The sequence below is a fragment of the Anser cygnoides genome, chromosome 3, assembly GCF_040182565.1.
Source record: "Anser cygnoides isolate HZ-2024a breed goose chromosome 3, Taihu_goose_T2T_genome, whole genome shotgun sequence".
Lineage (NCBI taxonomy): Eukaryota > Metazoa > Chordata > Aves > Anseriformes > Anatidae > Anser > Anser cygnoides.
In genome coordinates, this window is record NC_089875.1 from 62,289,876 (window position 1) to 62,434,054 (window position 144,179).

Consider the following 144,179-nt stretch of genomic DNA (forward strand, 5'->3'; position numbering starts at 1 on the left):
TTTTTTTTTTTTTTTTCAAGACTTGAATAATGGAAGTGAGATCTGTTGATAAGACACATGCACGCACACAAAAAGGAGGCATTTTGGTCCAGGCCAACCTGCTTAGCTAATGGCTGTAAACTGACACCCATAATGAAATAAAAATGTCTCAGTGCAAGTGCATGGCTGCACAATCATGACCAATGCCGACCAGGCAGCCTGAGTGATGGACATGAAGGAACCCACCCTTTCAAACAACTTTATTCACTTCTCCCTGTTTTGTACTAAATAAGCAATACATTTCCAAAATGAAATGAAGGAAATTCTTGGTGATTTTGTGCTGCAGAAAGTCTGATGTCTGTAGAGGTGGTGAGCAGATCCAGCTCCCAGTAAATGTAATTGACACTCCAGGTGCTCAGCACTTCTGAAAATCAGGTTTCTAGTACTGTTATATTCCAACCCGCCCCCCCCCCGTCCCCCCCCCCCCCCCCCCCCCCCCCCACACACACACTTGAAAGCATTTTTTTTCCGTTCGTCTGGTCTTTGCTAAAGAATCTGAAGGGTGTAAGAAGATGACTGGTACTTGAGGAATGAAATTTCTGATCTATTATCTGCTAGTGAAGGAAATAATTTACAGAGGTAAGATAGATAGAGACATACACATATATCTTCAAAGTTGTCATAGTTTCACATTTTGCCTTTGGCCTCACTGTACTGCCTCGGTTCTTTGTGTCCCGCAGTGCAGACTTCAGACAGAGGAAAGACCCTGTCCAAGTGTGCTCAGACTGGACTACTGTGGTTAAAATGGTTTCCCCTGGATCTCCCTCACAGCTTGCAGTTGTCTGATTTCAATCAGTGGCAGTTCTCTCCACATGTCTAGCCATCAATCTTCTCTTGCTCCTGGATGAGTGTGTCACAGCATGGTGCATGTTCCAGTTAAAAAATAGACTGCACCGCAGCTCTCCCTCTTCAGTCATTGATAAGTATTCCTTTGATATTTTCATTAAAAAAGAAAATACATTATATGTTCCTTAAAAATTAAAAAGGAAAGAAAGAAAGAAAGAAAGAAAGAAAGAAAGAAAGAAAGAAAGAAAGAAAGAAAGAAAGAAAGAAGGAAGCAAAGAAGGAAGCAAAGAAGGAAGCAAAGAAGGAAGGAAGGAGAGAGAGAGAGAGAGAGAGAGAAAGAAAGAAAGAAAGAAAGAAAGAAAGAAAGAAAGAAAAAGAAAAAAGAAAGAAAGAAAGAAAGAAAGAAAGAAAGAAAGAAAGAAAGAAAGAAAGAAAGAAAGAAAGAAAGAAAGAAAGAAAGAAAGAAAGAAAGAAAGAAAGAAAGAAAGAAAGAAAGAAAAAGAAAAAGAAAAAACCCAAAGCACACCAAAGCCCTAGAGGTTGTAGGAACAGCAGGAAGCAGGGAGGGTGTTTCGGTTTATGTAGGTATGATGAAGCGATTGCTTGGTAAGTTACAGTTTGTGTAAGAGTTGAGGATTTCAATCTTTATTGCTTTCCACCCTGCACTCCTTCAGCAATAAAAGTTCTCTGGACATTGTGTGAGTCTCCAGTGTTCATCTACCTCACACCCCTGCCTTCCCCCATAGTGAATAATAATTGCTATTTGAAAACAGAGCTGCTTAAGAGATGGTTTTTTTTTTTAAATTTTTTTTTTGGTACAAAACCTAAGTCAAGCATGTGAGGCTATAGTCCTTTTCTCTCACCTAATAAAATAAATGGTCATTTCTCTGGTTTAATTCTTATTTTAGATGACAGACACGTCTGCCAGTCTTCTAGAATTGCTTTTCTCTGCATGGCTGGCATAAATGCATGATAACATCCAGAAAGTTTCTTGCTTTGAGCCCTTGGGTTCATAGAGAAGGAGCGACTTCTCAGTTTCTCCCTGGTTTCCATGTATGTATCATTACACAAAGCAAAGCCAACTTCTGAAAAGACTGATGCTACAGAGGGCGTACATAGCAACTCTGCTTCTTACAAAACACTTTTCTATGCCAGTGCTCAAAGCACTTTGTAAAAGAAGGTAAGATAATTATTCTTGTTTTATAAACTGAAAATTCAGGTACAAGAAGAAAAAGCAAGTTGTGCAAGGAGACAAGTGACTTAGGGAACTATAAAACTTATTTCTCTCAAGTGTCAGGGTTCTATTTAGGAGGCACTCTACTTAATAGCTCACCTGATAATGAGCTCTTACTCTTCATATATTGAAGCTGATGAGATTTAGAAAGTAAGAAAGATTGCATAAATAAGCATGAATCAGTGAGGTTTGAGTCTGTTTTTCACTTATGATATAGAATTCAGTTTAATTTCTCATGCTGATAATCCTAATTTAGAAAGAAAGTAAAGGGGAAAAGCAACCATCTAGGAAATAATCACATCTAAGTAATGCAATTAAAGGCTAACCACTTTTGAAAAAGTTATTTCTTAAGCCAAAATTAATCTCTCATTGTCACATCATCTTTTTAATCAGTGATCTCCAGTGAAATTTCAAATAACCAGATATTTTAAGAACCCTTATCTGTGATATTAACTAAAGACCATAAACCTGGAAAACTCACCCACAATCACACAGGTCATTTTCTCATGGAAAGCTATGTGATGAAAGCCATAGGAAATAGTTAATCTTAAAGCAGTTCACATGAATAACTAATGTCAGGATGAAAAATTTGCCACCAACACTATTAGTTAACTAGAAAGATTTTTTATGATCTATGTTACTTTTCATTGTGCAATTTATTGGCTCATTCTTTTACACTGAGAACTAGTGAGTTGTATTTCTATGCAAAACAACATAGCATCGTATGTTATCATCTCTTCTTCCCCCAGTATACAATGCATCTCAAAAAGTAAATATAAATAATTTAAATTGATAATAAATCAGTATAAATAATGATTAAATAGATGCCTTTCTAGCATAATCCATAAGGGCTTACTGCTTGATAGGATTTTATTCTTTATAAAGGTATAAAAGAGGATAGAAAATACTTGCAAATTACATGAAAATTGATTGCCATGAGTAATGATGAAAACATTCTAGTAATACAAAGAAATTTGGGTTGACTAGTAAATGGGTCTCACTTGTATCACTGTGAAATGCCACAGGAGATGGTTAACGAGGAACTTTATTTAACAGTGAAGATATGGATTAGTTTGACATATGGTTGATAGTCTTCAGGCACAAAATCAGAAAAGGATTTAATGTTTTTACTGTTCAAACAGCAGATGAGCTCCTAGCACAACACAGATGCTGAACCAGCAAATATTGTCCTGGATGTATATATTGGAGGCTACCAGGTAGAAGAAAAGGCGTTGTGTACTACTATGGATTATCAACAACTGTTAAGGTCATTTCTGAGACATCTCTTCCCAGTCCTAATGATCACATTTATGTAGGATTCTGGCAATATGGAAAATGTTCAGAAAAAAAGCTACAAAGACAACATAAGTAACAGAAGAGAGAGATAAAAGTACCTTAATCTAGCCACTAAAAAGCACAGATTAAGAATTGATATAATGATGGCCTGAGAATACATCCAGAGAGAGAATATTTGAGAAACTGATTTTTTAAATTAATAGAAATGGTCTTCATAGGTGGAAGATGAATCTCAGCAAATTCAGATTAGCATTTAAGAACACATCTTTTCAATGAAGGATCTTAGCTTCTGAAACAATCTTATCTAGGAATACAATGGATTCTATCTCTTTTGAAGTCTTTAAATCAAAGCTGTCTGTCTTTCTGAAAGTACAGTCGCAGTTCAAGCAGCAGTGGGGTTTTTGATATTGGGAACACTTGGTAAAATCCTTTGGTCCTGCATTATGGAGGAATTCAGATGACGTGATTACTATCATTTTTCTTGGCCTTAAATGCTCCATATCTATGAAACACTAACTTAAATTTAAGTCTCGCTCTAAATCATTTTACATTCATTTGACTTCAGTGAGGCCATATAACAAGGTTAAAAATTAAGCATGTTCTCAAGTGCTTTGCTGATTAGAGAGGGGGTTGTACTCTTTATAACTGACCACATGCCAAAGTGCTTTGTTGAAATGGTGTCACTAGTCTTTGTATATACATCATATATACAATATGTAAGTCTTTGCACATCAGAAGTTCAAATAAGGAAATCCCTCAAGTTCTTTTTGGTTGGTTGGTTTTGGCTTTTTGTTGTTCTTGTTTGTTTGTTTGTTTTTCTTCATAATTTTGAGTTCAGGAGCTACTCTGACACTCACAACTTTCAAAGCTGTTTCTTTTTCACATAAATTGTCAAGTTATGTGCAACAGAGATGCCAAATGGTATAGGCTCTGCCTGGTTTATTTTCCTACTGTAGGATTTAAGGACAAGTCCTACATGAATCAGCAGAAGTCATCCGAGTTACAACAGAGTGTCATATGGGCAGGTTACTTACGTAAAGTTGGAAAGAGACTCACCTTCTGAGCCACTGCTTTAGGAGATGGGTTTAGCTCTGCCTACCTACTCTACCTACAAACATCTCATTAACAAAACTACACTTGTTGTTAGAGTAAACTCAGGGACTGAATCAAATCAAGTTGGTGCTACATGTCATGATTTTCGAAGACTTTTCCATCAGAAATAGTAGTCAGCATTTCAAGAACTAAAGTGGCAGTGTTATAACATCCTCGCTTACACAGGTTAGTTCTTCACTGTATCAGTTCAATAGAAATTCAAGGAATGCAAAATAGTATTTAATTTATGGTTTCTTGACCTTAAAAAAAAAAAAAAAAAAAAACAGGCCTCTCTTTTCAGTATCTGTTGTGTTTTGGTTTTTTTTTCCCACTTTAGTACCAATCTTTTTAATGCAGTATTTATTTAATTTCAGTCTATTTATTTATATTATATTATATTATATACATATAATATATATTTATTTAATATTCCATCTAAATCTCACCCCCATACCTTTAAAAGGTGACAACTCACAAATTCTGATAAATCTGTCAGTGTTTCTTTAGAGGATAGCTCAGTTTTTAAAAAGAATGTTGTGAGGTGTATTAGTCAAGTCCTGAATTTCATGTTAAAAACAAATAAATCACCAGTGAAAGGCAATCAAGTATTTGGTACTGAAAAGACTTACTATAGAACTAAAATGAAATATAGACTGTTAAATACAGCAGGAAGTGCTTTTAAAGTTCATTATCACTTTTCATATTTTCAGCAATTTCAAAAGCCAAAGAGAATGAACATGCTTATATTTTATCTCAATCTTTCACTTTTCTTTACTGTTGCTGCCAGGCAACTTGATCTGTAAGACTGAACTGTAGGAGCATTCCTATTAATTTAGATATTCATTTCAGCTACGCTATGCGGCGTTGATTCCTTGTTAGGCTGAATGGTTAAAGTGAATATTTGCAACTTTGATTTACATCTTGCAAATTATATTATTTATAGAAGGTTTGCCCTAAAATGGCTAGTTAGCAGAGTTCAGCAAAAGTTAAAATGACTTAAGCCTAATGTTAGGACATGCACACTCTACAGTGCTGACTGTCACTTCTGGAGAGCTTGGTTGCATGTTTACAGCACAGACCACAACGAAGCGCAAGCCAGAATTCAGCCCCAGTTAAAGTAACCCACAAACATCTCATTAAATCATTCAACACACAATATCAAAAGCTGAAAATATAGCTACAGACTTGTATTTTCCACCTTCCTGCACAATTTTAGTTCTGAAATAATCTTCCACTGCAGGAAGGGATAGTCCGTTTTGTCTTTGATATCCACGTCAAACAGATCCCCCAGAAATGTAAGACCAAGGGATGACTGAAGTCAAGTTCTGCTCAGTAAATTTCAGAATTAAGGGCTTCTTGTTAACTAATATCATCTCAAAGACCCAGCTTTAAAGCACAGTCCTACAAACAACTGAAACAAGACAAAGGCAATTTGGAAATCGGGAAACCTCAGTGTGTAACTTCTTACATGTCTAGTGAGATTAGTTACACTGTGATAGACATAGTGCTGTCTCTCACAGAATATCCTGCAGGGAAGTGGAAAAGACTCGACCTTGTATGGGGAATTCCTATAGCAAAAATGCATCTAAATGATTTAAATGGGCCTTTCTCCTGCTACAGGATCCCTAACAGCCAATTACATTTTTGCATCCTACCCTTTTTTAGCATGTGACATAATTAAGCCTTTTTTCTTAGCAGATCACTTCCTTATTTGATCCAGCCCTTTTTCTATGGACTGTAGATCTGTCTCCGCTCAGAAGGCTACCAAAAGTGGCTTTTGGGGCTTCAGACTGACTCCTTTTCCATGGACACTCACATGGCATTTTTAATGCTTGGGCTATGCATAGTGCAAGAATATAATGCCCTTTTTCTGAAGGTAATGGTGCTTCTTTGGCATATTTTGCACGTTACCAAGCTACTGGGCATACATTCCAAGTAAGTTCAAATGTCAGAACTACTACATCTAAAGGGCCACATTAAAGAAATCCAAAATCAGCCCAGTCTTTTTATATAAAAAGCAGTAAAAGCTCTCCAACTTAACCTAATAAATTACTGTTATAAAAACAGTTTTATGTAATGTGCAGAAGTCTAAGAAAAACTGTTTAAATGGTTATATAAAAGAGAGATTTACAAATCTGTGAATATAAGTTAACATTATGCATTTTTCAAGTAAAGGGGAAAAAAAAGAGGGGCTAAAATTGCCAAAGAAAAATGCAAAATAATGGACTCTCAGTTTCATTTTCATCCAATTAACTACCTTGAAAATGAGAAGGCTGTTCTGCCGGGTCCCTTTTAAAGGTTGGATTAATTTAACACTGGAAGTTGAGTACTAGGAAGCAAGTGCTGTGCCTGCACTTTCCATGACCAGCTAATGGAGACAAGAACAGACAATCATTGAGCAGAACTCTCAGGAGTAATTCACTGGATGAACAAAATTTTTCAATGTGCTTCAGTCAGTGGGGTTTTGGCTATTGACTTTAAAGAGGTCAGGATATCAGTCATCCTTATCTTAAAAAACTCTAAGTTAAATCTGTGAGAAAAGGAATTTAAATAATAACTGTCAGAAAAATAAAGTTTTGGGACTTAGTTTGTTCGCAAATCAAGGTTTAATTCAATGAACAGTTTTGGATAAAAAATAAGGACTTTTTAAATTGTAAAGCACTGGATTTGCTTCAAATCCCACATTTTCTGCTGAGAATGAATGAAAGTTAAGCTGAAAACAAATAATGGGCTTACACATCTGAAGATGAGATGCTTCACTCTAGTGTGCGAAATCTTTATGTGTTTACACAAATAATCATTTATTTCATTTCCATGTTTGTCCTGCTTTCCCCAAAAACATTCTGTTTCAGTTTGACACAAGTTGGCAACTTCCTTTTGTTTTTGGTGGGAAGACTGAAAAGCCCGTTTTTCACAGGCCATGTAAATCAAATATGGTAAGGTATATGCACCTAGAAATATATTTTTTTCAACATAGTGCTAAAAGTTGCACAAAGTGACTCCTGAAATAAGACATTTATAAGACATTAATAACAGATATTCAGTAACAAAAATATGAAATAACAATAAGAAGGAGGTTCAAAAATAATAGTACATGGGTTAAACCTGAATGTGCATGGAAAGTCATAGTGAAAAGATGGTGACGTTTTATGCCTAGACACTATATCATGAGAACTTTAAAATACATCATACCAAAAACCCAGAGGTGGCTTACAATACTAAGGGTAATCTTTTCAAAATATCCTCGGCCCAGCTTCCACCTTGTCTGCCAAACATTTATGTTTTTCTTTTCTATATTGTCATTTTTGCAACTAATTTTCAGCAGCTTCTGTTAAAATGAAGCGTATAGCCTACAGCAGACATAGACAGTAGCATTCTGTAATTCTGCATGCAGGGCTCAACCCAGTATCACTCCTGTAACTGGCTGGCACATTGGCCAGGGTGCAATGCAAATATTAAACAGTACTATATGGTTGGGTTAGCCATTGCTGTGATTAGCATGTGATCTAGACACCTTCTCACCTTCCAAACATTTAAAAAAGTTTCCATTCTTTTTGGCTGCTAAGTACAGTTTAAACACCTGCTATGCTTATTCCCTTCTAGAAGAAATTATAATTGTAGGTGTCAAGCAAGCCAGCCCAGGCCACCAGTTTTAAAAATATTGCACACTGTTATCTTGTTTTTCCTTCTCTGGTGGAAAACAGATTTAGTCTCTCAAATGTTTCCCAAGCACAGTCCCATCTCCAGAGCAATGGTATACTTTCTGTGAGGAGACCCAAAGTGTTCAGTTCTGCAGAGGAAATGGAGCTAGCACCTCATACAGTCTCAGAACACTGGAACTAATTTGGATTTCTCTCCTCATTCATACACTCAGTCTTCTCCCCCCACTCTACTCCACCTGTTTTCCTTTTCTACTGACTTCTTACAATGAACTGATGACTGAAGATTTTCCTATCCACAATCCTTGCAATTTCTTTCCAAGTCAGAGCACAGGGCAATAGTTGCTTTTAACCGTATTTTGATTTTTGGGCCAAATCCAGCACAGTACCACCCTGTATAATCCTCTGAACTCAGTGAGATTACGTGTAGAGGAATACAATCCTCTATTTCAAAGGCTTTAACTTGTTTTCCGACCTCACTGTTAGCACTAATTGTCTAGAAAGCTTTCTTTGCATCTGGAATGTCTGGCAACTTTAATTCTCCTTTTCCTTATTTTGTCTGTTTGGTGTCTCCCCATGCTGCACAGTGCTTCTTCACTTCCTGAATCATTATCACTGTCATTCAATACCTGCAACCTGTTGGACACCTACAGCTTCGTTCGTTCCCTTCCCTTACCACTTCTAGTTCACTCATTCACTTCCCTTATACGTAATCAAATTATCTTCAGGCGGTGTCTCTCCTCTCTCTCAATTCCCACCCTTCCCTATGCCCAGCTAAAAACTACAAGGGCATTCCTAAAAAAAACCTCTCCAACTCACCAGCCACTCTGAAAACCTGTGTTTTCTGTATCCCAAACAGTAATTTCTCAAAACACAACAGTCGTCTCTCACTGGCTCTAATGTCCAAAATCATTTCTGCGTCATGCATCACATTGTAGGCACTTAAACCCAGTTAGTGTGAGAACCCCAGCAGTGCCAATAAGCTCCAGTGTGCCTGGAGTTTCACATGTTCTGCCCTAAAGGACATATGGTACAGTCTTTAAAGGAAAAAATAAAATAAAATAAAATAAAATAAAATAAAATAAAATAAAATAAAATAAAATAAAATAAAATAAAATAAAATAATAAAATAAAATAAAATAAAATAAAATAAAATAAAATAAAATAAAATAAATTAAATTAAATTAAATTAAATTAAATTAAATTAAATTAAATTAAAAAAAGCAAGGCAGTGGCTGAGAAGGGACATCAAAAGGCATGGAGGTGACACATCCCAAAGGGCAATGACAGAGGCAAGTTTTCTGGGGGCAAGGTCCTCATTTCCCCACCCAAACTGAAGGGATCAGTAACCACTTGCATGTGGCCAGAGACGTTTGTGTAACAGTCAAGCCCAAAACTCACAAGCCAAGTATTTTACAGCTGAATTTGTGTTTGAATGGCAGTGAGCTGGGGCAGTGCCCCACACATTGTTCAGGAGTAAGGTAAGTGCTGGGGATGGGCTGAACGTAGCAAAATGCCACATCTGTTATTTGCCAAGGGGAGGCTGCTGCATCTGTGGTTTTGCCACTGACTCCACGGAGCAAACAAGCTCACTACAATATTCCCCTGAGCAGCAGCTGCAAGAGGATCACTTAAAATTGCATAAAGCATTAATCTGAATTCTGAGACAAGTTTGGTACAGCACAGCTGGACAGAAGCCAAAGTGTCCCATACAGTAAAGGGGGAAGAGGGAGGGAAGAAGAGAAAGAAAGGAAAAAAGAAAAGACAGTCCTGTCAGTGGTTTTAAGCTGCCACGTTTTTTTTTTTTTTTAATGGAAAAATTGTTACAAATGGGTTCTTCAGCATATGTTATTAATTTCGTTGTACTGGCTTCTTGCCAGTTAAGCATCAGTCCTGGTTTCTTTGCTTTCAGTTTTAACTAGCAAAACTCATGAGGTCATTAACGAAAATGGACACGAAGTTTTTTGTTTTTTTCTTGCACACAACTGTTATGGAGCAACTGACTCGTCTGAAGGCTTTTATTTAATAAAACTTCAGCTTCTTTTTTTAATAGGGAGATGTGCTTCTCAGCAAAATCTGGTGTTTCTACTATAAACAAAGCAACATGTGAAGGACTTCAAACACATTTACTGGTACTGGCAAGAGTAACAAAATCAGAAACTTTAAAAAACACTCATAAATGTTAAGTAACATTTCATAAAGCTACATTGCTATTTACTTTGCTCAATGTGTATACGTGCGAGAGACCAAAGCAGTACTGAAAAATAACAATGAAAGAGAATGTGGTTTGATAAAAACATCTACATATGGAAATGTGGATTGAATGTTATTAGTGTTTGATTTGGCTTGAGGAGAACTGCAAAATCCACTTGAAGAAAGAATGCCATTTCATGGGTTTCTGCATAAAGCAGCATCTCCCACATTTCGAGAGCCGTGCTGAGCTCTTAATCCAGCGTGCACACTTGCTCTAGATGCAGGCAGAGAACATAGGCTCATTTGAATGAAGAACCAGTTTATTTTGCAAGCGGAAACCAGGTTTAGTCACCCCAGGGATTGGAAACAGAGACTTAGAGCTGCTCTATTTCATTTGTGCTCTTCGCCAGGCAGCAGTGCGAGGTGCCCTGTGGTGGCAGCAGCTCCGAGGTGTCACATTTGACTGTGGGTGCTTTGTGGGTGCTCACAGAGTGGATGCTGCTCCTTGGGCATCTCAGGCAGCCCTTCCTAGAGCTGGTAGGGGAATGGCAGCTCCTGAGCAGCTGCCCACTGCCTTCTCTAGCTTGTGTATCTCAGGTCACCCAAAGTAGCTGTGTACCCTCTCACAGTGATGCTGTGGATATGTGCGAAAACAGTGTGTTACTGTTTGCTAAGGCTGTCAGTCTGCACACTACTGAACTAAGCTGAAGACTATGCTTTGCTACCCAGCAAATAAGAGCAGAAAAAAGCTCTACTAAAGGAAAGGCACAGCTTTGCTTTGTTCTGCCTATCTGCCATTTCCACTTAGCTGATATTGCATCGGTGAGCTCAGGACAGGTCTTGGCATGAGACATCAGCACCAAAGTCCACCAAGTCTTATGCACTGTAGCTGTCTATTTCATGATACCTCTAAGGAAACCATACTTTAGAAAGGAAAAAAATATGCATTTCACAACAGGAGGCATAGCCTGGATGTAATATTAGTACATGTGAAAAAATAAATACTAAATAAACAAATGAATAACTATGTCTTCACATTCAGCAGAGCTACCAATAGGTGCAAATAACAAGGCTGGAGAAATGTACGATCTTATTACTTTTACCCTTGTCCTCATTTCCCCCCTCTCTCCTGTTGTTTAGTGCACTCTCCTATTACATCATGTCTAAAATTAGATTGCAGGATCAGGCTTTCTTGTGAAATATTTAGCACTACTTTCTTTAGGTAAGACTAGTAATTCTACAGGACAGGCCTTTTTTCACTAAATTTTACATATTAGCCTGACTCTGCTGCTGCCAAATGAAGAAATTTCTTTTTCTTGGCTTCGAAGAATTTTGGGCTGGGCCATGATGCCAGAGACCACAACATGGCATACTTGCTAGATAAAGGAAAACGTATGTGTGTGTGTATAAATAGCTAACCTGCCTGCTAGAGGAATTGAAATCATGTTCTGAGATTTCTTTTTTAATTAAAAAATTACGATTCAAATGGGACCAAAGTCCTTCTCGTATGTCTGAGCAGCCTAATTGCCCTGCTGCAAATTACACCTGAAAGAGATACAAGAATACATCTTCCTACCCTGAAGATGCAGAGACCATAGCAGATAAGGATATGCACATGTAATGTAATATCCAGGGCTCTGTTACATAGAGCTATGCATGCATACACACTCGTAAATATATGCACGGTTTCCAAGAAAGACTCTGGTAGTATAGGCTTAGACACCAGAGTTTGGCTAGAGAAAGGTTAGAGATCACTACCTTAAGTGTCTATTTCTTCCAACAAGCTATTTTCACAACTTCTCTCTAATTATATTAAGGTGTTTTATTTGCTGGAGAAAGACAAATGAGTAATTAAACCTATTAGTTAAGGGTTTATGTAACTTCAGCTCAAATCCATGTTTTGCTCAAAGAGTCCTCTATGCCTTAAATTAAGTGCCTGTGTTTAATGCATATTTATAAAATGTAAATTTTTTCCTCCTCTGAGATAGTTTTGTGAGAACAGGGACTTTAAATTTTAAGGGGACATTTTTAATAAATCCCTATCTTTGCCTGCTCTGGTTAATGCCTAGTTGCTCCGCTTTTACACTCAGGAATATTGCTTGTCCTGAAGGTCCACCAAAAATTTACGGCCTATAGATCCCTTCAGCTGATCATGGCAAGAACAAGCCATTGTAATTGGAGAACACATTTGCCACATATTATCTAAACCTAAAGAAGTCGAGTGCTCTTCAATCAATATTAGTTTTGAGTGTCTTAAAATTCATCCATCAGGAGATAATGGTTTCACTAAGGTCCAGACTTATATTCATTGTTTAGGTTTCATCTCATATAACTTTAGATGAGAAAATTGGTTGACTAAGGCTGTATCAACATCAGCATTTTGGTTGTTGGCAGCAGCATGGTTTTGAAGTGAATCTTTGCCACCTGCTGCACATTGGTTCGGTTTGCAGAGCACTTTTAGTGGGTTGAAGCTGGATTGCTTTAGAGGAAAATGATACCATAAGCTCTATTTCAAGACAAATGAACTCCAGCTCCTAGTGGGGAAGAGAAAGACGTTGTGGAGTCTCCCTCCTTGGATGTCTTCTAAAGCTGTCTGGACGTGGTCCTGTGCACCTGGCGGTCATGCTTGAGCAGGGCGGTGGGACCAGATGACTTTCAGAGGTCCCTGCCAACCTCAGTCGTTCTGTGATTCTCTGATTTTGTGAAGGGATGTTAATTCTACATTGATCCTGAAGCAGCCCCCCTGAACTGCATGCAGTACTGGTGTTGGGGTCTTGAGTACCAAAGCTGCTTTTGTCTCCTGGCCTATTCCTATCGCACTGGGTTACTTGTTAATGTTGGCGCAGCCTAGCCCTCAGCTGGTTGCTCTCAGTTCAGTTTGTTGAACTTGCACCTCGGAACAAGAGAGGACACCCCAGTTTCCAGCATTGTAAGGAATCTGCCTAATGCCGATACCTCCTGCAAAGTTAACATTATCCAGTGACTCCTTGACAAGCGAGCTACAATTTGTTTCAGAACTTTTACGTTAGCCATTTTGTGGAGCTTCAAGAAGACACAGTGACAGTTGCCAAATATGTAAATGTTGCAGCAATTACATTTTCACTGTCCACGAAAAACGGTCTCATAAGGTTTTGAATGGATGCAGTCCTTTTGTGCTGAAAATATATATTAAAAAAAAATGCAGGAAAAGATTTTTTTTGTTCTCTCTTACTGTAGTATGGAATATGCTAAACACTGAAGTTATGAAGATATTGAAAAAGTTATGATTTGATCGAATATTTTGTCAAAACCTTCTTTTTGTGATCTCAGAGAAAGATTGAAAACAACCAGAAATACACCAATGATATTGTCATCTATCAAAGATTTATTAGATAACATATTTCACAAAGAAAATCCATTTGTCACATATGCTTGACTAATCTATTAAACAGGCGTGACTTCAAAGGATACAAAGGTGCAATAACCCATTCAGAAAGAACAAGTGGCAGGATTGGGACATAACACTTGCAAATTTAAAGAAAGTGGCATAAACATATGTTACAGAAAGGAGAAATATCTACATACATGGCAAAAGACAAAGTCAAGTGAATTTGTACTCTGGCTGTGCAGATACATACTGGTTCTGGCTATAAATTTTTTAATAGATATGCTGCTCTGTCAAGATCAAAAGTTTCTGAGGAATGTACTGATTTTAAAAATATTTTGTTTCCAAAGGGAATGACAAGATACATCTGTTTTTGAGTTTTACTGCAAAAATGCATCTTTGATTTTACACTTTATACATTGGAATATAAAGATTAATATCTGAAATAAAAGGAATTGAGATCTGGAATTTCCTTGACCTAAAGATATTTTGAACAGCTTGTTTTATTGGATATATTTTTCTTGTCATTGTGACTTGAATCTAAATTAATTTAATTATACCAGAATTTTTCAAAGAGAAGATTTTTCTTCCAAGAAGTTGAGTTGCACAGGCATTGAAGCACTTTTATTTTAATAGCATTGTTTCTTTATCCCCAGGTAATGTGCGCTCCAGAAACAAAATATTAAAGCATTGGCCTAGGTGGTTGCATTTTGTTTCTGACTGCAAAACACAGAATATGTAACAATTATAATTCCTTCTCTGTCATGGGAGGGTATGTCCTTTGACATGTACTTTTGTTTTTTATATTGTATATGGTAGTTTTAACTCAGAAATATGATATTGAATATGATCAAATGGCTTAATAATTCAATAACACACTCTGTGTGGGACAATATTTACATCCTTGAAAACTAAATTCTTCATTTTGGCACTTTTTCTCTTGCAGCTTTTAATACTTCATTGTTGAAATGATTTCTATTATATTTTGGTTTCCAACTCATTTAATCTGAGATACTGAACACTGTGAACTACAAACACACGATCCTTTCACCTTTGGACACTTGAGATAAAATGCAAAAAACTGAAAAATTTGCCCAAACAGGAAGCATGTCAGAGTTGCCAATACAATGTATTGTTTGTCAGCACAGGAGAATCATGTCTAGGATGGTGAGATTTAATAGTTCTACTTATTGGACCAATGGCCGATCCTTTATGAATGTTGACATTACCCTTTCCGGCCTGAGGAGGAATAGTTCAAAAATAATAGAAACAAATAAAAACGCTCAGGCTCTAAAACCTGTATTGATTTCCTGTTCAATAACACAGTCTGAATGAGTGATCAATATTTTCGCTTGTCCATTTTAGATACCGGGATCTGTGAGTATACCCACAGTATTTGCTTTTGACAATAAGTCTCCCTGATATTGACTGCATGGATAAATAAATAATGTGAGAAAAAAGGGCAGATCCTAACAAGCTATACCCATATAGGGTGTTTTCGTGCCAGGATTTCAGCTCATCTGCATTTCCACTGAGCAGAGACAATGATGATTGGGAACATGTGAAGCCAAAAAAGCACCAGCACCTCTGAGAGGGAACTTGGCCGGGCTATGCAGAGGTCTTACAGGACAAGACATCAGCTACAAGAAACTTGCACTAGTGGAACACAGGATTTAGATTATAGGCATGTCACTGCTGTGCTCTTGCAATGAGTACCAGCTTGCAGATTGCTTCCTGGAGATCATTGTGTTTTCAGTGAAAGCTCCTGAAATACATGCTCAGATCTGGCCTAAGTGGTTTGGGAACCAGACACCACTGACCTCAGGCTTCAGAATCCTAGGTCTCGGAAATGCTAACTTGCCTCTCTAGCTCTGAACATGGATTCCAGCTTTTTACAAACTCAACAAACAAGGCTGGAAAACTAGCTGAATCTAGAAAATGTAACAGAAATCAGAAAGAGAGGCTGGTATCTTCATCAGAGAGGGACTCCTCTGCAGCACTTAGCTTGTTACATTTTGCTCTTCACTATCTTCTAAAGATCCACACCTTCCCAATATTCAGAATAAAGAGATATTTAAATTAATACAAGGAAACGCCAAGTACACTTAATTCCCATTCATGGCAGTGAAGGAACAAAGAGAGAGCTATCTCTAACCTCGCTGATGCTCAACCTGGCTAGAAGTCTTCCTATGTCTCCTGCAGACATCCCCGATTTTTAGTTCTTTTGGGAACCTTTCGTAGGTAGGAGATGTTGTAAATGGCAGGCTTATTTCAGTGCTGGAGGCCTGATGCCTGCCACAGGGGAAAAATACACCCTGACTCGTCTTGGCCAGCACTTGAACACACAGGTTTTGGACAGGAGCTTGAACAGATGAGAGCATTAATTTGCCTAACTGCCCCAGCTACTGTGCTTTAAACCTTAGGGCATCAGCTTGGTTTACTAGGCACAGCATCTCAATGTACTTTTATTTCACTGCTGTTTTATAGCAGGGTATTGTCTTGTACCATTCTCCTTATCTACACTTTTAATGGGTGTTTATAGTTTGTGGCAAGCAAATAAATAAAACACCCTTTTAGAACTGGAAAGCTGAAATGTAATACATATAAACCAATCAAGGCAATCCTACAATCTGACAATGATTAACCACAGCAGCAGCAGAGCGAAGCTGTTTATATGTATTGGAATTTAAAAAACAAAACAAAAGAACAAAAACCAAAACAAAACAAAACACACCTTCGAACAATATTTTTCATAGGTTAGCAGCCCAAGCTACTTAAATATACCATGTGTTAGATTTAGCTGATCATCAACAATCAAACGGATTTCATTTGCATGAACTTTGAAGTGATTTTTATGTTGACTGTGCAGTGTATGCGCGTGCTCCTGAGGCCTTTCTGCCCAAATTCGCTGCTAGCTTCCCTGTGTGCCTTTCCTCCCTTCCCACACAGCTCTGCTTGGAATGCTGTGGTTTTGCAGTCCAGATGTATATGTTGTTGTTGGTTTGAGGCTTTTTTTAAATGCATGGGGCTCATGGAAAGCAAAATAAATATCACGAGTTTGCATGTAAAAGCACAGCCTAAAGATTCTGGAGTAAGATAATTAAAATAAGAACACATTTTCTAACTACAGTTATCTTAACAGACTGCCTGAATATTTTCTTTCTGAAAATGATTTATATGCAATGAGATATTTCACAAAAACAGTGCCAATTGCCATGAGAATTTGTTGAAAAAATAGGGGGGTTCTTCTTCTAACTTGGTGTTAAAATGGCTCGTCAATAGAATTGTTAATGTATTCCTGTGGCCCAGCATAAAATAAAATGAAAATAAGAATGGAAAACATTACTGAGAATTTTATTTTCGAGTGAATGTCACATTCATTAGAATAGAAGCTGAATGGACACCCAGGTCAAAGTGCTAAATATTTTTGTTTCAGAACATTTCAACTTTCAAAACTTTTCTGTTTGTGCCTCACTTCAGCAAGATCAGTAATTCCGACTGACCATTTTGCTGCATCCTCATCTATTTGCAAGCCCTTCGATGTGTCATGGAAGCTCGTAAAATTGTTTTCTGCTCCTATGGCTGTTAACACGTGGCTCTGCTTTCTGCTTGTGGTGGGTGCTGCCTTTGCAGATCAGAGGTTTACAAAGCCTATTAGTCACTCCAGAGGCAAAAATTCTGAACAACTCAAAATGTGTTATTAAGCACTTTCCAGCTCTGCTTAACACATCTCAGGGGTGTGGGTAGCTGCCATGCTTTGCACTGAGCTTCAGGACACCCTCAGGTTTGCCTGGCATCATTACATGCTGGGCAGTCACTGTTTCATGGAGCAAAAAGGAACAGCTCAGCTGGTAACAGTGTGCTGGATTTGCTATGTAGTTTTGGTGAGGGGGTTGACACCTCTGCTAGGTGTAATACCCTTGTGATAAAGCAGTTTACCTTGTGAGGCATAACAAATTTGCTCTGATCAGTCTTTCTTGGGTATTTTGGTTTCAATACATTTAACTTTTGAGACACATAAGGCACAAAATAAGTGAGCCTGTGTCCAGGTGTGTCCAGACGGCCAGCTGTAAGAGTCTTTAGGTACAGCAGGGTTGTAGTTCAAAGGACTAATTAGTGGAAAAGGTTGTTTTTGATATTGGACAATAGATAGTTCAAATTACTTACTGTTTGGAGGGGAGGTGGGGTGGGGACAGGAATAGAAGGGGTTGAGCATTGAGTTTAAGTGGCTGGAATGTTTACCTAATGTATTTTTGTTCAAAACAAAGGTAACAAAAAAACCCAACAGTCTTTCATAGGAACCTTGATCTTGGAGAATATCCATTGTTTTCATCAAGTTTTGGATGCACAACAAAGGAATAAGTAAATCAGCATGTGTACAAAAACATATATATATGTATCACTATGTCAGTCCCCACATAGGGAATATATAGAAAATAATAATAATAATAATAATTATAATAATAATTCAGACAGAGGAGAACAAGGAAAGTATGATGACAAACATTTTTGAGGGCCAATCTTACCACTTCTTCAATCACATCTTCCCACTCTTGCTACTTTTTTCACGGTATAGGACTAAATCCTGAAACAGTTTTTATGTAATGCTTACCTCACTAGATTCCCATTCAAGACAGTGTCTGTGTTGAGTACCTTTACTAATGAGCGGCAAGGATGTTAACTAATTAGTTTTGTTGCAATGTGAACATGGTAAGGATCAGATACAGTCAGGAAGTTCAGTAGCAGATTTTTTAAAATGCAGTTCCCGTCAGTCTGGCATGAAGCTATTCCCCAAAATGGGCAGTGTCTCCACTTGCTGACAATATACCATTTGCTGCTTGAAAAGAGCTTTTATAATTAGTTTTAGAAGGCTGGAGCAGTGACTACAAACAAGTTTTTCCTCCTTTTGGGGTTCATTGCTCTCATGCAGCTGTTGTTTTAGTCTCTTGTACAAACAGATTTAAAAAGAAACGTAATAGACACATCCTTACATATAGCTGTTCGTGGCATCTGGAATGACAGGGTGGGCACATTACAGTAAATGGTGTTTAGAAAGAAATGCTGTGAAAACAAAGAAAGCCACATAGAAAAACACTGACAAAACCACACTAATATGTGGCTTATCTATTTTGTCTATTTGCTTTCTTTATGTTTTGGAGGTTTTCACGGAACACATGTGGCTCTCACTTCCAGGCATGCATTATGTAGTTTCAGGATTCACCAAATGGAGAGAGTAGTCTGAAAAACTGTGAATATAATTAGATATGGAATACTTTTAACAGCTGGAGGGATTTCACACTTACAGCCCAATTTACAAAACTTTGGGCTTGGCACTGTTTCAACACTAGCACTGGAAGTAATAATTTCCTTGGCATTTTTTTGGCTCCTGAAATTATTTATGTCTATACATATATCATTTTAAAATCACACACACACACACAAAAATCTTACTTCTACCTGGTTAGTGATAAATGAACTTTAGAAGCAACTTTAGAAGCAGTGTCAGGAAGAAGTCAGAAAAAAAGTGATCCCACACAAGGCCCATGCCTAAAAATTGCTGCTAATTTCTCTTCCTGTTTATAATAGGTCTCATGGAAGTTTCCCGTGTTCCTAAAAATGTTTTAGACTTTTTTTTTTTTTTCTTAATGCATGATGGAGTTAATTTTATTTACAAGGATAAAATGTTAGCAAGTAGCCAGCACATCACATGAAGTATCTAGAAAAGCAGATCTATCAAGTAGGTGAACCAGATATTGTTTATGAGAAGAGACCTAACAACAAATGAGAACAATAAGAATGAAAGAAACAGATTATAGTGTTTTATTTTTTATTATTTTCATATCTTTTCTTGGCTCTGTTTTAATAGCAAAATAATAAATCCATATAGATTCTGAACTATCTTGTAATTGTAATCCCAGCCATTCTTCTAACATCTCCTGTGCATGATTTCCTTTCACTTTGGGGGCTCTAGATGTTAAAAAGATTATTGGAATATGTTAAATATGGGAGTGTTCCTCTCAAAGGAGAGATACATCTCTCACTAAACGGTATCTAAATGAATTGGAATAACGAGTATGCAGCATCTCAAGACTGTTCAGCCTATATTAGAAGAAAAAATACAGGTTTAGTTATTTAATAGTACATAGATCGCTAACACAGAGACTGAAAAAATAGAGTATGCCAAAGTGATACCAAAACAGTACTTTTCAAATCATATGCCATTCTTGGAAAAACATATCACATAAGATCCTGACAGTAGTGCACACTTATGTTCTGTATTACACACAAAACATGTGTGATACAAATGTTATGTGCTATTTGCAGCCAGTGAAGGGGAAAGATATTCATGTACTTCTTTCAGGGTTTGCAGAATAGGTTCATTACTGCAGTCTACTCCTGAACCAGGGCTGTGCAATAGGTACTTGAAAAGGGCTGTGCAATAGGTACTTGACAAGAGGGACTTATTCTGTGGCACATGGATACACATTTGTGCATTTAGGATAAGTATCATGGAAGCAAGTGAGTGAATGGATACATTTACAGTAATTTATTCCTTCATTTTCCACCTTCCCTGTGCCCTGGGTAACTCACACACTGACTTCTATTTGAAGAAAGAGGGGCTCACTTGCCCTATCCATGAGAATCTCACCTGTAGTCCATGGGATTCAGGTTTTTACCAAACATGCTGGTAACAGGCATGGATTTGATGACACAGACAGCTACCACAAGGAAACACCATCTCTGAAAGTCACTTAATGCCACACGCCAAGTAACAATCCCATAGGGAAACCTTTGGCTTCACCAAGCCTGGGTGGTTTTCACACTGGCAACAAGGTGGTGAGAGGTTCAAGATTTCTTCAGCAGTGTCCCACAGCATGCAGTACAGGGGCTTTGTTTGTCCTTTTGAAGAATGCTGACCTCTCTTACTTTCAGCCATGATGTAGTTTCATTAAACTGCTGCATTGTGAGTAAAACAAGTTTCCTCCCTAAAGGCATAACCATACCTCTATTCCTCCTTCAGCTCCATTCCCCTGGAAACAACTTTTAAATTTTACAAAACTGAATGCTATAGTGAAAAAATAAAATTGTTTTCCAACAGATTCCTCTGTACAGCCAAAACATCTACATCTACTATCAGTTATCATGAGAGCTTACCCCAAATTCCAGTTAATTACAGTAACAAACATGGGCTGTGAGCATTCATCAATACCTCAAGTAGACAGAAAAAAAAGGTGTAAGAACAAATTCCGCATTGATCCATACATTTAATATATAGTATTTTTGTTAAGAATTACATTTTAACACTGTAATATTATCATTTTTTTTTAAAAAAAAAAGTAGTCTATGAAGTCTTGTGTTTGAATACATATTGATAACAGGATAGTTTTATTGATAGAGAAAACATGCTAAAAAATCCTTTAAGGGCTATTTGGATAAAACAGATCCAGGACTGAGTATTTTATTTGTACCCAATTTTGCAAAAATCAAGGAATAATGAAGGCATATATCTATAGCTCTATGCCTGGGACATCTGGATTATTGAAATATTCATCCATCTGATCTGAAGCCTTTAATCAATCTCTATTCAGCCTCTGGATCATGTGCATAAGATCAAATACACAAATAAATCTTTACCAGATCAGAATGTAAAAAAGTACACTTCCTGCTCCACCCCACATCTAATAGCTTTAATCTCTTTCTGCAGGGCTTTGCAGATATCGTCTTAAAAACATAATTCTGCCTTTTCCAACAACCAGTTGGAAAGGAGCCTCTGAGGGCTCCTGCAGTCCCATTATGGCAGCCTGTGGTCACAGGTGACCCCTCACCGATGTCCACACTCGTGTCTGGCTGTGCCAGGCACCCACCGTGACCGTACCCCCATGTACTCGGCATGGAAAACCAGGCCAGCCTTGCTGGGCTTTCCCACAGCCTTGCCGGTTACACCCTTGTAAGCCGTACTTCTGTTTTTATTTTAGCACCTGTGAGCGGGGAGGAGAAACACCAGATATTCATGTGCCAAACAAAGGACGGATCAGGTGTCAGCTGACAATTGTCTCCGCTAAGGAGGTAACGTCAGGAGCTGGCGAGATCAAACGCCGGGAGGAAATATGGTTGTAATATTAATAAACACCTGTCTGGTATTACTGTACCTGCTGGCCTTCTCCCAGCAAGATAATTAATCACCTAGACCTGGCAAAACAATCTCCTAAACCCCACCACCGTATATATTACAGGGTCAGTCTGAACCTGCTCCAAAAGCTGTGCTGGAGACACCAGAAACCCCAGAGGTGGGCTTTTAAGCGAAGGGGTGATAGTTTCCATTGCCTGCCCGCTCGTGCACATTGTGCTCCGACCCACAGCACCAGCGCTCATGTGCAGAGGTGCGGGCTGAGCTTAGCACCCTCCTATCCCTCTGTCAGCCCGGGGGCTTCCAGGGGGTGCACCCCTCTGACCCAGCGAGAGCGAGGGATTTCTCCTCATCTCCTCTGGTTCCTCTGACCTGAACTTCCTGCAGGGCTTCAGAGGTTTTAACGCAATGCACTGCGAGGCACCGAGTGGCATGCAGCAGGGATGGCAAACACACGTGCTGCAGTTACCTTGTAGAAGTGTTATGCAGTCAAGATTTTAACATCCAGAAGGAGTCTGAACAACAACAGCAGGGAGTGCCCCGGCAGCAAGTGGGATGGCAATCACCCAGCAGCACAGCTACTAGGAAACCAAATATATTAACTCTCCAATGCACTAAGCGGCGGAGACAGCTATTCACCTCAGCCAACTGGCAGTAAAAGTGGAAAGGAAAAATTCCACTTAAATTCTCCAAGCCACACTCCCAGTGCACTGGTATTCTTCCCACATGCCCTAGCAGACCACGTGCTGCAGAGCGCTGTGCAAGAGCCCACACTTCCAGCTCTGTGCGAAGGCTGGCCGGAACAGATTCACAAATAGCACCGGGAATGCCATGGACGGCATCCAGTTCCTTAAGGAAACTCTGTGGGATTACTTTAAATGCATCATTTTGCAGGGTAAGTGCCTGACTTGGCCATTCAGTCCCCTTTGTGTGAAATTGCTTGCAGCGGGTTTGCATGAGGAGCATGGTGATTTGGAGGGGGGCATGACCTGTGGAAACATGCTGGTGCCAGCTTCACCCGGCTCACCCTGGGAACCACAGTGGTGGCAATGTGGCAGAGCGGGGTCTGCAGGTCCCTGGAGAGCCCTGGTGGGTGGTATGGGCCAGACCCTGGCCACTCCCTGAACCTGGCTGCAGCCCCATGCTAGCCTAGTGCTGCCTTCCAGTTTGTATCGGGCTGTGGGGACAAATCCTGACTGGTTTGGGCACAGTAAGCATTACTGAGATGTTAGAAGCCACCAAGCCATTAAACCTCCTGATGCAGAGCTTAAAGCTGCGATCAGGGTGAGACCTAATGTGTGTGGAGTGGAGATTATCCCACATCTGGCTTCTGTGTCACAGAAAGATCCACCCTACAGATCCCATACAGCAACTCCTGCAGTCCTTCCTCTTCTTTGAGTGGCAGGATGTCATCAAATATGTATTTTTAAGACAGATTGGCCCCTAATTGGTTAGCATGCATGGTAAGCCAAGCTAAAGATGGTAAATTGGCAAAAACAGCTGTGCCCAGCTCCTGAAGTCCACGCACGGGACTCCTGCCAGTGGCACAAAGTCTCAGTCTGAGCTGCACTGCCCACTTAGCACGCAAGGAGAGCGTGTGTGTAAGGGGCATCAGCACAGTCACTGATTCTTGAGGAACAGCATGAAAAGGCATCTGCAAGAATTGAAACTAACAAAGGATGTAGTTTAAGGTCCAGGAGTAACATGCCAGTTGTTTCACCAGACCCCAGGCTTTATTCCACGCAAACAAACCCTGTGACAGCCCTCCCCTTCTGCCTCATTCAGCTGCACCCAGGAGCAGCACAGTAGCCCCACAGAAGAATATTAATTAACACCAAACCAGTGGTCCTTTGCCTTCATGCACATGCTAAGCATATTTGTTTTTCACTTCAACATGCAGTCTCGTAGGCTTCTTTCTGCAGGTTCAAGCCCACTGTAACTCTGCTTCATCTGCAGCGTAGTAGGCTGCAGCTATTGTAATAAAATAGCTGTGATCTTCAGCAACTGCAATAGAACATTGTCTTGAGATCAATTTCCTTTTACAATAAAGTCTTGGCTTTGCCTCAGCATTTATGAAGTGACGGGGGGCTGTTATCCATTGAAATTATCTCTTTCATATACCATATCATAAAAATATTGCCCTCTACGTGCAGTGTTATAAAGGTATTTGGCTGACTGACTGACTTTAACCACCCAAGAAGAGTAATAAGTTCAGTAATCCTCTGGAAATACATAGCCTGGAGTGTGTTATTGCAGCTAGTATGCAGTGCACTCTACAAAAGCAAATCACAAAAACAATTAGGTTTATGCATTTACAATCCTTGATTGATACAGCTTTGACATAAATCACAGTTAGAAAAATACACTGCTGGATTAGTAAACCACATTATACTAGTGTGGCTTGCAATGTCATTTTGCTGAGATATTTATGATACCAACAAAAGCAATGACAGTATTAAGCAAGTTGCTGTTGTTACAGGACACTATGCATAGGTTATGCATCTAAACTTTCAGTGTGTGCAGAATAAATGCAACCAGGTTGCAACTTGGAAGGAGATCTCTAGACAGATTCTTGGACAAGTGTCTGAGGACAAACAGCTCCAGTGAGATCTAAAATTGCACATGAAGCAAAAACTTCTATCAACATGCCAGAGAAGTATCCTGGTGCCAGTAATGGACAAAGGAGGTATCTTTTTTGAATATAGTATCTATAAGGAAATTATTTACTTATGGTGGAGAAACTCTGTTTTGTTCACCGGACTTCCTTGTTAAGTGTTTGAAGAGATATGGAAAAGCATTCTTTAAGTATGTAGCTTCACAGAAATGGTGAAGAGACTGGTGCAAGTCCCAGCAGGCTTCAGAGTATGTAAACGGACTGCTCTGAAGTTTGACCATGGTCCACATTACTACAATGGTCAACTCAACAGCTGGGATGTTACTCATCAAGGAAGGATTTCTGTGCAGCATTACTATTACTTCTCCTTCACTCTGCAACTCTTATTGCCTACAGCACAGTATCTTCATTGTATTCCTGCATCTCTATAGAAGTGAATGATCATCAGGAGTGCAGAGTGAAGGCCCGTCGGGACCCACAATTAAATACAGTGACGGAAACTGGAGGGGATAAGTTCCCCATCATATCTAGAGAGCAAACATTAATAAAGATACTGACAGATGGAGTAGATATCTTCTATAACAACAACAACAAAACAATAATAATAATTATTATTATTATATAGTTTATGTGAACCTGAAGAGCAATATTTCATATCAGCAATCTCAAGGCTGTGAGAAGACAGTAGGAAGGAGGGTAGCAAAAGCATTGTATGCTGTTTTCAGACTGCTTTATAATTACATGAGAATGTTTTAAGCCACATGTTGATTAAAACAATCAGAGAGCTTATCCCGACAAAGTCACCAATTATCCAGTAGTAGAAAACTATTGCATCCAGGGGATTGCTATTTTCAAGACCAACTGTGTGAACCAAAGTTTTACAGGGGAAACAAAGCCATTGCTGGAAGAAATGATTGGGAAAAAATCACAACTGGGTGTTTGGAAGTTGGTAATTTACCGGTGTGAATAACACAACACCAGCCCATTTGAGACCGTATCAGCTAGTTTATACGTAGCCTTTATAACTGTCCAAATCATTTGCAGGTTGCAGTAAATATCTACTGTATTTAAGATCAGTCATAGTCTCTTGATTCCTGGTTTTGAGAAGAAATAAATGGTTGCCTATGTGGAGGGTGAATTAGACAGGGACTCTGTGAGATAAGAGATTGGCCGTGTTTCCACTGTTGTGGACTCCAGCCAAAGAGGGAAGGATTATCACTGCTAATACAGCGTGGGACTTTGAGATGGTCTATGAGCTGGAACAGAAGAAAAGGTAATCCAAACTCAAAATGCTAAAACGAGGTAACTAGCCTAGCCTTACTTCGAGGGCATATAAAACAGCGGTTCTGTTAGAGATAACCTTTTCAAGCCTATTGCTAAATTGGTCTTTCTCCACAACTTATGCTTCAGCAGCAGGAAATGAACATCTGAAATTTGGCCTACAGTTTGAGGTGAACTATGCACTTTCTTTCCTTTCCTTCACTTCTGCCAGAGTACAGAGCCCCGAGGAAGAGGAAGAGATTTTACCAGTAATATTTATTAGTGTCTCAAATCTCTATGTATTCAAAGACTTTGAGGACAGCCCATCAACCTCCATAAATCAATATAGCTCCCTGAGAGTTACATTGCTTTGTTGATCCAGTCCATCAAGAAGAAGAGAAGAATAAAAATAGAGACCATTGATTGCCAGGAACTGAAGAAAATTAGAGACAAATAGGCCAGGCAATTAGAAAACATTGCTTACAAAGTTTGTGTATTTTCTTGGTACATTCTTGTTACAACAGAAGCCCATAATCTGCAGGTCAGGTTTGAGTAGCTTAGAAGGTCATGCATGGGACCAAATAATCTAGTACTGTATTTCTGGGAGTAGTTTATCAATGTGTTTCTTTAAAAAACAGCTTGAGAACTATTTTATATTCCAGCTTCTGGGAACAGATGTAGAACTTACTTCATAAACATAAAATAAAAAATAATAAAAAACAAACAAACAAACAAACAATAAACATCCATTACATTGAATCTGCATAGAATGGTAATCCTCCAGCTGTCTTTGTTTCTTTCAAACCACTGAATCACTACCCTGGTTAGGAAGCTGATGACTACATTATGTCAACGTTATCCAAAGTGAGCATTCAGCTTATCTTGAAGAAGATATTCTAAATATGATTTCCTCAACATTTTTGTTTCTGGACATTTTGTTATATGAAAATGGTCTGCCTTAAAATAGGCATGATCAGATGAACTGTGCCATGGAGAAGATGTTCTGCACAGTACTTGAACACTAGTGCATGGCTGTTGGAGATGCTCTTTCTCCATCTACCACACACACAAGTGTCTGGAGCTGCGTTAAGACAGCAGACCAGATAAGGATGGAACATAGCCATTTCCCATGATGTAACAATCAGAAAGATCCCCAAAACATGTTTTATTTCCCATTTTTTATAAAGACTTGGCATGGCTGCTTTAGTCAGGTTCCATTTGCAAAACTTTTTTATCTTAATGGTGGTCCTCACAGTAACTTCAGCTGTCTCACCAGTATTGCCTCAGGAGTTGTAAAGGAATTTCCAAATTTTGTGGAGTCTTAGGCCATGAGTCCCTCAGAAACATGGGCTCTGGGCATTACACAACAAGCTATAAACAGAAGGCATCTCTGGCTGCACAATCAGTGATTTTCAGGACTCAGACAGACTGCATACAGAGGACTGGATCTCATGATCAGTACTGCAATGGCCCCTGAGCTGACTCACATGTGTGCCTGTGTGCCTATGAGTGGGACAGCTTGTTTGAAGCACTTAGCACCCCATGGGCCCAAAGCGGGTGGGAGATTTCTTCATCCAAAAGAAAGTCTGTAAAGCTAAGAAGGGGGCATCGTGCAGGTTGTATTTGCAGAGGTACCTTTCAGAGACATTGCCCAAGAACTGTGCTAGAAAAAAACACGCTGCTACAAAGTCCTACTTTGTCCACTGCTACTATACTGAAATACATTTTCTTGACCTTTGATGAAAGATATTTCTTATTTTGCTTGTCATCTTTCAGCCAACTTGAGAGCTGTGGCCAGATGTGCCTCAGACCAAGCTGACTGAGTGAGAGTAGAAAGTTTATACTCTCCATAAAGTATTTCATGTTCATACCTAAAAGGGTCTGAATTATTCTTAAAAGCTGCTTCACATTGGTATAGTCTTCAACATTAATTTTCCCCCTACAGTTGTCTCAGGCTTTGCAACAAATAACTACATGCATCTACAAATACCTTGCGATGTTTATAAATTAATAGTTCTCACTTACCTATTCATGTAAAGGAAAAATCTCAAAAACTCAGATAATAAGGTATTGCAATCAGTTTTCAGGATCTGACTGCCAAATGCTTATGCTTGCTAAGAAATAAATAAAGTGAAACAATTGATTCTGAGGACATAAACTTTCATTGAGGGGCACTGCAGTGGCCAGATGTAGGCACTTCACTGCCAGAGGAAGAATAAAATTTAGATAGGCTTTTATTACACATGAGGCAAACGGCTTTACTTTCTCTGTTTAACACAGATACGCAAAGCCTGTCTTTGTACCACAATGCTACCACTCCCTCAGCAACAACATTAAAGAAGTCACCTCTTTTTTTTTTTTTTTTGATATTAATACCAGGCTGCCTTCTGAAATGTTATTTTAAAAATAGAAAGTTAATTGTTGCTGAGAAATTTTAATTGAGGTTGATTAAAGGAAGCAACAAAATATATTGACTACTAAACCTCACTTCTTGCTTTAAGTGTGACCTGCAACGGACTGCCCCAAATCATTATGTGGTACCTCTAAGCATTCCAGGTTTTTCATTTGAAATTCATTATATGTTTGTGTGTCTGATTTTTGGGGGGTTTTCTGAAAACTTTTATAGTCACAGCTGCACTGGTTATAGATAGGTTTATAGTGCCTTGCCCATCAAGTGGCCCACATGTCCAGTACAGTTTGTTTGATACCATACCTTTCACAAGCATTCAGCAGTTCTGGAGGTGTTCTTATAAAGCTGCCAGTAAATGTACCAGCTGGACTCATTTATGTACATGAGCAGCCTCATTCCGGCTGCCTTACAAAAAGCCAGTGGCAGTAAATCTGTGGTCAGTCTATATATGTACTTTAAAGTATTTTTTTTACACTTTTGAAAAGAAAATAATAAAATATTGCTAAGCTTTTTAGTAAGTTATATGTGGTCTTCAGAAGAACTTGAATACTCCGTGGTGAACAAACAACTTTCTAAGAGTCCCTTTTTCTCTGCAGTAAATTCTTTATGCTGTGCAATTAAAGCTCTTAGAAAAGTCTGTTCTCTTAGAAGCACACTGATGGACTGCATTTTTGTAGAAAATCATGTGAACAAATTGCTCATTATTTCCTTTTGTGACTGTTGCAGGTGCAAAAGGAATAAAGGACTTCTTGAAGGCTACAAACACCTTCTCCGCATTGCCCAGGGAGGTTTGGCAGTAAACTGTGATTGTTTAAAAGGCTCAGATGAGTGGCAGAATGAGAAGGTGCAGACAAGCCATCATGAATAACAAATGCAATGGTAACCTCAGGAAAAATTAGCACAGGTGAAAGGATTGGAAAAGAAAAAGAAAGAAAAAAAGAAAAAAGAAAAACAAGAGAGTAGAAGAATGAGAAGAAATGGTATGTTCAGCATCTCTAGATTTACTCTGAGAGAGATCCTCTACTTAATGAGAAAGAATGTCTAGAAAGAGAACTGCTTCTCTCTGACCACACTGGCACACCTGTCAGCAACAGGGTACAGTGCTCTTTCCTCTCTTTTCCCATCCTTTTCTGGATCTACTCTCAGCTCTCCTGCGCTGTATGTGAATGTCTCAGTGCTGACATCAGTTAGTGCAAGGTTTTATTAATGTTTACCAATCCCATTTGAGAAGCTTCTTTCTATGAGAGAGTTTACTTCAGCACTTCTAGCATAAGCAAAGTCCCCATGATTTCTATTTCTCTAGGATAACTGAGCTTTCATCTAACCGCATGTGTTATTGCTATAACTCACTGGTATTTTTAACCAGAGCTAATCTTCAAATTAATTCTCTGACAGCATGTCTGCTGAACAGAAGTTATATCTTCATGGCAACGGTGAACTTTTCCTTCTTTGTGTTTTACCACAGAAATACTTACTGAATGTGTCACTGTCTCCTCTACTGTCCTATCGACCAGGCTTTGTAGGTTTTGCTATGAGATAAGTGGGTTCAAGCTTCAGCAAAGAATATGGCATTAAGATCCTGGGATCTTACCTACTGTAGGGGATATGGGATCTAGCTACTGTAGTTATCCTTTTCCAGCTTTTGTTCTGTTGCAATAAGAACAAAACAAAACAAAACCAACAACCTTTTAGCAACAAAAGTACAGCCAAATGAGGTTGTGTTTTGTCTTTTTAGATGCCTCATACTAATAACACATTACTGGTAGATTATTTGTCCTCTGTTGCAGTCCCAGGACACTTTTCCTCTCTGATGGTGAACCTTGTCTTCTTCCTCCCTAATCTAGAATTTATTTTGATGATTACCATCAACTGAAAGTAAAATGGTTACAACCTCCATATGGTATATTACAAAATATAAGGAGGAGCATTAAGAAATGAAACTCGGAATTTCCTAAAGCAACCTAATACTCACTTTGGTTCGGCGATACGTTTTTGACTTTTTAAAAACATATTCACTACAAGCACCTTTCCTGTGTTCTGGGATCCCTTTCCAAGCTTAAAATTTCAGAGCAACTCACTGTTGCAGGGAACAGTCAAAATACAGTGCTGTCCACTCTTCTAAACCCACAGTTTTTAAGTCATGGAAATTCATGCTCTAGGAAGCTTGGAACCAAGCTGACCTGAGGGCATGGAAGCAACCAGCTGTGCTGCCAGCAAAGTGGCCTGAGCCAGGGCTAAAGCCAAGCTTACAGACCCTCAAGCGTCTGCACCAATATTCATGCTTCACGGTTAATCCAGTCACTGGTTACCTTCTGCTCATCACTTGCATGTCCACGGACAAAGATTTTTTCCCCAGCTTTCCAAAGGAAAGAAGGAAATACTTTTCTCTGGCAAACTGAATGATTCTCAGTTCTTAAATAGCACCAGTAAATCTGTATCAGTTCAAATTATTGTTACCTGGTCCCTTCATTAAAAGTGTAAGAGAGGTGGCAGAGGGTTGGTTTTTTGTGTCAATGTTTCGTTTCCTCCCAGCATGAGAAATGACTTGGCAACTGGTTTCATGGGCTGGAGAATTCACAGACTACAAATTGCAATCAGATTGTACCCTAGGAGTTCAAAAACATTTCCAGCCTTACTTCTCTCATATGGTTATTTACTACAGAGAAAATCAATAGGTTCTCCTTCTCTCTTACTGTCTCAAACCAAGCTTGTTGGTTTTGACATTAACCTCCTTTTATTTATCTTTCTGCCAAATTGAAAAGCTTTGACCTGAGGTGTGGAGCTAGACATTTCCTATCTTCTTACTAGTGCAGTGTTGTTTGGGGACTAGTTATATTATTGTAGAAAAATGCAATACAAACTTTATGTGTATGACATTAAGGAGGCAGTGTCTAGACAGAGATTGGGTGCCTCTAGACTTGTGTCTACTACAGGGATTGATAGAAAAATGAAATCTCTTAGTAAAGCTTTCCTAGTAAACCACATAAGCATTAATGGCTTTATTTATGGTGCTAATATTTTAAGCATAACATAATTGTGACTTCAGCCATTTAGAACAGCAAATGAGTCATGGCCTGATGTATGACTCCTACAAGCAAATGCAACAGATTGCCTTGCTGGTGTTGTTGTGGTTTTTTGTTTGTTTGTTTGTTTGTTTCCTCTCTCTCTCTCTTTAAAAGAATACCTCTTAATCTGTTTATGTTATTAACTGAAAGGTCATCAACTACGACTATTACTGATCTCTTATTCCTAGTTTAACTGCAAATTGTTGAATGCTTATGTGGTGTGCAAATTAGCTGCTGAAAAGAAGCCAGAAGTGGCAGGTGAACATGGCAGGGGATGTCAGAAGTGAATTCTGGAAATGGGACGGCTTTCTTAAAATAGATCAACAACATGAGTCATAAAGAGATTTCAGGGAAACTCTAACTCCTACTGTTAGACAGTGAGGTAGAATCCTCTATAGGGTCCAAATGATGAATTCAGAAGGCAAGGTTGTGAGTGCTGGAGAGGACAGTGGAGTAGACTTTTAATGGCTTTTCACTTTACTCTGTTTTATCAGAGAATATGAAAATACTTGTGTAGATACTTTAAAACATTGTATTGATTTACATTCCTCATGTTTGGGAGAACAAATTCTGAGGATCCAAAGAAACCAGGCTATATTTGAACAGTTTTGTTTCATGTGGAAGTGTGGTCACTGAAAAAAAAAAAAAATGTACATTTGATGAACCTTAACAATGCCCTTAAAAACATGTTTACATTTTGGAAATATTACAAGGACATAGCAGGAAGCTGTATGCCCAGAGGCCAGGTCTTACTGAATAAAAACAAAAAGGATTTACAAAAGCTTAATATCAATAAAATGACTCTCTTTGCTCCTCACTCTGGGGTCAGCATGACTTTAAATTAAATGTCAGTGTAGTAAAATCTATGGCCAACATTTTCAGAAGGGGCTTTTTGTTTGGGGTATCTTCAGATCATTACCTTGGTACTCAAAGTTCAGCATCACAATACACGGCATCCCAGCTCAACAGCTGCATTTGAATCTCATTTTTATTATTCTTTCAGAAAATTCATTGCAGTGTAGGGGCTGTTAGATCGTAGTCCTGTTCATCATTATTACTGACTTGTTAACATTTCTCTCATGCAACTTCTGCTGTAGTGGATCTGAGGTTTATTATTATGACATAACCTGGAAAACATTTTAGTTTTTTTCCTTCTCTTGGCAAGAAAACACTCCCATTCTGGGATGAAAAGATAACACAAATGAAACCAGACATGGATCATTACATTTGCTAATCTAAAGTGAGAGATTAATGTTATACTCTGGTCTAGTTCTAAAAAAATGTAGGATTTTACTCCATTTTCAGAACAACACCTGCATCTGCTGAGGTGTGGAGAGAGGGAAAGGATCAACACTGATTTTCCAGCCTCTTTTATGTAATAAAGGTAGTGCTCTCATGTTTTGCAGTTAACGACTTAAGGATTTGCATGTCACTACATCTTGTCCACTGTCACTTTGTTAAAATCAAAAGTGCAAGAAACCAAGAGAAGGCTCATTAATTACTTCAGCTTCTTGGTAGCAAGACATGTCTTTGGTTTTAGCTCTTTATTAAAAAAAAAAAAAAAAAAGGAGGAAAGTTACTAACTTGTGTTAGACTGAAAGGACAAAGGGCTCCTTCTCACTCTGGTAAGCAAGTCAGCAGTGGAATATATTAAGCCAGAGCTCTTTTTGTTTCATTACTCATTACTAATGGGGCTGACTGGTTACTAAGCTGAGTGGTTCGTAAACTGAGATAAGGTCAAGGCCAGTCCATGTGTGCTTGCTCATATGCTACTCTTCAGTTCTTGTTGTCCAGAGTATACAATAGGTTTTTCTGACAGTCTAGTACTCAGCATTGCAGATGACACTCCCAGCTTGAGTCTTGTGTTATTAGTGCCTAAATTAAGCTGCGTGATGGGAGAACTGTCACGCAATCACAGTACTGGCTGAGGTCTTGGATTCCCCTACACCTGGGAACAGGAACTGCAAAGATGGACAAGAGAGAAAATGCGATGCTTGTGTCTTGCCAGCCTCACTCCAAGTCAGCTCTCACAGCACAAGCGCTAAAGTGAATGAATTTATATATTGCAAGCCAAATACAAAGAAACAAACAAAAAAGAACACAACAGTTCTTTTGCTTAGAAACAGGGGCACAGAGGTAAAAGAGAGCAACACATTTGCTACCAGAACTTCACATCAAATTTAGTGGGTGTTTCCTGAAAATACAGCTTCTTGATTGGCTTCAGCTGATCAAAGTGTGTTTTGCTGCTGGAAAGAGTTCCGTTGCCATTTTGTCTGCCTCTGTGCACAAACTTCCACATCCTCCATTCAAAACAGTCCTCAGGCTACCGTATTATCTTTGAGGTAGCATTTAGATTTGACATATCTAACTCCCATTCCTGTCTTCAAAGCTTCATAAATTAGATATAAATATTTATTCAAGATAACTAATTTTAATGCCTCTTCCCATGAATTACTTACTGTCTTCCATCTAACCTTCAGAAGACTGATATGTTTTAAGTATAACTAGGATGAGAAATTAACTGGTAAGACTGCTAATAAAACACACCAGCTATGGTCTAACATTCAACTCAACTAAAGATAAGTTGTTTATTCACCGTAAAGAAAATGCTATCTGTTGCCGGAGTTCCAGTTTCAGTGCATAAACTTCTGTACACTCAAAATTGTGTATTCAGGTTGGAAGAAACCATGTGGTCTAACCTCTTTCTCAAAGCAGAGCTGTCTTCAAAACTGGATTGCTCAGGGCTGTATCCAGCTCCATTCTGAATATTTCCAAGAACAGAGACTTCACAACCTCTCTGTCTCAGTGCTTAATCACTCTCATGGTCAAGCACTTCTTATTCTTCCTTTTATCTAGGTGGAATATCTCTTGCTGCAATTTGTGCCATTGCATCTTGCAGAGGTGCTCCGCTGAGAACAGTCTGGATCCATCTTCTGTATAGTACTCTTTGGGTAATTGAAGACAGCATTTAGAGACCTGAGGCTTCTCTTCTTCAAGCTAGACAGAGTCAGGTCCCATCTACTCCTTAAACATTGTGTGCCACAGCCCCCTAACTACACATGTAAGTAATCAAGTGCAAATGTGAAAAACACCAGCCGGTTCATTATTACCTCTTGAATGAGATATGACACAGAAGTAGATAACGAGCCTTGGACAGAGGGTGAATGTTGCCAGACTGAGTGACACCTGATAATGCAAAGTGAGAGTACTCCAGAATACGTTACCCAAGTTCTCTTGCCCTGTGCCAACATGACACGTGGGACCTCTGCATAGTCACCCTTACCTACACCTCATCACAACAAGAACAGATTTTTGCACTTGCTCAGGGAGGCAGCCTTTTTTTTTTGAGAAATATGTGGTGCAGTATGGCAGTCAACAATGCAAATTTCAGCAGGATGAGATAGAATAGATACAGAACTGCTACTGTGAACTTCCACAAGCAGGGGTCTCCTGTCTATAACCTCATTTAACCTGACTGGAACATTAAATAATAGAGAACTGGAAAATCCTGGACATCCCCATAAGTATTTTGCCTTTAATCTGTTGGTAGGTCTGATTTTATTCACTTTTAAAATAAGACCAGGTTTGCCGTATACGAGGAGCTAATACGATAACTAAGCCCATTTTCAGCACAAGGGTGCAAATATCTTTCTCATTGGTTCTTCCAAGGCTTCCAAAAGAACCACGTCGGGTAAGAGGCATTCAACATCAGCGTTTCAGGGGGTTCACCATTAACAATCATGGCTGTGGATAAAAGACAGGATGTCAAATGATACTCTGTCACCCACTGTTGTGCCATATCCAATATCTTACATTAAGGAGGCTTTAGGGGAAATAATAATAATTTTGAAGGGAAAAAAATTAATAGAAGTAGAGGTTTGGCAAAAATAAATGTTTTATCAGGAACAGTCCTTGCCAAGCATAACATTTTCTCAGGAGCCAATCTTGGCAAAATGAATGTTTTATCAGGAGCAGAAGTTTGGAAAAAGTAACATTTTATCAGAAGTAGAGACTTAACAGAAAACGCCTTTTTATCAGGAGTGAGGACCATGGCAATTTAAGGAGAAACGTTTGCTGAAAGTGTAGTTTTATCAGGAGTTTTGCGTGAGGAAAATAGTGTTTCATGAAGGGCAGGAACTTTCCAAAAATAATGTTTTATTAGGGGGAGGAGGTGGATGAAAATAACATTTTATCAAAAAGAAGGGGGGAGGGAGGGATTTAGTGAAAGTAGTGTGCTAACAGCTTATACCTTCCAATATGGGGAGCTTTGCTCCTGGAAAAACATTATTTGCACATTGAGTGCTTGCCCAAGCTAAAATGCTGGTTTTGACAAGCTGTGCTGCTGATAAAATGTTATTTTTGGCAAGCCTTTCTCTCAAAGAGATGTTTTGAGAAAGGTCTCTTCAGAGAGAAGATGTGCAAATTGACTATAATACCTGCAGCAGAGCCAGGTACCTCTCTGAGCCAGATTTTCATCTGTTTATTAGCTCTCCATGGCTTCCCTTCCGCCTTCTGCTTTATGGTGATGATGTTGATGCACAGCACTTTGGATATGCTTCCAAATGTGGGCCTCCTTCATCATTTTTGTTTCCCTCGGCTGTTCAGTGACTCAGGCTGGTTGACTCTTCTCCAAGTGTGCGTTATGCTTCCTTTCCCACCATGTCTTTGCTGCTCTTTTCCCACACCTGGAAGACTGCTTATGCTCTGTTTCTAACTCCTTCGGACAGAGTTTGACACCACTAGGCCTGAGATGTCCCTGAATTCAATGCAGGACCCAGTGGCAAAAGTCACATGTAAAGGTCTTCATTGCATCTTTTTGTGGTGATAAAAGGCTGATCACAGGAGCCTGAATCTCTTGCAATGTACACTTTCACAAAGAAGGGCAGGAGAGAGGAAAGAGATTTCCTACCCAACAGAGATTTTTTGTGCAAATACCCATGTCAGGAATATCCCACACATGTTATCTGTAGGTATCACCACTACGGAGGAAATAGGACCACACGTGAATGTATGAGTAGAGCCTCTTAACAACAATTTGTTGCTTGAATATAAAGATTGAGATAGTATGCAATAAACTGCAAAAGAAGAGCATCAATCACTACGACCGGATGGATGGGATTCTCCATGGATATTACAGGAATTTGCAGAGCGTCATCATAATCACTCACTGTTTATTTACAATGTCACTGAGCACCAGTGAGAAACCATGAGAAAGGCTGACTCAATAGCTATTTTTAAGAAAGGTGACAGGTGTGAGCTAGTTATCATGGGACACTTCGTTGTCCTCTCTTCCAGGTAGCGTAAGGCACTTGCAACAGGAATGAAATTGCTGGCTATTCTGAGAAGGCAGGCTCTGTCAGACAAACATTAGCAGCAGCTACTAAGAATAAATCATTCCAAATAAATGCGGCCAAGCTCTTTGAAAGAAGGCTGCTATGGCATGCATATCCCCCTTGATGTTCGCCCAGGGCAACTTGGGGTTAAAAGCAAAAATAAACTGAAGCCACTGTCCTGAGACTTGATGACTGTCAGTACAGACTGCCAGAACAGGTAGGAAGCAGCAGTGCCTCCAGCACCAGGAGAGAGGGGGGACGGTGGTGTGCCTCCATGAAGACCCTTCCTTGTGGGTAGTCCTGAGGGAAACTGATGAGAACGAGGTGATTGCAGTGAAGCTGATTTCAACTTGAGCTCTTATTTTAAGTCAGTAAGAGAAAATGTTTTGCAAGGAACTGGTGAATGAAAATGGACAGGCATATGTGGTACAGTACATTAATTGCTTCAGCTGAAAATTGGGTATGGGACAAGCGAAACACATGAAAAATCTCACAGATACAATCAAGAGGACCTTAATTTTCTTACAGTCATTTGGAAGAAAGAATGTAAAAATTTTCCCAGTACACACTGGCCTTTTATCTAGGTACACTGAAGCATTTCCACATACAAGTATTGTAAGGTAATGTCATTGCATTACAGCAATCTTGATTAATTGTAGCCAAAATCTGTGCAATTGACTTATTACTCATACTGTGTGTACTGTGTGCATTACAATGAGTTACTGATGGTTTGCCACTGTATATCCTAATAAAGTATTTTGTTGTTTTATACTTTGCATGTAAGACAGGAACGATCACCTTTTAAGGGCCAGATACTTAGGTAAGATTCTTTTTTTCTCTGAATGAATGGATCCAAGTAGTGAAGGTGGATAGCTTTTAGAAGTAACCCTAGATATTTGAATCCTGCTTTTGTGGCTACCAGCAGCAACTGGCAGGGAAGCTATAAACACAGTAGGGGGAGGAGGGAAAAGTAATGTCTCCTCCTTGTGCTAAGTAGCAGAACAAGCCATGGGCGTAAAGAGGCATGGGCTGACCAGGGAGGGTTCATGAAAGCTGCATGAGTCTCCATCTACTGAATTTCACTTCAGGTTCAAATGAATATCATACTCCAAAGAAATTCTTACCTGAAACCACTGACTAAATTTTATGTTCAACATGAAACTCTAGGAAACCACTTTCATGGAAATCTATTTGTATATGGTTTCCACCAGAAGCAGTAAATTCTTTCCAGTTCACTGGAGATTTTGCACAGGTGATACTAACCTAAACTTACAGCTGTGACATTTCTGCACTTTTCGCCCTGCTGGAAAACTTGGCTGAGCTCCTTTGGACACCCCTCCTATGCTTTGCAGTTCCCACCAAAGCAAAGCCTTTGTCCAAGAAGTCACCTACAGAGCTGGGCTGTTCCCTGCTAGGGTGATATGGACGTAAGCTACCTCTGGAGTAACTACCTTGTCTGTTTCAGCCCATAAGGCTGGCTCAAGCAGAGCTAGAATATCCCTAGAGAGCACTCTGTTCTCCCTCCGTGACTCCACTCTCTGGACCTCTTATTCTACACTTCCCTTAAACAGGCAGAGAACAACAGGTGCAGCAGCAAGAGGGAATATGTCCTTTTTTTTTTTTTTCCCTGCTTTTTTTTTTCCAGTTATTATAAAGTACTTATTAATAACATAGAACTGTTGTTGGTTTTTACACTTGGTTTCTAAAAGATGATTTGTCATACGGTGAGGGTGATCTAACCCTCTGCATGCATTCTGTGTGTCTGGAACTATTTGTTTCAGGTTACAGAAATACTTTGCTTGACGAGAAGAAATGCAGTGTTTTGGCTTGGCTGCTGAATGTGTCCCTCACTCTCTCTCACACACACGCACCTCAGAAAATAATTAAATAAATACAGTCAACTCTACACATAAATATAACCCAACAATACCCCAAGTATTTTCTGCCAGTAGTTACTTGCAGGGCTTCTTCCTCATTTAGGATCTTTCTGTGCATCCCCAGTTGCAGTCCTATCATAGTCTTCCAGGAAACACCATGACAGAAGTGCCTGCAAGACCCTACATCTCCACACCAGAAATGACTCTCAGCCTGATGCTGTGTGTTTATTATAGCAAGCTATGTCATTGACCTCAGGGGGACAAGGGCTTGGCTCCTGGCTATTGAAATTACCACTGATCTCTGTCTAAATAGCTGCTGCATTTACAGCTAGGCATAAAATTTTAACATCCATGGAAAAACTGAAGGGAGAATTCATAGCAATATTTAAAGAAAAATGTGGTGGTTTTTTTTTGTTGTTGGTGGTGTTTTTTTTCTTTGAGAACAGTAACAGATTAAAGCTCACTCATCTGTTACTCACTTCTATCATAATGGTATCTGTTATTTACAGACTTCTCTAAGTTTCAAATAGCAGTACTTGCTTCCCTTGATACCTAGTATTTCTAGAACTTCTAATATTGTAATATCCACAATGCAAATATATTCATTTCTCTTCCTGGCCTTACTCAGGCTTTTTATCCTCCCTAAGAAAACATCAGTAGAAGTAATATTTATGTCTTTTTTTTTTTTCTCTACCTATATTTATAACTCTAACAAAAATTACTTGATGCATTTTAATGGCTGGTAAAGATCTTGAAGCTTGGCCTAGAGCTTAGGAAAACTTTTTCCTTTCCATTTTGTAAATGCTACTTTAAAAAAATAATCTATATGTATTATTTTATATATTATATATATTATATGTATATAGATAGGAACTTTAAATACCAGAACATTCTTTCAGTATGGAGGTCTACCATTTTCTGAGAAAGTTCAAGTTGTTTTCAAGCTTAGGATCTTCTGGACATGACTGTTGTACAGTATTTCTGTTCTAAACCGTACTGTGCTCTGTAGCCAGTGAATACCAAGCTAAGCCATATATTTTTACATATGTTTTGCCCTGGAAAGACCAGCTTATGGACAGAATGGTGCTGTCCCCTGAGCCCCATGCAGATGGCACGGCCCAGTGCTCCCGGCCCGCAGCCTTCTATATTCACCACTGTGCGTGGTGGTGATTACAGAAAGGATGGCATTTTTTCCTCCCCTTTTCAATTTGACTGGCTTTGGGGGTTTAAGTGAGACCATTAGCGTTATTGAACTTAGCATTTGGTGGTTTATATATGATAAAGGGATTATTACACAGTGATCCCTGTATGTTTAGGTCAGCTGTGGCAATCAATCAATGGACACTTTGCCTTTGACAGCACATGCTTCCATAAAAAAATTCTCTGGCAGAGGCCTGTTAGCTAGTAATGACAGAGTAACCTCTGTCAAGTAATATACTTGATAAATTTTGCATGTGCTGTTGACTGACAGAAGCCCTGGCTTCCTGTCTGACCAGCACACACGGCTTCAAAGAGCACAGAAACCCCTTTCTTCTCCCGGAAAGGAACGCTCAAACCCACGCGGGCAGCATCAAACCTGTCTCTGAGGAGGGAATAAAACAATGCCGCGCTAGGGAAAGCAGCTTTCATGCGTTTATGAAGCCAAACTTGCTCTTTCCCCTTTCCCTGCTTTTTCCTGTCACTCACAATTACCCAAGACGTGCGCACTTTGCACACCCAGCCGTACAAAACATTGACCGGGGAGAGAGGCCTGGCAGCTGGAGGGGGGAAAATGTCCTCCACCATCCCGCTGGCCAGCACTGCCTATCTCTGGGATCGGCAGGGCTGCCGTGGTCGCCCCTTGTTTAGTCTGGACGGATGTGGTAATTGTCTGCAGCTGCAGCTCCCGCTTGCTCGCGCGCCTTGAGCCGTGCTTAGGTAGTGCCGCAGTGCCGCAGCCCTGCAGTGGTGTCCCATGGCCTCCTAGTGCGCTGATGCACACCGGTGTCTTGGGGTTGGGAACAGCAGGGCAGCCCCAAATGGCCTGCAAAGCACTGGCTGCACCCCACTTGTTGCTGCCAGTGGGGCCACACAGCGAGGAAGGGACCACCAGCTGTATGAGCATTAATTGGCTTCTTCAGTGCTGCCAGAAAAGAGGACTGACTGACGCATCTCCTGCCACAGAACAGCCCTGACTGTTGCTTTAGCATTTAAAATATTTCACGTTTTGAGAATGTTTGCTTCTTTGTATGTTATTTCTCTACTAGACCCAGCCCAGTGTACTGCTGCCAGCAGCATAGGTAGTTCAGTCATGCCTTGGCCCTGGCATAGGCATCCTTACCACACAGACCCCCATCGAGGCCTGTGATATTGTCAGGTGAGCAGATCTGCTGGACTCCTTCCTGGAAATGCCCTGACCATGGGCAGACAGGCTCAAGGGGATTTATAGCCAGCCAAGCTCCTGGTGTCTTCTCACCATCACCGGACAGGGAGGACAGCAGGCTTTGATCCTTCCTCTGCCAGCTGTTCCTTCAACACCAATCTGCATTTCACTGTAGATGCTGATGGCCGTGTTTAGCAGGTTATGAAAAATTAATTTTTTTACGTGGCCAAGCACAGCTCACACGAAGGAGGCTTAAAACTGCCTGCTCCCTCGTTAACCATGTGCATCTGTTTGTTTTGGAGGGAAAGGGATTTCATCATTTGCTTCCACAGGGGCACAATCTGATTATGTGGGATTAAGACTGAAAACCACCCTAATCCTAACCACAGCGATACATACAGACTGTCAAACAAGTGTGTGATGTCAGCTCGACCACTTGGCTGCATGGGGCTGGCCTGTGAGGGAGGAGCTCAGCAGCACCCCACTGTCAATTACTGTGTGGACTAATTGGAGTGCATTTTAAAGGGATTCTAAAGCCCACTTGTCAACAGGTGTTCTTTAGGGTACTCTAATCAAAACAATCCTGTTTATGGAAAATGTTATTTAAAACCAGCATGTAGGCTGCAATAATAAAGCAACACAGTTTCTCAGCAATTGCAACGTTACTCTCTGAAAGCCAGCCAGAATGAGAAAATACAAACTTGGACCCCAACCGAATCTGTATTCATGTGTTCAAACAGTTGTATTTAGAAAAGATATCGTGTTTTTCCTTCTAAAATACTCATTTTCATATAGGCATCTCCTAATACCAGCATGAGTTCCTCTGGGACTACCAAAGCCAAATGTGTACTGAAATAGAGTGTAGGCAACTATCAAAACATGAATTTTCTATGTCTGTATTTTTGCTTTGTTATGGCCATACTTTGGGCTTTCAAGCAGATCACAAGATGATGGTGCACACAGTTAAACAGCACTCATCGTGCATCTGTCATTCATTTGGTAAAGGACCATGACATAACTTACAATATAATACATCTTCAAAATATATTCTTCCTTTCCTCCTCTCCAACTTAAACTTTGAAATCATATCAGAGAAGTTGCATGTGGAGATTTTAATTATTAACTGAAAAAAATATCTCCACAACGAATAACCAAAATGAAAGTGCTAAACTTTGGAAGTGCAAACATTATAGCAATTCAAACCAGCCTTAAAACTTCTGAGACACAGAAGATTTAAAAATGAATATTTCTTCTGGTGGGATACAGAAATCTTGACGAGATCATTTTATATGGTGAAGTATGTGGTTGCACAGAAATAGTGCTTCATTTATTCACAATGGAAAACATCATTTTCATTCAGGAAATTTAAAAATGATCATTTCAAAAATATGTGTTTGAGGAATACTTTCATAATCACGTCAGAAATAATTTCTGCTGGGGACAGATCTTCCGAAAAGACTCATTTCAGTCATTTTCCCTATTTTGTAAAATGTTGTGTGTGTATATATGATGATGAATTAGGCATATTTCATCTAACTATTAATTTTGGGGAGCTTGAAGCTGTGAGGAAGGATTGTTGTAGGTGAACTTAAACTTTCCCATAAAATACAAGCTTAGGTATAAAATTCTGGTTTTCCTTAAAAGAGTATCAGTGACATGAAAATTTCACTCTATGTAATTAAGTTTGCTGTTGAGTGTGTGCCTATTCTCTCTCCTATTGCATTTAATATCTTATGGAAGAAATTCAGTTCACTGACAAAGTATCCTCTGCTCAAAAGTGTCTTAAGCAACATTTTGTGAGAGTTATAAACTGTTCTTCTCCATCTTCAGCCTGCAAGTGTGGCTGGAATACAGTTTTAAGCAGGATGAAGGATTAAACAAACAAAAAATAATGAAAAGTCAAAATATGCACACTGTGCAAAAGCATGGTCGAATACATTTTGCCTTGTATAAACTTCACCCAGTCTATGTGGGTTTTAACATATTTCCATGACTTTAAATAAGAAAACATCTTAAAGCACAGCCCCTGGGAAACCAAAGCTTGATTAGTTTTACCTTTTACTACAGCCTGCAGAGTGTAAAACACAGCACATCAGAATTGAATTTGTCATCTCCAGACCTCACAGGAATTTTAGGAACTAAATAGTTAGGAAGCATCCTGGTACTTCTCTTTGCTTTAATCATAGTAGAAGTTTCAATTTAAACATTCAGGAAATCTCCCTTATTTAAAGCAATCAACTCATTGCTGACAGGGTCTGGCTTTACTGTGTTTAATTTTTTGGCATCATGCAGAACTTGATTGGTTACAGCCAGTGCATGAACAGGTCCTCTCCCTCCCCTCTCCTCCCAAGAAAAAGTAAAAAATCCCTAGGTCTTTGCTGTATCATCCTCAGACCTACACATCCTAGTGCATGTGCAAACCAATGAGTTATTAGTGCAAAACCTCAAATGGAAAATCTATATCATACTTAAAATAGCCAAGGAAAACCTTTTTGCCAAATAGCTTTCCTATGGCTTTCAGCTGCAAATGCTTAGAATCCTTTTTTTTTGGTCCAGTTGTTTAACCTTTTTACCTTTTTATTGTGTTCCTTTTCTAATGTGGTAGATGTAGGTGTAGATCCACAACACATTTCAAAAATTACAGCCTACTAGGTATAGAAAAATAAAGCACTCAACTTCACTGCATCTTTGAGCTGCAGTGTTGGTATTTACTTCAATTAGGTTGTGCTCTCAGAGAAGAAACCTATTCCGAGCCCTGGGGTTAACTCTCAGATCTAACATTTTAGGTTAAGCACTGGATATAGAACGTGAAGTAAGATGTTGCTCCTAATAAGAGTTTATTGGTAGACTAGGCCACAAGTAGATTAGAGTATGACATTTCCATGTTTATCTCAGCTGATGAAGTCTCTACAGTGAGATCTCACAAAGAAACCACATTATTTTAGAAACACAGGTAGATGATGCATTGGACTAGTCTCCTCTGACTCTGAATTGAACTTACAAGATCCAAGGTCGTTAGTGTGAGTCTGTCACTGCTCAGGTTTGTCCAGGTTGGGGGAGCTCATACCCAGGGTCAGGACATGAAGCCCTAAAACAGATAGAATTGAAGAACACCAAAAGGTACAACAAGTTTGATCTATCTTCTTGGCATATTTTCCTACAGAACACTGCAAATGGTAATGCCACAACACACATGTATTCCTAAAGCTGCAAAGATTGGTGCAGTTTGCACAAAACCTCTGCTCACAGATGAAGAAACTTTCAACAGACCCTTTCCCATGCTCTGCTTCTCTGCCCACCACCAAACTATGTCAATTGCATTTCTTAACTCTTCATATTGCTTTTACTTTTAAAAAGAATAAGGATTTTTTTTTCTTTTCAGCCAGTGTCCACCTGGTGTGTTTTCCAGCACAAAAAAAAGCATTGAGTGCCATGGAGAGCCAGAGAGTGATAAGAACACAGCACTCCTGTTCATAGAAGAATCACATGATTCTTCTATGTCGCTTCTTTCTTGAAGAGTTTTGCTCATGTAGTATAAAGGTTCAGGTGAGAAGGCAACTCCTTTGTTGAGGGTAGGGAGGGGTCATTAAACTACTTTGTTTTAAAATATGTTTGCTTGTTTTTTCACTCATTTTCATCTGTTTTTATGTGGCTTACCAGAATCTGTCTAGACAGTTGGAAAGTGGGGAAGCTCATGGAGCAGATTATCTTGTGTCATCATGCACCACTTACAAGGCAACCAGGTAATCAGACTCAGTCAGCATGGGTTTATCAAAGGTAGGTCCTGCCTGACAAACCTGATCTCCTTCTACAATGAGGTGACACACTCAGTGGACAAGGTAAAGGCTGTGGATGTGGTCTACCTAGACTTCAGTAAGGCTTTTGGCACTGTTTCCTACAGCATTCTGCTGAAGAAGCTGGCTGATCAAGGCTTGGACAGGTTTATGCTTTGTTGGATTATAAACTGGTTGGGTTGCTGAACCCAAAGAGCTGTGGTGAATGGAGTTAAATCCAGCTGGAGGCCAGTCACTAGTGATGTCCCCTGGGGCTCGGTACTGGGGACACTTCTCTTCAGTATATTTATCAATGATCTGGATGAGGGGATCAAAAGTATCCTCAGTAAGTTTGCAGACAAGACAAAGTTAGGTGTGCATGTTGATCTGCTCGAGTGTAGGAGGGCTCTGCAGAGGAATCTGTATAGTCAGGACTGATGGGCTGAGGCCAACTGTATGAGGTTCAACAAGGCTAAGTGCCAGGTCCTGCACTTGGGGCACAATAACCATATGCAACGCTAAGGCTGGAGGAAGAGTGGCTGAAAAGCTGGAAAAGGGAAAGCAGTGGAAAGAGACCTGGGGGAATTTGTCAATAGCCATCTGAATATGAGCCAGCAATGTGCTCAAGTGGCCAAGAAAGCCAATGGCATCCTGACTTGTATCAGAAATTCCATGGCCAGCAGGACTAGGGAAGTAATTGTTCATCTGTACTTGTCTCTGGTGAGGCTGCGCCTCGAGTACTGTGTTCAGTTTTGGGCACCTCACTACAGGAAGGACATCGAGGTGCTTGAGCATGTCCAGAGAAGGGCAATGAAGCTGGTGAAAGGTCTAGAGAACATGATTTATGAGGAGTGGCTGAGGGAGTTGGGGTTGTTTAACTTGGAGAAAGCTCGGGGAGACCTTATCATACTTTACAATTACCTTAAAGGAGGCTGTAGTGATGTGGTGATTGGGCTCTTCTCCCAAGCACCAAGTGATAAGACGAGAGGAAATGGCCTCAAGTTGCACCAGGGGAGGTTTAGGTTGTATATTAGTAGAAATTTCTTCACTAAAAGAGTTGTGTGGCATTGGAATAGGCTGCCCAGGGAAGTAGTTGAGTCACCATCCCTGGAGATCTTCAAGAAACTTGTAGATGTATGACTTAGTAGGATGGTTTTGTAGTCCTAAATATCCTATGATTCTCTGAAAGGTACTCTGGGGAAAGAGAGACAGGGCTGGGGAAAAGGTTAGGGTAGAAATATGCTGTTTTCCTGAACAATGCTTTGATTTTATCCACCTAACAGTAAATAGAAGTGGTTGTATTAAGTACTCAGTAATAACAGATATGTATTTCACTGGATGACACTGTAAGAATAAAAAAGGCACATATTTTCAGATTTATATATAGTTTCTAGTATTTTCACAGACTATAAAAACTTAATGCCTGATTTACCTCCTTGTCACTTCTGAGCACACTTACCTCAGAGAGCATCATGGGTAATAATGCTGGAGTCTCCATTAGGAAGTAATGTGTCCATATTCCTAAATATCTGTGGACACCTTTAAGGCCCAAATTACTCCAGCAAGTTGTTGCAGCTCCCACTAGTATATCTGCAGTATAGATTTAAAAAAAAAAAATAAAAAAAAAAAAATGTTTTCTGATGTTTCTTCGACTTCATCAGAAGATCTATATCTAAATGCAAAGTCTAGGACCAGGAACTCAAAATGATTTTGTCTAATTCCTTGAAAGACTTAAATTTATATCTATACCTCTGAAAGCTGTGGAAATTTAATTCTAGAGCAGGGAAGCCTCTCAACTTTTAGTTGTACTGGGATTGTTACAAGGGCTTCAGTTAACAAATGAATAAATATTATTACAGGTATCAAACTCAACATAATGAAGTATCCATAAAATATATAAATATTGGCAATTTATGGAAACGATAAGATTTTAGACCTTGAATTAGGAAAATTTTCAACATAATGACTATTCGGGTTTATTTTTTGGTACCACTTTCCCAGTTTAAAGTTGAAATGTCTTTGACCCTGCCCCAAATGGGGGACCTGTACTTGTTAGATCATAACCAAGAAAGTAATGTGAACTAATCAGAACAGCGATTAGGCTTGTACTGAAGAGCTGACATTTCCTAATGTAAAACTGCACTGCATTGTTCACCTTGCAGTAGCCCTGTAAGTCTTGCTTACAGCTGCAGTGGATTATTTCTCGAGGCCAAAGTCCACATAGCTCACAGGCTAACATTTCAGGTCAGCCTGGCTCCACTTGCAGCAATTCACTGCTGCAAATAGCATCTCTTCTCTTTGTTTTCATTTTCTCTCTATGCTTTTTCCTATGGTCACTTTCACAGATTCTCACATTTTGCTTTGTTTCTGTGCAAGTTCTTCAGCTTCTATTTATACCATCTCAAATGTAAGTTATTGTACTTCTCTGTTCCCTCATCTTTCCATCTGATGAAAGTTTATTAAACAGAATATTACAAATAACACCAAATCCTAGCCTCTTGTTACCTATTAGAGTGAGCATGGTTCAACACAAGTAGAATGAGAGTGCTATAACTCTTAAACTGTGCTGCCTTTCCTGCTACTTTGGACCAGGCTGTGAGCTCACAATTTTTAACCATGACTTGCTCAAGTACTTCTACTGTCTTGCATGTGTGTTCTTCCCATAGGAGCTTGCTGAATTCAACAATGGCTCGCTTAACTATTGTTTCCAACTGTTGATGAAAAACAAATCAGAGTTCCTTCTTCAAGAGTGAGGTTTCTGCTTCAAGCTGAGGTGAACTCCTCAAAAGCCAAGGGGAATTAGCTGTTCTCAGTATATACCTTGGCAAAATGGAGTAAAGAGCAAGATCAGTCTTCTGGGAAAGTGTGAAGACTTACTGGTATTATCACCAGTACATATTTGACATACATCTGTGTAAAAGAATTACCTTACATGTGGGAGTGCAGGAAGACTCTTGTTGCATCAAAAGGTCATGCAGTTTGCATAGGGTGTGAAAGGCAGTCTCCCTGTTCTCTTCAGCCATGTCTTTGCATAAAAAACACAGGCAACGTGTTTTCTTTATAAAGGTTCATTCATCCTGGCAGTACTTCACAAAGCAATTTCTACCTGCAGTAGATATTTCAGAGAAGATACACGAGCAAAAAAAAAAAAATAAAAAAATAAAAAGTTCATGCAACTTCTAATGCAGATGGCTGTGTCCCGCTATGGAAGATTACTGGAGTTATAACCCTCAGGTGGTTTAAATCAGCAGTTAATGTTAGTCCTATTTACATGAATGAAGTCTAAATCTGACCAATTGCATCTTGGCAGATAAGACATTTAGCATGTACTGACTTTCAGTTTCCCTCAGAGGCTTAGCATGTGCCACTAAAGCTGAAACAATGGACATGCTGACTGAGTATCGCTGCATTATTGGCTAAATGTTTTTCTTTTAATAGACATGAACAGGAAATGAGAAGTGGGGACCAATAGTAGACAGCTATATTTCCTGAGCAAACATGTGGCTGGAGCTACACAGTGCTTCTAGCTCGAACTTATGATGATTTAATTTTCATATTTCAGCCTGATAGCTGAGTGAAGTCAACAGGAAATGTTTTTAATTAACTTCAGAGCTTACCGATGAGACTGTTTGTTATGATGTATGTTTTGTTAAGCACAATGATGGTGATCATTTACATTAGGCAGCCATCGTGGGACTATTGGTGGATAAAAACTGTGCAATGACATGCTCATGTTTGTCTCTGGTGATAAACTACATACTAGACATCTTAGCAGAACTCATGTGGATATTTTGGCCAAAGACAGATTCATATCTTTCAAAAGAGAGTTAGTATTGTGTATCCTAGATCCTCTCACACTTTTGGAATTGAGGTAAACCTCCTGCTTCATGACTCTTATGATCAGTGTAGCATAAAAAGTCAAAAAGCAAGCATAAGATTAATTTAGGTTCTTTATTCCAAGAGGCTCAGCCTCAGTTTCTGCATTGAACAACTTAGAAGTTTGCTATTCTTTATTCTGGTTCAGCAGTCTTAGACTCCCTATCCTATACAGGTAATTGTGTCAAAATAAAAGTTACGAATCCAATAGAATAAAACAAATCTAAGCAGAGGTTACAGACAGAATATGCGTAGTATTAGGAATTAAGCCTCAATGGAATGCAGATTTACAGTGTGCTATTTCTATGAAGAAATATTTCCATATTAAATAACTTCAGCTTTATAAAAAGAAAGCTGGAGTCTTAATAATGGCTAAAAAACCTTCAGATTATAAAGATGGAAATCACTCGTCACTGAAGCTTATGGGGACAAATTGCAATGCTCTCAATAATTATTATATAAACCTAGATTAACTTTTCTGAAATCAAAGGATTTGCTCTACTGGTACAACTGAAAAAAAATGGCCCACTGGATAACTGGTATTAATGAGTATTTATCCAGGTAATTTAAAATAAAAGAAAGGTCTGAGACATTAGATGCAATCTCATATAAAGATTAATATGTAAGAAGATTGATAGGTCCAAACTTCCAGCTCAGATATTATATTTGTATTGCAAAACAATATAAATTAATTGCAAATACTCAAGATTTAAGATAACATTGCTCTGAATTATGCATAGACAATAGTAAATCATATCCTTGAGTTATTGTGCCATATTATTTCTGTACAAAAAAAAAAAAAAAAAAGTTTAACACATTAAGTAAGTAAAATCAAGACACCACACAGAACAGTTGCAATCTAAAATAATCCAGACATGAATGACAAAAAACAGGGAAAGTTAAAAAAGAGATAAAAAGGAAAAAGGTATATGAAAAAGATCACAACATAAGTGAACAATATGTCATTGGATGGCCTACTTTAATACTTTTAGATGTTTTAAAATTAATTCTTCTTAAATTCTTCTTAAATTAATAAGAAGAATCCTCATCATTGCCTCAGGTTCTCAATTCCCTTCAATACCAGCAGCAGTAAAAGAGGTCATAGAATCAGAGAATTATAGAAAAGCTAAGGTTGGAAGGGACATTAAAGATCACCTAACTCCAACCTCCCTGCCATAGGCAGGGACACCTCCCACCAGACCAGGTTGCCCAAAGCCCCATCCAGCCTGGCCTTGAACACCTCCAGGGATGGGGCATCCACAACTTCTCCTGGCAACCTGTGCCAGTGCCTCAATACCCTTACAGTGAAGAATTTCTTCCTAATGTCTAGTCTAAATCTATCCCTTTTTAGTTTAAGACCATTTTCTCTTTTCCTATCATTATCTAACTGAGTAAAGAGCCTTTCTCCATCTTTTTTATAAGACTCCTTTAAATATTGGAAGGCCTCAATGAGATGTCCCCGGAGCCTTCTCTTCTCCAGGCTGAATTTCACCAGCTCTCTCAGTCTTTCTTCATAGGAGAGGTGCTCCAGCCCCTTGATCATCTTTGTGGCCCTCCTCTGGACTTGCTCTAGCAGGTGCACATATTTCTTGTGCTGGGCACCCCAAACCTGGACACAGAACTCCAGGCGGGGCCTCGCAAGGGCAGAGCAGAATGGGACAATCCCCTCCCTCGACCTGTTGGCCACTCCTCTGTTGATGCAGCCCAGGATGCAGTTGGCCATTTGGGCTGCAAGCGCATACTGCTGGCTCATGTTGAACTTTTCATCTATCAGAACCCACAAGTCCTTCTCTGCAGGACTGCTCTCAATGAGTTCTCCCTGTCTGTACTCCTGTCTGGGATTGCCCCGACCCAGGTGCAGCAGCTTGCACTTGGACTTGTTGAACCTCATGCAGTTCACATCGGCACACTTCTCCAGTCTGTTCAGGTCCCTTTGGATGGCATCTCTTCCTTCTTTGGTATTAACTGCACCACTCAGCTTGGTGTCATCCACAAACTTGCTGAGGGTGCACTCAATCCCATCATCTATGTCATTGATGAAGATATTGAAAAACACCAGTCCCAAGACAGACCACTGAGGGACACTGCTCATCCCCAGTCTTCACCTGGACATAGAACCATTGACCATTACTCTCTGAGTGCGGCTATTGAGCCAATTCCTTATCCACTGGATGCTCCACCCTTCAAATCCATATCTTTCCAATTTAGAGATTAGGATGTCATGTGGGACCATGTCAAAGGCCTTACAGAAGTTCAGGTAAATGACATCAGTCGATCTTCCCTTGTCGACTGATGCAGTTACTCTATCATAGAAGGCCACCAGATTGTTCAGGCACAATTTACCTTTGGTGAAGCCATGCTGGCTGTCCCAGATCACCTCGTTGTCCTGCATGTGCCTTAACATTGCCTCCAGGAGGATTTGTTCCATGATCTTGCCAGGCACAGAGGTGAGGCTCACCAGTCTGTAGTTCCCTGGGTCTTCCTTTCTACCCTTTTTCAAAATGGGTCCAGAAGTTCCACACTACCAGATGGTGAAGGATTTCTGTAAGGAGTTATAAAACAGTTTGATGAGAATCCCATCAGAAATTAAGAAGATAACAGGTGGATTGAGAGGTTTGTGGGAGCAAGTCTGGGGTGGGCACCACTTTGACTTAGAGAACAAGCCCAAATGTCTGTGTCCTGCACCTCTGGGGGAGGCAATTCCCCACAGATTGAACTTCCTCGGGGGCACCCTGCCACTGCCTTGGCCATGAAACCTGAGCTGTATGATTTACTAATAATTCACTTTGTAGTAAGACAATCTTTATTAAGTTCAAAATCACACTGGAGAAAAATTATAAATCATTTTTAAACTGAAGAATAGTGTCAAGTGGGGGAATAAATACAAACTGACACATAAATTACAATCACAATGTATGTATAAAATCAGCAATACGATGTGATTTATGAGAGTCCAGCCTGTGATCCCATGATTCAAGATGCAAGTAGGTCCAACAAGCAGTACTTATAATAAAGCCAGGTTTTACAGAGAAACCTATTTGGAAAACATATTTTTATTATTGGGTTGCTAGTGCATTCACTGGATGTAAATCAACCTCTTCACTGCGGGTGATGACAGTGGAAGTTCTGGACTTAACAAAATTTTATTATACAAGAGCATCAGAAGTTCCACCAACAGTATTAATTTGTTTACGTGTATTTGTTTGTTTGTTTTTGACAAAGACAACTCCTAAAGATAGTAAATTTTTTGCTCTCTTAGTGTGGCCTTCCCCTTGTTTTACAGGCTTTTCCTTTACCCCTCACTCAGTATTAATTGCATTGCATGTCATTAAACTTGGCTTCTTCTTCAATATAAGACAAACGTGCAGTTAGGTTCAAAAGTCCTTTTTTTTTTTTTTTTTTTTGTTACTGGACTGAGGGATTGAGACACTGTTGTTAGCTGGCTTCAAGGCAAAGAAACACTTATCCCTGCTATTTTATTACATTATGTTTGAGAAAGGCTTCAGGGAAGATCTGTGCCAACAGTCATCTAAAGCAATGATGCAATTTATTGTGAGGTTTCCTTTCTCCAGCATACAAACACTCATAAAGGACTGAGGCTTGCAAGTTCTGACAAACCAGCTCACTGGTGTGATCCTCCTTGGCTTGACAGCTTTATAAAGCTTCAGCAGGTAGTTTTGCACAGGTGAAGGCTGCATGGACATCTATTTGTGGTGCATTTTTGTAGGCGGGGTTTGCAGAGCACACATCTCTTGGAGGAATTAAGCTGACAGATGATTTAGCTGTCATTAACCTGACTCTCATCTATCCTAAAGTGTTTTTTTTTTTTAATTACTCTGAATGTTTGCCTACTGCCAGCCACTGAAACAACCCCATGCACGTGGCCATGGGGATCAATCATGTCACCAGTGTCACACAAAGGGAAAAGACACAAAAAATTTCAGTAAAAATTCCAGGCAGGATGTCTTAAGTATACCCTCCTCTAACCTGAGAAAGTGGTGGCAGATACTTTCTGCCTTTGGCTTTCCAGACCCCTTAGGGTACGTCAGAGATGATTTGACATGGCTGGAGGAAAGACATGCAAGCAGTCAAGCTGGCATTCCCTCCACTACTTATATGCCCTGGTTTCACTGCTTTCCCAGTACCACGATCATCTAAGCAGAGTGGGCAAAACACAACAACATGACTTTGGGGAGTTAAACAACTGACCTGTAAGATTCATCTGTGCTACTTTGTGTCTTTTAAATTTTGGAGGAGAGGAGAGGAGGTGGAAGGAAGGGGAGGGGAGGGGAGGGGAGGGCTTTCAGTGAATGAAGATGTAGATAGGGCAAACTAATAAAGAAAAGCTTTAAACAGCCTCAAAGAAAATTCATTTGCTCAACTATTCCATGCTTTTTGTTGTTTCATCAAGTAAAATAAGTGTTTTTTTCTCTTTTTTTTTTAATGCTTTAGAATGTTCCCCCCCTCCCCAAAAGACAGCTGTTTGTCATGCTCTGAAGGTTAAAGTTGGACTTAAGTAGCTTATCCTATAGAATTAAATGTAAAGTGAGGGTTTTTCAGCACACAGACAAGTATTTTATATACTGTGATTTTGGTAAAAGGTTATTTTTTTAAACGGTTCATAAAGTGACTGTGTTGTGACTGGAAATTATTTCTTGAAGTCAACTACTAGCTACTTTCTCCCTTCTGCTGTCATTTATACTTTCTTTATAAGTTCAGTGAAATAAATACTGCTGAAAAAACATCTTCGGGGCTTTACTAATAGGAACATAAGAACAAATTAACTGAAGATTAGCAAAGTTTCACTGTGCTACTCATCGCTGTTTCAATCTTTCTAGTCTTTGTAGTTTTTTAGTTTTATTGTGGATATTGTCATTTTCTTTCCATTACCATTTAAAACTTTTCTCAAGCAACAGAAGCTGAAGGCAAAGGTACAAAACTTTGAATTCCCTGTGGAAAAAAAAATCATCTTGTTTCCATCTTTCTTTTCCTTCCTAATGATGGTGATCTCACCCCTTTTATGTAGTTCAAAACCACTTTTGTGGCTACCAATCAGCTGCAGGCTTTCAGCCAAGCGTCATTCACGTCTTCAGCCTTCTACGCAACTAATGATCCCTAAAGTCCCTTTGGGGTTACAATATTTACACCCTCACAACTAGATAGCTGATGAAAAATAAAATGGGCAGAGTCTGCTGAATTATTTCAGCATTTGAACTACTTTCCTGCACTGAGAGTGCAAGTATATCAGTTCCACATAAAAGTTTTTCAGTAATAAAGATATTGGCACCCTGTGTCAGTGCAATGCCCTGAGCTGTCAAACGCTGTCTGGTGGCTCTTGCTCCTCTCCTTTTCCTTACTTTGTCACCATTCTATTGTGCCTTCCAACTTGCCTTCCACTCTGACAGTTGGGGCAATGAAAGGCAAAGGCTGTTTCACAGACTCAGACAGTGCTACTGGGATGTTTAACATCTTTTCTCATCCCAGGAACTGAAGTGGATGAGTAAAAAATGGTCACATGGGAGAGAGATGTAACAGCAAACATTGTGGAGACAGAGGAAAGTTGTCACATTTCTTAAAGTTAGAAAAGGGGCAGCTGAGAGGGACAAGGCACTTGCATACAGCCCACAACAGAGTCAAAATCTAGTCTAGAATAGTTGTAGCCTCCTGTGATTTTTCATAATGTACAAAGGCAGAGCTGAAACTCTCTATCAACACAATCTTACGTTTCTCTTTTTTACTTAGAGCAAAGCAAAGTGACAAATTTGGACTTGATTACCTCACATAATCCTTTGAACAAACACTCTAAGAACCTAATTAACATTACCAGGGGAAATTTTGAGAAACAGACAACAGAAAACAACACCAAGATTAAAACAGAAAAAAGAAAAAAAAAAAATGAGGAGGACTGTCTAAGGAAATTCTTGATCACTGTGGAATTACTTAACAGCAGCAAAAGCAATTCTGTTCGGTAATTCTTAGGCTTGGAGAATTACTGGGTTTTGGGAGAGAGGGAGAAAAAGAAATGACAAAATCATGTGCTTTAAATAACGTAAAATTAAGTGACCAAGCGTTGAAATGAGAAAGACTCACTTTCTACCTGCCACATCCATTGTGACTCCCTAGATATTCTCTTATGAGAAGGAATCAAAATCCACATGGTTGCTTACTATCATTAAAAAAATAGAATTTGACACAGATATATACTTTGCTGTTTCCATTATATCATTGAATCAATTTAGAGCTGCTGCAACCGGTATTTCTCTGAAAGTCTTGTTTTCTGGGTTTATTAAACTGTGAATACAAGAATCATGCATGACCTGCAGAGGGTATAAGGTCAGCTGGGTTACATCACTACTGGTATGTGAACCAGCTGTCAAAAATGCAATAACAATACAGTCTGGGAGATTATGGAGCTGGAGAACTCTAACATTTGCAAAGCACAAAGGGTGATTTTTCAAAGAGGTGTGTGCTGTCAACAACATTGGAGAGCTCAGCAACTAAATTCCTTCAGTGGACTTTCGAAATCTACCTTGTGGCACTAAGACACATGCAGTCTTCTTAACTCAGCCATTTTATTAAAGAAATACATATTTTCTAGGAAGTTATCGACAGTTTCAACTTTGTTAGATACACTAAGATACTAAATCTGGTACACAAGTTCTCAGTCCTTTTCTTGTCATATTGAGCACTATCTCCAGGCTGTTTGGAAGATCATACTACTTCTGCAACTTTAATACTGTGAAATGAGCAGCCAATATCCCACCACTAGCTCACCCAAAATGTGTGACATTTCATGATGCATTTGTAAACTGTTTTTTGATAAATCATACAAAGGGCAAACTAAACAACATGCAAACTAAACAAAATAAGAACATTCCTCCATACTACTAAATAATTTGTTGTAGGAATAATAATTATATGCCACAGTGGAGAGACCAGTGAAAATTAGAAACAGAAATAGATGGTAGATATCTTAATTAGTCCAGAACCAAAAAGGCTTTTGTGATCTCATGTGTACCATTGCCCTTTGTACAATGCCAGTCACTAGCTTTTGCCCAGTGGCAAAAAGTGCTAGAAGTGCTTGCTGAAACTTCAAGATGACTTTTCTGAGTTCTGTGTAAGCCTTTGCAATGTGATTTTGCTGCACATTAACCATTGCTTCAGAATAAGTGGTGTTACTTATGTCCTTAGTTACCCTCTTGGGAAAAAAAAAAAAAAAGGGTCGTAAATTTCTTAATTGCTGATGGACTTCTTAATCAAGAAATTTGCTATTTGCCCTTCAGTTGCAATATGCTTCATTAAGCTCCTGTCTTCTGGCATTCTCTTTGTAAACACAGTAACAGTAAAAACACTGTACAACGTACCTTAAAGTATTACACAAACTCTGCTGAAATCCTGATCTTTTAGGGTACTGCATTTCCTCTACACACACGTATCTCTCTAGCAGCTGTTCCCAAATATTTTGAAGTCTCTTATTTTCAGGTTTTTCCCACTGTTTTCCCATGCCTTTTCTTTTTTTCCTACTGACAACCATGTCACATAAAAATTTGTCAGATTAGATTCTAATGGCTTTGAAATGTATCATAACAGTGGGGGAAAAAGCATTTCAAGAGATTGATTTGTTGCTTATGTTAGTTTGCAACTTTTTGAAAAGAAATAAATTTTAAAAAAATGATTTTTTGGTGCATGAGTGACACAAATATGAATATCTATGAGAAGTACCTACCTTTAAAAAAATATTTCTGCTACAAAACAGAGGTAAAAGACCGTGTGCATGAAGAAACATCTTTGTTAATAAGAAAAACATATCTTTATCAGACTATTCAGTTTACAAACAGCATAAAGAAATAAAAATTATTGCCACAGTAATGACTTTTTTAGAAATGAAATCTACAGTAGGGAAAAAAAAAAAAAAGCCAACCACCTTACCTACATTAACTTGCTAGGAATTTCAGGTTCTCCACTTGAGCAGCAATGAATAGTAATAAAATGGAAGGCATTAGTCATACTGAATAGTTTGTAAATACCATGTAGAATCAATTGATGTAAACTCCTTGGTAAATATTATATACAAGAAATGTACTTGTAGAAAACAGGTTGAATTACAGGCAGAAAGATGGGCTACATTTGTAGGTATTATTTACAAAGAATAATTCAACCAGCTGCACAATGTACATATTCAATGTTAATACATATCTGTAATATCTGTAATGTTAACATACAGCAATGAGTTGTAATCTGGGGAGAGCGGGGGGAAGAAGATTTATAACACATTTCTCATTCAACTTTTTCTATCAAATTACTAAATGTGATTCACACATTTTAAACTCCAGCAATTGGGAGTTTACAATGGATCATTCCTACAATCATTCCTACAGCAATGGTTTTCAGACAGAGATTTGGGACACTGTAAAAGGTGACTAAGAAAACCAAATTTAAAGGCAGAAGACTTAATTTCATTATGCCAAAGCTGTATTAGAAGATTTTAAGAAGAGATCTGAGTACCACAAAACAGTAAGATTACTGTTCCCATATCAGTGAAAATTTAGCCAGATGGTTTCACCACAGAACTCTAGAGATTTTTCTTCCAAGTAATATACCTTAAAGGTATTTTCCTTACAAACTAAACTATACTTTTCTTATTTTCATTTCATTCTTCCTGATTGTTCCCTCATGCATCATCACAGTATGCCCCCTTTCCTTAGTGTTACCACTTTTCCATTATTTGCAGTGCGTTATCATTCACCTATGTTAATTGTCATCTAGACAAGCTACTCACTGGTGGCTCTTTTAGGAGTGTCCAAAGTTTTTACTTTAGGAACACTCCCAGCTTCTATCACCAAGAAAAAATCTTCAAGCATTAACACTGGACTTGGTTTCCAGTAAAATTGCCCAACTTTAAGTAGTGAATATATTTGTCAAAAATGCTGTCATCATTATTAATAATGATAAAATACAGAAGTCTTTAATCAGATTTTCAGACTGGTCTCCATCCTAGATGACTCAGAGAATATTTTTCCATCAGACAACAAATTCAGTGAAACATGCCACATTTTTATATGGTGAAGAGAATATTAGAATCAAACTAAGGAACTGCTTTTGACCAAAATATTGGGAAAAACAGTAGATTTTAAAGTACTGAAAAAAAATATTTTGTGTGATATATTTATCTTCATAATTGTCCCAATATTTAAAAGGAGCTACAAGGAAAAAATAAAAATAAAAACAGAATAAGTTATCCTGAAGATGATACAGCAGGAGGCTGAAGAAAACTTCTAAGGTTTCTGATTTGACTCATGTGAGACAAACAGCTGAGAAACATCCCCCAGGTCTCCAGGGGAGGCCTGATCTAGTTTATGGTCATATATCTCTTACACCTGAGCACCTCAGCAGCAGGAATGTGTGTATCCCCAAATCCACACATTCTCCTCTTCCTGTGGGGAAGAAGAGTATTACAGACAGGATGATGGAGCACAGGGAATGTCGGCTCCTGTTTCACAAACACTGCCACTGATGGAAAAGCATCAGTCCTTCCTGCGTAATATCCCAGTGTTACCCTTCTCTTCACATCAGAAACATCCATGCCATCACCAATCAAACCCCCAAATCCCTTCCTGTGTTAAAAATGAAATATTTTATTCTGTTGCAGAAGGACAGACAGCTGGGGCAGTTCCACCACGTGTGTGCTCTGCCTTGTGTCCCTGTGCAGCACCGCTGCTGATGGCACTTCTGCCTTTGCTGGGAGTCCTGGACTGAAAAAACTGCTAAAGCCTGTGTGGGACTTTGCCCCTTGTGCTTTGTGTAAGGGTGTCTGCGGTAAAGCAAGAATCTGCAGCTGCATCTCCCAGACTTGAGACAATAACTAATCGCTGGATCAGCCTTCAAATCGGTACTGAGCTGGGAACCTCCCTAGCTTAAAGTATAAGTTTCTAGAGCTACAGAGCACCCAGTAGTAGCCAGCAAAAATTTATTAAGTGCATAGGTAATATGAGTAATCTTATTAACATCCTTCCAGGACTAACTCTAGTATTACTAAGTTTACTGTATGCCAATAACATTCAAACAAAGATCCTTAACTGATCTGTCTTTTATTTTCTTAGTAAAAGTCAAAAAACAAAGGACAAAAGGAAAAATGGAACCCATTATTGGAAACATAACTGGAACTGTTTAAGAATAATTGAATGTGGAGCTGGGGGCATAGTGTATACTGTAAAGTAGCAGCAGCTACAGTATTTCTTCTCTCTAAGGCAGAAAGAAGGGTGGGCTGGAAAGAGGGCAGTATATATGTGCCAGCATTTTGTTGGCACATGCATACACAGAGGCACCTCTTCTCTTTTATGTTGAAATTGTGCATATTTGGGGACAGTGACCTGGCCATATAACAGACTTATGTAATTGTATGTCTCCAGAGAGGAGCTATTTTTTGACTCTTATTTCAGTTTTGCATTTACTTAATTCACACATAAACACTGATGCTGTTGGTCTCTGCAGGACGATGAGATTGAAAAGAGAGGTTAGAGGCAGCTTTTCACTTTCATTCAGACTTGTGATTTTCCCAGTTTACTGGTGAAAACGCAGCTCAAGAAGGCATCAAGCATGTTCCTTGGCCATTGGTTAGTGACCTTCAGCAGGCCCCTCTCCAAGGCTGGAGAGGGGCACACATCCAAGTGCTGTGCATGGGCACACATCAATTGGATGTCCTATTTGCTGCTCCAAAGCCAGATTGCTTCACTTGAAGTGATTACAGGTAGGCTTTGTAGCTCAGCTGCTTGAAGGTTCACAGAGTCACCCCATTACCCACCCACCCACTTCCCACCATGTGCCCTGAAGACGGTGTTCCCACAATCAGGTTTAGAAACAACTCCGCTTACTGCTGTGTGAAAGGATATGGGGAAACACCCTGTGATGGCCAACAGCAGTACCTGGGGGAGCACAGAACTATGAGGAGTCATTATCGTGGTGCACCTTTGCAGCCTGCCTCCTCACACCCCATCTCAGCTGAAGCTGGTACTCAAAGCTGAGGGCCAATATACTGCCTGGTTCTGCAGTGAAGACATGCTTAACGGGGCTATTACATTTTCCACATAAGGGAAATCCAGCACTATTTATATCCAGCTTAGTACTTCAGATTCAGGCAGAATACTTCTGAAACTACATCCATACAATATTAATAGCATCTGTCTCGCAGATTAACTATCACATTGCGTTTTTATTTAAACATCATCACTGAGCAATCACTCACTAAATTATTTAAAGGAAACAACAAAAAATTGTTTTAAGGTCACAAGAAGGATGTCAGCGGGCCAGTATTACTAAGCATTTTAAAACCTGGAAGATTTCATTTTAAGGAACTGTAATAATGCCTTTCTTTGGCATATGTAATTCTATATTTTATATTTATGAAGATGGACATTTCTGAGGTGTTTAATGAGCAGCAATATACTTGCTTGGTTAAAATACAGAGCCTTATACCATTTTTAATATTATCCAGTAAGTAACTCAGTGCCATATGCTTCTGTAGCTTTGCTGCCAAAGAATGCAGCGAGTTGCTTTGGAGACTGCCTCCGAACTCCACAGCCCAGCCAAAACCATGTCTGTGGTACAGAGCTATTGATGTCCTACCACTGCGGAACATAGAAATGGCCCCATAGAGAAGTTACACAAAGGCTCTGCTAACTCCATTGAATGGGATGTGGCTTGGAGCAATGTATGGAATCAGGGCAAAGCTTAAATACTAGACATACTACACTGGAAAAAAACAGTATGATCTTGCAAACAGCGTGATACATACTCCTCTTTGTTGCCAGATGACCTCTGCTCCCCAAAGCATAAACCACATACTACACTTTCATGTGCCATCTTAGGGTACATTAAATATTTTGGACTGGGGAACAGTAAGAGAGCTGTCCCAGTTTTAAATTCTGCCATCTACCTCTCATCTTGGCAGATATAGATGACTGAGCTAAAAACACATGCATGAATAACAGAGAATGGGAAAAGAAAAAAAAAATATCATCAGCAATAAAAGGTGAACATGAACAGAAATTTAAGAGATCTATTAATGATACACATGTATTTATTTTGCTGTCTTGCTTTGCACTACTTATATTATTTTGGACAATGACCACTTTTTTATCTGTTTGGTACAGTATCCAAATTTTTATGGTTTAATTGTTTACTACACTGGGTTAAGATTAAGCTGCCATTTTGCACTGACTGAATTGCTTCCCTAAACTGTAAAAACTGAGCCCTTCCATTCCCAGATTTCTTTTCTAATGCATTGCAAAATAATTCTGTTGTTGCTAATTATGAGGAGCCAATAAATTTCATCATTTTCATTTAGCATCTAGGTACTCATTGATCAGCCAGCATTAATGGCAGACCCAGTGTAATCTAAAAACCAGATCCAAAGATGTGTACCAGGACCTCCTTAAAGTGAAGTTCCCACGGCACTGTCTTTCAAGAACTGCAGTAATCAAGACAGTCATTACAATAAGAAATTACTTCATTTCTAAATCAGTTGATTTTGCTGTAGTAGTGTTGATTTGATGGTAGAAGTGTGACGTGATGAGGGCTCTGAGCTCAAAATCTTGTTGTGTTTTTCTGGCTACATTAGCTGGTCTATAATAGACTGAGCCTCTCTACAGATTTTGCTTTATTAAATGAAGACAGATAAAAATCTTCTCTCTCCTGTCAACAGGGCAGCTGAATCTCCTGTGCTTAATATGATAGAGAACAACAATTAAAATAAAATTTACCTCACACATATACCAGTCTTAGTCTATCTGGACGTTTTCTGTACAATTTAATATTTTTGGCCTAAAACAATAATGGTTGAGAAGGGACATAAATGGAAACAAAGGAGCAACAAATCTGAAACAGATGTTAGGAAGCATTCCCAGCACAGAAGAGCTGATGTGCTGAAAAGCTACCTGGGGGCAGGACATTAAAATATACCTCTCAAGAAAGCCTGTGAGGATGAGCTGAACACACGAAGAAAGTTTGATCCAGGTACATCCTCATCCTGCGCACATCTCACTTCACCAGCTCAGGGGATTCTACTTTTCTTACAAAATAAAAAATAAAAAAATGTGGTTCATTCTAGCCAGTTTTAGAACAAGAATAAAAATGTGAGGGAGAAATTTTGAGTGAATTTCAGAACAAAAGAGTAAGAAGGAATAAAATCTCTGTTGTTTTTTGTTCCTCTCTGACAGAAATAGGCAAGTTTAGCCCAGGATAAGGCTACCCCAAACACTAAGGGGATTCAAACTGAGCATCCAATATCTTTCTGTGCCATTAGCACTTTGTTCATTAAACAGGAAATTTTTACAGTCTGGAAGATGCATGGAAACAGTTATAATGAATCTTTAAACAATGTGGACAACCATGGTGATAGCTAAACAATTTATAGTGTGTCTTTTAAGGTTGTCTCTGAAATATCAAAATTACTATCTGCTGAATAGGGCAGCCACTATGATTAGCCCCAGACTGCCAATTCAGTTAATGATTAACACTTAAAGCATCCTACAAAGTCCACCACAATCACTGACTTAATCCTTCAAAAACAGGGAAAAGACAAGTCTAGCAAGGGGGAAAACAAGTCAGAATGTTACAGGAATTTCTTTGTCAGGGATTTCAGGACTCACTGCTTGATTGCCACCCTCATTCTACTAAGGTTACCTTCCTAAAGAGGGCATTTTCATGTTTCTGTCTCTTTTTCAATATGGACAGAAACACATTGGGGAATTCATTCCTTTGGGAAACCAGAGAGTCTGCAATGAGTGGTGTAGGGGAGGATTTTCAGTCCTCCACAGTCCCAGATTGCACAGACACTCCTCAGAATCTAATTGTTACTCCCCATGGATGCCTGCTAAGGATTGTGGTGACAAGGGGCCAGGAGATGAGCTCTTCATTGTTGAGTTCAGAGGTGATCTAAATAATGAAGCCTGAATTACACTATAGCACTTGTGACGTATGAGTAACTAAAATACGGAGCTTTAGGACAAATGTTCTTGATCATCAACTCCAATAGACAAAATTCTGGTAAGTCCAAAAGAGATGGATTTTTTTCTTCAGCTCCTTCCCAGGTATGTTCATGGGTTTAAACTGAATTTGACAAAAACATTAGTCCTCAGCTCCGCTCTGCACTGCCACTGCCTCTCCCAGTAGGTAGGTACCCAGATCTTCAGCCAGTGAATAACTACTTACTGAAGAGGCTTATTGGCATTTGTAGTCCACCCTCCCACCTGGTAGCAGGAGAATGGTGATCATGTTCTTTAAGGTCCCTTCCAATCCAAGCTATTCTATGATTCTGTGATGGTTTTGTCATCATTGGTGGTGGAGTTTTAACCAGTTCCTGGCCATAGTCTGCTCAGGATCCTTTCATGCTTTCATAAGGAAAATGCAAACCCCTTTCTCTCGTGAAGTCTTCAGTATGCCACCTACCATTGAGAATGGCATAACTCAGGAAGATGGGATTTGGGAGGGACAAATGGATATGATATTTGCAATGACTTTTCTTTCCATCTGGTAGACGAGCGCACGTGGCTTTAAAGCAAATAAAGATGGTTAATATGCACTGTGTTTTGTCTATGCATTGCACTGTCCAGCTTTCTGATGCAATGTGGCAATTTGCTGCAGGGGAAAGAACCAATGCCAAATGTGGATTGACTGTTTTAGCATTTCCTCCCCTCTGCCAACAGTGTAGGCTAATATTGTGGGTGCTTTAATGATGTGATCCATCATGGCCACAGTCTCTTTCAGGCTAGAGCTGCATCCTCTTCTGATTACTCTAACAGTTTGTTCTTTTGTTGGTGGTGGTCAAACTTGTTTCTCATTTTATGCTTGCTGTTACTCTAGGCACATTATTTCTCACTAAGAGGTCAGGCAGCAAAGAAATTCTAATGGAGAAAAAAAAAAAGAGTTTCTAGAAAGTAGCTAATTATTGATATTAGACTCAAAGCCTGGTTGCCAGTGTGTAGCAGGTTGGTATATGCAAAACTTCCGTCTGAGTACTAGATGTTAGTATGTTAACACTTTGTCTTTACCGTGATGGTATTGTATATTTACAGTGATTATTATTATAGATATCATTTGCATTATTCTAAAGCTATACCTACCCATATCTAGGCCATATCTAGGTACGAATATTTTTATTCATGCTCTCTAGTATAATGTTAATTACAAACTCATTAAGTCAGCTTTCTTCATGATGCAGAAATACTTTCTTCTAAATTACAAAATTCTGTGCTATAGAAAAGGTGCAGTATCAGAATTCAAAGCCAGAAAATTCCATGTCCACCGAGAAAACCCAGTTATTTTCTTGTTGAGCTCAGCCTACCAAGCAAAACATTTGCATTACTCACAAATCAGCAAGCAGCCAGTGGGATCAGAAATGAATGGAGTTGTGTCAAACCCTTCTGCACATCCTTGCTTTGTGGCTGTCACTGCAATGAAAATCCCTTGCAGCTGTCATGTGGGTGGATGACACAAATAATGCCTGGAGGGGATATGCTTAAATTATGAAATGTTAACTTTTTGTGACAGATACACATAGACAAGTAATAAGGGTGTGTCAAAGCAGGTTTTGTGTATATATTATTTGATGCCATTTCAGCAACTAAATTCTAGATAACAAAATAAGAAGGTTCCTAGTTTCTAAAAATAAAGTCTCTTCTTATTAGGAAAATTATTTGCAGAGATGGTGTGTGTGTTGCTGGCACTTTGTGCATGTTCAGACTGACTTCTTCCAACCTCCTTCAGGCTCTTCCTTCTGGCAAGTCATGATCCTCCTTTGAAATCTCATGCAGCTTCCTATATTTTCCGTGTTACCTGTTTTCATTGTTTTGTCTTATGAGCCAGCATTTGCTGATCTGTGGGACAGGGGGAGGTCATTAGGGCACAGTTCTTTACTGGGACAAGTTTTTACTGCTGTCTTAATGCAGCCTGTTAATATCAGGTTCATCACACTTTCTGGTCTTCGGGCCATTCTCTCCCATTCTTTGTACTATTTACTTTGGTTGGGATTTGCTTACATTTGCTGCTGCCTTCATCTGTTGGATCCTTTCCCGCTGAGCCTCTCTGTTGTTCACATGCTTTGCTTCTCCTTACACAACCACATGGAGCAGCTGTCAGCCAAACCACTTGTTATGTCCTCAAGCTTCTGGCCTTGCTGTTTTTCCCCAAGAGCCTCCTGCTACAATGGCATTGCCTCGGACTCACATCCCCACTGTTTGTCCTTAGTCTGAGTTATCCATAGAACATGAATCAGCCTTCATTTCAGCACATTCAGCACGGTTACCTGATGGCCAGACTAGTTCATCTTCCTATTAGTCTCTTGTGCTAGACCTTGTTTTACCATTGTTAGAAGCCTTTGGTTTCCTAATCCCAAGTCTTACTTGTGTATTTCCAGATAGTTTGATTTCCAGACAAGTGGCTATAAACTCACAGCCCTTCCCACTGGAAGTGAGCCACAAGGGTTTGTGCAGGGCACTACAATTGCTCTGGGCAAGGAACATGGAGGAGAGGATTTACCCCAAGCTGAAATGTTGTACTTTGTGCCAATACACATATTTAAGGCTATCACTCTAGCATAGCTTACAAAAAGGTGTTAGAGAAAAATGGAGAGCTGGATTTCAATACTATAAAATGCATTTTAGGTTGAAGGACAATTGTCTACTGAAACTACAGAGAAGACTATGTTAAAAATGCCTGGGATGGAATAAGGGATCTCTGGTCCCTTTCTTGCCTGTGCAAGCTACCTAAATCACTGTATGAATCACTAGTAAACCTGGCAGGCTGCTTCTCCTTTCCTTAGTGTGGGCAGAAGCAGGGATCAGCAATGCCAGAGTGGGAAATGATCTGCTACTCATGCTTACAGGAGCCGAACCTGCCTGTAGCTCCAGAAAGCCCTGGAATCACTTAGTCTCTTGTTTTTTCCTTTATGTAGGAAAGCTGTGTGCTGCCTTCCCACCCACACACTCCACACCCCACCCGCAAATACCGGCTGCAGTCTAACCATAAATTAATTAATATTTTCAATACACCCAAAACTCTGTCAAGTTGACCAAAAGCATAGTGAAGATGTCGAGAAGGACTACGGAGGAAATGGAACAAGTCCCAGATAAACAAGTGAATAAGCAAGCCAAGAAGACTACCAAGAGAAAACAAGTTTATAGACAATGCCCTAAATCTGCTCACTAGAGCAGGTTGATCTGTGGTCTCCAGTTTTTCACGCTTGGTGCCATACTGTATATGTGAGCCATGACAAGACTCTGAGGAATCAGGGAAGCTGGAGTCTGGCTGGCATAAGAAGTCATTCCTGAAGTGCCACTGCATGTGACATGAGGGATCGTTCCAACATCTTTGCTTGCCTTCAGGACTTTTTTCTAACAGGTGCAGCAGATGAACTTCTCATACAGCCTTCCTTGCATGTATGAGACCAAACTACCACCAGTCTGGGGTGCCAGATGACGGAGGAAGGTGGCTTCGCTCACACTACAAGGACTCACAGCATTCTTGTGAATGAGCAGCCAGGACCTGCTCTTCTGCAGAAGGAAATACTGAACGCTCTGATTTACTGTCCCTGGGGGACTGGGAGGACAAAAGGCTTGGGCTTCCCAGCAGCTCTGTCCTGGTACATGAGTTCCATGTCATCCTCTGGGACAAGCACTATCCTGAATCACAATGCAAAATGTCGTAGCTGGGGCTTGAAATCTGCTGTAGTTTTGGACTGCTTTATGTGCCCCAAATGTGCCTGCAGAGATCTGAATGATTAAAACAGCTCCAGCTCAAACCACATCCCCGATGGGCGGAGGCACAGAGGCTGCCGAGGCAGGTCGGTTGGGGTGGGAGTCCTGTCACAGGCTCTGGCCTCAGGTGGGCAGCAGGGACCCAGTACCAACCTTCAGGAACTGTCATCCCCCTCCTCCTCCACAGTTTCTGGTCCTCATCGCAGAGGGGCAGATGTCCTCCTGGTCTCTCAGGGCTGCCAAGGCAAATTGGACTGTAGAGAGCAAGCTTAGGTAATGGAGCATGGAAATGATGCACAGTTCATGTGTTTAAAACCTTCAGGTAAAAAGGGACAAGGATGTAACTCTCTGAAAGACAGATAACAGCACTCCTCAATAGCTCCTGCAGTTACTTTAAAGAATGGTTTATCAGGTCTTCAATTTCTGTTAGCTGCTGGAGTTATATATAGATTTAAAAAAAAAAAACAACACAAAGTATTGACAACAATTTTGTTACTTGTTTTATTGACGAAGACCCCCCTAAAAAGTCTTTTCATTGGAAAGAAAGGATCGTGGTGAAGATTTATTAGTCTAGATTTCCCCTTAAAAATTACTTGTGCCAGAACCAGAGGAGGAAGGAAAACTGCCTACATTTTCTAGCTAGGAATAATAATCTTAACTACAGGAGAAATTCAGAGAGAAGGGTTTGGGGGCTCAGCAGACTAAAAGCCACTTTAATCCCAACCTCAGCAAATCTTGGATGTGAGAAGCAGTTTTCATTATCTGCACATTGTCTAGCATTTTACAGACTTAGGGGTTTATTTTCCCCTGTCCTTCCTGAGAACCTTCCAAGTTAGAATAATGGCTTGTTATTTGGGCAGAGAAACATTCCTGAAAAGTGTTTTCTTTGCCTTTACTCATGAATTACTGATGGAAATGAACAGCTGGCAAATTAAGTCACCATGGTGCTTTAAAATAAATAAATGAATAAATGATGCTTTCATCGTCAAGGTTAAGATCTGTTATAGAAAATGTTTTTTCTCTCCACCCTTATATACCAACCTTGGTTCAATCTTCTTCAGTGACGTTTATCCTTTGGGACTCGTCTGCATTGAAAACAAAAACAAAAGCAAACAAACAAAACAACAACAACAAAACAAACAAACTTTCATTAATGTGCCAGATGCTGTGCAACTTTTTGATGACACAAAGCTATTGCATGTGTATTCCTTTTAGCTCTGACAATATTTAGTGCTGGTGGTATCTTGCAGTTGTTTTCAGTAGATCTGCTTTTGATGGACCACAAATGAGCAATGAGCACTGAACTCACAGCCCAAAGGTAAAGTTAAAAACATACCATCTTTTTTGAAACTTCTTTTTCTAAATACAGCTGAAATTCAATAAATGTCTCTTCATTTGCAGTTATTGAGAACTGTTACAGAGGATACAATCATTCAATAATACTGATAAATATCTTGTTGAGCCACCAAATAGCATTTAAGCAGGTCTTATTTATAATAGAGGTGATAAATAGGTCTTATTTATAATAGATCTTAGGCAAGCTGTATTGTGACAAAGGATTTAACCCCTTGAAGTGTCTCGTTTCCCTCTTCCCAAAATAACCATGGAACTTGAATGGTCCCAAATTCACTGCTATTAATGACAGATTAGATTTGGAAAAATTCTGAAGGTTGTTGTTGTTTTTAACCCTTGCTTTTATCACAGGTTTATACTTCCCATGGTGAGATTTAGTCCTTCTACTGCAAAATAAGACATCATGGTAAAGAAAGAGGAAAAGGAAGAAAGAAAGAAAGAAAAAAACATTTCCTGAACTCCTTGTAGTATTCCCAGAGGACATCTTGGCATCAACTGGAAAGCTTCACAAGCTGTCCATGAACATCAGAGAGCAAAGGCTCATTTGGTCTGTTGCTTTGGTCAGTCAATCTGCTCACACTTCATCAGGAGTGTCAGGGGATCCTGACAAAATGATAACGATGCTGTGCACCAGGAAGAGGAGAACATAAATAAGCTACCTAATTCAATTTCTTTTAGCATTTCTTTTGTATCCATATGCTCGAATCATATCACACCAGCCCAGCCTTTGTACTCAGAGAGTTCCTCTGAATTGGATTATGTAATATATTGAAAGCCGTATTTCTTGTAGCGCCTTTGGGTTTTGTGCATTTGTGTGCATTGTTGCCCTCTGGCTGTGTTTTTGTATATGCAGAAAACAATTAAGAGCTGCTTCTCTCAATCACTTTGCTGGAAATCAGAGTTGTCCCCTGGGAGTCATTTGCTATAAAAACTTGTGATGAACAGATTAACTTATGTTTAAAAAAATGAGTATTACGGAGGAGTTAAGCAACCGTCTTAATTTAACACAACTGACAGTACTGAGTAAGCAGTTGGCAGGCAGAGCACTGCTTTCCCCCACTGAGAGCTCCCCATTAAAACAAAGGTTCAGGACCTCTCTCCTTTCCCACTGGAAAGGGCAGGAGTGGCAGCCGCCAGCCTCCGTGCCGCCCTGAGACCCTGATCAGGCAGCTGTGCTGGGCGCACAGTGCACCTCCCAGAACACGGGACAGCACTAATGCACCCTGATCCGTTTCAGACAGAGGCATCCCATTTTATTTGGCTTGCCCAGATGATGGACATTAGAGGCAAGGAACCATGAGCAGTGCTCCTCTCACCCTGCATAGGATGCCAGAGGTATGCCCCTATTTGTTACAGCTTCTTATTTGCAAGATCTTCAGGGCTGGCCTGTTTGTCTGATATATCTGTAAAGAACCTTGTTTTCTTCCAGTGAATGCTGGTGAAATAATAATAGTCATTTTGAATTCCTTCCAGTTGCTGCTGGCCACCAAAGTACTTGCATGCATGCTGATGATACTGATACTGTGTACCCAGGTGGCTTACGAACTAGACAGGTGTCTGCAGACCCAGCACCCTGGACATTGTTTACCACTCTCATTTACTTAGCATCAGCATTCTCGTGCATCATTTCACAAGGGTATCCCACACAATTGCCCTTGGCATTGCCGCCTAGGCTGTGTTTGTAATGTTCACTGGCCGGAGGTCGGTGTGGTGCGTGTTGTACAACGGGGGCTGGCAGCATGGGTGCAACCACAGGACTCACACAGGTGACTAATGTGTCCATATCACTTATTCTGGACCACTATGTTCCTTGCCTCCCACACAGTCAAAATCTGCCTGTCCCAAGTTTCAGTCCCAGCCCTTCTTCTACTTTCCCTCCGATGTGTCTTCCTGAGCTTTTCCAGTCCCTGTTCCATAGCTCCAGCCCGTGTCCTCACTACATCCCAGCGAGCAGCTCTCTCCTCCTCTTCAGTGAGTGCCCAAAAGGGCAGTCAATGAGAGGACACCAAGGCCAGGCATATCGCCCTTGGTTCACATGCTTGGAACTGGCACTGACCTTGAAAAACAGAGGGAAGGAAAAAAAAAAAAAAAAAACAGGAATATTTCTTGTCAGCCCCACAAGCTGTTCCATAATTGTACGTTTGCTAGGTCCTGTGCAAAAGGGGAGTTCATAAAATGCAGTTGGGGATCCCAGAGAAAATGGGGCCATCCCTTTTGGGTAGCAGCCCACAGTTAGATCAAATTATGCTGATCATGAAACTGTATCCTTAGACACGAACCCACAGCTGCAATTGCAGAGAGAGTCCTGGAGCATGCGCGGAGCAACTGGAATATTCTGGAAATGCTGCTGGGAAAATTCAGGAGTTCGCAGCTGAGCATGTGCAAAGTGAAGTGAGTCAAAGGTCTGCAAGCTGGCATCACTTGGGGAGATTTTCATGAGGACACCAAAAGGCATTGCACACTGCTGGGAGAAAGAGCCTTATCTCTGCCAAATTTCAAAGCCTTGTTCTGAAGTGTGGGGCAATATATTGTGCGAAGAGAAGGCCATAAAAATATCTTTTCATGGTTAAAATACTGTATATTCTGCCTTAAGAACACCTGAAGAAAATCTGAATAGTTTTTATGGCCACTTCCCAGGAACGCTTATCCTGATGGCAGCTCTTACATAGGAAACCTCATGCAAAACAGCTGAATTCAGGCAACAGAGAGCTATGTGACTGCAGGGAGAACTGGTGGTCCATCTGCCTGCCCCCAGGCTTCAGGCACCACCCGTGCCGTCTGCTGCAGTGTCTGGTTACCCCTGGCTCGGCACCCTCCCCCTCATGGTGCCATTGACCATCAGCTTCCAGAGGTGGCAGCTGCCACCACCCCCAGAAGACAGTCCCAGAAGGGCCAGGACCCCCAGCAAGGGCAATATATTACCCTGGAAAGTCACCACCTGCCCTTTCAGGTGATGAACAGCAAGCCAGCTTTCGTCAGGCTTTACATGTGAGACCATTATTATCTTTTTTTTTTTTCCTTCCTCACTGTCGATCATGCCCTTCTTCTCTATTCATCATGCTCTCAGACACCAGCCTACCGCTGTAGGATCCTGACCATGCAGACCAGTAGTGATGGAACTGAGTACTGCCTTTTATCACAGTTAGAATGATCTTAATTAAAGGGAACAAAAAGCCCCAGAAAGATGTATAAAATGATTCTTTAAAACACAGGGATATGCTGGAAAGACTTAGTCATTTTCACTGAAATAGTAATATGAGGCCAATTGCTGTCCTGTCCATATCCACAGGATATGATTAATTTCCCATTGAGCCTCTTTCTCTGTCTCATTAATACCCTGCATTTAACTTCATGAGCAACAGCTACAGCTGTTCACTTTATGTTCCAGGTATCCATCCCACAGGCTAAGGCACAAAATAATTACAGGGGCCTCCCCATGAGTATAAACACACTGAAATGGACTCCCTGCTCAATGGGAGGAAAGAGGAGAGGACTTTCACACTTTTCCAGGAGAAGTTTAACAGCTGTTGGTCATAGCTGAACAAGGATGCATGGCAGGACCCAGGAAGGAAGGGGCACTGTGAGAAGGCTCCTGCTCCCCACCTCCTCTGTCCCTTCTGAGCATAGTTCTTGCCTGAACACACACTCCTGGACTCAAGTATTTTGGTGTCCTAATAGCATGAAGACAATTATTCTGTGTTTTTCTTTTTTCCTTCCAGTCTGAACTCAGCAATGTAGAAGGGAAGCCAGGTGAGGAAATCCAAAAACAAAGCAGAGTCATTGCAAAATGCCTGACTTTTTCTGTCACCCTGTCACTTACAGCAGGATTCCTTTTTGCTATCCTGCATGTGGACTGAATGCATTTGTGCAGAGAAAAGAAGTCTGATGGGAACAGAAGTCGAGTGATTATTTCTCATGCTTTCACTTAAAGCAAGGTTAAATCACTTTTTAACACAGTCTTTATGATTATCCAGCTAATTAGCATAGAAGAATAGACTGATATAAGTGACTAGAAGCTTACCTGCTCACCTCTCAACATTCAGGAACTAGTTCAAGCAAAACAGTACATTTAAATTTTATTTGTTTTTCACTCCATTTCTCACTGTATCAAAGGCATCTGTGGCTGAATTGTTGGAAATTTGGCCCATGTGATCCCAGAGCACTGGGGAAACAAGCTGTATGATACAAATCTGTGTAGAAAAAAATGCCTGGGCAGGGGAATAAAGGAATTAAAGGTACTGTAGGAACGGTATGGATGAATGCTATTTCTACAGCAAACATTGGCAGGTGAATTTATCTTAATGTAGAAATGGAGAGTGACTCAACATTCAGCAGTTACAAAGTTCCTAAACAATCACATTTCTTTGGCATTAAAACAAACAAACAAAATGCAACAAAACCATTAAAATTCAGTGTTTACTCTGCTGTTGGAATGATGAAAGAATGATGAAAGAATGGGAAATACGAGCATGCCAGCATCAGGATGTCTGTAGGTACCATCGTGGTTTGAACACCCTGGTGCTGTGTATCAAAATCCCCATGGATGTCTATAATGCTCCTTCTGCATATTGCATGTCTAGTATCTGTAGTACTCGGCAAATTTAGCCCTAGTATATCCCTAGCATGCAGGCTGAGGTTTCAAATTACTGATGAGGCCTTCTGCTTCTTTAAACGTGGTATTAAGAGTACTTTAGAGTTCTGAGCAATATCACCCTTTTTTAGATCTGTCCATTCATCATAATATTGTGCCAGGGTTTGTTAGGTAAACATGATTGACAGACACCCATCTTTATCCTCTGCATGGCTGGAGGTCAGCACTGGTGGAAGGTAATGCTTTTTTAATTAGTTGTTAGGGTATTAAATTTCCTTTGTGCGGATTGCATGTTGCATTCCTGTGAGTCACTATCTGCAGAGACTGTCTTTGCATTCACTATTCAGGATAACAGACAGTGGAGAAGAGTCATAAAAGATTCATATAAAAGATGTTTATAAAAAGTTTCAGACCTGGACAACCTCCATTTTTTTTTCAACAGTAACTGTAAGACAAGAAAAACAGCAGTTTTAGAAGAAACCAATGATGACTATGACAGAATCCAGTTGGAAAACATACTTTACACTTTGTACCAGGAATCACAGAGCCAAAATAATGGTATTAAATTGTGGGCCTTGTCTCAAGACCTCTGTAGATACTGACTTCTCAGCTAGAATCAAAAAGGATCAAAAAAACTGTGTGCTGATAGAGACAACAAAGCAGGTGTTCCATATGAAAATGCATGTGAAAATTTATACAAGACTGTTTCCCATAATCTTATAGTTAAATAAAAGTGAGGGGAAATTGCAGGAGAAATGGGATGGCAGGTAGTATGTGGAGATTCCTCATAGGGGGGCTACAGTTTCTCCATGCCCTTAAAACTTATTTAGAGTCACTTATTGTGGTGCAAAGTAAAAATGTGTAAAGCACATCTACCAAAACTGAGCTAGCTCTACAATAAAAATTCACGTGAGAATCACAGACCCAAGGACTTCCTTAGTAATACTCAACCAGCTGCTGCTAAAGACCAATAGCAGGACGACTAGTGGCAGCTAGCACTGAACATATTCTTCAACATGGGGCCTACTTGAAACACACGGTGTCCTCAATATATGAACACAACAGTGAATTTTTGGAAAAATGGCCCCTTTCTTTTCTGGTTGGAAGTTCCACCTATAGAATGTTATCATAACTAAGTACTTGCTCCTGCAACTAATTCAGTAAAGCTATAACTCAGACAGGGACTCATTTGCACTTAGATTATCCCTGCAATTCAGAACAAGCTGAACAAAATGAGGCCATATATTCTGCACATATAAACAGAGAGATCTGGCCTCAGTCCAGCTGGTGTTATATCCCATAGCATGTAGAAGTATGTGCATATGTTATGTGTAAACATTCATAAATATACTTCAGCTTTCCATTCAATGAGCTGACTCCGTAAGTGTTTTCACTTGAACTGGGGAATTGCTACTTAGAATAACACTTCCTAAGATAATGTCCCAGTTAGAGAGAGAGAGGCATGGGCTCATGATAAATCTTGCTTGCACACAGATTAGTCTGTCTGTAAGGGAAAGGGCACTGCAGACAGGGCTGGAAACACTCTGATCTCCAGCTAGCTCCAGGTGGTCTTAGCCAACTTATTAGCTACGGTGCAGAAAGCTAAACAAAAATGCGTAATAATGTCCAGGATAATCAAATAATGTCGCAAATAGGTTATTTTGAATCAAACCTACAGGCTGTGCAGAGAGGTTTGTAAATGGCTCTGTTTGTTTCCCTAAGCATTTTCTATGTGAACAATAACATGCATTATGTATCACGGGTGAAGCAGAACCTCTGTAAAATGTTCCAAATTTTTATCTACAGTGGATTGTATTGCCTCACTTTTTCTCTCTTTTCACACACACTCACAGAGTCATAACACTATTAGCAGAATCTATGTGCTAACTTCTGAGTAAGTTAACAAGTTACCTCATTGTTCTTTCTAAGTGCATATGTTGAAGGGAGAGGAAGATGTTCAGGGAAAAATAATATTTATGAGTTATCGTTCAATTTTAATATATAGATATATAGAAATATTCAAAAGAATTAGTCTCTAACAAAGAGGAAAAAAATGGACAGACCATATTGTAAGTCTCAGCTTTTCTACTGTTTTTATAGGGCATTTTAAATTTTTGAATTTTTTTGTGATGACTTCAGAAGTTCATGTCATTGATTTTTCTATTATTTGCTTTTCCTAAACTGTCTGCTTCTGTATAGCATGATGACAAATAATATCTGCTGTACTAGCATACAAGTATTTCTGAATCCTTGGTTATTCTCAGCATGAGTTTACAGCGTACAAAACTGGGTGCCTGCATTTCAAATATATAATTTGTTTGTTTGTTTCTTTGAAGATGAATATAGACTCTAGGATTTAAGGCAGCATGTCACTGATAGGGCAGGATATTTGCCGGGTTTACTTCTACCTGATTTTGCTGTAGCAATTCTAATATGGAAGAGGAAAAAAAAAAAAGAAAAAAAAAAGTTGTCTTTACTTTTCCATCACATTTAATTGGCCTATGGAAAATGCAGGAGTCTCACTAAAGATTTATAAACAAATACACCTTTATGTTTCTCATTAGTTGGAAGAATACCTGTATAAGTGGTGGCTGTCAGATACAATAAGTACCCCCCTCCTTTTTTGCTTATATAATAATCCCAGCATTCAAAAGACTAATCACTACACACTGATCTACAAAGCATCTTATTTCCTCATCAAATTTCCCTGCTGGGCTTAGCCATGCTTGTCAACTTCCCAGATCCCCTTTTCAATAACTGGTTTATTCTTACCATCTTGCCAAAATGCATTCCTAGGAGTAAACCACAGAAGAATGAAGTTCTAATTTCTTTATCTCACTCAAGAAGAGGTTTCTGCCCGTACTCCTGGGAAAGGTCACAGGTAATTTTGGCTGCAGGTTTCCTTTAAAAAGGCAGGCATGTACAGCACATTGGGGCCCTTTGTCTATAAATACATATGACCACCAAAGATGACAGAAGAGAAAAAGAGAGAAGGAAGAAGGGGAGGAGGGCTGAAAGGAGAGAATAAGGGAGAAAGGGAGAGAATAAGGGAGAGAGGAAGGGACGGGACGGGACGGGACGGGACGGGACGGGACGGGACGGGAAGGGAAGGGAAGGGAAGGGAAGGGAAGGGAAGGGAAGGGAAGGGAAGGGAAGGGAAGGGAAGGGAAGGGAAGGGAAGGGAAGGGAAGGGAAGGGAAGGGAAGGGAAGGGAAGGGAAGGGAAGGGAAGGGAAGGGAAGGGAAGGGAAGGGAAGGGAAGGGAAGGGAAGGGAAGGGAAGGGAAGGGAACGCAAGGGAACGCAAGGGAACGCAAGGGAACGCAAGGGAACGCAAGGGAACGCAAGGGAACGCAAGGGAACGCAAGGGAACGCAAGGGAAGGGAACGCAAGGGAAGGGAACGCAAGGGAACGGAAATTGTCAAGCAACAAGATCTATGTTACCATCAGCTTCAGCTACAGCTCTTTGGTAGTGTTCAAGGAGAGGAACTGTGCTGCCCTCTAACCCTCAGCTGTGCTCTCATGGTTACAGCTGAACCTCTGCTGTCATCCTGGAGGGGAAACAAAGCTAACACTGACATCCCCAGCTCACAACCGACACAACACAGAAGGTTGGGCAGACATGGAGAAATGGTCATGGTTTATCTGTTCTACAGATAAACACAGCAATGAAGCACTATTCCCCAGATATGTGCTTCTCTATAAGTTTAAACAAATCTAACTTGAGTTGAATGAGTACATCCCTATGGAGCAAGATCTGAAAATGAGCATTTACTGACTTTCTAAGCAATGACTACATGATTTAGGGATGGATTATTAAATTCATGTAATGACAGTCTGATTTGTCCTTTCTTGTAAAGAATAAGCTTATTGATTTCACAGTCGTGCCTCTTCTTTTTTGATGTTTTTATTTATTATTAAGATACACATATTTATTATATTCACATATGTGAAGTAAGTGTCACTGAAAACAAAACTGCAAACAGAAGGAAAAGCTATAGCTTTTCTATATTGTTTCACCTCCTACTTGATGTCTGTCATGGTTTTCACACAATAAGTCCTGCATCAATTTAATAAACTAGAGAACAGCCCTTAGTAGGGTGTTTATTCAACTGGAGGACATCAAGTGATAGGGTATGAAGCCCTTGTTTCAGGATGTCAGTGACAAAACCCTGTGATGGCAATGGGGCAGGATTTCAATGAAAATAGTTTTGCATCTCTCCAGTAGCAGTCCTATCCTCACTTCCAGATGGTAAACATTTTAACCATTCACTTTTCAGTTCAGTTAAAAGTCTGCTGTCCTCAGTTTCTGCTAACAGCATGTTGTTATGCATTAACTTCAGTCCAAAGGCCTGAAGTAAGGCCAGTAAGACTCAGATACCTTCCTTCCCCTTAAATAAATCTGTGGTAGGTCACGAGCCCACAATGTCCAGGAACATTTTTAACACAGTGCACGAGTTGGTAATTCCTATATGAAAAATACAATTTTCTGCAGATAACAGTATATATAAGAAAAAAGATGTGCTCTTGTGGTTTTGTTTTCTTGTTGTTTTGTTGTTGTTGTTCACTAATCTTGACTTCTACCTTATTTGTTTTGTCCTAAATTCCTAGGTCCTATATGCTAGTCTATTATTCCAGAAACTCAATGAGTAGTTTTCTCCACCTGCAATAAAATATACATTCTCTGCAGCAGGTTTAAACCTACCAAAGGAAAGGGAATTATTTTCATTAAGCTCAGTGATCTTTTTGACCAGAACCTCTCCATTTTATCTCAGCACGATTCTAGCATTATATTCATTATACAACCAGTTACCTGCTGAGAAAATGAAGGCGAGAGTTTTGTCATGACCAGAGACTTGTGGTTTCCTTTTAAAAAATATTCTCAGATCTTGAACTTTCCTTCTTAAGTAGGATGAGTCTAGGTCTACAGAGAGCAAGGACAAGAGACAGGTTAATTCACAGTGTTTAGACTATGTATGTGTGGATAATGCTTCTGGCAGCCAACCCACTTGAAAAGGAGGAGACAAGATATAAAGGTTGCTTCACTGTAGTTGAGGTGGGACAAAAGAGCAGTGTGGAGACAGAACATCTCCTTCACAGCTAAAGAGTGTTCTCAATTCCCTCTCTCCCTTGTTCTTATCTCTGTCTCAGGTTACTGCATTTTCTGTTCCCCTCATGCCATTGCAGCAGCACTGAGGACAAGTGAGATAATGCTTGGCCCAAATCCAGGCAATCATTTTGGAGTAATTAGTTTAGGTACTGCACACCCAGCCCATACTTTCTTTCAGATAGGTATCACACAGATCACATTACCTGACTACCTGCCTGAGTTTGGGCAGCCAGCCCCGAGGTTCAGTTAAAACTCATCCCCCGGTAGCAAGTGAGGGCTGAATTGAATGTGTCGGTGTGTTCTGGGAAATCTGCTTCTGCTGCAATTAATTATTTTGCTTCCTCCTGCCATACATAACATCCCCTTTGCTATTCTGCTTCTTTGGCACTTCTAGCTCAAGAGCAAAATCTATGCTACGGTGACCTTGGAGCTGCTGTTAATGCTGCTAATATTGCTTGTTTTGTTTTGTTTTGTCTCTTATTTGGAAAGCTGGAGAAAAGCAGGATGTATTGCGAAGGCTGAACAATTTTTCACCCTGAGAAAACATGGACACAAGTAGCTAGGTATGCACTTTTTAGCTGGATGCTGGGATTTGCAAAGGTACACACAGTGAGTAGCCCCCACCTTCCCACAGATTTTCATAGAAATTACGTAGTTATGCTTCAGAAACACCTTCCTCTTGTACTCAATCCTCACATGACAAATGCTGTTTAGGGACAGGTGTTGGCTGCTGGTGTAATGCACTCTACGCAGATGGCTTCCTTATTAAGGCGCTGGTTTCGCACTACTTACTCTACCCTGCCCCTGCTCAGCGCTTTCCTACTGATCCTTTGTCACCCCTCCTCATGTATCCCTGCAGCCCAGGGTCTCTCTGAGCCAAAATCCTCTCCTGAACACACATGCTCCAGCAACAGTACCTTCCCCACACCCCTTTGCCTATGTGCCTTGTCCCTGATATGGGGGTCCACTAAGGGCAGGAAGGAGCTATGTCCCCACCTTGCCCTCACCTCATCTCTCTGCTACAGCTGTGAGCAAGGCTGTAGCTGTGTGTCAGCTGTGAAGGTAGCCTTGTGCTGTGGATACATATCCACCAGGAATAGGGCTGAGGCAGCTAGGAGTTTAACTGAGAGGACAGAAGAGCTGTTGGATGCTAAAGGCTTCCAGCTAGTGGAAGCCTGGATCAGATACAGACTGGAAACCTCAAGGTACATGGCTCCAATTTCCCATTACCAATTCCCCTGAGCTGTTGGATCTCCCACGCTGAAAGCTCTAATTTAGGAGAGATCCCATTGGGCTATGTTTTTCTTGTCCTCTCTGCTTTGAGTCTAACTTCTAGAAATGAGTCCACGAAGTCTTGCAGCCAGATGCCCGCTGGCTCTCAGGTGAATGTAAGCAGGCGTCCTGAGAATAGTTCTGCTCAAGATGTAGAGCTGTGGTTGCTATTTATATTCCTAGAAATCAGAGCAAATGGCAGCATTTCAGTCCCATTTCACCTGGCTGATTAGCTTTGTAATCAGTGTGTGAAAGAATGTGAACTCACCAGCTATGCAGAAATTTGAATAACATAAACCAAGCAATGGAAATAAAACAATGGAAAGACAATTATTTTTCTTTAAACAATTGATTGCAAGGAAAAATAACTGAAATATATTTCCAGTTAGAATATCAATTCAAATTTGGAATAAGTGCGAGCTATTCTTGAAAAAAAGGAAGTATGTTAATTCAGTGTTGGTCAAGAGAGGCATTGATGATTTCATTGTTACTTGATTTCTTTAGAAGAAGGCCAGATTCTGAACTGGCATCAACAGATTATTTCCTTCAAAGCTGGCAGAACGTTCGTGATTGCAGCAGCAGAAAACCTTGCTCAGCACTGCACCAGTGTTATTATTATTACAGTTTTCATGCAGTAAAGCTAAGTAGATCAACATAGTCATGGCTGACTCCAAGTTTTTCTGCAGCGTGGGAGAAATTGGATGTCACTCTCCTGTGGATGAGGGTCCAGGGACAAGCTCCTTCTGCCAAAGTAGAGACAGTAGGTGGAGAAAGGTATGTTTAAGACAGAAATGTGGAGAGCAGGTCTTCCTGCTGCCCATACCCCTCCTCATGGGTGGTGATAGCTGTCCCTGCACCCTTGCCCTGTTCCAGCCCCAGAGCACTCTGCCTACAGCCCAGCACTAGTCCCAGTCCCATGACAGAGGAACAGCACACCAGGAAAACAAGCCCACACTCACATCGTGTCTACGGGTGCCTGTACCCCACCACATACCAAGTGTGATGTGAAGCACCAGCCTCTTTCCCTGACAAAGGATCCCTGATATCTCTCTTAGGAAACTCTGCCTTCCTCACCGCACCGTCCCTCCACACACCCTGCAGTTGCCTCACTGCCGTCTTTGTGCAGAGGCCAATTACATGCCACAAAAGCTTAGTGGCATGAAGTGAAAACAACACAGCATGGAACAGAAATGAGGAACATATGGTCGCCATACAGTATTATTTACCTACCTGTCTTGAAAGCACCTCTTCTTTAATTCAGCAGCAGCCTTTATACCAGGGACAGACAAAAACCTAGTGACCACATCTGCTAGAGGAGAGGGAAGGTCTTACATTTAAAATGAAAATGTTCAGCTTGATACATGTTGTTTTTCTTTCTGGGCTTTCTTTAGAACTGAGACACAGCAGTGAATTTACAAGCAGGGCTTCAAATTTGTGACATTTTTCTAGCACAATAAATGCTGATGATTTCTCCATTCCTTTGTCTTTTTTGATCCCTTTCAGTTCTTTTAAGAATCCGTATGAACTTACAGTATCCGTTTTTGATGGATGTGATTGCTGGCAGAATAGTAAAAAGATAAATAATGTAATTACTCATTTCTCAAAGAATGGTGCTGTATCTGAAGCATAACGAAGGTACATTAGGAAGACTTTGCATAAGCTGATGAAAAATTTCTGGAAAAGCCCATGGAGATGTGGAACAATGCATCGATCACTTTGTCATCTAATCTGCTATACATAGCAAGATGGCAAGTTAAATTAGTCAGAAAGGGAAGACCAAGATTTGTAGATTAAACAAATAGAACTAGCAGTGGATAATCCAAATCTTGTCGGTGGCATTAATAAAAGCAGCAATAGAAATATCGTTCTTTCACTTTAAAAATAGTGTCAGCCTGTGGGGAAGATATACATCTTAACAAAATAATCTGAATGTGACAAATAATCAATTGTTTTAGAGACATAAGACATTAAAATTAATGGCATTTTCCCACTGCTTTCAAAGCCATAGTCTCATAACTGAATTAGGATTTGCAGCAAGTTTGACAGCCCCAAATGGTATATTAAATGTATTTTACTTTTTGCTAGCCTACTATTCAATGAGAAGATTAGAAAAAGATGTAAAAATCATCAGGCAGAAGGTCTGACAAACCATTCATCTCAACACCCTGTAAAGATAATTCTCAGCCATCTAAGATGGATACTGAAGAGGTTCTGGCAGATAAAGAGACTGGCAATAAAAAATCTCTAGGGAAACATTGATTTCCCATCATTTCTGAAGAAAGAATGGATTGCAGAAAACAACTGGCTACACAGGTGTACTGTCTTCATTACACCATTTCAATCTCTCTGTTGCCTCTGAAATGAAAGGATTCTCTTTTTCCACAGTAAGGGAAATCATAGACGAGCGTAGGTTTGGTCAGGAAAAAGCTAAATAAAAACAAATTTTTGTATTCTAAAACCAGACAGAAGAATCCATTAGCAATTTTCCTGTTGGCTAGGAATGTTCAAAACACATTTAAAAAAGAAAAGAACCATGAATAGACAGGCTTACTGTGAGAAATCTCTGAGGCACTGTTAATCATCGATATATTCATTTAATAGTCATGATGGGTTTGACTGCAGCTGGACCATATACCTGGAGAGTGCAGCCTTAGGAGCTGCATGGATGAGAAATTGTGACCTTGAGAGCTACAGTTCCTTCTGTGTGTTTTCTGTTTGCTGGAAAAAGGACCTCTGTTATTTGCTTATGGTCCATATTTTGAGGATGGGATGGGGAAGGAAACTCTGCCACCTCCTTCCCATTTGCTCTATTGGAAAGCAGCGAAATTATAATGCACTATCTATTGCACTCCTTTCTCTGCTTGCTCTTCTGGACCCAAACCACATAGTTTATGCTATAAGAAGGCTTCCTTTAAGCACAACTTTTAGAACAAAATCTACCCATATTTAGAAAAGAAAACAGTTCACATTTTTATCCATGCGTATACGGGAGGATTTTTGTCACTTTTCAACGTCAGTTCAGTTTTTAAAAGTTTGGAATTAATAAGCAAATCTGAAGGGAAAAAAAAAGGAAAAAAAAAAAGAAAGAAAGGAAAAGAAAGGATGCATTGCAGTTAACTCAGTCATTACTTTGACAACCAAGCAACCCCTGCTCTGACAGCCTCCTATTCCTCTTCTGAATATTTTGTCTACTGCCTTTTCCTCAAACAAGTCATCTCATTTCATTTCATCAGCCCAATATAAACACAACTCCTCTCCTCCTTGCTAGGTCAGAGAGAAGTATTTAACGTGCTGGAACTCACCAGCACCAGTTACTTGTGTCTTGATGACTGAAATCTTGACAGAAGAGAGAAATGGAAGAATTCTCTGAATGTTTAGAGTCATTAAATGTACATCCGAGCACTCTCATAGCTACTATTACCAATTAACAAAACCCTGGCAGAGTATTGAGGAAGCTTGCGATCCAATTCTGTAAATACTCACTCAGATGAGAGGGGCTGCACAGCTGAGTGGCCTCACTGAGTTGACTACTAATGCCCATGTGCATAAAGCTCCCTGCTCACTTAAGTGTTTGCAGGAATCCTAATCTTCACCCATGCTGTTCCTAAGTGTGTGATATGAAGAACAGTTCTGAGACTTTTCATCACTTGTCATATTTTTGTAAATTATCCTAAGAATTTTAAAGTTTTCATTATTCCAGTAGTTACCATGTTTACACATAGACACACCAGCTAGGTCACGGTATTTGACTCTGGACTTCTTTTTTAATTAGTTTTGCTGACCAGGGACCCACTGTTGTTGAAACAGATGTTGCAGCCCAATAATAGCTCTCAGCTGCCATCAGCAAACTGTGGAACTCAGCCCTCACCATGCAGAACAAATGAGTGTAATAAGGGGCCAGTGAACTCCAAACAATAAGGACACTTCACAACATGTGTATTTACCCATTTTATCTTAAGCCACATACATTTTAAATGCACTTCTTTTTCTCATCTAAAATATAATTACTGAGCAACTATTTCTCAAAAAAAAAAGCATGTATAATGCACATAATAAATCTACCCTATTAATTTATTTATCATGAGTATTTTTTTAATTATCTTATTTTTGCCATGCATCACAGGCAGCACTGATCATACAGACTCTTCCAGACCTGAAAAGACAATCTAGTTGAGCTTAATCTGAGGACTCAAGTGAAGCCTCTAATGACTCCTGTCCTGTTCAGGCAGGTGCAGAAGGGAACTGTAACACTTGCTTCCTAAGGTAAGAAGGAGTTGATTCCCCTGAGCGTGCTTGTGGGCTCTTCTTTAGAAAGACCGTGGTGTTGAGCCAATGTGCTGATGATCCTAAATCAATATTTTCTTCTGTATGATACTTTATTACAATTAAAAGGTGTATATCTAATTTTTCTGCCTGGGCATTACTATTGTTCACCTACATCTATGTCATTAATTACCCGAGAAGCAGATTATTTAAGACCAGGTTTCATTTTTTCTGTCTTGTTCTTACCTTCCAGATTTTGTTCACAACCGTCCTGAGCCCTTTAGGCTATTTCTTTCACCTTGTTGATAGTTATTCAGTACCACTAGCCGTTACTGAACTTTTTACATGTAGCATTTTATAACATTAAAAAACAAACAAACAAAAAAAAAACATTACATAGATCAGGTACAGTGTTGATCTCTGGACACGTCTTTATATCTGATTGTCTTTCAAAAAGGGCATGAATACCTTTCTTAGGTTGAATGGTATACTAATTTACTAACAGACACATTGATGTGGCAGAGAGAATGCATTTCTGTAAAGACTTCTAACCCATGTGAAAAAGTAGGAGTATAAGTAGGCATAAGTATTTAACAACAGACAAAAAAACATTCTTGAAAAGCAATGATGCTATCACAATACTGGTGGAGAGCAAATTAAATAACAGCTTGTGGTGCAATATGGTGTAGAATTTAAAAAACAGCAATCCATAATTCACGTTTACAAAAACACTGACCCACAAATTCTCATGTACAGTTACTCTACAGCTCTGATTATGAATCTCTATTTGTTTTTTAGTATTTTAATACTACAAAAATGCCAACAATTAACAAAGGATTCAGAAAAACAAACAAAAAAAAAGGAAAGAAAGAAGAAGAGAACGCTAGAAGGCAGCTGAGGAATGGAAGAGTGTTGGGTTAACCTAGCATAGGTGGTGTGGGAGTGGATACACAATGGTGCAAACAGGGCACCCAGCTGAAATATGGCAGAAAGGATGCCAGTCTGCAAATAATTTGATTTGCTAAGCTGTGCTTTCTACCCCATCAAGGGCTTTTCTCAGCACCAGCAGTGAGATTTCCAAATACACTCTGTCCTGTCAGAGTGCAGCTCACTTTGAAAGTCACTGTGAGTCATCACAAGAACACTCTTGGGGATCTCAACATTTTCATTTACAACTATAAAAAGTGTTTAAAAGCAGAAGCCAGTTGAACATCAAGGTGAAGAAAGACCACCCAACACAGACCAGACTTCTGGAAAACGGTATAAATCCACCCTCCCATCACCTCTCCCCAACTCAGCTCTTGTGCCCACACAACCATGCTATGAATGGCCACTTAACAGCGGCTCAGGCATACCTGTGGTCTGCCCTGGCTCACCCAAAGACCACTCAATTTCTGTAGACAGCAGAGGGGAGCACTGAGCACAGGCAGGTGAAGGAAATGAACACAGGGACGCCCTTCTCTGCCAGCGTGGCCTTAGTGCTAAGCAGCCACAGAAATGAGCTAACTGGACGAGTCTGCTCTTTTCTCACATCCTCTGTAGCTGTAACAATGTGGCTGTAATGTTCAGGTATCCACTAGATCTGTGAGATCCTGGTTTTAATGGTCGCTTGTGAGCACAATAAAAAGTAAATGAAAAGGGAAGGATTTAGAACAAATACTGGCTCGGGAACCTTTCTGTAACACTTATACAATATATAAATCTGTCTAGTAAAGTGAGTACAGCATAGATTAAAAGGCCTGTTCAGTCCTGGTCTGGATGAAGCACAGTAGACCACAGAAGCCACAGGCTTCCCTCTCTACTTGACAAATACAATTTCTCCTGCTCACAGTGATTGAGAATGCCATCCGAAGATCATTTCCCAGCCTTGCTGTTTTGATTGTGTTACAGCCTTCCCTCTTTGCCCCACCTCTGCCTCGTCAAACATAAGGCACCAGGCTTCATTTCACAGCTGAGTCTCGTCTCCCAGCCAGTACCCAGAGACAGACTCCCCCTATCACCCATCTGTGTTGAAGTGTTACATTCGTAAGCAACCACGTCTGTGGGACTCCCTGTATTGGGAAGAGCTGGCTGCAAATATCCACAAAGTCAGCTGGTTTTCAGACCCTTTCCTAAAACTCCTTTGCCCTTATGCTCAGGAAAGAAACCAGTAAGGCCACTGATGGGTTGAGACATCTGCTCATCTGCAGCAGCTTTCACACGTGGTCCTTCCCTCTGTTCTTAGACTTGATGGCAAAGTCTTGCCTCAGTGGCAAAACCAATCAACAGTCTTCCTGCTTCTCCCCAGCCTTAGGTGTTCAGCCCTTCTTTGCAGAAATGGAGCTCAAGATTAGTCAGATGATTTAGTATGTCCCACTTGTAGCAGCTTCCCAGGTGGTAGGTGCCTATGACTTCTACAAATGAGATCTCTTTAAGATAATCCTGTCTGTAGTTATTAAAACAAGGCATTCCCTTGGGACTGCTGTGGCACTTAAAGGACATCTTGACATTGTAATGTGGAAGCAATCCCCACTTAAACTGTGGAATCAAGAGCTTTTCCAGTTGTGCAAAAACTTTCCCCACCCTTCCACACACACAAAGAAAGAGCAAGCTCTTTTTGTTTGGGAAGGACTGTGTAACCACATAATGCAAAGGAAAGATAGAAAATGTGAGTGGGAAAGGAAAGGAAAGGAAAGGAAAGGAAAGGAAAGGAAAGGAAAGGAAAGGAAAGGAAAGGAAAGGAAAGGAAAGGAAAGGAAAGGAAAGGAAAGGAAAGGAAAGGAAAGGAAAGGAAAGGAAAGGAAAGGAAAGGAAAGGAAAGGAAAGGAAAGGAAAGGAAAGGAAAGGAAAGGAAAGGAAAGGAAAGGAAAGGAAAGGAAAGGAAAGGAAAGGAAAGGAAAGGAAAGGAAAGGTATCTTGCACATATCTGAACTACAGGAAAGCATCTGGCTCACGTCTGTAACAGAGAGAATAAGGATCACATTCCCAGAGACACATAAATGTTACTCCTAAGACAGAAAGTATGATTCATTTTGCTATCCTGCAAGAAAAGGCATTATTTGGCCTCCCAGCCAGCAAAGTAGACAAAATGTATTGCAGACGCATATGAATCAAAAGAGTTTTCTCATGCGCTTTATTCTGCTGCGTGGCGCTGGCTCCTTGTGCAGCCTGGCGGGCTGGTTGCTGCAGGCTCCCTGAGCGGGTGAGCACAGCACTATCGGCATCGCACGCCAAGGATGAGAGCTGGACCGCTGGAGGAATTGTGAGCACGTTTGAGGCTGTAATCCTAGTCCACTGATAATTGTCCTGCTGCTGGGGAAGTCTGACACAGATACTCACCTCTGTGGGGCATGTTTCCAGATTAAAAAGTGAGGAAGGATAGCAAATGGAGAATAATGGAACAAAATGAGAATGGGAATCAGCGTAAAATATGTGGGCAATGCCTGTCTCACCCTCATACTTTTTAATTTTAGCTTTTTTTTTCTATTTAACACACAGAACTGAGGCAGCTTTTAAACTATGTAATCTGTTTCTGCATGCTTTTATTGGAATATATGCTCTTTATATGCATGCATGAGCACTTAACTTACAAAATGCATGCATAGATGTGTGCCTTGCATATTAAAAATATTTTAGAAGTGAACTAAGCTTTCCTGCTGTGAGTGTAAGACAGTAACTTACAGAGGGCAATTATGCAGAATTTTTCATTATTGGCAAACTATCCCCTTAATGTCTTACTTGAGGGTGGGTTTTTTTCCTTTCTTTTTTTGCCTTCTTCTGGAGCATCTGGTGGAGGTCAGACCTGGAGCAAGATTTCAGCCTGGAAAGAAACACAGGTCTGATCAGGAAGGCAACTCCTCTGTTCCTAGGAGAATTGTCCAGACTTTACGGGGTTGTCTACATTCTTCTCTTCTAGAACTAGGTGTGCAGTCAGGCATTTTTATCGTGCTTCCCCAGCAGTTTTATACTGCAGCGCTCTTGCATTTTTGTAGTTTGAAATCAGTCCTGTTTCCCTTGTGCTATTCCATTCCTAGTTGCTGGCATCCATGAGTGCATGTGATACAGCCCAGGAGATACTTTCAAGGACACTTGGTTTTCTTCCCCAGATTGCACTCTTCCAATTGTAAAACCTTCCTTTCCCTCCTGACATTGCGGTGCTTTCATAATGCAGGATGAAAACAGTGATATAATAATGTCTGCATTCCAGCATTTTCTCCGCATTGCATACCGTGGCTGGCCAGCTCAGAAGCCCAAATGTTGAGATTTTCCTGCAGAAAAAAAAGTTTCCTGATTACTCTAAATTTGAGTGAGGGAGACTGAGTGGGAGGAAATGCACTATTTTAACTGAAATCCCTTAATTAGGCAGAGGGGCATTTTCTCAGGGCATTTTTGGGAGGTTATCTTGTAAGCACCATAAATAGGAAATGAAATGGATCATCAAGAAAATTCTCTGGTCTTTTTTTTTTTCCTCATGCCCATCAAGGAAACGTTTCCCTTATAAATCAACTCACTTCTTCATATTAAAAGTGATTTGATCTATGGAACAAGAAGGCCTGGGGCAATACAAACTTATGTGAAAGTTGATATTAGAAAGTGAAGGAAAAGAGAATTAAAATCAAGATTAGGGAAGTAGATAGGACACCAACTGCTTATGTAGTATGCCCGCTGGAAGCCACTGTGTCTTTCAACATGCATCTAAACTACTTTTATTGGGTTTTAGAATAAGATAAAACAAGTCACATGCTGTTTGGGGGAGGAACTCTCAACTCACTGTCTCCATCCTCCACGTTTCACACCAGCAGAACTAATCCCTATGAAAACTTAAGCAAGAGAGAAAGGGTCTTACATGAATTACTGAAGAAGTGATTTTTATTTTTCATTTCTTAAAAGAGAAGCACAGTACCCACCTCTACAGGCAAACTTGTATCGCACAGACACAGAGCACAGCAAAAGGGTGCCTTTCTTCCCTTTCCTATGGACTCCACACAATGGACTGTCACCTCGCGTCTCTGTCATGACCTGAGAGCTGCGCTCGGGTATCGCCTTGCACGACCACACCGTGTGGAGAGTAACACCATGAATCGATAACGCTGTCTGGGAAATGGCTTGGATCACAACATTACAGGAGGGTCCGGGCATCACCCACGAGGAGGTCTCAGGGCTGGCCAAATGGCAGATGAGGGGTGCTCGCCCCTGCCCGGACTGGCAAGGCCTTGCTCAGGTAGCAGCAAAACACACGTAGGCCCACTCGGGTGTGAGGGGCTGTCTCCTGCCCTGGGCTGCCCTCTGAAGGCTGAAGTTAAATCCACAGCGCTGGATAAAAAATCCTTCTCTGACTCCCACGTGAACTGCTCGCAGGGGACTCCAAAGTCTTGCCAATGCACGGAAATGCTGGAAAAGCAATGTAAGGAGGGCCACATTTGTAAAGATTAGCAAGCGAAAAATCACAGCGTGGAGAGGACAGTATGTGGGGCAGCTACTGCTTGTCCCCCACTCACAAAAGCACAAATGCACAGAAGACAACTAAAATATTGAAAACTATCTGCTTAAGGTATAGTTTTTAAAAAATGATTGTAGGAAATGAGGGAAGAAGGACTACATCAAAGCAAATGTTGGCACTAACTGTATTAAGTTAAATTGTGCCACTCTGCTTTTTTGTCAACTAAAAAGAGGTTGGCCCTTTATAAATAAATATGACCCATATGGCCCCCAAATTAGGGAACCATGAACTGTCCACCATAACAGCAACATACACCTCTTTGTCCATACCTATCTGAAACCATCTACAGAAAGATTTTATATAGACTAATCAAGTTTGTTCATTCTGCTCATTTGCCTTTCTCCTCCTTCATGTTTCTCCTTACGCACATTTTTTTGTAAAAATAAAGCATTTCCACAACAGACTGCTTGCCCATCATGGTGAAGGACAACAAAAGCACATATTTTTCAGTAGGTATCACATGGAATTATTCCCAACCCACATTGCTGGTTAACTGTTCCACAGCATTAGAAATGTGATTGAAACTGTTAGCTCAATTTTAACGAACTCCATGTGCCATTTATTTTTTATTTTTTTATCCTGGAAGAAAAGCCTATCATATAATTCTCAGCACATGTAATTGAGATAAATCCCAATTTGGTCCTTTTCTCAAATGTTTGGTTGAAGAGAATCCTTTTTAAAAGACATTTATGAAAAACAAACACAATTACCTTTACATGATTGGTTGTGCTTAATTGTTTCCTGTAGGCTTTAAGAAATGTATGTGTATGTGCATGTGTGCATATGTGTTCATTTGTGTAATAGATGCTCACAGCTATACTGAATTTTACTGCATGTATATAGCAGTGAGTGCACTCTGTATCAGACTGCTTTCTCCGCCTGATTTCCTAAGGAAAAAAGTCTTATATTAACACTCTGTCTGTGAGTGAATGTATAAGCTCATATTTGTCAGAGATACTCTCTTTTGAGGCCTTTGGCCTATTTCAGCTAAATTTGACAAAGATGGTAGAGATCTTAAAGATAACAGTTTCTCGCTTTAGGCAGGTGGCAGGCTAAAAGGAAATCCCAGTAATGTGCACAGCCTGGGCAAGATGCAGCATGGCCTTGCCCCTTACTGGACTTCAGAGAATCCACGACAGATCCCAAACCCTAGGTTTGAGACCCATTCCTATAGAAAACCTGATTCATTTTTTGGAAACTACCTAGTTTTGTTTAAAAACAACAACAACAACAAACACAACAAAAACAAACAAGAGTCATTTCTTCCTCCATTAATAATTTATCTACCAAAGAAAGATTTCTAGTTTATTTGCATCTCTTTTGCATAGTATGTTGGATTAAACTAGTGCCACTATTTCTGCACTAGGAAGATGAAACTGAGGCACAGGTTAAATGAATCCCCCTGAAGCAACTACTGTTGACACAGGATCTGGATCACAAATGGGCAATCTCTCTGTTCTGTCAAGCACAAGGATTTAGGCATGAATACTGTTTTCCAGACCTGACATGGGAGAAAAAGCTTTAGAAAAGCCACAAAAGTTTCTGGTTTGCAAAAATCTCCTACCAGTGTTTGCCCTTGTGGATGTCATTTTACTTAGCTCTGCAGTCCTATCAGCTCTATTAGCAACCCACATTACATAAAACCAAACTGTTTGAAATAGGTTATATCTCTGCTTTCAGATGGATGCTCTAGCTACTCACTGGCCTATACCAGTGGTGGGCTAAAACCTCTTGTTTTCACCCTGAGAAACACCAGTAGAGATACTCAAGAGCCTGTGATGCTTTCTGGGACTGACAGGTCCTTCCCCGCCCAGACCCCAAGGCAGGAGAAATTCTTAAGAGGATTGTTCAGAGCACAAAACAGGATAGTGCATGTTCTCTGCCCACCGTTATTTTGTGCACCAGAATGGGGTAGTAACATTCTTAGCCCCAAAAGAGTGTCATAAATGAGAGTTTAATTCAAAGATGGGGAGTATACAACAGCATGAAGCCCAGCAGAAGTTAAAAACAAGACTCTTCATGGAGGATGGATCTTGACCTGAATGTGTAAATGCAGCGAGCTTTAATTTCTCTGGTTCCAGTAGGATATTCTTTTTTCCCATCCTTCATTACAGAGAAGAATACATATTTAAATAAGGGAAATATTTAAAACTAGCAGAGTCTTTACTAACATCACATCAGGGGACAGATAATGCTGACTCTCTCAGTGGCTCACAGGTGTCATCTTTGCTGTGTGAGAGTAAAGATGAGCTCAGCTGCAAACACTGATGGAGACAGATTCCCCCTTAGTTAAAGAACGCTGTTTGGAAAGCAGTACTCAGCTTCTGACCAAAACTATGCACTTGTCAGCTGGGCATCCTGGATTAGAGGACTTAAAAAAATATTTAACCAGCAGAAGAGAATCTGACAGAAAACTATTATAATTCAGTATTTAACCTATTTTTGTAATTACTAGGGCTTGAATTACAGTAATTCCAACTGAGATGGGGCCCAGATGCCAGGCACTATACAAACACCTAATAAGAAACTGCGGCTGCTCTGAGTCACTTACATCCTGGTCCTGCACATGTTTAGGAATGTGTTTAACTCTACTACTGTCAGTATTAATGGAACTGCTTAGAGAACAGAAGGTAAAGAGATGAGACCAATGAGAGCCAGAGATTTGAGACTGAAGTGTTTAGGTGTCTAATTCCCGCTGGTCTCAAGATGTTAACTCAGATCTGGCTTTATATGACTTACTGACATTTGCACAGCAAATCTTAAGCAGACCCAAAGCAAGTGCACACATGCACAACATTTGCCTTCCAAACCTGTGCAAACCTATTTCCAAAATACTGTTGAAAACATTCCTCATTAATGTATGTGTATTTTTTTTTCACCTGAAACCCCCAAATAATCTTAACATTCGGGTGCTGTGCTTTTCAGCTTCTCAAGGCACAGTGCAGTTGCACCCCAGTGCTATTTGCTCAATACCAGCCCTAAAAGCCCTCCATGCCCTGAGAGCTACCAGGTACGCAGAAGAAATACCCTGGTGGTAATGAGGCAAGGGACAGTCTCTCTCTTGCTACAGTCAGTGCCTTTACCCTAAATAGCAATATTTTAGAGAACGCTGTGGATTAACAGAGTGGGGAGGCTGCTTTCACCTCTTCCCGTTCCCCTCTTTCTTCTCTGGCAAGACTGCAGGCTGAAGTCCCCCTCCCCGCCACCTCACCCCCTGTTTGCTCCCTCCCTTCTCTCACTTTTTGAAAATACAGTTTTCTTTCAAGTCCTCTACAGTTACAGTGTTTCGGCCATCAAAGTCCCCTCCCAGCCATTTTCATTTACCTTGTGACTCTGACCCTTTGTAAGGCTGAGGATTTTCAGCGTAAACCGATCCTCGAGGTCCCCAAGGATGTTATTCTCATTTATTCACTCAGCCCTTTGAATGGAGCAGCCCGGAGTTGGCAGCAGTTCAGCGGCCTCGCATTCAGAGAGCACACAATCCTTTTTCTTTCAGGGGCCTTTCAAAATAAGGCCCAAGGTCTGCTGAGGTTCTTTAAGGGCTGTCAGTCATGCAGCAAGTTACGTTTCGCTCCTGGCTGCCACTGAGTGCAATGAGCAACGGAGGGATAAAAGCACGGAGTAGACAGTAACTGCAGAGGAACATGTCCTGGGCCCCGGTGCTGCATGCACTGCAGCATGCCTGCTTCTCCATCAGCATGGCATGCTCTGGGGACATTTGTTTCCATCATGACCAAGTCTACCCCAGCCTGGCAAGGATGCTGAACCCCAGGATGGGGAGCAGAGCATGCCCCCTGCTCGCCCGTACGGGAACAGCTGTGCAATGGAAACTGCCTTCTTCAGGTGTATGATGGACCCAGGGAGCACCTCTAGTGCCATCTGCGTGTCCACAGGCAGTCATTACCTCTGACAGCTGGCCCTCCTTTTCAGGGGGGGAAAGGCCCTCCTGCACATTTTCATTGTGAAATGTTTGGGAGTGATCCCCTGGGACTGATAAGACAGAGACACGTCTGTGAGTGTCCCAGAGGGAGGGAAGGCTTTAGGGAAAGGCTCATGGTTCTGTACCACTGTACCTGCCAACTGGTGTGTCACAAAAGGCTAAAATTACCAGCCAGTCAATTATCTGATTAAAGAGATCCTTTCATTTGAGATTTTTTTTAAAAAAAAAAAAAAAGTGAAAAAAGAAAAAGGAAAGAAAAAGAAAATCCTGGCTGAAAGCAATACCTCTGCTAGGTTACCAAACTTACTAGACATTGCATTCTTTGCTTTTTACTTTTGGCAGTGATGAACAGCAAAGTTAAAAAATGAAGAACTGTGGGGAGAATAAACATTTTGCATTAATCAAACATTTTTCTACATTTCTTTCCTCTATCCTCCAATCTCATTTATCTTCCTCTTTGCTAAAAGACAACATTTTTTAAAAACTGCCCGTTTTGCATATTTTGATCTTTGTTCAACTGATTAAATAAGGAACATTCTCAGGAAAAGCTATTCAGATTTCATTAGTTTACAGTTGCCTTGGAATCCCTTTGAATTACGGCAAGCATAAATTATCATTCTGTCAGCTAACATCAGAAATACCTCTTTAAGGCTCCTGGACTCAACAACGGCTGCTAAGGTTTGGGAATAAATGTACGATGTGCCGGGGCTTCACCAGCTGGTTAATGACCTGCCGCAGTAGTTATAGGGCCCAAGACGAAGCTGAGGAAGATTAACTAATCTGGCCAGTTTAGTTTGCTGGCCCTGAGTGCAGAGCAGCATGGAGTGTGTGATTATAAACTTTATTGTCTGACCTGTGCTGAATTAAGAGCTGGGTTGGGTGTCCTTTGTTGTTGTTGTTGATGTTTTTTAATGTTTTATTAATACTGTTTTCTTTGTTTATCCTTTCTGGCTTGAGTAACCAAAAAGGTAATTTCCAAGCACAGGAGTCAGCAAAGCTGCGTTTCTTTTAGAAAATGCCATCGTCTCTACACACAAGTCAGATAAACATAGCTCAGGCTAGAAATTATTCGTGCATTACAACAGACAAAACTGGAGCCAAATGTAGTTCTTCTTCATTCATGTCTGTTCACATGGTCCATCCTTCAATTCCTAGCCACTGAGCTACAGACAAAATCCTCAAGAGTGATACCTCTGTAAGCCACTAGATCCACAAACCCTCAAAGTTCAATAAAATCTGAAACTTTTCTGGTCTCACCCATCTCCATTCCATTTGATTTCCTATCCAGGCAATGTGAAAGAGTAACAGGAAGGGAGAGTGTTCATACAAGATTGGCATGGCTAAGGAAAAAAAAAAAAAAAAAAAAAAGGTATGTTATTGTAGTTACACTGCAGCTAAAATGAACTCCCTTTTAACACATCTTAAATCCTTTCACTTTTATGCAACTGTTTACTCTGCTGCTCAACCAAGGCCATACAGACAGTATCTCTTAAGTATGAAATATTTTTATAATGAAACACTCATCTTCTGGATTTCTTCATATGCAAGGAAAAAGTATGTCTGATGTTAAACATATTTTCTTAGTGGTTTCTATTTTGGACAAGGGAAAAGAATTGGCAGAAAATATATTACATTTTTGATGTTTTTAAATTGCTACAAAGAAATTCAGCCAGACTGGATGAGATCAGGAAATCCTGTCTCCTGTCTCTCCTGTGGTACTGACCAGTACCAGCTTGGATAGGCAGCTATGGGGTGGCCTACAAAATGGAGAGATTTCTACCAGTTCCTGTAGTTTGACTGTAGTTGACTGCATAGCTCAAACTTCAGGACAATTATAAACCTTCCAAAGATATTTTATTCAGAATTTCCATTTAAACTGAATGTTCCCATTAATTTTGTTGTTTCCTTTTATTTTATTTTTTTTCACCTTCTAAATTATTTATCTTATGTCAAAGAATTTTGCAATCTCCATGACAAGATTAAAGTGACTAAATTTAAATTCAAAGTGGAGTACCTCTAGGTCATGTTCAGCTACCTCCTCATGCTGGAAGAATAAGGTTCAGATTTTAAACTCTTTGGTGCCTGCACTGCTATTGGCAGACACATGCTTCGTCTCTAGGCCCCAATGTCATTTTCATGTCAATGATTCATCAATGATTCTCCCACTAGCAGCGGTGTAAGGTAATATAATATAACTAACTAGAGAAACCTTGATAAATTTTTGGTTTATTTCTTACCACACCTAGGATGAGTAGCACATTTGGGGTCAGATATTACTCCAAACAATGAGAAGCAGAAGTGCTCATACAACTGCAGCTAATGCAACTTGTGTCTCCTAACCTGGGAAAGGGTTATGGCCCGTCTTATTTTCATAGCTCCCTCTGTGTTAAGAAACTACTGTCGGAGACAAGCAGTTCTATCTTAGTTTGCCTCAGGCAAACTTGTTTTGTCAAGGCTGTCTTGTTATCGCACAGACTCAATACATACTTTTCAGGTCCCTAAATGAGGTTTTGACTGGGGAGCCACAGGTGACATTGAAACCATGAGGACAATAGGTTGGCTGCTGACAGTCTGTGTGCCAGCCTGGTGTCTAAGTAAAGCTTCATTTTTAAAACTCCAGAAGCCCCCAGCTCATTATTTTCCTTGTAGAGTAAAAACAAAGGAAACCGAGAGCTTCTCAAATAGTGCTGCTGCCCTGGTGACAGAAGAACAGTGGCTGCCAAAGATGGCAAGCCCAAGGAGAAACAAGGGTCCTTGCATCCAATACAAAGGACAAGAACACATGGGCCCGATATTTGGACAGAATGTGGCTTTGGAAGGAACTACCCAGTTGTGCAATGAAAAGAGCTGTAGGGGTTTAGGAGATTGAGCCTTTAAGGGAAAGGACCAAGGGGAATTTGCATGCTGGAGAAAAAGAGCAAAGGAGGGAGAAACTGAGGGGCTCGCAGCCACCCTAGAAAGAGGGGAAACATAGTACTCCACTGCTGCTGGGAAAATAAAAGAAACTCTAGGGGAATGGGAGCTCCGGTGTATGAGCCCTTGGGAGCGGAGCCAGAGAGAGCTCAGGGAGTGAAGGGCGCTGCATGCAATGGAGATAGGCAGCAGGAGCAGGAGGAGAGAGTTGCATGGCCTGAGAGTCAGAGACGTGTTATGAGGAGGGGACAACACTAGATGCAAAGAGTGGGGGATACAAGCAAGGCAACAGGCAGCACCAGCACACCCTTCCCCTTCCCACCCCTCACACATGTAGCTAGAAAGAGGCACTCAAGGACTCAGAAATACTCCCGTGTTCATCTGATAGGCAGAAAATGGGTCTGAGACAGCAATAAGACACCCTGTCTTTACCTATCATGCCTACGTTAAGCCCTGGTCCTCTTCTGCCTCATCTTGATTACTTTTCCCAATCTGTCCCTTTAAAAAACACTTGCAGAGCCCTGGCTGAAGCTGAACCAGCCACAGGGAACTGAGACAGCCAGCCATAGAGATGTTATAAAATCCCCTCAGCGCCAGTTTATTAATGTTAATGAGACTTGTGTATGCTCAGAATAGATATATTACTACAAGGGAGGCCTTCGTGCAGCCAGAATCAGTCCTCATGGCTCCTGTGAGATGTAATCTAACAGTTAAAGCATTGCTTCCTGGAACAGGCTTTTTTATTGTAGGACAGGCTTCCTCCTCTCCTGTAGAGCAGCCCAAGAAGCAGCACTCTCCAAACAGGCACCTACAGGCACATCCGGAACCTCATCAGCTATTTGGTGATGTTTGGAGTCATTTTCTACAACAAAATCTAGCCTCACTTGTAATGAAATATGGCCATAGCTTGGCATGCACCGCTCCAAAGTGGCTGCCCAGGAGCCTTGTTTTATAAATGAAAATCCCATTGAATTTCCACATTGGTAGTCCCTCCCCTTCCCCACAGCATTTTAGGATCAGGAGTTAGTGGCAAAAGTAAACTGAACCTCAGTGAGAAGAAAAAAATTGTTCTGGGAGAGACAAACCAATTTACACTACAGAGTCATGAATGGGAGTGCATCAGCAGTTTTTCAGGGGCCCCATGAAAAGGAGCAAGGCTTTTTTAAAAGTGGGTTTCTTACAGCAAAACACGTCGTCCAAAAGCCCTGACCCTCCGTTGGTTTCTTTTCATGACACCCTGAGCATTCACGCCCTGAGGGAGGGAATTAGGGGCAATGGCTGCTCTACCCAGGACATGGACATCCGTGCTGCAGGCAGGCTGAAGGACCAGGCCTCTCTCCTTGGCGTATCTCAGCCCTTCCCACACATGGCAAAGCTTTTGCAGTTTCACTGCAGACAGCTTGATGTTTCCATATAAATCCCTTAATTTTAAGACTAAAAGGGGTCGTTGGATCTCTGCTTGACTTCATGCCTAAAGAAGACCCCATGGTTTTATTGCCAACATCTGACTTGAGCTCCATGCCTCCATGCCACCATATTTACCTGAAAATCACAGCCCCTTCAAGCCACATGGCTTATGAAACTGCTGGCAAGACCACAGGGAGACCTGCCTCAGTGAAATGCACCATGTTTTGTATACCCTTACAAAATAAAAATCTTAACAATGTCACTGTCCTGTTGAGCTCAGCCCTGTGTATATGTGGATGGGTACAGACATGCAGGCAAGGTGAGGTCTCTAAGCAGAAATTTGTCTTTTCCTAGGAGAACTACTGTAACTGGAAATGGTTGACAAGCCCCTCTGGTCTGAAATAGAAGCAGCAAGCTTTAAAATTAAATACAAGTTGAGAACAATTATCCTGAGTGCAATAGGAGTTCAGTAGTTTTTATACATGTGGGAAAGCCAGTTTTTCATATGATTTTTTTTTTTTAATATGGGAAAATATGGAGCAAAGTAGAAGGAGACTGCAGTCCTCCCCAGTAGGAAAGCATCTTTCTTCAGGGCAATCCTACGGCCGCTTGTGCAACTGGGAATTGTCACGATGTCAAACAAAACGTAACCACACATGCTTCAAATGAATTCCGGAGGGACCTGCAGCTCTCAGTGGCACAGCCACATCTGAGCAGGGTGGTTTGCTGTGGAAATAGCTGACAGGCTCTGACTTGGGTGCAGTGCTGCAGGTTGGTGTGCCGTACAGTTACAAGCATCTATAATATGACACACTAGTATAGGATTATAGTAATATGTTTCTTCTCTCCAGAGCTTCTGGAGGAGCCTCAGGATGGCAACCAAAGCAGAGGCCATGACAGAGAAAGGGAGGATTTGGGAAGGCTCGATAGGCAGAAGGGTTGGGGTTTCACTGCTAACAAAGCTGGAAAAAGCAGACTCTCAGTGCTGCTTTTGAAAATCTGACCCACAAGAACAAATGCTGTGAAAATAAATTCCTACAGAAATTTTACACATGCAAATAAGCCCACTGAACTTATTTATGGTATTTTCACATTTAAATGTGTTTAAGATTGGTGCCATGGTAACCAGTAAGGAAGTTAATCATTATGAATTAACGTGTCTTATGAAAAGTAAAATAAATACCAATAATCAAACATTCATGCTGAGAACATTTAAACAGCACTTTTATGTTCTTTATTTTGCAGAAGAAAAAAAAAATCAAAGGTAAATAAAAATACTGATAAAAATAAGACACCGTTAGCAGCTTGGCTTTTCTGTCGAAAGCAGAACTGAGAAGCTTTAATTTTCTGTGGTAGAGAGTTTTTATTTGTTGGTGGGTTTTTTTATTTTATTTTACTAATGTCCCCCAGCTGCCACAATTCATGACATGCTTAGCAGAAACTGAAGTGTAACTGAAGGCCCAGCCAAATTTCTGTCTGCTGGTCTCACGGTCAGGATGTCATGTTTCACTTAATTTTTATCTGATGCAACTGGTAGAAGAGACAAAGGAAATCTGTAGTACAGAAATTCTCCATCGGGAAGTATTGCACTGATTTATTTTTTTTCTTTTTTTCAGAAGAGACTAACACAAACAGTAGATAAACACAAGAGAAATATATTCATGTTAATTTATCCTAACAGGGTCCAATGAATTTTCCTCCTTGACGGATTTTTTGCATGCAGCAAACCAAGGGTTTGTCTACAGAAAAAAATGGACTTCTGACTTTATCTTAACCTGATAGGTCTAAAGCTGCAAATTGGGCACAAATACTACCACGCATCAGCTAAAAAGGGCAGGTGATTCTCTGTGTGCTCTCACTGTGCAGCAGAAGTGAAATAACTCCACCAGCCATGGAAAAAACTTGGGACAGCAATGGTAACCAGCAACTCCCTCCCTGTATCTCACTTCAGTGTTTCATTGTTTTGTGTTTTTTAACCCAGCTCACAGAAATACACTAAACTCCAGTACAACTCTACAAAAGTTAGCAGACCAAGGTAAGACTGAGCTGTTGAGGGATATCATAAACTCTGCTGATAATCTCTGAATAATAATCTCTGAACTTGGTTTCACGACCAGAGAAAATGTATGGGAGCTTCCCACTTCATTATCGTTTGTCTCCTGCAGAAAAATACTAGAAATGAGGATGGACTTCAGAGCTGGTCTATTTCACTTTTCTTTGACTTTTACAGAAACTAAGTTCTGGACATAGATGCTGTTCCCTTGACTGAACTGAAACATTTGAACAACCCTTGCTTAGAAAGTTGGGGTATGGATCAAAACTTTCTGGCTCAGGCTCTTATACAAAAGAGTTGAGTGCTAAGTAATTTTGCACAAACCTCCTTCTTCTCTTATCCATTATAGCAAAATACACTTTAACAGTCAAAATCGTGTTATAATCACACCTTGATTAAAAATTTGTTATAAATGACGAATGTGTAAACATTATCTACATTGTTTTAGTTTACAAGGGATGTGTGCATCCTCACACTTTTGAATGAGTTCATTGCTCTCTTTAAAAAAAAAAAAAAAGTCCTCATAAAGTCATGTCCTTAAATGTCCCCTACTTTACACTGGAATGATATGTAACGACTCTTTGTAGGGGTGTTTCAGTGTAAGGCAGACAAGTTGCAGTAACAAATACCAAGAAGAAATTTACCTTAGACATCACGGGGATCCTAGTAAGTAAGCATTTCTGTCCCTGAAGCCCAACTTGGCCTAGCTAGACTTGAGCGAAGAGCTTGAACCATATACAACTGACTGAGAAAAGGCTTTAAATGCCGGGCATACATGGGGGACATGAGGCCTATGTTTAACCCCAGAGGATGCAGCAACACCCTCTTGTATTCAACAAAAGCTTAACTCCAATGCAGGAAAGCACTTCGCCCTGGGGCTTTATCAGTGTTTTCAGAATACAGTGCCCCGAACTTGTGAGGTCCCTAACAGGCTGTTTTGTCCCAGCCCCCGTTGCACCTGTGTCAGGTAGGGTACCTTGAAATTCCAAAGGGCTAGAGAGGTGCCATTCAATCTAGTCTCCACTTCACAGTGTCTTAAATCCTGGTTAATATTTAGCTTCCAAGGTCACTAAGAATAGCTGACGCCAGTCACGACACTAAAACATATAGGATTATGACTTGCTAAGATATATGATGTGTGAGGTTTTAGTGCAGTGTTTTAAGGGGCTTTTAACAGAAGGAAGGTAGAAGCCAGGAACGTGCCATAAGGAACACAAAAAAAAATAATATGTGAATCACTCTCAGACAGGAGGAGAGAAAGAAATGTCCCAATCTCCTACAAACAGGATGCCTAACAAGCCAGGCTGGACCTCTTTGTACAGAGAGGCAGTATGAAAGCAAGAGTTTTAAGTTGTTCCACCATTAATAATGTGGGGAACACATGCCAAGCCAAATGCAGAAATTGTCAGGTTGTGGCAAGGCATCTCTCCTGGCCAGGAGCAGCCAAAGTCCCTCTGGACAGATAGCACCCTAGGGCAGAGAGCACAGGAGATGCAGGGCTTGCCACAAGCTCCCATTATCCCATTATCGTTCATATCTGGGGTGATGTGCTTATATGAGCTTCTGACAGAAGGGGCAGTGCATACAGCAAAATCGAAATCCGAATGAAGTCATCTCTGGGATCCATCATTCTCCCACAGTTACAAGTCAGTAAGAGATAGGACAACACATGAAACTGAAGGTTTGATTCCAAGTACTGTTAAACTCATTAGGGCGTTTTCAGTCAGATCCCTCCCGCAGACCCTGGGTACAATCTCTGTTTCTCCTCTAAGCTGCCGTGCTGGTCTTGATCCTTAGGGGGCTACCAGGCTCCATCCCAGAGCCAGATCTATAATGATGCACCGATTTTAGGATAACTAAAAATTAGTCACGTACTTTGGAAAGAAAAATCTTTTGGAATAAAATATGTAACACTAGCATTAAATATGAAAAGCTGGTAATACAGTGATGTTTACCTTAGATAACCAGCCAAACATCTGACAGAAAACTGTGCTGCTGGGTAGCAGAGGTCTCCTAGTATTCAACAGAGCTGAGCGAGTAACTGAATTTTTTTTTTTTGTCTGAAATCTTAAATAAAACAGTGCCAAAGGGGAGGAGAGTGAAAAAGGGCAATATTTTTCTCCGAATTAAATTAATTTTTTGGGAGGTCCTTGCTAGACTGAAAAACTCCACTCCAGTTTAAATCTTTTGAACAAAAGCAAGGCAACTGAAATAAAGGGTAAGATTTTGGCATAATACATAAGCCTAATGGTTTTTATTCAGCAGCACAGAGTTGAAGACAGCACTTTCCAAATTAGAGAATGTTAGGCAAATCTATAGGTGACGTTAAAAGTCCCTGCAAACAGGGTCTCAGGGGAAAAAGGTGGGAGCCCTTGTGTCCCCAGCACTCACTGTGGGCATCTCAGGATCATTTCCTGCCCCTCCCTGAGGGAAAGGGATCCAAAATCTCCCACCTGTCCTCCCAGGTGTATAGCACGGTGTGGTGGAGCTTTTCATGGCTAAGTGAAACTACCCTAAGAATGACCACCTCTCCATCCATGAGTACCATGGAGCTGGATACGAAATGACTTGTCTAAATAAAACTGTTTAGCAAACAGATTAAGTTAATAGTGACAGAGGGACTGAAACACTCTGTTATGGTAAACAGTTAATTGCTAATAAAAGCGGAACCTCCCCAAGAAGGGAGCAGCTCCAAAGGTGTTGCAAGATGGTCTCTTCAGACAGGTACTATATGTGCAGACATAATTATATCCCCTCCATCCAAAGTGTAGTTGTTACACATCTGTTATGACTGACACTAACTCCAGTTAGCTAACTAACTCTTCAGCTCACCTCAGAAGGGCCAAGGAATTACTTCTGAGACATCTGCTAGGGCACACATGGTGTGACTTGGTTTGCAGCACAAGCCTGGTTGCAGGTTGGTATACCTGTGCTCTTCTCCAAGCTTCATACAATCAGTCCAAATAGCACCATGATCATCAAACTCCTTTGTCTTCCCCGGTTTCCTTTGCTCCTCATTTAGTATTATTATGACATGAGAAAAATGTTTAAAAAGCCAGTGTCAAAGGGGAAAATTTATTTTAGTTGTTCTTTCCAGTCACAAGCTATCACGGCTGTGTACATAATAACCATAAGCTGTTATGGCAGTAAAGAAATTTAAATTTCTCTTTTGATTTGTTTTCATGGGAGAGTTATTAAGACCATGAGCCAGTAGGACTGTTGGTTTTGCTATATAGATATCAGACCACTAGGCAGATACCTCGTTTTATAGTGGCAGCAAATGAAATTGTGGCTCCATTTGGATTGTATGAATACAATCATATACAACAACATTTTTCTTTTTACACATATACACATGGCCACAAGCACACATGAAGATGCATGTGTACATATATATGTGACAGCATATATATGTGTATATATATATACAGAAACAACACTGAATTCTTACCGATCCCTAACAAATGCACTTTAGCACAAATATAATTACATCTAAATTGGACGTCGTCAAAGACAAACACTGCTTTCTAATGTTGATCTCTGTTCTTGCCAATTAAAGTGGGAAATTTGCTTTTGAAGAGTATCCATTTACGCCCCAGGTTGCTAAGCTACAGAATAGAAAGGTACTGTTATGCACATCATTTTTTCAGAGGCAACATCCCTGCATTCAAGGACACCAGCACATATTGCACATATTGGTTTGTTTTTTGCCTTTGAAAGCATATCTTTTACTGAAGTCCTTGAAATTCTGGCCCAGCAGTGTAGTTTTGTATTTACAGAAAACAAACAAAACACGTTTTATTCATAATCTCTAATTTTCACCAGCTACAACCTCAATGTATCCTTGCAAAATGTAAAGGTAGAAAAATGCAAGTGTCTTTTGCCAGGGTTTTCCTATACAGGCTGGCAAAATGTTCTACCACAATGGCTGCACTCATTTCATCTTCTCAAAGCACTTCTGTAGTGGTTCACTCCTATGGGATGGTTTTAGTAGGACAGAAGGAGAGCATCTCAGAGATCCCCAGGGGATAGCAACCCTCCTCATAGTTCTTTTGAGGGGACTAGATATGAACACCTAACCTAAACTATCAGAATCTTCACTAGTCAGCTCCATAGGAGAAAAACCCATGATACACATGATTTTAGCAGGTGGACATCCCTCAGCTGCAGTCATTACAAAATGGTTATATGACTGGCCCCATAGCTTTTAGTGTGCATGTTATTCAGGCACAATGATCTACTGGGCTTTTCCAGGTTTCACCCATAACCTACTAGAGATGTGTATCAGATGAAGACTAGCATATCTTGATTTAATACAATAGCACTGCCTCCACCTAGAAACCAGAGAAAAATAGCAGTGTGTGATTTCCCTTATCCTTGTAGCTATCAATAAGTCGGGCACATAATTTCTAGACTAAAGCCAGTTTATACACTAGCTGGGAGGGAAAGTCAGCTTGACCCTCCACAATGCAATGAAAGATTGTGTGTACCAGATCCCTGGTACCACTGCACCATCTAACAGAGCTGCTTGAACTGTGGTCCATGTACCACCGATGGCTGCAGAATATCAGCAAGGTTCATGGCCACATCACTGTGTCTCAGGGTGCTGCATTAACCTGTGTTTCCAGCTGCTAAACAGCAGTAGAAATCTGCAAAATAAGTAAGATCATGTTACATTTTCACTTGCTTTACTTGGTATAGAAGCAGTAGGTGATGAAAAGGACAGGATGAAAAGCGATGTGTATGGCTGTGAAAGAGAGAAGAAAACACAGCTGGGCATCTCTAACAAGATGCAGCCCAGTTTATGCATCTGGAAATAAATAAATAAATAAATAAAAATAAGGTTGGGCCCAGCGCCCTGGTGCAGTACAGGCCCAGATTCTTTGCAAACAGGAACTAATTGCTAAAAGCTCTCCAGAGGATTTTTTTTTCATTCCTTTCAGTTAACATTGGCAAAGAGTTAGAAATTTCATCAAGAGAAATGATCTTTTATAAGTCCTTCTTTCTTAAATCTTTTTTCCCTTTTTGCTGATGTGAGGATTGGCACCAGTTTAAGTAACTTCTTTCATCTTTTAACATGGACATTCTTAAATTGGTTTAACAATTTAATCCATTTAGCTGAAGTCCAATGCAGTCAAATCCATTCAAGAATTGCATGGAACAGACCCTCAGTGTTTTACCCAAACCACTGCTCTGTTAGCAAGAAGAGTAGGAACAGCAACTTCAGTGGAGCTCATGTTGTTCCTTCTAGTAATCTACCCTGACACCATTATGCTGACTCCTGGAAGACTTAGGCATCCTTTTAAGTTGGCTTCCACCGAGAGAGAGAGAAATCTGTGTCTGTGAGGCTGAGAGTGGCTGTAGAAGTATGCTGGTTTTATTTACACGTACATGAAAGCTGTTAAACAAGAGGCAATCACAAGTGGCCTCTACAAAATCTCTGTACCTCAGACTCTGAACTGGCACAGCAATACTTACATCCCCCAAAATAATCCTCCTTCAGGGCCATCTTTAAATATCATCAATATTGCACATTTATCTTTTTTCCAAGGAATTTTTCAAACTGGTAGCAAAGATTTGATGGCTTTCCATATAAAATGGGACATCTATGTTTGCTTTATCTGGACCACATTTTATAGTAAATACTTGGTATATAGAGGTTGCTTTAAAAGTGAATTATTATTATTACAGTGGCATCTAAAGCTTGATCATTGCCAGGACTCCAAAAGCCATAGTAATGGGGAAGTAGACTCCTTAATAACTGTGCCTGTTTTTCTCATATGAAATCAACAAAGGCAAAAATTGACACGAAGCTGGGAAAATCTTATCAGATGTCACCAAACTAACCTTTTAGAAATGGATATTCTCAGCAATGTTGCACATAGCTGATACAACACAGATAACAATTAAAAGGAATGTCTTTCCACTGCATTTGGTGGTTTCCCTTTATTCCTCATGCATCAATATGTATGTAGGTCTCTTCCTACTCAGATATGTCAACCTACTATTTTGCCACGGACTAAGCATTTGCTCCTAATTGAAGAACAAGAATGTAACGTCCAGCACACTGAGGCTATGTGTTGCCTCCTGCCAAATCATAAACTTAAGTGTTGGAAGGGTTAATGCTTCTTGTATGCCTGTGTTAAGGAAGCTAATGGCCAAAAAGCAAATTTACAGTTCTGCTAAAAGTTTTGCCCAGTTGTCCAGACACACTCTGGGCGCTTTTCTCTGTACTGTGGCATACAGAAAAGTCCATTGTCACCAGCACAGCATGGGACTGGGCTGCCTGGCTGGTTCTTCCCATCTGCTGGTCTCAGTCTGCAGCCTACAAATTGCAGGCTGCTCTCATGCTGCAAAACACACACCCTCTGGTCCCCCACATTCTGTTGCTCGTTGTGTTATTTTTATATTCATGAAAACATTAAAGTCAGGGTAAAAGGGACAAATAGTCCAGATTTGAAGATTTTCCAGCTAGACCAAGAAATGCTGCATGGCATGTGTGTTTAGCATTAGGAGGAAAATAAATGTGCTGTTTTCAAATTTTTGCTTCAGGGTCAGCCAACATCAGTCTACCATGTAACAGCTTTGAGGGGGGAAAAAAAGCTCCACTTAAGGATATATCTGCCAGAGTAAACAGTGCCTCAAACCAGGGAAATCTAAAGCACATGCCTTATTGTCAAGTTTGGTTTAACTTGTTTTACAAATCAAAACAGCGGCTCAGTTTTTAAAACCTATTTTTAAGTCCACTAGTGTTTTATCAAGAAGGTTAAAGACCTACATTAGTGTTTCAGTCCCTGCATTTTAAATCAAAGATGATGGACCAATTTCTCTTCAGTGAATTAATGTCTTATCCCGTTCTTTCATGCACCTCCTCCTATCTCCTCATCATGTCTCATAAATCAGAATGTAGGATTCTCCATTTTAACTGTCCTGGTATACCCTGTGCTCCATGGGCAGTCTTTGAAACGAAATATGTTAGTGCTTACTGTGGGGCAAGAACAACTGGCCCCCAATATATGTTGGAAACATGCAAAGTTTTGGTATCTGTGTGAGCAGGAGGAGTCTTCAGAATTTACTTCTCCTTAGGAAACAAAGTACGTACCACAAAGAAATCTCCTGCATTTAGGATGTGTGCAGACAATTCTTCTGATTAATGTGGGAGTTTTTGCATGCATATCTGAGGGAAGAATTTGGCTCTTCACTATTTAAATAAAACATTGAAGAGTATTTAAGGACCAAAACCAAGCCTGGAATGTTTAGAAGACATTTCCAAGAAACTCAAAGAAAGGAAAAGTCTTTGCCAAACACAGACAAACCTCATCAAACCCTATAGCTTCCTTTCAACTTTTATTGTTTCTGCTCCCCCACAAACCAGTCCTCAGCAGGTAATTCTGCTTGCTTGACTGAAGCTGAAGTTTCATGATTATTTTATTCCAGAAGTCTGAGCTGTGTTGAAAAGGGTGGGGGGACTCAGGGGGTGGGAAGGAGGTCTCTTCCCCCCTCTTAGTCTACAGAGAGCTACTTGTGCCCTTGTAGCTGCGTGTAATTTGTTAAGTTCTGCAGGGAGCTGGAGCAGGGAGCTGATCCAGCTGAAAAACATCTTTCCCGTGCCCATCTCTTTATTGCTCTTCGCTCTTCCAGCACTGCATGGTTGCGTGAGCAGTAATGACAGCACAAGAAAAGCACGGGAATATGTGACAGGATGAGCAACAGAAAGGAAAGGCTGTGGTTTTCATCACAGCCCCCACACAACAGTGCCTGGCACAGATATACAGCATCAGCCTGAATTCAAGGGCGATGTACTGCTATCAGTCTCACTGAATACCTTGATCAAGATGAGAGATAATTAAACACTTTACACATCTTCACTAAACATAATGAAAATGGAGGTGGACTTGATGATCCTTGTAGGTCCTTCCTCCTCAGGATATTCCATGATTCCATTATTAAAATAAATAAATAAATAAAACTTAAATAAAAAGAATTTTATTTTACAACATTCCATTTTCATTTTTTTAAATATCCACAAAAAACTTGATCCATTTCTCTGAGACTGTACACAGTATGCATACCTGTCTAAATATGTGGCATATAACCATACATATTGATGCAAGATAAATAAGGGGAAACCACCAAATGCAGTGGAAAGACATTCCTTTTAATTGTTATCTGTGTTGTATCAGCTATGTGCAACATTGCTGAGAATATCCATTTCTAAAAGGTTAGTTTGGTGACATCTGATAAGATTTTCTCAGCTTCGTGTCGATTTCTGCCTTTGTTGATTTCATATGAGAAAAACAGGCACAGTTATTAAGGAGTCTACTTCCCCATTACTATGGCTTTTGGAGTCCTGGCAATGATCAAGCTTTAGATGCCACTGTAATAATAATAATTCACTTTTAAAGCAACCTCTATATACCAAGTATTTACTATAAAATGTGGTCCAGATAAAGCAAACATAGATGTCCCATTTTATATGGAAAGCCATCAAAACTGAAGTCACCTCTATAGCATATCCAAAGAATTACTTAATCAACATATGTTAAAAAGGTAAAGAGGTCAAATGATGTTTAATAGCCAAATTTTGAAGTTAATTCAAATCTATGAGTCATTACTTACTCCAGTAGGACCAGTTAGGACTGTGCAACTGCTCACCAATATTAACGTGTGTCCAAATATACAATATCTTTCAATAAGGCTGCAGGAGATGCAGTCATTCAGGTGTGAAGCTGGAGTGAGATCAGAATTTGGCTTCAGCCAGTATCTTAGTAAGAGCTGTAGCAGAAGTATTGACTGTAGCATGCAGTTGGATTCACTGAACAAAGGAAATAAAGCACATGTGATTCCCATCCAGTATTATCCAGATTGCTGTGAGGTGGGCTGAAATTTAACTTCTTAGAAAGACTTTTGTCTGAATTGTTTCTTCCCTCTTGGGCAGCAAGAAGGACTGATTCAGCTTCCAGGCATTCCTGTGAAAATTGCTTAAATGACACTGGCTGAAGACTCCCATGCTAAATTGAGAAGCTAAATAATGCTCTCAGGGCACTCAGGAATGAGCAACACTTTGCCAGGCAGACACAGGGATTTTAAACAGAAAGGTTTACACAGATGTGACCCTCAGCACTCTCAGGGGGCCCTCAGCCCCCAAAAGGGAGGTAATCCCACAACAGTTCTTCTCTTGCACCTCCATCCTGCAAGCTGTGTCCTGTCTAGAGTCACACCCTTCACCCTGGACATGGGTGACACAGATGGCAGATACAGATGGCATTTCTGCCATTTAGCAGCTGTAAGAGGCAAAATTACGTCAGACAATCACCTGCATACAAATGGCTGCGGTCTACCCAAGCAGTTCCTTTTATTTCCTAAAGACATTGGCAAAAAGCTGCTTCCCCCAGGGAGCCTCCATCCGTCTGGACTCCTGGGCTGCCTGTACAGATGGTGTCGACAGCAAGCGCCTTGGTGTTCAAGGTTTCGGGCAATGAGGACCAGGAAGAAATAGAAACTACACTCAGGGGAGGCTCTCCTGAGTCTGTACAAGAACAACACAAATCAAGCATGGGTCAGACCAGTCACATTTGTTCTTGTCACACTCTTGTTGTATGTAAATAGTAAATCCAAATCTACTCATTGGTGGCAAGCTTCTTCTGTCATGTTTGTGGAGCAGGTGATGGGGGACTTGGACAAATCTCTTGAAACAGAGCCTTGTGGAATAGGATAGCTGAGACACCATCCTGTTTGGATCACTGTGCAGAAATCCTTTGTTGCCAAGAGCCAACATCTTTAATTTTGCTTCAGAGTCAAATTTAGCATACAGACATTCAGCTCAGAGGAAGCCTTTTTACAGCAGCTGGCCATTTTAATTATAGAATTATACAAACAATAAATTTCTAATATTAGATACATTTCTCACAGTCCTTATTACTGAAAATAATGTCTTAGGGCCATATCCAAAGCCCACTGAATCAGTGGAAAGCGTCCCACTGACCTCATTGTGATTGGACCAGGGCCTTAGTTTCTTAAAATAAAATTTTACAAGGTGAAGGCTAATCCTATTCCATATATTTTTAGTAAAATGGCTTATTTTTTTTTCCTCCTATTAAGATCCATAAGACACAGTCACAATAACTTCTTGGCACCAAGTACGTTATAAGGAATTTAAATGTAAATAGGTCTTTTTGAAGCTCTTTTACACCTAGGCTTCAAAATGGCTGGCTCAGAGCGCAGGTCCCAGGGGCAGCAGCAAGGGCCCATCACTATGGGCAGCATTTAGTTCACTTTGAAGTGCTCTGAGAGCAAGCAGTGGTCAGCTGCTTTTCCCGGAAAACAAGAAACGAGACAAGCCTAAAGCTGCAGGTAGCACCAGCCACTCCGGAGCGCTTACAGAATTCCACCAATAATTCATTTATTTAATTTTTCATATATACCCAGGCTCTAGACATCTGTAAGGAGCTAGAGCTACCAAAACACTGTGTGACAAGCTGTGCCTGTGGTATGTCCAGCCACACTGAGGCCAGGAAGTAGTACAGAACTGCCAAGAATGTCTGATTTTGTGATTTTCCAGTGTATCCTCAAGCCCATAAAGTTTTAGATAAGCCTTAGATAAGCAAATGAAATTTGGGGGGGACGGACACGACATTATCCAAATGAAAATATCAGCCTGCCCCCTTTATTTTACCCCTATCTGGTGCAAACTGAAAAGGAAACGTTTTGAAAGGCATAAGAGTAAGCTCAGTTGCATGGAAGCAGAGGTTACCTCTCATGCACCAGGAGGAAATCCTCCTGTCGGGCACTGCAGGAACCACCAGGCCTGGGCTCCGAGACCTTCCCTGTGATAATATCTACAGCATGACAAAAGGCGACATTTTTAGAGGATGTAAAAACTATAGAGGAACGAGGAGGTACAAGCAGACAGCATGAGGGAAAAAAAGAAAAAAAAAAAGGCATTAAAGTGAAAAAATATAGGTGACATAAACAGGAAGTCAGTGTTCCCAACACACCCACTTTTTGGCAGTCATTGCCACAATATTTTTAGAGTTTCCTTCACTTTTTTCCACTATGAGCTCCATGTTACGTCTTGTGAATTTTAAGGACCTTGTTTCTAGACTTGTGAAAAGCCTCCTGGCCAGTTTGCTGAGCCCTTCACATGCCAAAGCAATGTAAAAGCCATGGCACAAATGCAACCATGCTCCGAACCAGCACTGCACCAATCAGTGCCATCTGCAGAAGTCCTGCTATGATGCCCTCCAAAATTTGTGGTTTTTAATGGGATCTGGATGTGAAGTTCAGCTCTAAAGCATGCAGCCTGGCCTGCAATTAAAGTGCACTCACAACCTGCCACATTCAAGGAGCATTTCAGCACATCGGCATGCAGATATGAATGCCACAGGTCAGACGACGGAGAAGGGGCTAGGAAAACATGAGGAAGACAAAATGAATCCATGACAGCACCGTTCAATTTCACCATCAGGAATAATGTATTTATTTTATGCCTGAGCCAAGGTTTAAATTGCCAACAGCTTTGTCATCATACCCTTTCACCCCTGGCTCACTTTTGCATACAGCATATCACAAGACACAACAATTCATTTTCTCCTGTCTCACTTCCTGTCAAATCCTCTTGCACGTTGCATAGGGATTTCTTGCCCCATAACTGAGGATTAAATCACCAAATGATCCAATGATGCAGCCTAATGCACATTTTGCTTGATGCTTCTAGATTGCCTTAATCCAGTCTTGCCTGCCTCCCTTGGCCCTCTGAACACACATTCATGTTTTAAAACTAATTTTGAGTTTAAAAAATATTTTTCTCTAGTCTAAAGATCTGAAAGTTCCTGATAGGTAGCTAGTGAATAAATGCTGTAGGGAATCGGGGATGTTGCTGTAGCAGGGGCACAAACTTTCTGTGCACAGCCACCAGGCCCCTGTCCCAGACCTGGCACAGACCAGGCATGGACCATGGCATAGACCATAAAAGTGTGTTTATTGCATGAAAGGGGTTATGGAATTTCATCATGGAAGCACTCCCACTTAATGTGAACTGCCAAGTACAGGAAAGGCTAACATGGCCCTTGAGTTACAGCAAATGAGACACTGAATGGGAATTCTTTACATATATTCCATATGGTGTAGGCCTCACCGTGTCAGCATTGTCCTGGCCACCCTTGAGCTTCCTCCAGGCAGCCAGGTGGAGGTCGTTTTGCTGACATATGTCATCTGCCTTACTGGGGACAGCTGAGGAAGACTTGGTGTTCGTGCAAGAAATGAGTCCTGGGCAGCCGTCTGCCTGACGGACCACAGTACTGGTGCCAAGCTCAAAAAAACAGCAAGTTTGCCCAAGAGAACCCTCCAAGCATGGGATGCTCATGAGCTTTCTCCTCTGCAACATCCACAAAGCTGGGCAGCAGTGGGCAGAACTGGTCATCACCGCTTGGCTCCCCAGGGCCACCTCAACAAGGACCGAGGTAGGCCTTGGGCCTCCTTCTGAGCTCTGCCTCTCCAAGGTGACCTAGGAAAGGAACCATGGGAACAGCACAAGGGCTCAGAAACACACTTCCAAATGTGAGACATAAAGAACACATTTTGTTGCTATCAAGAAGAATTTTGATGGTTACTCCTGTAAGATGACACCAGTCTGCCCTATTAAGTATTTATGTAAGGATTCATGAGGTTGAAGACAGAGCAGATCTTTAGGTCACCTTGTCTAATCTTCTAAATATATGTATTTCCAGATTTTATCCAGGTACCCCTCAAATTAATCCTGACTTTGTGTAGATGAAATGTTATTATTTCCAAGCCTATCTAGACAATCAGTTTGTATTGAACAACTTGGCCAACACATTTCATCAGATTTATTCTTGGCATATATTCAAAAGTTTACTCAGTAGTCATGAATTTGTGGTTTCAATAGAGCAACTGGTCACTCAGATTCCAGCATGTTTCCCCAGTTCTTGAACTAGATAACTTAACAATTCTTAAACTCTTCAAGTACTTGAAATCATTTCATTAATCAATGAATTTATCTTGTTGTGTGAAAGAAGCACTTTTGATATGCTCATAAATCTGACCTTCCAAAGGTTTGTGCAACAACTTGTATTTACAGAAAAGTTCACAATAAGCAAATGAAGATGCTTGGAAACACAGCCATGGGAAAAGGCTTCTAGATATCATTGAAATGTCTGTAAATATGTTTTCTCACTACTTACCCTTGTGGTTTAGCAATCCAGACTGTGGGCAACATTTTATGTTGGTGTAAACTATACCATTTCCATTGGCTTCACAGGGGATGTGACACTGAACCCAATGCTAAATTTTGCATTTTTTGTGTTTGGAATTTGCAGACAGGAGAACAGACAGCTATTTGTAGTTGTACTCCAGTCATTTTTAACAACAATGTGCAGAAAAGTTCAGCCATCCATCTTCATCAGCAAGAGGAAACGCCTCATAAACTGAAAATGCTACACTAAGGACTCTTTCAGTTTTACCTCTCTTTTTATTTCCTTAAAGAGTGCTTTGTTTCCACTGCTGTCTTGTTCCCATTCAACTCTGAGAAATACAACCTGCATGCTCTACCAGTCTGCCCACCCCCAGATAAGCTTACAGCCAAATATTGCTTCCCGTTCATTTCTTAAAACAAACATCCTCTCGCTGCCCCACCTCACTGCTTGGAAGACCCTACAGAAGCGGCCGGGATACTTTGCAGATACTTGACAGCCGGCACAGAAGCGGTGTGCTTTTCCAGAGGAGAAACTACAGAAGGTGAAGTGTGCTTCACACTGGGGCACCCTGGGAAGATGGGGCCCCTCGCCAGCCATGAGGCCACCCTGGGAGTGGGGTCTGCTGTGGTTGGAGACCCCAGGGCTCTCCCAAGCCCTCTCCTGACCAGTCATGAGGGCAGCAGCAGGCAGTGGGGAAGGACAGTGCTTCCCAGGGCATCCTGATGCCGCAGCCGGTAGTGGTTTCTGCTGGGAGTGGGAGAGGCGGACATAGCTGACAGCCACCAGGCTGTGGATAGGCGGTCTGGGTCACCAGGGTTAGGCTCGGGACAAACTAATGAGCTGCCTCCTGCTTTTAAATAGCTTGGTTTTCTGCTGTTTACTTTTCATGACCACACAGGCTTCCAGTCCTGTGAAATAAGGACTTCACACCCTTGTGTCTAGCACGATAAATGAGAGCAGCAGCTGGTCCACTGTTAACCCATTCCCCTGCACCAGCTTTGTTTGTATGATTCTTGAGGTATTTCAGGTTTGCATGGAACAATCATCAACCATTGTCGTACTGAGATGTCATTTTTCAGCCCAAGAGCTGAGTTGTTCCCATGTGGCAATTTAATTATCGACCATAGAAGTGCTTTAAAATTAAAAGACCAAATATAGAAACAATAAACATTAAAACCAAACTGTGGGTGACCTCTCCATGAAAGGTGAGCAAACCCTGCCTATCTCATCCTAGTCACTCCAAGTTCAGCTGCTGAGCTACCCAGCTGCATTGCCCAAAATGGGATACATTCTTAGAGGCGTAAGTTACACCCAAAGGGTGCCCAAAGGTCAGTGTTTAGCCAACATGGGCCACCAGAGCCTATATAGGCCACACGTTTGTTCAGAAGGTGGTATTTCTGCTCCCTCTGTGAGATCTCACAGCTAAAATTTTCGTAAGGACTTCAGTCTCAGAAACCCTACCTTCAACAATGTCTAAAAATCTGACTCAGTGGATATGCAAATGCCAAAGCTGCATGAGTACTGGAAGTTAAAAAACAGTAATACAAACTTGCTCCTATGGTGCATTTGAAATAGTCTTGAGATCCTGAGACTGTGATCTTGAGAAGACTATCCTTAAACATTTTATATTTTTTTTAAGTTAAGGGCTAAAATACATTTTGTTATCAGTGCTTCAGAGAGAAATGTGTGGGTGAGTTCTCCTGGCCCAGGACACCTAAATCATTCAGTTTGATTGCATCATTGATATAAGTGTTAAGCTGTTATTTTCTGATTTGCCTTCAGGGTCTCCATAACTACCACTCATGACAGGAGGAACAAGAACAAGAATGATAAGCACCTGTCACTGTCGGAAACCCCCAGGATCAAATAACAGCCACGTTGGGGTACGTATCAGATCTCACAGGGCACGTACCATTTACCACTGCAAATACAGCCATTACTTGGGGTCTTGCAGCTTTAGAAAGTTACCAAAGTACAGGTGGCAGCTAGAAGTAAATTTTGCCTTGAAAATGATGCCTGTTACACATGAAGCTGGATGACATGTACCTTTTTTTTTTATTCCTCGCAAACTAAGCAGAGGCTAAATACTCATTTAGCTACTTATTGAAACACTACTACAACTTAAATATGAGATTTGATTCAGAGAAATACCTACTAAATCTTTAAAAAACTAGCTGGTACCCGCTTTTTTGAGATTTAGCAGTACATTCTCAAAGTGTCCACACTGATTTTACAAAATGCACAGCAAGAAGAAAAATTTAGACACATGTATTCAGAATTTGCTGTAGCAATCTAATACTCAACATCAATTTGCATCTACAATTCAACTATAGGTTCAAAAGGCAAATACATACTTGGCAAATAAATAGCACTTCTTCAATATATTTGATTTTTACTATTATAGAAGATCCCATAAAGCATTTTGGGTATGTTCACAAAGTTTAACAGAATTTAAATCTCTGAAGTATTAGTTTCATATCCCACTCACTGGGATGGTGAGATCCTTTAAGCACAGGTGTGATGCTGTGGACAATGGGAGACACATTTTTCTGATTTTCTCAAACAACCCAGTCTGTGTAGGAGTCCTGTGCCCAGTTGTGGGCTTCTCAGTGCAAGATCGTTGACATACCAGAGCCAGGCTGGTGGAGAGCCATCAGGAAAGCCAGGGCTGGAGGAAATGAGAAGAACTGGGCTTTCTCAGCCTGGAGATAGCTGTGGGGCATTTACCTCTGACATCAGCTACCTAAAGGGAGGGTACTGAGAAGATAGAGAAGGGCTCATCTCAGAGGTGCACAGCAAAAAGACGGGACAAACGGCACAAGTTCTAATATGAACAATTTCTGATTAGATATTAGGAAAATATTTTTACCATGAGGGTGGTCAAATACTGATACAGGGCCCCAGCGAGGGTGGGGGATTTCTAATCCTGGAGATATCAAAACTTGACTGGACAAAGCCCTAAGCAACACAATCTAAATTGGCCCTGCCTTGAGCCGGGGGTCTGGACCAGGTGAACTATAGAGGCCCTTTCCAACCTAAATTATTCAGTGTTTCAATAAGAGTGGGTCTAAGCTATCCCGGCAGAGCTGTGCCTCCTCTATTAATTGTCAGCAATGTTAACTGTTACATGAGAGTTTGGAATTAACTGGATATATAATAGGCACAGGAAATTAGATTTTCTCCTTTAAATTAAGCTGTCATGGTAGAGAAGAACATAAGTAGGGATTGATAGTGCTGTGCAGTATGTTGTATAAAATCAACTGATTTTGTTTTTTTTTTTTAATTTCTCGGTAGGACTTTACCTTCCCAAGTAAAAAGAAAAATATTTTAAAGCAACATAAAAGACAGGTAAGGATTCCTTGATTCCTTTTTCTTTGATTTTTTTTTCTATGCCTCATTGTTCTGCCTTCTTCAATACATTATTTTTGTTTGTATGATATGGACTTAAGAATTATTGTCATTGTTCCATTCCTTAAAGTCACTTTGATCTTCTCTTTGTCTTTTCCTTCACTGCCCTGGTTCCTGGCCCTCCCTTTTCCACTCTTTTGCAAATGTTATTAGCTGCCTTTGGCTGTACCTGATCTACAGATAACAGAAGTGCCAGAGGCTGATCTGACTTCCTTCATGTCCAAGGAATTAAACTCATTTTCTATATGAGTAGCTGGAAATAATAGCAGTCATTGTTCAAGACAAGATCACCAGGGCCTGTCCTAAACCAAAGCCACGCTGCACGAGAGGGCTGGAATTCAGACTCAGGTCTGGACTCAGAATCAAATTGTAATTTGGGAATCAGACTATTTTTTTGGCAAACTGACCATCTGAGAGAGGCAGAAAAGCATTTGTCAAAAGTTAGGGATGCAGTGGAAAGACAGTCTTACAAATCATTTGCAGGAAAACTGTCTGTTGCCATTTGTTTTCCTTATCCTCCTTGAAACAGGGTTTACATGTGTTCTCTGTTAATATGCTGAATTGCTGCATCAGTTTCTTCTCGTAACAGAAAGAGCTTGACAAGCCCATGGGTGTTAGCTAAAACCCTGTATCAGCATGGCAACAACACAAGTAACCAACACAGAAAGTGTGCTTGACCTCTGAGAGTAACCTCTCCTGCAGCCAAAGATAAAAGTAGTAAAACATCAGTGTTTAATATTTAGAAGATATAAATGGAGTAAATCTGAACTTCAGCATGATAAATCCATCCACAGAGTCTTTTTAATACACTTTCAAAGATCATCACATCTATGGTTCTTAGACAACAGCTATGTTAAGCTGTGTGTAAAATTGGAAGTACTTGTGCATACAATGGTATAAAAAACTGACAGTTTTTTATGGAGCCAGTAAACATAGCATCATATCTAGACTCAAAAAGCATTTCAACTTTTTATGGTATGGAAATGATCAAACAATAGAAGAAAGGAAAACTCATCAGAGATAAATGTTTGGGTTACATCTAATGTCACAATGGATTCACTTATTAATGACCTGAGCTACTGACCTAATCTTAATTGTAACTATGACAAGTGTCATTAATAACATCTTGCAATCACACAAGGTCACCTATATGTGATTTTGTCTACATGTATAGGCACATACAGAATAAATCTGTGCAGCTCCATTTTTGAAACTATGTTCAAGTGAACCCAAGATAAATACTGCATTTCTTAAGGGACTCAGACATTAAACTTTATCAATGAGCTGATCCAAGATTTGCTTTTAAAATCTCAGGGCATTAAATAATACATACTAGGGAGAAGATACTGAGCATTAGGAGGATACTTTTTATGTACAATGTGTTTGGACAGAAAAAAAAAAAGAAATCTTTCCTTGTGGAAAGCCTGTATAATCTGATCAGGAAATAATTCTAGAAGTTGGTCTTTATTTCTATTAAACTAGAATAATGAAATAACATCTGTTTTGTTTTGTTTTTGAGTATTGATGAAGTGAAGAATAAACTCAATGCTGCAAAATCTGAATTCCTTAACACGGAGCTGTTGACGATGAAAGGCCATTCTCATGTAGCATATTCAATTTATACAGTGAGCATTATAATGGTGATATTGACCTGCAAAATTCAAGACACCGATGAAGTTTTTCAGGAAACCCCAGTGCTTGGATGGCATTTCCAACTTAGTTCTGTGTTCCAAGCAGGTAACAGAGGTTGGTGAAGAAGCTGTGGTGTCAATGGCACAAGCTTGTTGGCACAACTCATCAGAAAAGTCCTGCTCTGAGAGCAGTGGGACAGAGAACAAGAGTCTCCAACAAATCCAGGTGCTGGTTAAACATATTCTTAGCTGGTACAAACAAAAGTTTATTCAGTCACAACACCATACTGTAATAAGTGTCCCCAACATCTAGCATTAGTAACAATACTAACTCCAGGGGTGGCTTCTTTGACATTTACAGTGTACTCTCTCCAGCCTGCAGTTCAGGTATTTTTCCTGTAAACACCGTATGCAAAGAAAAAAGGATATAAAAATCCTTTACATTTCCAGCAGATCCTCAGAAGAAACTGTTCTACTGGCTTTGCATGTGGATATGTTTGGCCATTTTGCTACAAATTCTCCTCCTAAGAATTCAACAGCAGATTATTTCTGGGTTACAGTGGTGAGATAGGTGTGCTTTAACAAGGCAATTCTCATTTGGTGGTATGTGTAGGAACAAGAAATTAGTTGGGTTTGAAGGAAATGGGAAAAAAAAAAAAGTCATCTCTGGCTATTGCAAAGCATTGGGGTTAATACATGATATGAAGCTATGAGGTCATATGAGAAGCTACATTTAACATTTGCACTCCCCAAGCCATTGGGGACTGCATTAGCTGGGCAGGCTAATGCACAGTCAACTCTTGGACTTGCAAGGAGCACAGCCCCTAGGAACCGAAGCACCTCAGCTGGACACGGGACCTTCCTAAAATGCACAGTGATGTGGAATTGCATGAGCAGGGCTTAAAGTTGGAAAGCTTTCCAAGAAAACTCCAGGTGACAAATAAGTCTGGAGTAAAACTTAATTTCCAGTGCAGAAAATTCATCTCAAGTTCAGTAAGCAGGGTCTTAAAAAGATCTCTTCTTTTACAAAACTCAGTCTGTGTTCCTATGTGTATGCATGTGTGCATGTGTGTGGTTCCTGTGGTTACTATATAGCAGGTCATTGAATTATCAAACCAGTAATTTTGCCATTAGGTTTTCAGTTTGCTTCTTGCATGCATATTCTGTGGTCAAATCCATTAGTAAGTTACAATGATAAACACCTGGAGTCTATCAAAAACAAAGAGAGTCTTATTCTGTAGGTACAACCAGCCTGGTGAACATACCAAGCAGAGACTAACTGCATAATATAGAACTCAAACAGGAATATGTTTTTTATGATGTGCCAGCATAAGGGAGATCAAAGACTAAAGCCAAATAAATAGCAACTGGGTACCAGCAAAGGAAACATATTTAGACCTTAAAGTAATCAGAAACAAACCCAGTGTATGCCAACGCCCTCTGAATTCAAAAGTAACATTTTCCTCCTTTTCATAAAAGGTTCAAGAGCTGGCAGATTTTGTTTTGTTTTTAAATCTACGGGTTTTATGACTGGAAGAGAATTTTCATTTCTCACAGACAATGGATCGTCAAGTGCAGGCATCATCCCCCCATCCCATCGACCCCTTCTTGCTCATGGATTTAGGGAGTTACACCCCCTACCGCCCTATGACTGAATTTTCCTTGGCTGCATTATGGAATTTGCCAGCTTACATTAACCATTTATTGAGCCTGACTCCTTATCTGGAACATCGCCTGGCGAACTGAAACACACCCGCAGACTGGCAGAGCAAATTTTTCCAGGTGTTGCAAGCAGACACCCAGGATTACATGCCAACACTATTTTGTGAGGCAGTTTGATCAGAAGGAAAAAGCCCAAATGACTAATGTTCAGTGTCATGTTTAGTACCTGCGATGTATCTACATAAACAGTTTTAAATGACTACTAGTACTAAAAAATACTTGCAAGGGGAGAGGCAGAGAGCAAGGAGAAGATACAAGGGAGGCAGTGAATTGACAGGCTGAGCCTGAGGGCAAAGACTTACATCTGTACTTGATTTGTCAGGGATTTACATTAGTGAAACTTTAACTCTGTAGATGATAAGTAAGATTACACTTACAGAACAAGTTTATGCAAATAAAGCTTAGTCTACAGTGCATGTGGGTCCAAACACAGTGGATTTGGCAGGTTTCATTGAAGGCGAGTGCCTGGGTTTAATAAATTCATTTACATAAAGGATTAGGACATCTGGAAAAGTAGCATGGCAGTTTACTGAGATATAAATAATGTTAATTGAAAGGTCACAGGTATGCAAAACACTCTACACATGCAAAAGGAAATCATGGAAAACGAAGGGGCAAAGACTTGCATCTTTCCCTTGGTTACATGAAGTTAAACTGTAGATATCAGCTAATCCATGCCTTTCTAAATGCCACTCCTGATTTCAGTTCCCATTAGAGATCTCTGCTTCATGACAGATATGCATGTAAACAGTTTTTCTTAAAACTAGACAAAGCAAAACAAAACAAAACAAAACAAAACACAGTGGTTCATATCACTCAGCATCAGGAAACATCCAGAACTCAAGGAGTCTGTAGGAACTGACTCACAAACTGTGATTTAAATGAGCAGTGGGGTAGATAATTCAGTTTTACCCAAAAGCCTGATACTCTGCCGCCATGGCAACAATATCTCTTTTCAGCAACACAAGTAACACTGAAAAGTATGTTTACCCCTTATTCCAACTTGCTTTACAAGTTCTGTGGTAAATGCTTACTAGAGTTCTGGATTTACAAACTGATATTCTGGTGAGCTGGTAATTAAGGGATACTAACAAGTTCTAGACGATCAAGCAGTTTGCAAGAAGTATGCCATACCTCAAGATTAATTTATAGTAAGCAATTTGTAAACAATTCTAATTCCTTTCCATTATTTTAAGACTATAAAATAACAGTTTCTCAGCATAAACCAACAGTTCAGCAGAGCACAGGCAAACCTTTTTCAAAGGGTTATAATGTCCATATGTTTATACTTCAAGCAGTTTCCAATAAAGATTATCTCAAAACAATTGACATGTTTCTTGTACAGAGCTAAAAATAGCTTATTTGGAGTTTTTGTTTTTGTTTTTCCAGTTTTTTATAAGCTTTGCTTAGTTCTGTCCCTTCTCCAAGATATTAAATACATGCATACAAAAGATTTGTCCACATGCATACTTAGACATAGCACTGTACACAGGCCACACATTAGGATGTACAGGTTAACAACAGTGGTAAACTTATGTAAAGCAATATACTGTTGTCTGACCTAGTGCTGCAAAAGCCCTGGGTTAAGCAGCTTGGCTTTAATTCTTACCTAAAACAGAGCAATGTGTTAGAATGTCTGTAAAATACACTGAAGAAATAAATATGCTCAAAGCAAAATATTTCTACCACCTGGCCTTAAAACAGTCAGCTTTGCTCTTGTGCAATCCAATTATATCATTGCTATATTCAGACAGAGGTGGGAATCTGATGGAAATATGGGGCAGGAGCAGCTGGACTCATGTAGTCAGTGGGAATTTTGTTGCTGTACATATTGACCTTCTCCGAGCAATTCAATACGTAAAACTAAAAGCCAAGACATATAAGCATGAGGTATGAACATATCAGCAGCCATGTTCAAAAGGGATTAACTTTTGGAAGAGTCAGTTCAGCTGTGTGCTGCTGCTGGCATCTGTTAAGAGCAAGGGAAAACACTCTTCATGTCTTGGTCCACGAGCCAGATATATCACTTCATTCATCCTTGCAGTGGGATGTTGATAACATCTGAAAGCAAACAAAGGTGATGATTTGGAGTGGCTGCTAGTAGGCACTTGCAGTTCTCTTTCCAGTTATCATGCTCTGCTTTGGTTGGATCATTTTCCCAACAGACAAGATTAAAACTTGCCTTAGAAAAGTGCTGTCCACTAATAAATACAAATTGTGATCACAGTCCCAACGTAGATGAGGCTAGAGAATCCCAAGAAATACGTCCCAGATAAATTAATGGGAGTTGTACAAACTTGATTCTGTTTCTGAACTTTCCACCTAAGGAAATAGATGCCTATGTAATTTCATTTCCATCCATGTTTATGGTAGATAAATGCAAGCAACCTTCAGCTATTCAGTTCTTTCTGTGGCCAGACTAGTTAGTTCCAGCCCATCACTGGCACAGGCTGCAGGGAGAGAGCTTCTAGCCTTTGCTGTTCTTTCTTTGGCATTCAAGCCATTACCCAACTCCTGAGTCAGCTGGCTTCGTAAAGTCAGAGTTCAATTTCATGCCCTTTGAGAAACACTACTAATAGTTAACTTCAATTTACTGTAAATCTCTGCATCAAATTCCAGCTATTGTCAAGCTGTTGCATCTATTTTTACTCCTTACTGCACAATGTTCATGTCTGAAACAATTATTGAAATAAACAGCATATTAACTACCTAGCTTACAGGTAAAATTTCCCATGAACAGCCCCAGGTCTGAGAAAGAGAGGTGCTGTTGCAGAGCACAGAATCTCTCACACAACTGTGAGTGATTCTAGTTAGCACTACCCACTACACAAACTTTCTCCTTTCCACATCTCCTGCAGTTTTTTCCTGAGAGCACGGGGTAAAAACAGCCTTATTTCCCTTGAGGTGAAGATGTAACATTTGCCTAATGCTATACAAAGTGTACGTAAAAGCAGCTTATTCTTCCCTGTCTCTGACCAAGTTAATTGGATATTAGAATTAGTCATGTTAAGTAATCTCTGTCAGATCCTGTTAACTCCCTTGCTCTCTCCCAGAGTATCTGATGAATGATACAAAGCTTGTGAAAGAGTTAATCTTTATATACCTTATAAGTGTAGCTGAAGTATTTTGTTCATGAAGGTAAGAGAAGGTAAGACTCTCAGGCTTTCCATCATCCACACCACGGAGAGATCTCACCGTTCTCCCATGTCACCCTCAGCAGTAACCAAGAACAGCAAACTGGAGATACTAAACTCTGCTGCAATCATAATTTTCACAGTTGTTCATGACCTGGGTTGAGAATTTAAATGCAAAAATATACTGAAATCCAAAGCTATAGTTCCCACAGCAGCTATAACTCAGTCACTGGTATTTGGACATACATTGCAGAGTATAGACACAGTAATGCAAAACACTAAAGCTACCCCTGGTTATGGTTGGCTGGGGGAACCATAACTCTGAGTTTCCTGAGTTTTGTGTTAAGATCTCAACCATAAATATTGCTTTAATGTAGCTTTGTGCAGTGGGTTTACATTGGCATTGGGAGGTGCTCGTACGGAAACAGTAGAGAATTAGTGTGGTATGCTTATTAAATGAGTAATGCTTTTAGAATAATTCCTGGGGTGAAATCATGGCCCCAGTGAAGTCAACTGAGCCAGGGTTTCAACTCAGAAACATCTTATTTATTCAGAGAAGAAAGCAGCAAAAGTCCCAGTAGTTTTGATCTTTATTATAAAGGAAAGAATTTCAGATCAGCTCCATCCCTCCAAATCAGGGCTCTAAAGGAGTAATCAATTTAGTGGAAATAACCAGGAAATGGCTGGGATTTTTTTAACCTCTATAGAAAAGTTTAGATGTTGGATTTGTTTTGTTTTGTTTTGTTGATTTTCACATTGAATACCCCAAAGTGTCTTTTTTTTTTTCACAGAAAGTTATTTGCCAACTACAAAAAATTATTTACGTATTCTAACTTTTCCTGTTTATCCATAGATGACAATAGAGTTAATGATATTGCAGAGTGTCAAGCAACTGAAGGAGGATCCTAATTGAAAAAGCTTCACTAGAAAATGTTAAGCCAATCTTGATATTAATTTCTGCATGCTTATTTTTAAGGTAGAAGTGACATACCACCATTTTGCCTGGTAGGATGATAGAGAACATTTATCCTATGGGACTGTTTTTTAACTTATCATGAGGTAGCTTACACAGAACACCCTACTTCACTATGGAAATTTAAAAATAAATAAATAAATCATAGATGGGCTGGCCGCAGGAGGAAGAAAATTTTGTATCTTGCAGTCTGTGACCAGCCAGAGGAATGCTCCGTTTGTGCCAATTTGCCTTGTGTTTTCAGCTGGGAAAGACACTGTGCAAACTGATAGCAGATGGTAGAGCCGAAAATAGGTGCTTTACATGTTTGATTGAGAGCCAGCATTTTGTCATTTAGTTGTCTCACGTCATTGCACCGTGTTATGTTGTGCAACCGTGTGTGACATGCCGAAGTCAGCCTCACCAACACAGTATTTTCTGAAACAGGATTCTGCATCGCTCTGATGCAGTGGGCGAGAACTTGGTATGTTTACTGTTTACTGTTCTTGTAAAGCCTTCCTTCTGTGGAAGCAACCCTCTGAGGAAAACTTCTGCTGGCCTGTCTTGATGGAAAGGGATGGCAGTGGCACTTGGTGGAAGCTCTGTTCAAAGACTCTCAGGGCAAACAAACCAGAGCCCTCGGTGAAGACTGGCATGGGAACTGGGGCTGTAGGAGCGGGTGGTCCCTGCGGAGATGTTGTGAGCCACACAAATCCAGTGCCATTGGCTTGCTTTGCAGGGTGAAAATGTTCCAGCTCCCTGCCAAAAAGTGTCATGTGGCAGCAAACTGACATCCCCCTATTTTTAGCTGCAAAGGCCACTATGAGTTGACTTCTTTCTTAGCCAGAGCAACGTCCTTAGACTTTTCTGCCATGAGCTGGGAATGGTGCATGGTGGTGAAGACTGTTGTCAGATTATTCAAGACTAACTGTCTGCCCAAGTGCATGGTAACCCTATTTTAAGCTGTTTTTTGTTTGTTTGTTTGTTTTTTTGAATCACAGATCTACCCATTTCAGTGCTGGCTAGGAGAGCTAGTGCTCTTCTCCATTACATTTCTTCATCTGAGCAAGAAAAAGAAGGAAAAAGGAAAGGATAGAAGAAAAGGATCACTGCAAATTATAACATATAACAATTTTCTTCCATAAGACTATTTCCATCATGGTGTCTTTGCCTATTTCTAGACCTTAGAATGCTTTTTTATAGCAAATAAATACATAAATAAAACTTACAACAGGAAAATAGGCCTCCAAAATTTCCAGTTAGAAGCTAATGAATGCATGTTATCAGCTTCATGATACTTTCTAGTTTAGGCTTGTGGAGCATGTCTTGCCCAGGCGTCTCTTCCCTTGATGGTGCTTTACAGAGGTGTGATATCTTATTCTGCTTTTCAAACTTCAGTGGATGCCATTTCCATAATTTCCACATTTACTGGCATTCCCAAACTACCTTAGGTGTTCTCTCCCTTTTGTTGTTGAAAGCTGCATTAGAAATCAAGAAGTATGAAGTTCAAACTGTGACACAAGTCAGGATAAAAAGCCTAATCACATTGCTTCAAAAGTCTTCCTTGAGCTTCTCTTGTCAGTAGATTTGTTTCCTCTAAGGTAAAAGCCAGTAGAAAAATATCCATCAGCTCCATTCATGTCAGGTGTTGGGACAACACAACATAAAAAGAAAGACATAAAGAAATTCTTGCATTATTGCAATCATTGCCACTGCTAGCTCAGTCCTCATACAACTCCTGTTCTCTTCCTCCCAGATGCTTAATAAATCTGAAACTAGTTAGAGGAGGAGCAGACAGGTAAACTGGCTGGCATTTCTCTTTTGCTGTCACCTCTACAGAAATAAATGTAAATATTTTATTTTGATTAAGCATTTTCACTTAAGCTATTTAATTTCTTTTAACAAAATTATAATTCAATGCAGCTGAGGATATTCTTCCCAAAATGTCCAGTAGGCCACGTGCACAGGGCACACATGCTTGAGAGGATAAAGTAAACATATTTGGTGGGCTTTGCTTTGCAGAACAAATATATTCATGGTCATTTTACTCCTCAAATGAGAAGGGCTATGCCTGCTGCACTGGGACTGGAATATAATATTCTCTAGAAACAAAGACTTGCTATGTTTTCTTAACTGCATATTAAAATAATAAAAACTGTAAGCAGCAAGATACGGTGATTTAGTTTTCCTGATTGAAAGTTGCTGCATGCATATCTTTGTTTGGAAGATGTTTTGGCTAATTAAAGAAATAGAATCAAATGAACCTTAACATAAACCCCTAGAGAATATTACCATTGGAAAAAAAAAAATCAGGAAAAGACCCTTGTTTAAAACACTATAGTTTTCTGTGACATAGGCATTTTTGGAAGTATTTTTACTTTGCATTGGACATGACTTAACGGTTACAATTTGTTATGCAGTTTTAATTCTGTTTTTAATAATATTTAAGGTATGGATATTGTTTAGTTTAATTTTTAACTACGTTGTTTATTTATTGATTTCCGATAGAACTTGGAAACAAAAAATTGGGGACTTTTACAAGACTTTTTAAAATTGCTTGTTAGATTTTTAGGTTGGAGAATTAAGAACACATGGCACAAATGTTAAAGATAATACATAAATTACCTATGGCATAGAAACATAAAACTTTCTATATAGTTCCAAATAGGTTTATTTTTTTTTTCAACTCGATTTTCCTTGAGATTTGCATCCAAGGAGTCCAATAGCTTCACTGGGAGTTTGGAGTGGTACCTTGTAGCACAGTCACTCTTCGCTAGCAATTCTTGCAGGGTGCAATGCTAACTCAATGGGGTAGTTTTGCTGGGAACGTTTGGTCCCATTCTGAGCTGAGGATTCTGTCCCTGCCAAGTCCCCTGCCCAGTCAGTGTGCCATGGGATAAGAGCTGTGGCTGAGAGGCAGCAGATTTTTCCAGGGTGGCAAAGAGGAGCCCAATGGGGAGGCCCAATGGCTAGGCATCCACAGAGGCCAGCTTAGAGTTTAGCCGAGGTGTGGTGCTGCTCATCTCTTTAATGACACTACTGCCTGCTGGAAACCATACCGGCTCCTTGTCTCTATTACTCTCTAGCAATAGCAAAGACAGGCACAGGCACAGGCTGGAAGGTGCCTTCATCAGAGGAGCACGGCCATCTCTGCCCCTGGGGTCTGAGCTCCTGTGTAGCTCACCCTCCTCCTGTGGCAGGGAGCCCAGAGTCCCGGCAGGAGATGGGGTCTTCTGACACACTTCTTTTAAAATATTTTCAGGCATAGTAAGTTGTGGTCCAAAGATCCTAAAACCAAGATCCAAGAAATGCAAAACTATTTAATAGTTTAAAAGCTAGGCCTTCGACAGAGACACTCACGCAGACCTTCCTCATAGCATAAATTTTCTTGCAGTCACCAGTTGCACTTCAATGGGAGCATATTTAAGCATTTGCTATTTATTCATTTTGTAACCTTGCGCTTTGACGTGTACCAATAACTTGTCCAATATCCATAACTCCCATGGGACAAAGAACTGGTACAGGTCTGTGGAAAATACTGAAATCAATAGAGCTATTTCAGATGTGGACAGGTTTATATGGAAAGAAATCTTGCCCATACTTCATACAAGGGATCTTTGTTGCTGAAATCTGTGCCATAATTGTGGGTTTGTTTGTTTTTTTTCAGCTTACTTACTGGCAAGTACACCATCCTGACCTCACTCTTTCTTTCTTTTGGAGGCTTTTGCATAATAAAGAGGTATTTGGATGAGAGGTCTGCTTTTCTTTTCTTTTTTTCTTCTTTTCTTTTCTTTTCTTTTCTTTTCTTTTCTTTTCTTTTCTTTTCTTTTCTTTTCTTTTCTTTTCTTTTCTTTTCTTTTCTTTTCTTTTCTTTTCTTTTCTTTTCTTTTCTTTTCTTTTCTTTTCTTTTCTTTTCTTTTCTTTTCTTTTCTTTTCTTTTCTTTTCTTTTCTTTTCTTTTCTTTTCTTTTCTTTTCTTTTCTTTTCTTTTCTTTTCTTTTCTTTTCTTTTCTTTTCTTTTCTTTTCTTTTCTTTTCTTTTCTTTTCTTTTCTTTTCTTTTCTTTTCTTTTCTTTTCTTTTCTTTTCTTTTCTTTTCTTTTCTTTTCTTTTCTTTTCTTTTCTTTTCTTTTCTTTTCTTTTCTTTTCTTTTCTTTTCTTTTCTTTTCTTTTCTTTTCTTTTCTTTTCTTTTCTTTTCTTTTCTTTTCTTTTCTTTTCTTTTCTTTTCTTTTCTTTTCTTTTCTTTTCTTTTCTTTTCTTTTCTTTTCTTTTCTTTTCCCTTTCCTTTCCTTTCCTTCCCTTTCCTTCCCTTTCCTTCCCTTTCCTTCCCTTTCCTTCCCTTTCCTTCCCTTTCCTTCCCTTTCCTTCCCTTTCCTTCCCTTTCCTTCCCTTTCCTTCCCTTTCCTTCCCTTTCCTTCCCTTTCCTTCCCTTTCCTTCCCTTTCCTTCCCTTTCCTTCCCTTTCCTTCCCTTTCCTTCCCTTTCCTTCCCTTTCCTTCCCTTTCCTTCCCTTTCCTTCCCTTTCCTTCCCTTTCCTTCCCTTTCCTTCCCTTTCCTTCCCTTTCCTTCCCTTTCCTTCCCTTTCCTTCCCTTTCCTTCCCTTTCCTTCCCTTTCCTTCCCTTTCCTTCCCTTTCCTTCCCTTTCCTTCCCTTTCCTTCCCTTTCCTTCCCTTTCCTTCCCTTTCCTTCCCTTTCCTTCCCTTTCCTTCCCTTTCCTTCCCTTTCCTTCCCTTTCCTTCCCTTTCCTTCCCTTTCCTTCCCTTTCCTTCCCTTTCCTTCCCTTTCCTTTCCTTTCCTTTCCTTTCCTTTCCTTTCCTTTCCTTTCCTTTCCTTTCCTTTCCTTTCCTTTCCTTTCCTTTCCTTTCCTTTCCTTTCCTTTCCTTTCCTTTCCTTTCCTTTCCTTTCCTTTCCTTTCCTTTCCTTTCCTTTCCTTTCCTTTCCTTTCCTTTCCTTTCCTTTCCTTTCCTTTCCTTTCCTTTCCTTTCCTTTCCTTTTTTCAAAATCAATATTGTACATCTGATGAAGGAAAATATTCAGCCTGTATATTGCCAAAGTAGTATTTTCATCTCAGCACAGAGCTAGTGGTATTCACAGACCTGCTTCTTCTCCTATTTCTTTCAATAGCAACAAAACTGAGATTCCAAATAGTACCTCAAAGGCCAGCCACAATTTGAAGGCCAAAACACTGCTGAAATTTATTTTGAACTATAATAGTGTCTCAGTGATATGGTGGTTGAGATGTGGGTGGTGATACTGGTCAGCTAAACTGTGCCTGGAAAAAATCTTTCAAAGAAACTACTTGTGTTTCTCTGCCATGCACACACTCTGTAAACTCCCAAAGTAGAGTCTGAGTAAAAGGTGAAGAGTGAGATTTAGATTGCTTCCTATGGTGTGCAAGCATGACTGAAAAGCTTTAATCTCTTCAAAATCCAAGGGAATTACTCAACCAGCTGCAACAGCCCTCCAGGACTGGTGGCACCTAAACTCAGTAGATTTAGCTCATTTTGGATCAGAGTTCCTGGTGGCTGTATTTAAGCTCTCAGCCGTGTGCAGACTCCCTTTTCTACGGACCATATAGAAAGCTTAGCTTCTGCGTTCGAATCTGTGCAGAATGGGGCCTCAGCTCTGCCTTATCCCAGCTATCTTGTAGGTGGCCTTGAGCACAGCTTTTGCACTTGAAAGGCACTAGGTGTAGTACAAAGCAAAACAGCCATTGCTAAATTGGTTCAAAACTATGAAAGAAACATATTGATGGTGCTAATCCAGGCCTGTGGTTGTAAAATGTCGTAGAAATTGCCATTCCAAAGCACCTTTAGGCTCCAGTCAGTACTCAGAATCAGTGGGGGACAGCAGACCAAGATAAAGACTGACAAAAAAGTAATCTTAAAGCTAGGATACTCCCCGAAACCAGAACTAAAACTGTACATTCTCTGCCACCTTCAGAAGAGCCTCACAGACCAAAAGATTCAGGTTATAAACACATGCAAGCTCAGAGTGGTTGTTTCCTCTTCCCACCAGATGTATGGGAGGTAAATCCTCTGGAAGGATGCAAGTGACTATCAGCAGGCACCTCCAGTGGATAAAATATCAGAAAATATGAATCTGGGACATGCAAAATTGCCAATGATTATTTCCTATTTATTTAAGAGATTTCTTAAAAGAAATTCTTGTACCCTCTGAAGTGAGAAGGAAAAACTCTAAATCCAGGAGGCAGGCTGGGCTGAGAATTCACCAGAAGCAGTTAGTAACAAACCTTTTTGCAAGCAACCTATACTTACATGCTATCTTCATCGCATTAAACTAACTGCAGTGGAGTCTAACACACTGACCAAATGCAACTCCCAAGCCTTCTGAACCTCACCTGCTAATAACATCCAGAAATACCATAAGGTCTGGTAACCCATTTAGGTGCAGCAGCTTCTCCTTGCCTTGCCGTCTTCCTCTTCTCTATGTACTTTCCTAACTCATTCTGATCCTATTTAATACTGTATCTTCACTTGCCTATTTTACAGAGTACACCAGGTAATGTACATAATTCCCTGAAATGTGAAGGAGACGAGGTGGCAAAGGCATTGAGTCAGATGCATATCTACCTTTTGACTCATACAAAAGGAGGACACTGAACATCAGGTTCTCCTGGTGCTCCCTGTCGTATCACATCATCATAACACAAAAGCAAAGTCTGGAAATGACATATAATCAAACAAATTCAGCTGCGATGAGGTCTGTTTTGCAATACTCAGACGGGTGTTCATGGATCTCAGGAAAGACGGAAAACCTTGCTTTCTACATTTTTGGGAAAGTGGCAATCTTAAATTAACTCAGTTTTGTCTGAGAGTTTGCATGGATTTACCCAGATAACTTCATCCAAATATTCAAGTTCTGTTGGCTGAACAAGGAGATCTTACAGTTAAAAACCAGATAATCTAGTAAAACAAAATAAAAGACCTAATTAGTGATGGTAGCTCTGGCCTCATAAGAAAATACTGTGATTGATTTGGAACAAAGATCAGAGCACTAGCTCCACAGAAGTGTTATTCCAGCCACAGAAGGTCTTAAATACACCTTTTAAAATGTATAATACAATGCCAGATGGTTGAGCCACATCTGAGCTTTCTAGGGCATTCCATATGCAACCAAAGTTAGGTAATTAAAGAAAGTAAAGTAGCTAAGGACCTGGCATTATAGTTAACGTGAGCACTGATAAATTGATTCTTGATCTTGTTCAGAAAAACTCTGGTGGGTGGCATTTCTCTGAAATAGGCGTTAACTGGAATAGTCCAGTTTCAAGTCATGTTTTTCAGCTGCAAATGTAATTTTTTCTAGTGCTTCAATAAAATAAAATTAATGCAAAGCAGTAGTTTTTCTAGCTAATGACCAAACTTCTGAATTCTCTCACTCTAGGCAAAATGACATCCAGCTCTGAAACAAAATCTGGGCAGTTTAACTCTTGAATACAACCAATACCCTACTGGAAATTTTGGCTGCATCTACCCTCTCTTTTGTAATCCTTATGTGTGTGGTAGCTAAATTTGTTATGTTCTCTGATCCAGCAGAAATATCAGTATTGCTGTCTTCAACCAACCTGTGATTTACAGGGTGAGATTTAGCTTTGCACTAAGATGCGTAACTTCAGATATGTACATACAGGCGTGCAAACCTGTATTCTAGCTGGTGGAGATCTACTCACTGCCATCAACAGTGTCTGAAAGGCAGTCCATCTCAATTGAAACTATATATTTAGAGCTTGGGTTGCATTTTGCTCCCATGCTGTTTGAGATTCTCTAGAGTATCCAGAACACAGCCATAGGGCACATAGAGATAAAACATGATGACACAATCAGGAGACCTCTGATTTACTAAATTGGCAGGAGGTCAGGCAATGCACCCTGCAGCATCTTAAATAGTATCAGGCATCTGTGCATGGACAGATGAATTCAGTGACTTCTCAGCCAAATCTCCTTTTAGACTTCGCAAACTATACTCGGAGTTCTGTGTCGGCCGGAATGGGATTCGGATACCTGCCCACATGCAGACGGATGCTTAAATGCAGAAGCCTTAATCCTGTAACAGCCTTGATCCTACCCAAGCTGTTAGTCTGCAGTTTGTAAAGACAGATTCAGCTGCCTAGGAGTTCATGATCCTTTATGTGGGCTAAATGGGTATCTTATAGATAGTATCCTTTGTTGTATTATACCCCGTATTGGCTGCCTAGGAAATGCCACAAAGGTAGGTGATAAACAAAGAGGTGGCAGAGCCAGGTGACAAACAGCTGTCCATCCCAAAGTAAACATCTGCTTATAAACATCATCTTAGGCCTACACCAGGCAACAATGTGGGCTGAGATCCCAAGTGTTTCCCCTTCCCCCAGGTCTTGAAGATAGCATCAGCCCATCTCTGAACACCAAAGTGCACCCATACGGTGTGAAGAGTCTCCACGAGGACTCAAGCCCAAGCCCACTTATTTCCCAAGATGATTTATTCCTGTATCCCAGAAAGCCACTGGTTACATGCAACAGTGGAGAGTGGAGAGAAAATTCATGAAGAGCAGCCAGGCATGCCAAGGCACAAGGATAACCAAGAAGCATGTCCTTGTTCACCATTCAAGTGGTATAAAGGAGGAAGACAGAAGACCTGTGTAGAAAAAAAATAAAATCTCTTAGAGCAGGAACATCATGAAGACCCTGGCAAGTATTTTTATGTTGTCCAAGTTAAATTACCAGAAGAATTGCTCTGGTATAAAACTCATGTAAACAACAGGAAATATCTCCTATATTTTGCAAGTGACAGTGAAAGGTAAGAGGTATATTAACTGATGGAGGTACCTGAAAGGTACCTGTCATAACAATAGCAGAATTTTCCAAGTCACCAGTTTAAAAAAAATTGTATAAGGATGATTTTTTTTTCTTCAGGCTTTTATCCTTCCTAGATCACAGTTTAGGAAGGAACTAATAAGAAACCAGTATTGTGCAAAGAAACAATTTGACAATATGTTATTTATTTAGTGCTTTGCCCCCCTGTTGCTCAGCTTGTAAACAATTGCAAGCACAGTCTGATCAGCAAAACAGACCTGGCATGTCAAGCCCACAGCCCAGAGGCTGGGTATAAACATGTTTAAAAGAGATGTCCGACTAGATCCTCAGCAGGTGTCCTTCACGGTAGCTCCATTAAGGGCCTTGCTAATGTCTCATTAAGCCTCTCTATAAGCCTAATCCTGATGTGGACTTGATTGACTGAAGATTTTTCTAAGCTTATGCCATAAAATCACAACTTGTGGCAGTTCTTTCATACAGTCCTGACATTTTGGTGGTTCATTAGTAGTAAACACAGTTGTTACAAAGTTATAGAAGTTATAGCTCAGGGCATGAAAAGCAATTTAGTAGGATTATCTGTTTATTTTTTCACTCTGTTTTTAAGGAGATGTTTATACAAGCTTTTAATACTAATTTTCCCCATGACTTCCACTTTTTAGTCATGCAAATGTGTCAAATACATAGCTAGAACATTTTAATTTCTTTCTTTCCTTAATAGAAAATTCAATTTCAAAATAAACAGCAATGCTCAGTGTTCTTAGACTCTGTTTCCCTATAAGACATTTAAACTTTCCATCAGAAAATAAATATTTTTTAAATATCACCTTTAAGATATAAAAAAAATAAATAAAAAATTACCAACCACCTTTACATTTTTAGTGAGAAGGTCACAAAGGAGGATTTCCTCCCACTGTAGTGAATAAAGCGAAGTTGTTTTATCATTAAAGGCTAGAAGTGGCCATGCCTCCCACCACAGTAAGATTTCCTGGGTGTCTGGATGACTTTCTCTGGTCATGCCTAGAGCATTTAGCCTTAGCAGTGCTTCACAGCTCGGCACCTCTGTCAGTGGTGAGGCTGCCCTCGTCATGTACCAACACCCCTGTTTCCCAGATCCAGAAGGTCTCTGCTTGTCTTCAAAACGTGCAGGGCTACTGCCAAACCCTTCTGCTTTTCCAGACGCTCCTCCAAGCAGGAGAGCAAACTGGGAGCTGTTTCAGCCACACTTCCGTCAGCTCTGCACCTCAGCCCATGCAGTTATATGCTTTCTTGGCCCCTCTGGAGACACCAATCTCCAGTCTGGCGGTACAGGGATGCAGGTCAGCCTGTGCCTATATAATCTGCAGATATCCCTCTACATTTTTCTTCCTCGGGGCATTGCAGCATGTTTAATGAAGTCTGAAAACTTGCCAGCTCCCCAAGCCTCCCTAATTAGGCACTTGTGATATGACAAGCTTCTTAACAATATTATTTACTTTCCCTGAGACATAGCAAGGGAAGGTTATGTTTCCCTCCCTGCAGAAACCAGTAGCATGATGTATGAAACTTCAGGAAATATTATACTGGCTGGTTGTTTAAGTTTTAATATGAAACATACTTGTGTCTGGGTTGGGCCTGAATTTTTCAGCAACCTGAATTCCTGTAAGGAAATTTTAATTTCCTTCCTTTGATGCAATTAGGCTTTAAAATCTTTCAGCTCTTCTGTTTTGCTAAGAAAGAAAAATCCTTTCAATTTGCACAGATCCTTTTGATATTACACTAAGATGTAAGAGGGGAGACCTCTCTTCCACTGGTGGTGTTTTACTTACAGAAGGAAAAAATCCTAAACCAATTCAACTAGTTGGTTAGTCCTGATAAGCACGCAGATAATAACTGAAGGGGAAAGAGTACTGAAGGGCAGGTACTGAAGTGAGGAGACAAGCATCCTCAGGGTGCCACCCCCTCTGAAATCCCCCACCTTTCCCACCGCTCCCTCTTCTGCCCCGAGACAGAGCATGGTGCACACCTGGGGTGACACACACCTTGGTGGCACTTCTCTCAGCAGCTTAAATTAAGAACAAAGCGATGCTTTCTTCAAACTGAAAGAAATGTCATTTTCCCCTGTATCATCCATCCACTTTCCTTAAGAACTGCTCAGCAAAATGATGCCCAACAGTATTTGGAGGTGTCTCAGGATGGAGCCAATCAGCCTTTGACAACCAGTACAAGAAATGGCAATGAACAGCATCCGAACCACATCTTCCCATTAAAGTCTTTGGGAGTAATGTAGAGCTGCTCTTGCTTACCAAACTGGATCTATCAGTGCCAAAGGGAAGCAGAGGCTGCTGGAAGCTAGCAATACCGTCCTGGTCACCTCCATTACAGACTTTCCAGGACTTCAAGCATTTGTGCATTACTTTTACCAAGCTGCTGTCATGACTAACAGCTTTTTCCAATCAAATTTAAACCTCAAATAAAATAGTAGTCTCATGAAAAATATAAACCATCAAAGAATCTTACCACAATTCTCAAAAGTCAACAAGAAAATCTCTAGTAGATGAAACTAAGAACTTTATTTCACACCCATGGATCAACCTTAAAATCAGGAGATGCTGGGAGATGGCTTCTCTTACATTATTCTGAGGGTGAAGAAATATATCCCAAGCAATTTCAGATAGATAAAAAGACAGGAAGAAATATGGGAATAAAGAAAGAAAAATAGGAAGATAGATAGGAATTGTAGGGAACCTAGCACTCTCCATCCAATACAAGCTAATGAACCACAAGCCAAACCAATTTAGTTATGCAACAATACTTGGTTTCTCTCCTGTGCAGAACCTCGTGCCATGGAAGGATTATAGCAACAGCAATTTGTTTCAGATTTACTCTGTCAGATCAGCTGCTGATAGCTTCAGACCACCCTAATCTGGGAGGGAAAATGAAGCTGTCTGTTGACAGAAGATTTTGTGATTTTCCTAAGGCACTTCATTGTTTATGTGAAACCATTAAGGAAACCTAGGGTGATATGAGTTCCAGCTCCTTTTAAAAAAGATAACCAAAGAGACTTCAGATTTATGAGTTCACCTCAGTTCTCTTCATGAGATACTGCAATCTCCTTGTCTTGGGTAAAATGCAAGTCTAAACACTAGCTGTGACCACAATGCATGCTGCTACAAAATATTTGGTTCTTTTTCATAGAATGCTAAACAGTGGCTTAGCTTTGGGAGCTGTAAATAAATGAACTTCATTTTGAAACAAACCCAGGGTTTACATCATCTTAACTATAAACTGTAAATTAGGTGCAATGGAAGTTACATTAGATCTTTATATGCTACTTAGAAGTAAGACTTTCAAAGATGTCTAAGGAATTTAAATATCCAATTCCCATTAATTTTAATAGAAAGCTATACTCAGCTCCCTCAGGTAGTTTCAAAAACTTCATCTTAACAGACTGCGTTGTAAACCCTGAGCCTATGAGATCCTTGGAGAGATTCCCACCGAGTTTAGGAGATTTGGATGCAGCTCTCATTGCCTTTCTAGGCCACGTATCTCCTCCTCAGAAAACAGGACCACAGCACAAACACCTCCCTAATTGTAACCCCCTAACTTGACATTGCAACTCTTTTCCTAGAAACAGGGAGAAAAAAGGACAGTGTATTGCACAAACAGAAACACTGCATATGACTCCCCCATGCCCCCATGCACCCAGAGTGTGTAAATTTACAAATTCCTTTATTTATTTAATTATTTTTTTTTAGAGACAGGACTTTCTTGGTTCAAGGAGCTTCTGTTGCCTCTCGACATGACCAGAGAGAGTAAACCAGGAGATCCTGTCAGGTAACTTCAGTGCTGCAGGAGAGATTAGAAGGAGGGTATTATATTATTTTGTACCAAGGTTGGCAAGATCCTCAATCCACTTACGTCAGAAGCAAAACTCCCATTGTCCATGATGGCACCAGATTTCCCCTGGCCTGAAGATCCTGCTCGCTCAGGGGATTTCAAACCCTTGGCACCACGGGCACCCTCCTGCCTCCAGCCTATCTCTGCTTCTCCCTGCAGTAAGCTTTGACCAACACGGGGAGGGCATGTCCTCATGTCCAAGCAGTGCTGACGCACTGTCAATGTGTCACCTCAGGACCTTCACCTCAGGACCAGCCCGGGCGGAGCAGCATGTCCATTTCTTGCAGCATCATTTCCACTAGTTACCCCTCCAGCTTCACAGGATCAGGCTCATTTGTCTCCTTCAAAACTCAAGTTAAATTGGAGTTTCTTTCATACTCGGGATTTAAACTTGCTTTTTCATCATAGGTACAATGCTTCTTGAGAGTCTAGATGACATAATGTTGTATATTGCAAAAATGAGAAAATAACCACAGGTAATTTTAAACCAAACACAAAATTATATTAGTTGCACTTGAATTTAAAGCCAAATTTTGGATTAGGGCTCCATTTATTGGCAATTCTGGGAAAAGGTTTCAGTATAATCCCCAGTTAATGAAACCTTTGCTAGTGAATTTCCTTTGTCAACACTGCATTTAATGTGAGAAGTGCTTATACCTGCTAGATCATCAAAACCTGCAAAGCTAATAGACTCAACTGGAATGTAAAAAACAGGGAGGATTTTCATAAAACTTTAATAAAAGCTTTTGGCCTAGAATGGTGTAGGGTGATTCCTTTAAAAACAACTCTACTATTACTATTCTCCAGTTTCCAAATACTTTTTTGCCGTGAAAATTGACAGACAGCTATGCTAATATACATATATATACATCTATATTAAAGTATTTCTTGGAAATGTTGCACAAACAAAAGAAAAATCCAATTGTAAAATCCCCGGAAACCTAGCCAAGCTGAGTTTGAGCTTTAGATCCCTTTAGCCCTGTGCAGGGGTTATGGAGTCGGACTGATGCCAAGACCTAAATACACTGGTCAGAAAGGTCATCTTGACCACTACTAGAAAATAGCAAGAAGAAATGCTGGTTCAGTTCGATTAAATGCTGCAGTGCCAGGTTTCCCTCCGTGTCCGTATGTGCAGTGACTGACAGGAGCATGACAGAGAGGAGATCTAATCTGATCTATGTCCAGCAAGCACATCCTATCCTGCTGCAGAAGTGAATGCAGGTGCAGTCTGTATTTAGCAGGGTACGGATATCTGTATCACAGGCATTTTAGAAAAGCCACCTTTAATGAAAGCTGCAGGGTGGCATTTTCCTGTGCATTTTTGTGAGACTTCTGTGCCAAAGGTGAAGTTGTTGCCTCTGTTCATATGTCAGCCAATGATTAAAAAAATATATCAGAAATACTCAAGGGCTATCTCTTGCTGGTGGTATTACTTATGGTATAGGAAAAGTATTTCCTCTTTCAGGAACCCAAAGTAAAACTGCTTTTGAACACCACTGCATGATTCTTTTTTCTTTTTGTAATTAGCCCCATCACTATGTTTTTCCTTTTGTCCAACGAAAAACCTCTTATGCTACAGTGTCATTCCCATAAGTGGTTATCAACTTGAACATTAGATTTCCTTCCTCCTTCTCCTACATGAGACCATTTGTCACAAGGATTTGGGATCCAACAGCACGAGAGACTTTTAAAGAATCCTTCCCACTGCAGGCAGCATGTGCTGAGACAAGACTTTGGAAATTCAATTAATGCTTCCATGAACACAAGTAATGTGTGAACGTGCCTGTGGCTGTGTACTTCCCTATGAAACCTTAGAACTAGGATTAAAGTGACTTTCAGGTCAGGTGGGAGGACTGCACTAAAAAAGAAATGCTTTATTTTTCCCTTAAAATTTTAAACTCTTCATTTCAACTGTGTTGACTTTGTGTTTGCAAAAACAGGAATGCTCATGGAAACAGTATTCAAAATATTTTTAAATACTCGGGAAAAGCAAATTTTGAAGTCCTACAAAAAATATTTGCAGTGGAAATTTCATTCCCCTCACCCAGTCAGGAAACAGAAATACACCATATGCACTGTACAGCCATTACAGCTGTTTGAAGTGTGCCAAGAACTACTCATAAATTAACTACAGACATTGAATTTTGTAAATAAGTTTGATTAATAACTAATCAAAATCTTCTCAACGGCAATCCAGCTGAAAAATGTGGAAACGTTTGTTGGAAAATATGGTGTTACAAACTGCATCTCTAGCTTGACTTCCCAGTTTTCTGAACCACTGCCTTACATTCTGCCAAACGTGTCCCGGATGACTGGTAAGAAAAACTTTTGCTTTATTTTTCCTCCCTCTTGCTTGTCATATTGGTAGCTGAGTTTCTCATGACGATGCTGTCAGAGTGGAATCTATGGGACTGTGTGGAACTACACTTCACCAGAGACACATCCATGGGTACAACCTAACACGAGCACACAGTCCTCACCATGATTTCTTGCAATATCGCCTTCTCGCACCTATGCTTGAAGTCTCCATTTTGAAAAACACCTATATGCTTACCTAATTTTCACCCTATCTGAAATGTGACTTAGTGTGGTGCAGCCCTGTGACTGATGTTAAGCTGTAAACCCCCTTTTCCATAGAAATGCTTTCCTGAATATGAGATTAAGCACAAATTTACTGAACAGACAAACATCTTCAAAATCTTTTTTGTTTCTAATTTACTACAGTTATAATTATCATAGTGCTGTGTTTTCTAATAGTGGTGATATGTAACCATATCCTGAAAAACAAACAAACAAACAAACAAACAAAAAATCCCCATACAATTAGGTTGATATCAATCACCAGGTGAGTGAAAGCCAAAGGCAGGATATTTGCATTTGGGATGCCACTTAAGCATAATATCAAGCTTGTTTTCATTTTTCCAACCATAGGTGGAAGAAATCCAAGCAGAAAAAGATGTCAACAACAGATTTCTGATATACATGCAAACTTCAAACATACACTTTGAAATATTTACTCATCCAAATCCCACTGATACCAGTTTGATGACAATGAATTTTGCATTAGGGGTTGAGTTCCTCTTCAGAAGTATCACTCTCCTGGTTCATAAGGAGAAATCAGCATTACACATGCCAGCAATTAATACCACCTAAGTAAGCAAGGTTAATGGAAAATTACTATCTGAATTGTTCTGAAATCCCCAAATTTTACAAGTGCAAAAGCTTTCTTCTTTCCCCATATAATCAGCATTTTCTGTGATGGTGTAGGTTTATTTTAAAGATTTTTTACAGGCTGAAAGTTCAGCACTGGTATCAGCCTCCATTTTGAGTTGTATTCCGGTGAAAAAAGTTAAGTCAGTTGCTGGGCTAAAAATGTGTTGTCTCAGAACCAGATAACATTTCACAAACATAGTTTTTATCCATCAAGAAGACTAATTTTCAAAAGTAAGGAATGCCACAGGCAAAACTGAGAGGAAAAGAATAGATGGTAAAACATGGAAGTGCTTCTGAAAAAAAAAATGATTTATTAAATTATAAAGACATGAGACTACCATTGCTCAATTGAGAATGACAACTTTGGCTATAAAAGCGTTTCGACCCAGTGGCAAAGAGGAGGGAAAAAAAAAAAGAAATACAGTAATAAATAACAAATCCAAGACAGCAAGCAATACACACTACAAAGTGTGGAAAATTGATAGAGAAAGCCAAAGATGTTCACCTGATCAGGCTGGCAATAAAAATAAGCATAATAAGAGCAAAAGCAAACATAATGTAGAATGAGATGGCAGATGCTGGAGTACGTAAAAAGTGCTGAAATAGAAAAATAAATCATTCTCTTCTGTATTTTAAAGACCCAGGAAGATGTAATACTTTCCAATGGATTTGTAACTCAGAACATCTCTTATAGAGGACCATTTTACCCCTAGATTGACTGCACCCCTTTTGTAAAAGGAGATGTTTTAAATGCCCACAAGCATATATATATATATGTTTAGGAACAAGGATGTGGGTTGCAGACAGCAAGGTGGGAATAGCATATTCTTGTTCCATCCTGGAAGGAATTGATGCTCACAGGAACTGAGGGGTTGGTATAGCCAGACAGCTCAGCACAAGCCCTCAACCTGATTTTGTAGCAAACAGGGGGAATATAGGGGTGAATATAACAAGGTAGATAGAAAAGGACAAGGACAGTGTGAAGCCACCAAAGCAGGATGTGCAATGGGGATGCCAAGCTACCTCCAAAGGCAACCATGCCACCCCCAGGGTGCTAAGCTGAGGTGGGGCCCCTGTCTCCTGCTTGGTGCTGAGGGCAGAGGCCTCATGGTGGCCCAGAGGACATTGGGACTGGGGAATCCCCTGCGAGGCCTACACCGGCGTGTAACAAAGACAGGTTGCCTCTCCTGCAAAGGCTGCAAACCAAGTGTCATCCTGTTACCAGCTAGTCGTTTTACTGCATTTCTAGAGCCCACAAACCCACTCGTACCTCAAGTGGGATGCCTGCACACCCGAGTCCTGCTCACAGGTTTCCTCTAGTCCCCTGAAGGAGAACCCTCCGGTCCTGTGCCTTTCTGGCTGAGGGGACAGACCACTTCTTGGACAGATTACTTCTTGAGCACTGGAATTTATTGTGGTTTGCAATGATTCAGCTCTCAGCACTTGAAATATTTATGACGTTTAAAAATATAAAGAAATAAAATAGTCACAAGTATAACATAAATAAATTTAAATACAATAAACTCGTCTTGCTTCCAGTCAACTCAAACCATGAAATGAGAAACTCAGGGATTGTCTGCCTGAGGAAAAAGAGACTAAATAACCTTATACACACACAGAAGCCAAAAGATTTCTCTGTCCTAGGAAATGTCTCAAGGCTTAACCCTATATGCCAAGAAAAGTTTTTTGCAGGTGGTTTCTTCTAATCTTCCTTAGCGCCATTACACAGAAGTCCAGCGCAGATGACCCAAGAGAAGGAAAGCATGCCTGCAGGCACCTCAGTGAGCAGCACTGCACAAGGTCTGGCTGAAGAGGGGACTTCCCTAAGCACTGTCTCTAGATATTAATGGCTGATCAGCATTTCTGTGCTCTTCCTGTGTTCCCCACATTAGTGTCTGTCTCCTTATCTTGTGCTCAGTCTGCAAACTCCTCAGAGCAGTCATGGTGTCCTGGTTTATGCTGGCACAGCACCAAGCACCGTGGGATCCGTTCTCCAAACACCATCCTAAGACTGGACAGTCAAATCTGCACGTGTGGCATCGCTAGGACCACATGTTAGCAAGAAAGCTACAGCACAACCTAAGTATAACTTGCGTACTCATTATTTCAGAGGAAAAAGTACTTAAAAGATCTTTCAGAAAGATAAATTACACATAAAAATACATAACATTGTATCAGCGGATAAGAAAGCAGAACAGTAGAACCAATGTTGGGGGAAAAAATACTTCTCAGGGGCTGAGATATTGGTGTATAAAAGAATTTTCTAGGAGAGTAATGTAGCCTTCAGCTTTTGAGCTATTAATACTGTGTTGGACAAAAACATTTATACCTAGCAGTAAAGAACAATCTTGTAGTGTCAAAACCAGAATGGATGATAAAGAATTTTCCCCCTCTGGAACTGATAAATCAGCTATCTCCTTTTTGCTTTTAGGTGCAATATGAATCGCATTCTCCTTTGAATGCAGTAATTCTTCAGAAATATTGTCCAAATAGTTCAGTAGTATTTTCAGCACAGAGGTTGCCTGTTAATGGTTCACATTGACTAATCTATGTTCAAAAATAACATGAAATTCCTTTGGCTCTCCTTTTATTTAAGGAATACATTTTACACTGAAAAAAAAATAACAAATAAGAAATAATTATTCTTGCTTAGCTAAACACTGGAACAGATTTTTCACCCTTATATCTACAAAACTTGCAAGAATCACTGAAATTTATATACGTACTCTTAAAGCACACTTTGGCTCATGGAAAGAAGCAAAAAAAATCATGATTCTTCATGTGACATCATTCAAACTTACACTTATTTTAAACACTAATTTCTATTTTCTATAATCATGTTTTTTTCTATCACAGAGCATTTAACAGGAAGCATCTCAATAACACAGTCAGATCAGCAGGACATGGGAAAACAGTATGAAACTATGTATTTTCTGACTTGCATACTGACATTTGATTATTCTGGATTAGGTTTGCATAGTACATTCTCAAATACAGTCGAATCTTTATTAAGGTCCTTTTAAAAATTGTAGTTTCAACAACTGACATGAATTATTTCACAGTTACACTAGACAGGGTTAAGTTTACTCTTGAGCATAGGACTAGCACAGAGCCTAAACCTCTTGATGTAAAGGCATAGAATTCTATGCTGGAGTCTACATCACTAGGTGTGTCATAGAATTATACTGTATTTGACCATTTTAAATTTACTGGCTTTAGCATTAAAATTAAATTAAAATAAAATAAAATAAAATAAAATAAAATAAAATAAAATAAAATAAAATAAATAAAATAAAATAAAATAAAATAAAATAAAATAAAATAAAATAAAATAAAATAAAATAAAATAAAATAAAATAAAATAAAATAAAATAAATGAATACCTTTATTATTTTGAAAACTGAAAGCTTTTATTAGTAAAATACCTTCTTGCAGTGCTCAAGACCTAGAGTTCAAGTTCAACAACCTGAACTAACACTCAAAGCTAAGAATGTTCTCACAAACACCCTAGGAAATGGTTGGTGTGACTGCCTGAAAAGAACCTATTTATTAGAGTGAAACCTAAGCCAAATTCATTTTCTTCTCCAGTGAAGAGAAATAAAAAAAATAATTCTTGCATCCCTTTCTCTCACTGCATAAAAGTGTGTAAATAAGTGCTCATCTCTTTATTTTGTGGAAGTAAATGGTTCTTCATAGGTGAGTTTCCCATTTATATACAGAATTATGTAATATCCCCATTCTGTTTCATGCAGCTGTTAGAATACCAAGTCAAGTTCGCTACTTCTAATGTCAGAAAGAGTAGGAGGTATTGTCCGCTTCTAAATAAGGCTACTTGGTAGAAGTGACTTAAAATAAAACAGAAATACAAACCCTAGAAACTATTTTTGTGAAACCTGCAGAATTTCAAGGATATTTCAGAGTAAAATTATTTTCTTTTTCCCATTATGCAATGTTTTAGAACAAAAAAAGAGGGGGAGGTTCTAACCCAGACGCATATTCTCAGGAAAGGTGACTTCATACTACAACAATAAATATATTAAAATATTGATTAAAATGATAGAATATCTTTGTTAAATAAAATTTCATATTTTTGAAGAAGGAATCTTCAAAAGAAACTAAGCTTCATGCAACATATTTTTAACTATCTAAAATGTAAGGTAAAAACAAAGGAATGTTGCATTACAGCTGCTACAATTATTAAGGCCAGCCTCTCTGCCACTTTGGTCCCATCAGGTAGTACCCAAATTCCTTAAGTAATCCCACTGAATCCAATGGGAAAGCTCATGGAGTAAGGTACAACTGTTGTGATTAACAGTGGCAGAATCTGACCTTAAGGTCATTTTAATAAGCATTCTGGTGACTTGCTATTTCCTAAGGACCCCTTTTCATAATACATTCCATAAAAAATAAGCTCCAGAAAGATACAGTTTCTTCTGCTCCAATATCCCAGACATTTGGAAATCCTGATAAGAACAAAATGCTGCCTGCTTGTCACAGTGATCTGTACCCTGAGGATCACATAAATAGCAATGTTAAACTGTCCTCTGCAGGTCTATCTTTCAGCTGCTCTGACTTTTCACCACTGACAAAACAAGACCAGAGGTCTGCCATTGTCATCTTGGTCCACAGGTCAAAAAAATTCTCCCCATGACCAGCAGATACTAGCACTAGAGAAAAAGGAATGATAAAAATTAAAAGTGAGGAAGACTTATTGTTTGGGTCATCATCATCCCAGGGCAAAATTACTCCCAACTGGATGTTCTTCAGTATTTTGTCTAGTCTGTCTAAAGCCTCTACAGCAGAAGGAATATGGGCCAAGACTAAGCAAGTTTGGCAAAACTGCTTGGAGAAACTGACATTCTTCCAGCTGCAAGCCAAAGAGCATTAGTCCATCACTTTTAAGAGCACAAAATCTACTGACATTTTAAGCACTAGATTCACTTCAGCTAACATCTGTCCTCGGCCTGCTTGCAGCGGCGCCAGGTCCACGAATGCCACGCATATCTTTAGAAGCAGAACTGTACTGGGGAGCAGCCACACAGACAGCAGAGCAGGATTTGCTCTTGTGTGCACTGACATGAAAGATTTATGTAAAGGCTTTAGAAAAGCACAAGAGATATGTTTAATCTTCAATATCAGGGAGTAAAGAGGACATACAAATACAAACGTCACTGCAGAACAAGCTGCATGACTGCATTACCAAGGTATTAGCTGGTCTGGCAGCCAGAGAAGCAATGCAGCTACAGCTGATATGAAGCTCCTCTAAAGCAAGAAAATACTCACAGCACAGGGACTTATTTCTAGCAAATCACTGGAGGAAAGGATATGGCTGATGACTTTTTGAGGTGGGCTTTGAACTACACAATCTCACAGGATCTTCTGCCCTTGCACTTTCTACTGTCAGCAGCTCCTGCAGCCAGGTAACAGGTACCCATGATGGGGGACACCTATAAATACAAGTCCCAGACAGAATCATTCCCCTCCAGTATCTCTACAGATGTGTGTAAGACCAAATGCTGATTTTTTAAATTTGCTTCTGGTTATCTAGCTACATTTTGCCCAACTGCATAAGTTTAGGATCATAGAATGATAGGACAGCCCAGGTTGGAAAGGACCATTTAAGATCATCAGTTCTAACCATTCATGGGAAAAAGGAGCCTAAAAAGAGATTATCTAGCACCCTGTAAAGTTTATATTCATGAGATAAAGAGAGTACAAAAATGTCAAAC